This window comes from Oncorhynchus mykiss, chromosome 14 (assembly GCF_057628025.1).
Source record: "Oncorhynchus mykiss isolate SJ-2025 chromosome 14, ASM5762802v1, whole genome shotgun sequence".
NCBI classification, from domain to species: Eukaryota; Metazoa; Chordata; class Actinopteri; order Salmoniformes; family Salmonidae; genus Oncorhynchus; species Oncorhynchus mykiss.
This window is the reverse complement of record NC_143035.1, coordinates 17472293-17616471: the sequence shown is the minus strand read 5'-3', so window position 1 is coordinate 17616471 and position 144179 is coordinate 17472293. Positions and strand designations below refer to the sequence as shown.

The 144179-nt window shown below is 41.8% G+C and overlaps 3 protein-coding genes across 6 annotated transcripts in view; 1 reads left to right on the top strand and 2 right to left on the bottom strand.

Moving 5' to 3' along the window:
- The window catches only part of egf (epidermal growth factor), a 5039-nt gene extending 3702 nt beyond the window's left edge, over positions 1–1337 (top strand). The window contains 1 exon segment of the mRNA XM_090198039.1: positions 1169–1337. Within this exon segment, the coding sequence (XP_090054165.1) occupies positions 1169–1337 (169 nt within the window).
- Positions 1338–23756: 22419 nt separating this feature from the next.
- On the bottom strand, positions 23757–52387 carry elovl6 (ELOVL fatty acid elongase 6). The gene is made up of 4 exons (XM_036943047.2): positions 51873–52387; positions 29218–29349; positions 28775–28926; positions 23757–26383 (listed from the first exon to the last, which is right to left on the bottom strand). Exons 1-4 carry the CDS (start codon positions 51953–51955, stop codon positions 25920–25922), a joined length of 831 nt encoding a protein of 276 aa, XP_036798942.1. The 5' UTR covers positions 51956–52387; the 3' UTR covers positions 23757–25919.
- A 22626-nt stretch (positions 52388–75013) lies between these two features.
- Positions 75014–141258, bottom strand: pitx2 (paired-like homeodomain 2). Of its 4 annotated transcripts, XM_090198467.1 has the most exons (5): positions 141050–141258; positions 100373–100426; positions 83194–83262; positions 78323–78525; positions 75014–77011 (listed from the first exon to the last, which is right to left on the bottom strand). In XM_090198467.1, exons 2-5 carry the CDS (start codon positions 100395–100397, stop codon positions 76448–76450), a joined length of 861 nt encoding a protein of 286 aa, XP_090054593.1. In that variant the 5' UTR covers positions 100398–100426; positions 141050–141258; the 3' UTR covers positions 75014–76447. The 4 variants fall into 4 exon arrangements, with proteins under 4 accessions (XP_090054593.1, XP_090054594.1, XP_021417064.1 ...); XM_090198468.1 differs by lacking the exon at positions 100373–100426 and having other exon boundaries at positions 141050–141256; XM_021561389.3 differs by lacking the exons at positions 100373–100426; positions 141050–141258 and adding an exon at positions 86009–87550.
- Positions 141259–144179: the final 2921 nt, after the last annotated feature.

Genomic DNA, 144179 nt, shown 5'->3' with positions numbered 1-144179 from the left:
TGTGGGTGATTGCAGCGCTACCCCATAGTATTCATGCACTCAGCTCGCTTTTCACATTTGTGTGTTCTCATTTTACATTCATCAATATCTAGATAGGAGTGAAAACGACATGAAAATGTTGAAATTAAGAAACTCATTTCCACCGGCTGTGTTGACACACGGAGCTCTGGCTACTACACAGGGCCTTCCCTGTGACCACCAGTAGCCATATTGACATCACCAGCCAGTGTCTGAACACCAACACAGTGGAGAGCTGCCTCTCACCTCATGATACTTACTGTCTCTATGAGGGAGTCTGCTTTTACTTAGATAGAGTCCTACACCTGCAACCAAGTCCCCCTATCTACCTCCTTGTACATGGATCAACACTATTGTTGACTGACTATTCTACAACATTAAGGGGGCAAAAATGCTGTTTTTTATTACACTAACTTTGAGTTTGGGTTGAATATTGCTTCTGGATAGGGATTTTGAAGTAAGCCAGTCTAGACAACGGCAGTAGGTGGCACTATTGTTCCATGTGTAAAGCCTTTCCTTGGTAGCTATGGTAACAACGTGAGCTGTAGGGTAAATGTCACGAATCCCGCCGAAGATGGTGCCTCTTCCTGTTGGGGCGGCGCTCGGCGGTCTTCGTCGACGGCCCACTAGCTGCCACCGATCCCCTTTCCTGTTTCATTTAGTTGTGTCTGATTAGTTGCACCTGTTTCGTGTTTAGGTTTTGATTGTGGGCTATTTAAACCCGGTAGGCCCGCCGGCTTCTGTGCGGGCTTGTTTTTCTATTTATGGTGTGTGATTATTTCGTGGTATTCATTTTTCCGATCAGTTTCGTCCTGTTTGTTTGGACTGGGTCTTGTGTGTGTGACGTGACCGTCTCTCTGGTTTCTTGGAAAATAAAGATCCACATCTTTTGAACTACCCTGCTCTCTGCGCCTGACTCCTCCACCCACTACTTATAGAAGCCGTGACAGTAAAACAGTAATATTTATGATTCTAAAGTTTAAATCTGCATGGATCTGCAAGATATACAGGACGTCCTCGGTAGACTTTTCTCATAAATCAGCCAACACTGATTTTGAGCTTCTTGTTTTCAGAAGTTGTGTTATGTTTACACAAGTAGGTGAAACTGTGTGATCTATACTAACAGTGAGTTTTGTGCTGGTGAACCCAGCTGTGTCTCTGGCTACATGTGCGAGCGCTGTCAGTTCAGTTATCAGGAGTGGTGGGAGCTGCAGCAGGCCAAACAGGAGAAGAGGAGGAACATGGCCATCGCCCTGGGCATGCTGGTCCTCATTCCACTACTCGCCATCACTGCCTGCGTCAACTACTGCTACAGGTGAGAGGGGAATGGGGGGGAAGGAGGCTGGAGGCTGGAGGAATGAGGTGAGAAGGGAACGAGGGTGAGAGGGGAAGGGGAGGACGGGGTTGAGAGGGAAACTGGGGTGAGAGGAGAATGGGGGACGGGGGAACAGTGGTGAGAGGGGAACGGGGAAATGGGGGATGAAGGTGAAAGGGGAACGGAGGTGAGAGGGGAACGGGGGGACGGGGGAACGGGGATGAAGGTGAGAGTGTAATGGGTTGAAGGGGAAAGAGGAGAGAGAGGAAGAAGAGAGGAAAAGGAGATGGGGTGAAGGGGGTTTGCTGGTTTGGTCACACTTTACATAAGGTGGGTCTTATACCACAGTAACCATCAGTGTAATAAATACCAATGTACTTACAGGCTATAGTCCTTACCACGTATGCTAGTTTTCTTTATGTATCTTGGTGATGGTGGAGGTGGTCGTGGTGATGGTGGTGGTGGTGATGGAGGTGGTGATGATGTGTGTGTGTGTGTCTTTGTGTGTGTGTAAACGTATAAACGTGATGCATCAAATCTTGTTAGATGGAAGCATCTAAAAAACAGTTTAAAGACGTGGACCCTTCGTGGGGTTAACACCACGACAAGTATCCAATCCCTTTGTAGAAACATGCAGAGGTGTCCATCAAACGCACCTTGTCATGGTACGTGTAATATAGGTGAAGGCACAACAGCAGGGAGTAAACAAGAATTAAGCTAATCACATGGAACAAATAGTGGCTTTTGCTGAGGTGCCTGTAGCATACATTAACTCTATATTCTCGTCCATTTGATGCCACACACAGGCACACACACCCACGCACACGCACACGCACACGCACACGCACACGCACACACACACACACACACACACACACACACACACACACACACACACACACACACACACACACACACACACACACACACACACACACACACACACACACACACTCCCCTATCTGAGTTAAGTGGCTGATTCTCTTGACAGATGTTCTGGTGGCTTAGAGAGACACATAGGTGGCTCTGTGGTTCTTCTGACTCACAAAGCAAGGCTTTTTCGAGGGTGTTTTCGTTTGGCTTCCTGGTGGAAGAGGCACGCTTTCAATGACATGCTTGGTTTAGCTTGTTCTACAGCAATTACACACGAAAATGGGTAATTTCTCTGCCTCAAGATGGACCCACTGAGCTATAACCCAGTTCAATCTCTGCACAGTTGACAATAGGTAATAGTTCTTCCCCCAAATTGCCTTTCGCACTTGGCTGCATGTGCAGACATACCCTTGCGGTTTAGTTTTTCTAGCTGATGCACCCCACACATACAAGTGTTTGGGGACACTCACACACACACACACAGTTACAGTCACACTCACACACTCGCTCTCTCTCTGCCTGTCTCTTTCTTCACATCTGCTGAAAATGTAGTTTACTTTCAAACATACACACACATACATACACACACCTCTCGTCTCCAGGTGGAAGAACAGGTCACATAGATCAAACATACACCATTGTAAAAGTAGTAAAGCCACTTACTCTATCCACTGTAAAATATACTTTATTAACTGTATAATGTTGTTTTCACCATCTTTTCCTTTGAGTCATGTCTGTTTGCATGTAATATTATCTAGGGAGTCTGTAGGCCGTGGGGACAGGTTTTACTGTGGAACCGATATGGTCTGTCAAAATGATATCAAAATGATACCACCAGTCACCAGGTCACCATTTACATAGATAGGAGCAACCATATTTACATGACGGTATTTACACAGCTTATATCCGTAGTGACACTGGTGTTGGAGTTGTCATGTGAAATGTATTGAAGAGAACTGAACATAACGCCATTCCCTTGACCTTTGACCTGTGATTGAGACTCACTATGTTGCAATGGTTGTCAACATTATGATGTGAAGGGAAGTATCTTCTATCATTCTATGCTTGTTAACAGCTCATGGTAGCTAACAGTAGCCTATATAAATCATGTTTATTATGCATTATGGACAGATGGATCACATGTTACTCTATTCTTTGTCTACCAGAATTATTTGAGACATATTACATAGGACACAATGATATACAGACTCGTGGCTGAAGGACAACATTAAGAACATACAGCTGGCGGGTAATACACTCTATCAGCAGGACAGAACAGCAGCCTCTGGTAAGACACGGGGCGGAGGCCTATGCATATTTGTAAACATTAGCTGGTGCACGAAGGAAGTCTCAGGGTTTTCCTCGCCTGAGGAATCTCATCAAGAGCTATAGACCACACTATCTACCTAGAGAGTTTTCATCTGTATTTTTCGTAGCTGTCTACATACCACCACAGACTGAGGCTGGCACTAAACCGGAACTCAATGAGCTGTGTTCTTCCATAAGCAAACAGGAAAACGCTCATCCAGAGGCTGCGCTCCTAGTGGCCGGGGACTTTCATGCAGGAAAACTTAAATCAGTTTTACCTAATTTCTATCAGTATGTTAAATATGCAACCAGAGGGAAACAAATTCTAGACCACCTTTACTCTACACACAGAGACGCGTACAAAGCTCTTCCTCGCCCTCCAATTGACAAATCTGACCATAACTCCATCCTCCTGATTACTGCTGACAACAAAAATTAAAGCAGGAAGCACCAGTGACTCAGTCTATAAAAAAGTGGTCAGATGAAGCAGATGCTAAGCTACAGGACTGTTTTGCTAGCACAGACTGGAATATGTTCCGGGATCCTTCCGATGGCATTGAGGAGTACACCACATCAGTCAGTGGGTTCATCAATAAGTGCATCGAGGATGTAGTTCTCACAGTGATTGTACGTACATACCCCAACCAGAAGCCATTGATTACAGGCAACATTGGCACTGAGCTAAAGGGTAGAGCTGCTGCTTTCAAGGAGCAGGACTCTAACCCGGAAGCTTAGAAGAAATCCTGCTATGCCTTCCGACGAACCATCAAACAGGCAAAGCGTTAATATAGGACAAAGATTGAATCATACTACACCGGCTCCGATGCTCGTCGGATGTGGCAGAGCTTGCAAACTATTACAGGCTACAAAGGGAAGCACAGCCAAGAGCTGCCCAGTGATACGAGCCTACCAGATGAGCGACATAACTTCTATGCTCGCTTTGAGGCAAGTAACACTGAAACATGCATGAGAGCATCAGCGGTTCTGGATAACTGTATGATCACGCTCTCCACAGCCGATGTGAGGAAGACCTTTAGACAGCGCAACATTCACAAGGACGCTGGGCCAGACGGATTTCCAGGACGTGAACTCCGAGGATGCGCTGCCCACTGGCAAGTGTCTTCATTGACATTTTCAACCTCTCCCTGTCTGAGTCTGTAATACCAACATGTTTCAAGCAGACCACCATTGTCCCTGTGCCCAGGAACACTAAGGTAACCTGCCTAAATGACTACCGACCTATAGCACTCATGTCTGCAGCCATGAAATGCTTTGAATGGCTGACCATGGCTCACATCAAAACCATTAACCCAGAAACCCTAGACCCCCTCCAATTTGCATACCACACCAACAGATCCACAGACGATGCAATCTCTATTGCACTCCACACTGCCCTTTCCCATCTGGACAAAAGGAACACCTATGTGAGAATGTTATTCATTGAGTACAGCTCAGCATTCAACACCATTGTCACACCCTGGTCAAAGTATTTTGTGTTTATCTTTATTTATTTGGTCAGGCCAGGGTGTGGCATGGGTTTTTGTATGTGGTGTATATTTATGGGGATTGTAGCTAGTGGGGTGTTCTAGCTAAGTCTATGGCTGTCTGAAGTGGTTCTCAATCAGAGGCAGGTGTTTATCGTTGTCTCTGATTGGGAACCATATTTAGGCAGCCATATTCTTTGAGTTTGTCGTGGGTGATTGTCCTTAGTGTCCTGATGTCATTGTTCTGTGTTAGGTTACACAAGTATAGGCTGTTTCGGTTTTCGTTAAGTTTATTGTTTTGATAGTGTTTGTGTTTAGTGTGTTACTTCATTAAACATGGATTGCAATAGACACGCCACATTTTGGTCCGACTCTCCTTCTCACCAAGAAAACCGTTACAGAATCACCCACCACAAAAGGACCAAGCAGCGTGTCAACAGGCAGGAGCAGCGCGAGGAGATGCGCAATAAGGATTTCTGGACATGGGAGGAAATCCTCGATGGGAGAGGACCCTGGGCTAAACCAGGGGAGTGTAGCCGCACCAAGGTGCAGCAGGAGAAGGAACAGAGGCAGCAGCAGCAGGAGCAGCAGCAGCTGCAGTGGGAGAGGCTGCACCACCTGGAGAAATGGACATGGGAGGAAGAACTGGACGGTAAAGGACCCTGGGCACAGCCTGGAGAATATTGCCGCCCCAAGGAAGAACTGGAGGCTGCGAAAGCTGAGAGGCGCAGATATGAGGAGGCAGCTCGACGTAGCGGATGGAAGCCTGAGAGGCAGCCCCAAAAATTTCTTGGGGGGGGGCTAACAGGGAGTATGGCTACGCCAGGTAGGAGACCTGGGCAGACTCCCTGTGCTTACCGGTGGGCTAGAGAGACCGGACAGGCACCGTGTTATGCAGTGGTGCGCACGGTGTCTCCAGTGCGGGTGCATAGCCCGGTGCGCGTGTCGGCCGGGCTAGATTGAGCGTCGAGCCTAATGCCATGAAGCCGGCTCTACGCAGCTGGTCCCCAGTGCGTCTCCTTGGGCCGGCTTACATGGCACCAGCCTTGCGCTCGGTGTCTCCGGTTCGCCTGCATAGCCCAGTGCGGGTTATTCCACCTCGCCGCACTGGCAGGGCGACCGTGAGCATTCAACCAGGTAAGGTTGGGCAGGCTCGGTGCTCAAAAGCTCCAGTGCGCCTGCACGGTCCGGTTTTTCCAGTACCACCTCCACACCCCAGCCCTCCGGTAGCAGCTCCCCGCACCAGGCTTCCTGTGCGTGTCCTCGGCCCAGTACCACCAGTGCCCGCACCACGCATCAGGCCTACAGTGCGCCTCGCCTGTCCAGCGCTGTCGGAGCCCTCCTCCTCTCCAGCGCTGTCGGAGTCTCCTGCCTGTTTAGCGCTGTTAGAGCCTTCCTTCTCTACAGCGCTGCCGGAGTCTCCCGCCTGTTCAGAACTTCCAGTTAGCATAGAGCTGCCAGTTAGCATAGAGCTGCCAGTTAGCATAGAGCTGCCAGTTAGCATAGAGCTGCCAGTTAGCATAGAGCTGCCAGTTAGCATAGAGCTGCCAGTCTGCAAGGAGCTGCCAGTCTGCAAGGAGCTGCCAGTCTGCAAGGAGCTGCCAGTCTGCAAGGAGCTGCCAGTCTGCAAGGAGCTGCTAGTCTGCAAGGAGCCGCCAAAGCTGCCAGTCTGCAAGGAGCCGCCAGAGCTGCCAGTCAGCATGGAGCAGCCAGGGCCGCCAGTCAGCATGGAGCAGCCAGGGCCGCCAGTCAGCATGGAGCAGCCAGGGCCGCCAGTCAGCATGGAGCAGCCAGGGCCGCCAGTCAGCATGGAGCAGCCAGGGCCGCCAGTCAGCATGGAGCAGCCAGTCAGCATGGAGCAGCCAGAGCAGCCAGTCAGCATGGAGCAGCCAGAGCTGCCAGTCATCATGGAGCAGCCAGTCAGCATGGAGCAGCCAGATCTGCCAGTCGACCAGACTCTTCCAGATCTGCCAGTCGACCAGACTCTTCCAGATCTGCCAGTCGACCAGACTCTTCCAGATCTGCCAGTCGACCAGACTCTTCCAGATCTGCCAGTCGACCAGACTCTTCCAGATCTGCCAGTCGACCAGACTCTTCCAGATCTGCCAGTCGACCAGACTCTTCCAGATCTGCCAGTCGACCAGACTCTTCCAGATCTGCCAGTCGACCAGACTCTTCCAGATCTGCCAGTCGACCAGACTCTTCCAGATCTGCCAGTCGACCAGACTCTTCCAGATCTGCCAGTCGGCCAGACTCTTCCAGATCTGCCAGTCAGCCAGGATCTGGTAGATTCATCAACCTGCCTGAGCTTCCTCTCACTCCTGAGCTTCCTCTCACTCCTGAGCTTCCCCTCAGTCCCGAGCTGCCTCAGTCCCGAGCTGCCCCTCAGTCCCGATCTGCTCCTCAGTCCAGTGGGGTTCTGGGTGAGGACTACTAGGCCATGGTCGGCGGCAAGGGTGGACTATCCAGGGACGCGAGGAGAAGGGACTAAGACATTGATTGAGTGGGGTCCACGTCCCGCGCCGGAGCCGCCACCATGGACAGACGCCCACCCGGACCCTCCCTATTGTTTTGAGGTGCGTTCGGGAGTCCGCACCTTAGGGGGGGGGTTCTGTCACACCCTGGTCAAAGTATTTTGTGTTTATCTTTATTTATTTGGTCAGGCCAGGGTGTGGCATGGGTTTTTGTATGTGGTGTATATTTATGGGGATTGTAGCTAGTGGGGTGTTCTAGCTAAGTCTATGGCTGTCTGAAGTGGTTCTCAATCAGAGGCAGGTGTTTATCGTTGTCTCTGATTGGGAACCATATTTAGGCAGCCATATTCTTTGAGTTTGTCGTGGGTGATTGTCCTTAGTGTCCTGATGTCATTGTTCTGTGTTAGGTTACACAAGTATAGGCTGTTTCGGTTTTCGTTAAGTTTATTGTTTTGATAGTGTTTGTGTTTAGTGTGTTACTTCATTAAACATGGATTGCAATAGACACGCCGCATTTTGGTCCGACTCTCCTTCTCACCAAGAAAACCGTTACAACCATAGTGCCCTCAAAGCTCATCACTAAGCTAAGGACTCTGAGACTAAACACCTCACTCTGCAACTGGATTCTGGACATCCTGACGGGCCTCCCCCAGGTGGTAAGGGAAGGTAACAACACATCTGCCACGCTGATCCTCAACACGGGGGCCCCTCAGGGGTGCGTGCTCAGTCCCCTCCTGTACTCCCTGTTCACTCATGACTGCACGGCCAGGCACGACTCCAACACCATCATTACATTCACATCCGCCACGCTGTTCACCGACAACGATGATACAGCCTATAGGTAGGAGGTCAGAGACCTGACCGTGTGATGCCAGGACATCAACCTTTTCCTCAACGTGATCAAGACAAAGGAGATGATTGTGGACCACAGGGAAAGGAGGACCGAGCATGCCCCCATTCTCATCGACGGGGCAGTAGTGGAGCAGGTTGAGAGCTTCAAGTTCCTTGGCGTCCATGTCACCAACAAACTAACATGGTTCAAGCACACCAAGACAGTCGTGAAGAGGGCATGACAAAACCTATTCCCCCTCAGGAGATTTTGCATAAGTCCTCAGATCCTCAAAAGGTTCTTCAGCTGCACAATCGAGAGCATCCTGACGGGTTGCATCACTGCCTGGTGTGGCAACTGCTCGGCCTCTGACTGCAAGGCACAACAGAGGGTAGTGTGCACGGCCTTGTACATCACCGGGGCCAAGCTTCCTGCCATGGCTACCCAGACTATTTGCATTGGTGGCGATGGAAAGGTCATTCAGGTCATGAGCTGTCCAAGAATAGCTGTTAGTCCCTCTTGCTCCTCTGAAACAGGTACCATCACACATGCCTGTTTTGAGGATTCCCAATCAAACAAAACATGTCATTCATAGGTTAAAACTATGTCATTATGAGTTTACTATGATATTTCTTTCGTAAATACCTTACAATTCCTATATAGTGAAGCAAAGCTCTGGTCTGAGATGAGCTTGGCTTTTTAAATCTATTTTATTTTTTATTATTTAACTAGGCAAGTCAGTTAAGAACAAATTCATATTTACAATGACGGCCTACTTGTAAAATGTGCCTGTCCTTCATTCCACTGGGGTTTCAACTAGGATATTTGTGTATAGTCACTTTTCCTTGATGCTGGTTTAAAACAACATTGTTTTGTCTGGAAGGTTCCGTTGGAGATGCTGGGGGTGTCTGAATAAAAAAAGAAAGAAGAAAGAGAATGCATCCCAAATAGGACCCCACTTCCTATGTAGTGCAGGGCCCATAGGACTATGCAGGGAGCACTTTGTAGGTGGTGCCATTTGGGACGTAACCATAGAGACACACTATCTGTGAGTACTGGTGTAGAACGCTACTAATAGGAAAGTGGAGACTTGTTATACAGCTGATTTCTGCTTTTTCACTGCTTCAATATGACTTGGTCTATACCCGGTCAAGTTATTGACAGTGAGTGTGATTTTCAAGAACTTGATAACAACTGGTTTCCTTTTCTATTCGGTTTTGCTGTATTTTTGTTGTTCATCATACACATTCTCCATTTAACTGGACTGACCTGTTGAAACTTACATATGGGTCAGTGCTTGTGTATTTTTTGTGGGCGATAAAATACTTATAAACATACAAAACTGTCTGATTGGGAGACGGATATCTTTTCAACAGTACCAGAAAATACCATTTCAATCCAAGTGTGATATGGGTTTGTCTCAGTGCAAAAAAAAAAATACAAAAATGTAATACAAAGTCAGTAGTCAATTGATCAATGGTAACAACCATACTACCTGACCTTAGTTCTTTAAAAAGGAAAAGCATGTACCACCATCTAAAGATCATACCACAAGCATGCCAACTATGGCTACGAGTAAGATGTTAAAAGATGTTAAAATAAGAATAGTTCAAAAGCCTTGGGGGGAGATGACCCTTATCAGCCTAATGCCTCTAGCCATAAGAAGAGCTAACAACGAGGAGAGAACCATTGGCAGTGACTTCTTTGAACAGTCACTGTGAAACTTCTAAATAACCTTTTCGAGGAAGGCTATTGGTGATTATTTCATGGAATACCTCATGGATTGCATGAGCCTCTCTGGCTACAATTCAAGAATAACAGATTATCTCTCTGTCTGTCTGTCTGCTTGTCTCTCTCTCTCTATCTGTCTGCCTGCCAACCCGTCTGGCAACATTTTTCTCTCTCTTTCCCTGCCTCTCACCTCACCCAGGTAAACGGTTGTGCTCCAGCGATGATGCTTTCCCGTCAAGGGACCAAATGATTCTATCTGTAACACTCTGGCAACTTTGGTGCCCAATGCACCCGCTTTTCTCTCAAGCCTCACTGGGGATGGTTAATGGCGGGCCAACGTATCTTCTTTGTTTCGAGCTGATAGGGGAAAACAAAATACTTTCCTTCAAAAACTATTTGAGGCCACATCGATATTGATTTCCTGGCAAGGGAACACATCTATATATTGCCCTCCATTGTAGCCTTTTTAGCTCTCTACTCTAAAATAGTGGTAGATCGGCCGTGAAATAAAGATGAAATTGGACCCGTGTCAATTTATTTTGTATTAGGGGCAATAGAGTCAATGGTAAGTAAAAGGCGTTTTCACTCAAAATATTATCCTCTCATTTTCAAGGATGTTTTTATATACTCACCATCTAAACTTTTGTGTTTAAAGAAATGGTATTTGTTTGACGATGAGGTGCTAGTTGTTTGACCTTGAGGGATACATATTTAATCTAATGAATACATGACCTGGGTTGAGCTACAATTACTACTACTGCTACTGCTACAACTACTGCTGCTGCTACTACTACTACTACTTCTACTACTAATACTACTACTACTACCGCTACTACTAGTACTACAGCCACTACAGCTACTACTGCTGACAACTAATATGACTACTACTACTGCTACAACTACTGGTACTACTACTACTACTGCAACTACTACTACTAATATTACTACTACCACTGTTGCTACTACTTCTACTACTACTAATACTAATGCTACTACTACTACTACTACTCCCTCTACAAGAGGGTAGAGGGAGTCCGATAGAGAGGGAGAGGGATTGATGTTGTGAACTGTGTTTACCATTACCAAGGGCTATTACTACTACTACTGCTACTACTACTACTGCTGCTGCTACTACTACTACTACTACTACTACTACTACTACTACTACTAACACTACTAATAGTGCTATGGCAACTAATATGACCACCACTACTGCTACTACTACTGCTACTACTACTACTGCTACTACTACTGTTGCTACTACTGCTACTACTAATAATACTGCTACTACTACTGCTACTACTACTACTACTGCTACTACTAGTTTTACTACTAATGCTGCTACTACTGTTACAACTACTGCTACTAATAATACTGCTACTACTTCTACTACTGCTGCTACTACTACCACTGGTGCTGCCACTACTACTACTGATACTGCTACTAATACTACTACTACTACTACTAATACTAATACTGCTATGACTACTACTACTACTAATGCTACTGCTGCTACTACTACTAATACTTCTACAACTACTACTACTAACACTGCTACTACTGCTACTTATACTACTACTACTGCTACTTATACTACTACTACTACTGCTACTACTACTACCACTGATGCTGCCACTACTACTACTGATACTGCTACTAATACTACTACTACCAGTGATGCTGCTACTGCTACTACTACTACTACTATTACGAGTACTAAATAATAATAATACTACTACTAATACTGCTATGACTACTAATACTATTACTACTGTTTCTACTTCTACTACTAATGCTACTACTACTACTACTTCTTCTACTACTGCTACTAATGATACTGCTACTGCTACTACTACTGCTGATACTATTACTACTACTACTACTACTACTGCTAATACTGATACTGCTTCTACTACTCCTACTACTACTACTGATACTACTGCTACTACTACTCCAACTGCTACTACTACTAATGCTGCTACTACTACTAATACAGCTACTACTACTACTGTTACTACTACTACTAATTCTACTACTAATGCTGCTACTATTACTGATACTACTTCTACTACTACTACTCCAAATACTGCTTCTACTACTACTGATACTACTACTACTGCTGCTACTGCTGCTGCTGCTATTACTACTGCTACTAATACTACTACAAATACTGCTTCTACTGCTACTGCTGTTGCTACTGCTGCTACTACTGATACCACTGCTACTACTACTACTACTACTGCCATTACTACTACTAAGACTACTACTGCTACTACTTCATTCAGTGTGTGTGTCCAGTCCCATTTTCGCTTCAGCTGTTGGGAATTTAAAATGAGGGATCAAGGGATGAGGAGATTATCCACCTGAGAGAGGAAGGGAGAGACAGAGAGGGAGGGAGAGAGCGAGATAAGGGAGAGACAGAGAGGGGGAGGGAGAGACAGAGAGGGAGGGAGGGAGGGAGAGAGAGAGAGAGAGAGAGAGTGAGAGAGAGAGAGAGAGAGAGAGGGAGAGCGGGAGAGCGGGAGAGACGGAGGGAGAGAGAGAGAGACGGAGGGAGCGGAAGAGAGACAGGGGCGGGGGAGGGAGGGAGGGAGAGAAAGACAGGGGGAGAGAGAGGGAGAGAGAGACAGAGAGAGAGGGAAGGAGAGAGAGAAGGAGGGAGAGAGAGATAGAGAGAGCTACAAAGAGAATGGGAGAGGGAGAGGAGAGAAAGAGGTGAGCAAGACCGGGAGAGTAAGAGAAAAAGCAAGAGAGCGAGAATGACAGAGAGAGAGAAAACAACAACACCTTACCTTCCCAGAAAAAAATATTACTGTATCTTATTCTTACCCCCTAATTTCCCAGTCATATGGTAGATAGAAGCAGTTGGCCCAAGATGGCCATCGTCTATTCACTCTGCTAGGTCCACAGATGAGAGTGGCTAAACACAGTATTAGCTGTCCACTCAAAGGCTTTACCCTGATCCTTCAGGTCACTTCTTTGTCCCCCTGGCGTCTAAACTGGGCACTTTAGGTCTGTTTTGCAAGCCTTTGGGCAGATTTAGAAAGAATGGGGGATAATGTTTATTTAGTGTATTTTGGCATGAACACTTGTGCCCAAAAACTGAGTGAGTGAGTTACTTGTTACTCCCTTGATTGAGTTGTCGAGAGGTTAGAGGTGGTAGAGGGAGTCCGATAGAGATGGAGGGGAGGAGGGATTGGTGGTGTGAACTGTGTTTACCCATACCAAGGTCTAAGCCATGCAAGATGGTACGCTGGTAACCCATATCAGCCTTTCTGCAGCAGTATGTCGTCAAGTGGTGGTTCCATAGTGCAAAGAAGCATATATTCACAGAATATCAAGCAACTTGATCTATCCAAGAAAAGTAAACTGACTAAATATATGATAACATTTCCAACTATGTCTAAATGTACGTTTGCTATTTTTTAAAATATGTACATAAACATACATAAATCCAACAGATGCAGAATCAGAGGAAGAGATTGATCATAAAATATGATAGGAGAGCTGTGACAGAGATTCAAATGTCAGTGAAGCATGCAGTGCTCCAGGCCATGAAGTAGATTGACACCTAAATCTGAGTTGTATGCGTCTTTTGTCCAGAAGATGGTGAGCCTAGTGGTTAGAGCGTTGGACTAGTAACCGGAAGGTTGCGAGTTCAAACCCCCGAGCTGACAAGGTACAAATCTGTCGTTCTGCCCCTGAACAGGCAGTTAACCCACTGTTCCCAGGCCGTCATTGAAAATAAGAATTTGTTCTTAACTGACTTGCCTGGTTAAATAAAGGTAAAAAAAAAAAAAAAAAAAAAAAAAAAAAAAAAAAAAAAAAAAAATAGAGGACTGAATAAACCTTGACAATAGTTCTTGCTCTGAGTCAGCTCTATTCCACCACTAGGGACAATCCACTGCTGAGTCACACTTTCACAATTACAGTTTTTGACAACTGCTTACACATGATTTCTGAAACTATGGCTCATTTTCTCTGGACTCTACACACAAACCCCCACAGACACAACATGCAAAACGTCACACAATTCTTGTAAAACCAAACGATTCATTCAAAACTATTTAAACTCTTCTCAAAATTGTGTTTTGCGTCAAAACTCTACACACAAACCATCAAATGATTAGCTCTTATACACGCCAACTAGACACGGATGTGACAAATGTAAAACACGACTATCTTGTGACTTTTGCATGCTCAGTGCGCAGTGGAGTCCACGGCAGTTTGTCATAGCACTCACACGTACATGTACAGTATGTGCACAAATATATACAGTATGTATCCATATTCAGTATATATTTACACTAGAAACAGAAATGGAAGGTGGGGGGATTAAATGTATTTCTTTCTGAAAACATTGTATTTTCATCCAGAATTCAGGATGAACAGTAACAGACAAAACACATACTGTAGATGATAAACAAACAGGCTTGTTATTATAAAGAAAAAAACAATTAGGGTGCATCCTGTCTCCTATTTGGGTCTGGCCACAGCACCTCAACATCACAAGCGATGTTCCCTCTGGCTTAACAGCGGGGGAAGTAACATCTGGAGCGGCGTATCCAGCCCTGGCATGCCCCCTCGTCTGTGTCACCACAGGCCTCCTCCGTCACCTGGAGAAGGGGTATGCGTTGGTGGGGTTGGCGATCGTACACCTTCCAACGCCACACTGAAAAGATCTCTTCTATTGGGTTTAGAAATTGAGAATATGGTGGCAGGTTGAGCATCAACTTGCGGATGGTCAATGAACCAATTGCGGACCACAGCAGCCCGTGGAAACTGACGTTGTCCCAGATGACAACAAACCTGGACGGCTCTGGCCCATTCCTCTGGTCATTGGGAATGAGGATATTATGCAGGGTGTCAAGGAAGGTGATAATGTGGGCAGTATTATAAGAACCAAGAGTGGCATGTTGATGAAGGACACCGTTCTGACTAATGGCTGCACACATTGTGACGTTACCACCACACTCTCCAGGGATGTTGACGATGGTGTGGTGTCCTATGAGGATTCTTCCCCTGCGTCTTGTTTTGGCTAGGTTAAAGCCGACCTCATCAACGTAGACCAAATCATGATGCTCTGCAGCAGCATCTAGATCCAGAACTCTCTGAAACAGACAAGACAAAACATTATTGTATGACAGCATGAATAGACATAGAGCAGTCAATATGTAGCACAATACACTGGAATACAGTACCAATGACAGGATAGTGATAGTATAGCTTACTTGTACGTATTATTAGTGCAGTTGTTTCAGTCTGTCTGTCGCAGTTGTTTCATTTCGCTCAAATGGTATCTGATGGCGTTTCAGGAGACTGCCAAGTGCGGATAAACTCACCATATTTATGTTACTGAATGTTGTGTTGTCCGTGATGATGTTGTGTTGCAGATGTTGTAAACGCATGCTGTTGTTTAAAATGACCATATTCGCTATGTGTTGCTCCTGCTCTAATGTGAACAGCCGGTTTCTTCGTCTAGCAATTCTGCAAAAACATGGTGTGAATGGTTAGGGTACAAGATTTCTTTCCGTGTGAAATGAAATGTTACTGTAGTGCTATAAGGGCTACAGTGCTGTAAGTACAGCAGCATGGTATAGAGCCGTGGTTCCCAAACTGTTTATAGTCCCGTACCACTTCCAAACATTCAACCTCCAGCTCCGTACCCCCTCTAGCACCAGGGTCAGCGCACTCTCAAATGTTGTTTTTTTGCCATTATTGTAAGCCTGCCATACACATACAATATATTTATTAAACATAAGAATGAGTGTGAGTTTTTGTCACAACCCGGTTCGTGGCACACACATTACCACTCCACTATGTCTCCCCGTCATGGCTTTTGCGCCATCAGTACAGATAACAACATTAGCAGCAGCTACATTTGGCTACATCCGGACTGTTAGTGGAATTCCCGCCTGAGAGTAACGGTTAATGTGATTGGATGTTAATTATTTGACTAGGCTACCTAAATTTGACATTGTGTTGTTATTTTGCTGAACACTAGATGGTTTCATTTTATTTTTGACAGTTAAACTAGGCTACTCAGTCAAGAAAAAAAACTCACCCAAGTGTATAGCCCCATTGGAAAATATAAATGGACTGTATGAAAATGTGAAGGAAAATGTGAAGTGAATGTGAAGAAAAAAAATATAGAGAAAAATCTTTAAAAAAAACAAAATCTTAAAAATGTGAATGACATTTTTATTTATAGCGTACCCCCAAAAGCATTGCACGTACCCCTGTCATAATGAATATTGTTTTTATTATATTATGTGAACTAAACATATTTCAAAACATATTCATGAACGGGGCAAACTGCAGTTGCTGCATACATTTTTAGACTTATAAATGAAAGGGCGACTGCATTTTTTTTTTTTTTAAGTGAATCACATTTTTATTTGGTGTACCTCCGGCGGCATTGCGTGTACCTCTGGAGGTATGTTCAATCTTTTGATGTTAAAGTACTGCAAAGTCTCTCTCTCTTATAACACTCAGACATTCCATTCTCAATACTGCAAAGGGAAGAGAGAAAATGTACAACAAATTTACAAAAAAAATATGGCAAATTGAAATCACAACTGGATGGTTTTCACAGATAGATGGGAGGGGTTGAGCGTAGCTGAAGGATGGGACTAAAAACAAACAAAAGATAACTAATGTGAAATATACTGTTCTTGTAAAATGTATATAGTATGTATAAGATGGAAGTAGGAGCCTAAGTGTTGTTGTCCATTAGTTTACTCAAATTAGGGGAGGGTGGTAGGGTTATGGGAAAATAATAACGATACCAAAAATAATAATAATAACAAAAAAATAAGCTATTTTTGTTTATTTTTGAACAATTTTATTGAAAACAATCACAGTAAGATACTGAATTGTTAGCCAGAAATGATTTGATGTTGAGATAAATAAAAGAGCTGCATTGGAACTTTAAAGTCTTTTTTAAAGATATTACTAATGTTACTGTCCTCACTACAACAACAAACATACTTAAATACATTTTGTCCTTGAAACATTAAATTGAAATACTGCAGAATTCCATTAATTCCTATGGGGAATGCTCCAACTGGGGAGTACCAATTTGGCCGCCAGTGACTTTAAAGCCTCTCATTGGGCAATACATACCATGAGCAATCCAGGGTTATATAAACACTGAACAAAAATATAAACACAACACGTAAATTGTTGGTCCCATGTTTCATAAGCTGAAATAAATCATGTAAAACAGAAAGGAACACGCTGCACACTGCTGCTTATGCTCCCAGGTGATTTTATTTATAACAAAGTTTTGACCCTTAGGGCTTCATCAGGCGTCCATATAATAGGTGGGGGTGGAAAGTCCTGTATATAGGGGCAGTACTCAGTGAAATAAATAATAAATGATGCTATAAATGTTCCATACGCACAAAAAGCTTATTTCTCTCAAATATTGTGAACAGATTTGTTTACATTCCTGGTAGTGAGCATTTCTCCTTTGCCAAGATAATCCATCTACTTGACAGGTGTGGCATATAATTAGATTAAACACGATCATTACAAAGGTGTGCCTTGTGCTGGGGACAATAAAAGTTAGTTTTGTCACAACACAGTATGCAGTTTTGTCACACAATGCCACAGATGATGTCTCAAGTTATGAGGGAATGTCCGATTGGCATGCTGACTGCAGGAATGTCCACCAGAGCTGTTGCCAGAGAATTTAATGTTTGTTTCTCTACCATAAACCGCCTCCAACATCGTTTTAGAGAATTTGGCAGTACGTTCAACCGGCCTCACAACCGCAGACCACGTGTAACCGCGCTAGCCCCAGGACCTCCACATCCGGCTTCTTCACCTGTGGGCTCGTCTGAGACTAGCCACCCAGACAGCTGATGAAATTGAGGAATATATTTGTAATAAAGTCCTTTTGTGGGGAAAAACTTATTCGTATTGGCTGGGCCTGGCTCCCCAGTAGGTGGGTATGTCTTCCAAGTGTGTGGGCCTATGCCCTCCTGGGCCCACCCATGGCTGCGCCCCTGCCCAGTCTTGTGAAATTCCTAGATTAAGGCCTAATTAATTTATATTTCAATTGACTGATTTCCTTATATGAACTGTAACTCAGTAAAATATTTGAAATTGTTGCATGTTGCATTCATATTTTTGTACAGTCTACATTATTGGTCTCTCCTCATTGTTCATAGTAAGTATCGGTAATGTAATCCATTTCTAATGTATCTCGGGTGAAATGGTGAATTCATTCTAACTCAGTTCATAACTTTGTCAAGTCCCATTTCTTTCTCCTATGCCGGTCTTTTAGCCTAAATATTTGCCTTTAGATTTCCTATTTTTAATGGAATTGATAGTGCCAGTAGCACGGTAACATGCTCGACAAGTACTCATCTCCTGCATTTCATTTGATGAAATGTTGTCTTATATCCAGTCTTTATATCTTCCATAATTGTCCATAGTCCTACATATTTAAGTAATATGTTGATCCAGTTACTGCTATGTTGAAGATGCAACCCCCCCAGAGCCTCATTGTGAATATTTAATAAGAGTAGTGTGAAAGGGCTCAAAATGGTTCATCGGTTTCATGATGTGTATGAGCTTGAATCACTTGACATTGTGGGGGTTGGGGAACTTGCATTGGTGCAATGTTTAACCATTTGTTAGACAAGCGTAAGTATACATTGAGCAGTCTGGCTGAACATACATTGACTTGATTGAATTGTTATGGCTTCATATTCCTCACCTTACTTGAGCCTTCTCCCCAATCAAATTAGCCAAAGTAGAGTAGTCTTATGCAGAGTAGGCCTATATATGAAAAGGCTGCACTGTATGATACTGTAGGAGTGCCAGAAATGCACACCTGTACACACAACGACACACACACACACACACACACACACACACACACACACACACACACACACACACACACACACACACACAATACCCTTATCTCAACATTGACCAACTCTCTAAAATGCAGTGTTTATGATAACACCAGAGATATGGCGGAATAGAAAGGATATTGAGCTTATCTGACATGAATTTGCTTATCTTAATCTCTATGATGATAGCAGCCTAATTCCACATGTATGGTATGACTGCTTATGACCCACCTACAGCTACTGACCATAATTGCAGGTTGATTCACATGTGACTATAATTGAACCAATAGCAGGGTTGATACACATGTGACTATAATTGAACCAATAGCAGGGTTGATACATATCAAATCAAATCAAATCAAATGTATTTATATAGCCCTTCGTACATCAGCTGATATCTCAAAGCGCTGTACAGAAACCCAGCCTAAAACCCCAAACAGCAAGCAATGCAGGTGTAGAAGCACGGTGGCTAGGAAAAACTCCCTAGAAAGGCCAAAACCTAGGAAGAAACCTAGAGAGGAACCAGGCTATGTGGGGTGGCCAGTCCTCTTCTGGCTGTGCCGGGTGGAGATTATAACAGAACATAGCCAAGATGTTCAAATGTTCATAAATGACCAGCATGGTCGAATAATAATAAGGCAGAACAGTTGAAACTGGAGCAGCAGCACGGTCAGGTGGACTGGGGACAGCAAGGAGTCATCATGTCAGGTATTCCTGGGGCATGGTCCTAGGGCTCAGGTCCTCCGAGAGAGAGAAAGAGAGAAGGAGAGAATTAGAGAACGCACACTTAGATTCACACAGGACACCGAATAGGACAGGAGAAGTACTCCAGATATAACAAACTGACCCTAGCCCCCCGACACATAAACTACTGCAGCATAAATACTGGATGCTGAGACAGGAGGGGTCAGGAGACACTGTGGCCCCATCCGAGGACACCCCCGGACAGGGCCGAACAGGAAGGATATAACCCCACCCACTTTGCCAAAGCACAGCCCCCACACCACTAGAGGGATATCTTCAACCACCAACTTACCATCCTGAGACAAGGCTGAGTATAGCCCACAAAGACCTCCGCCACGGCACAACCCAAGGGGGGGGGGGGGGGGGGCGCCAACCCAGACAGGATGACCACATCAGTGAATCAACCCACTCAGGTGACGCACCCCCTCCAGGGACGGCATGAGAGAGCCCCAGTAAGCCAGTGACTCAGCCCCTGTAATAGGGTTAGAGGCAGAGAATCCCAGTGGAAAGAGGGGAACCGGCCAGGCAGAGACAGCAAGGGCGGTTCGTTGCTCCAGAGCCATTCCGTTCACCTTCCCACTCCTGGGCCAGACTACACTCAATCACATGACCCACTGAAGAGATGAGTCTTCAGTAGATACTTAAAGGTTGAGACCGAGTTTGCGTCTCTGACATGGGTAGGCAGACCGTTCCATAAAAAATGGATCTCTATAGGAGAAATCCCTGCCTCCAGCTGTTTGCTTAGAAATTCTAGGGACAATTAGGAGGCCTGCGTCTTGTGACCGTAGCGTACGTGTAGGTATGTACGGCAGGACCAAATCAGAGAGATAGGTAGGAGCAAGCCCATGTAATGCTTTGTAGGTTAGTAGTAAAACCTTGAAATCAGCCCTTGCTTTGACAGGAAGCCAGTGTAGAGAGGCTAGCACTGGAGTAATATGATAAAAAAAATGTGGTTCTAGTCAGGATTCTAGCAGCCGTATTTAGCACTAACTGAAGTTTATTTAGTGCTTTATCCGGGTAGCCGGAAAGTAGAGCATTGCAGTGGTCTAACCTAGAAGTGACAAAAGCATGGATTCATTTTTCTGCATCATTTTTGGACAGAAAGTTTCTGATTTTTGCAATGTTACGTAGATGGAAAAAAGCTGTCCTTGAAATGGTCTTGATATGTTCTTCAAAAGAGAGATCAGGGTCCAGAGTAACGCCGAGGTCCTTCACAGTTTTATTTGAGACGACTGTACAACCATTAAGATTAATTGTCAGATTCAACAGAAGATCTCTTTGTTTCTTGGGACCTAGAACAAGCATCTCTGTTTTGTCCGAGTTTAAAAGTAGAACGTTTGCAGCCATCCACTTCCTTATGTCTGAAACACATGCTTCTAGCAAGGGCAATTTTGGGGCTTCACCATGTTTCATTGAAATGTACAGCTGTGTGTCATCCGCATATCAGTGAAAGTTAACATTATGTTTTCGAATAACATCCCCAAGAGGTAAAATATATAGTGAAAACAATAGTGGTCCTAAAACGGAACCTTGAGGAACACCGAAATTTACAGTTGATTTGTCAGAGGACAAACCATTCACAGAGACAAACTGATATCTTTCCGACAGATAAGATCTAAACCAGGCCAGAACTTGTCCATGTAGACATATTTGGGTTTCCAATCTCTCCAAAAGAATGTGGTGATCGATGGTATCAAAAGCAGCACCAAGGTCTAGGAGCACGAGGACAGATGCAGAGCCTCGGTCTGATGCCATTAAAAGGTCATTTACCACCATCACAAGTGCAGTCTCAGTGCTATGATGGGGTCTAAAACCAGACTGAAGCATTTCGTATACATTGTTTGTCTTCAGGAAGGCAGTGAGTTGCTGCGCAAAGCCTTTTCTAAAATATTTGAGAGGAATGGAAGATTCGATATAGGCCGATAGTTTTTAATATTTTCTGGGTCAAGGTTTGGCTTTTTCAAGAGAGGCTTTATTACTGACACTTTTAGTGAGTTTGGTATACATTGAGTGGATAGAGAGCCGTTGATTATGTTCAACATAGGAGGTTCAAGCACAGGAAGCAGCTCTTTCAGTAGTTTAGTTGGAATGGGGTTCAGTATGCAGCTTGAAGGATTAGAGGCCATGATTATTTTCATCATTGTGTCAAGAGATATAGTCCTAAAACACTTGAGTGTCTCTCTTGATCCTAGGTCCTGGCAGAGTTGTGCAGACTCAGGACAACTGAGCTTTGAAGGAATACGCAGATTTAAGGAGGAGTCCGTAATTTGCTTTCTAATAATCATAATCTTTTCCTCAAAGAAGTTCATGAATTTATCACTGCTAAAGTGAAAGTCATCCTCTCTTGGGGAATGCTGCTTTTTAGTTAGCTTTGCGACAGTATCAAAAAGGAATTTCGGATTGTTCTTATTTTCCTCAATTAAGTTAGAAAAATAGGATGATCGAGCAGCAGTAAGGGCTCTTCGGTACTGCACAATACTGTCTTTCCAAGCTAGTCGGAAGACTTCCAGTTTGGTGTGGCGCCATTTCCGTTCCAATTTTCTGGAAGCTTGCTTCAGAGCTCGGGTATTTTCTGTATACCAGGGAGCTAGTTTCTTATGATAAATGTTTTTAGTTTTTAGGGGTGCAACTGCATCTAGGGTATTGCGCAAGGTTAAATTGAGTTCCTCAGTTAGGTGGTTAACTGATTGTTGTCCTCTGGCGTCCTTGGGTAGACAGAGGGAATCAGGAAGGACATCAAGGAATCTTTGTGTTGTCTGTGAATTTATAGCACGACTTTTGATGATCCTTGGTTGGGGTCTGAGCAGATTATTTGTTGCAATTGCAAACGTAATAAAATGGTGGTCCGATAGTCCAGGATTATGAGGAAAAACATTAAGATCCACAACATTTATTCCATGCGACAAAACTAGGTCCAGTGTATGACTGTGACAGTGAGTGGGTCCAGAGACATGTTGGACAAAACCCACTGAGTCGATGATGGCTCCGAAAGCCTTTTGGAGTGGGTCTGTGGACTTTTCCATGTGAATATTAAAGTCACCAAAGATTAGAATATTATCTGCTATGACTACAAGGTCCGATAGGAATTCAGGGAACTCAGTGAGGAACGCTGTATATGGCCCAGGAGGCCTGTAAACAGTAGCTATAAAAAGTGATTGAGTAGGCTGCATAGATTTCATGACTAGAAGCTCAAAAGACGAAAACGTCATTTTTTTTTTTGTAAATTGAAATTTGCTATCGTAAATGTTAGCAACACCTCCGCCTTTGCAGGATGCACGGGGGATATGGTCACTAGTGTAGCCAGGAGGTGAGGCCTCATTTAACACAGTAAATTCATCAGGCTTAAGCCATGTTTCAGTCAGGCCAATCACATCAAGATTATGATCAGTGATTAGTTCATTGACTATAATTGCCTTTGAAGTAAGGGATCTAACATTAAGTAGCCCTATTTTGAGATGTGAGGTATCATGATCTCTTTCAATAATGACAGGAATGGAGGTGGTCTTTATCCTAGTGAGATTGCTAAGGCGAACACCACCATGTTTAGTTTTGCCCAACCTAGGTCGAGGCACAGACACGGTCTCAATGGTGATAGCTGAGCTGACTACACTGACTGTGCTAGTGGCAGACGCCACTATGCTGGCAGGCTGGCTAACAGCCTGCTGCCTGGCCTGCACCCTATTTCATTGTGGAGCTAGAGGAGTTAGAGCCCTGTCTATGTTGGTAGATAAAATGAGAGCACCCCTCCAGCTAGGATGGAGTCCGTCACTCCTCAGCAGGTCAGGCTTGGTCCTGTTTGTGGGTGAGTCCCAGAAAGAGGGCCAATTATCTACAAATTCTATATTTTGGGAGGGGCAGAAAACAGTTTTCAACCAGCGATTGAGTTGTGAGACTCTGCTGTAGAGCTCATCACTCCCCCTAACTGGGATACATATGTGACTATAATTAAACCAATAGCAGGGTTCATACATGTGATGGCCAAAGGTTACAGTGTAATGGCACCTATACAGTACCTGATTGTTGCTTGTGACACCAGTGCAGACAGATATGCTTGTTGCCATCGAGTGTTTTCATTCTCTTCAGCTGTAATGAGCAATGAAATGTTCTCACTTAGTATATAATTACATGTTTATTTTGTTATAGAATAATGCATGTTTCCAATTACTTCCATTGACATTTGTGAGAGATGCAGTTACTTCCCGATGTGATTAACAATGTTTCCTTCACCTTAGGTCATTTAGTTCCGTCTAAACTTTAAACAACCTCTTTTGTTTTGTACCTATGATGCATGTTTCAAGGTATGTTCTGTGTGTGAAGCTGTTTTCAGTATCCAACAAACACTAGAACCATAATCTATTATGATGTTGTGGCTTTGGATTCTCAGCCTAAACTAGCTGGTGGAATCTCTGCAATTTTTTGGTCAGACCATGCTCCAGGTATGCAACTTAACCAGTTTAGCTCTTGGTTAAAGGCCCAGTGCAGTCAAAAACATGATTTTCCTGTGTTCTATATATATTGCCACACATTGAGTTTGGAATAATACTGTGAAATTGAGAAAATTATGATAATGCAATTTGTTAATAGACTAATAAACCTCTCTGCCAATAACAGCTAGTTTTCAGACAGTTCTAGCAAAATTATTGTTTGAGAAATTGCTCTTTGCTAAGAAGCTATTTTTGTTTATTTTTGACCATTTAAATTGAAAACAATCACAGTAAGGTACTTAATTGTTACCCAGAAATGATTTGATATGAGGATAAAAACGGCTGCAATGGACCTTTAAGATGTTATGCAAAATAGATGAGGTGCAAAAGCTCTCTTTCTCACACTCTCATACACATGCAGCTCTCACACACATGTGCATGCACACACACACCTTCTCTGCATGCTGTGAATAAACTCCAATGAAATACAAGCTGCTAAGGGCTGAGGCATGATTTCCCCTTGATTTGTACTCTTCACTTTTACTGACATACAACTAAACCACAATGACTAATTGATATGGAGTAAATGGTATATGTGATGCCAATGCCAAGACAGTCGTTGCTGAGATTAAAATAAGCAGACATGACACTGTAGGCATAATGACGCTCCTTGTTTGCACTCTTGGTTCTTTAGCGACAATGACTTACATTGATACAGTGTGAATGCACAATAACATGACAGACACCATTAAAAGATACAGGTTACTTAAAGTTATAACATTGTAATTTTGACAATTGCATGTTTTTTTTTTAACATAAATATGTTTTAAATTCAATACACTTCAATGTCCACTGGTCTTGAGGCATTTTTCCGTTACCGTTTCTTTCATTAAAGTCTTTGGAAATGTATAGCGTCTCGCTTTCAAATGTGGTCTGCGACTTTGTGAGGTCATTACTGGCAGGTGAACAGATCACTGTCAGACTCCGTTTCCCATCATGCCACACATTGAATCAGTGTGGTCACAAGATTCATTTTTCTCCAATGGGCCTTCAGATCAGATGTTTGTATGTAACTAAGCAACCTTCCCCTTTGATGCCTTTTGGCATTGTTTAAGCCCATATCTGACCTTTATCAAGATCTTTATCAAGATGATATGCATATAATATGAAAAAATTGAGGGAAACCTAAAACCTGAGAAAATATTGTGTTGCAATGATGGGTACAGAAGTTACAGTGTCATTCGCTCCATCGGCACACAAAAGTCACACAAAAGTCTACCTCTCACACACTCCCAGTGTCTAAAACGATTCAACAAAAAACAGAAAAGCAAAGGACAATGAAGAAATGACAAAAAACACCTAGATGGTTTCAATCGTACATTTAGGTCCCCGCATTCTTCATAAGTACCAATAGATTTCCTATTTATCAAGTAACACCTTTTCAAGTAGATGTACTTCCTTTATCAGGTAAAAAATTAACTGTCCCATTAATATGGAGAATCAAGTGGGAGCCAAAGAAACATCAGATAAAGGACACACTGACTGTTTATCGCCTTGGTAGGTAGTGCTTCCTTCCTCAGTGCAGCTCTCTTGAGATGGCACCTCCGTCAAAGTGAAGGATTTTACATCTGCGCGTTAGTAGTATGCTCAAGCACAAATAGACAGCAGTCCCACCTTATGTTTCCTCGTGTTCTACCCCCCCTCCCCAACCTCCCTCTTTCATTCCTCCACCCATCCGTCAAATCATTCATCCATCCATTTGCCGATAATTCTCCCCATCTCCTCAGTCCTTGGTCCTCGCGTTTCGTGTCCATCAGTCTCCCTTCTATCTTTCCCTCTCAAATCGCGTCTACTGGGCCTTCCTGGTGGCTGCGGCAGCGGCTTCTGCTCTAGCTGCGGCGGCCTTCTTGGTCTTGTCAATGTAGGCCTCGTGGAAGAACTGGCAGAAGAGCACAAAGTAGCTGAGGTACATAAGCGAGGACCACACAATGTTCTGCACGTGAGACGGGCACTCCTGACCCTGCTGCATCCACGAGTACACCAGGTAGTTCACCACGCAGCCAACCAGCATCTGGGTGATCTGCGTGAGTGTGATGAACATGGCAAATTTCCTTGAGACCTTGAAGCCGGCCGCCCTCAGGGCGTAGTAAGAGTACATGACGGAGTGGACGAGGTAGTTCATGGTCATGAACCAGCCGCCGCCAGCCACCATGTCCTTGTAGGAGTACCAGGAGTAGAGCAGAACAGTGATGTGATGGTACCAGTGGAGGAAGATGAGCTTCTGCTTCCGCAGCACGATGAACAGGGTGTCACCTGCATGGTGGGTGTGGAGAGAGAGAGCAAGAGAGAGAGAGAATGTCAGTTACAAATGGAAAGGAACCAAAGCGCACACCTTTACATAGCAAGTCATCAATTTCAGGTAACACTTATTTCTAGCATTAAGTGCTATTTAAGCGTCATCTTCTAATACCCTCATGTTCTTGGTAAATCAATGTTAAAAGATCATGATGGCAACATTTAGGAGCGATAAGACAAAGCAAGGACCCAAATAATATTTTCAGTGCTCATGTTTAATCAAATTTAATCACAGATAAATGCACTGTGGGTTCTCAGCATTGTTATGCTGTAGGTGTCAACATACAATAACAATATGTGTGAGCAGAGCAGTCTCCAGGGTGTATCTGTTTAAAAGCAGAGCAGTCTCCAGGGTGTATCTGTTTTAAAGCAGAGCAGTCTCCAGGGTGTATCTGTTTTAAAGCAGAGCAGTCTCCAGGGTGTATCTGTTTTAAAGCAGAGCAGTCTCCAGGGTGTATCTGTTTTAAAGCAGAGCAGTCTCCAGGGTGTATCTGTTTTAAAGCAGAGCAGTCTCCAGGGTGTATCTGTTTTGAAGCAGAGCAGTCTCCAGGGTGTATCTGTTTAAAAGCTTTGGGAACATTTTTCAGCTTTGCTCTGTGAAATGGGGCCCACAGAGTACACTTACATCTGACATCTCAGCTACAGGTTATACAGGAAAACCACCTAACATATAAATGCAATGCATTCAATGTGACCTTACCTCTTATCATACCATACCTGACTAATTGGTGAATCCACTGCTCGACAGTGGAACACCACCAGAGAATTGTGTGAGAGTGTGTTTGTACAGCGTCATTCTCTCTCTCAGTCTTTCTCTCTAACTCACTCTCTCTCTATCTCTCTCTAAAATCTCTCTCTCTCTCTCTCTCTCTCTCTCTCTCTCTCTCTAACTCTCTCTAACTCTCTCTCTCCCATATGTCTCTGTGACAGTGATCAGTGTCTGGGCCAGCAGGTCTGTACTCCACCCCCCAACCAGAGAGCCAGAGCCAGGCAAGGGGTAGGGGCTTCTATCCCCCTCCCTGTGCCCCTGAGAGGGGGCTCCTGCTCTGGGCATCGTACTCAGAACTGACAGGGTGTGGAGCCCCAGTGACGGCAGGACTGGGCAATAACAAAAGGGCCAAACAGGCAGAAAATGGATTCCCAGACACAAAAAGGCCAGACTCTGGGTACGAGGGAAAGGTCACTAAAACTAGGACCGGTTGGGGTGAGATGACACGCATGTCTCTGAGGTCATTGGAGGACAGAAAAGACAGATTCATGCCTAAAGATCCGTGTGCCGATCCTTTCAGCCAACGGGAGCAAAGATATTTCATGGGTATTATCTCAACATACTATATGGCCAATGCCACAGTCTCATAAACCTTTCTAACCACAATGGACACTATGGACAGAAAAAAGCACATGTAAAACATATTGATATATTATAGATAAGGATAGTAGTAGTAGCAGCAGTAGTAGTAGTAATAATAGTCGTAATAGTAGTAGTAGTAGCAGTAGTAGTAGTAGTAGTAGTAATAATAGTAGTAGTAGTAGCAGCAGTAGTAGTAGTAATAATAGTAGTAGTAGCAGTAGTAGCAGCAGTAGTAGCAGTAGTAGCTGTGTTAGTAGTTGTAGTAATAGTAGCAGTGTTAGTAGTAGTAGAAGTAGTGGCAGCAGTAGTCGTAGTAGTAGTAGCAGCAGTAGTAGTAGTAGCAGCAGTAGAAGCAGTAGTAGTAGCAGCAGCAGCAGCAGCAGTAGCAGCAGCAGTAGTAGCAGTAGTAGCTGTGTTAGTAGTAGTAGTAGTAGAAGTAGCAGTGTTAATAGTAGTAGTTGCAGTAGTAGTAGTAGCAGCAGCAACAGTAGTAGTAGTAATAGTAGTAGCAGCAGCATTAGTAATAGTAGTACTAGTAGCTGTGTTAGTAGTAGTAGTAGTAGCAGTGTTAATAGTAGTAGTTGCAGTAGTAGTAGTAGCAGCAGCAGCAGTAGTAGTAGTAATAGTAGTAGCAGCAGCAGCATTAGTAATAGTAGTAGTAGCAGCAGCAGTAGTAGCAGCAGCAGTAGTAGTAGTAGTAATAGTAGTAGCAGCAGCAGTAGTAGTAGTAATAGTAGTAGCAGCAGCAGCATTAGTAATAGTAGTAGTAGTAGTAATAGCAGTAGTAGCAGCAGCAGTAGTAGTAGTAGTAATAGTAGTAGCAGCAGCAGCATTAGTAATAGTAGTAGTAGCAGCAGCAGTAGTAGCAGTAGTAATAGTAGTAGTAGTAATAGTAGTAGTAGCAGCAGCAGTAGTAATAGTAGTAGTAGCAGCAGCAGTAGTAGTAGTAGTAGTAGCATCAGCAGTAGTAGTAGTAGAAATAATAACAGTCAACTTACCCAATTCTGGTGCTTTACTGAGCACAAAGGCGTAGGCCCAAAACTTGCTGACAGGCCCGTTGTAGAAGCTCTGATCACACACTGACTGCTTGAGCCCTTTAGTCATCAGAATGTATGTCATGTAGCTTCCAGTGCGAACAGCACCAAATATACTGGACAAGAAAGAAAGAGAAAGAGAAGGAAAGAGAGAGAGAGCGAGAGCGAGAGCGAGAGAATGGTGTAAGTGAAGCCCCAGGACTCTGGTATAAAGTCTCTCTCCAGTCTCTCCTGCCACAGCAATGTTTGTGCAGCATTGTTGTTTGAGTGTGTAATTCTGAAAAGTGTCAGCATGACTTCTTTATTCCAAACTATCCTGACTGTTTCTTTAAGAGGAACCTAAGGCCACAAGATGCTTACAGTATGTGCATTGACTGGACCAGTGTTGTAAATGTCTGCCCTCTTACCTGAACACGGCGAGGGTGAGGGACCATAACACCAGCGGTTTCCTCAGATTAAATTTCTCCCTCTGTTTCATTACATGGCGGCCGCCTAGAATGCAGGCAGCATAGAGGGCTGAGAAGAGGAAGGACTTCTTCCTGTAAAGGAAGGATGGAGTTTGGTGAACATAATCAGCACTTACAAGTGTAAAATAGTGTAAGAACAGATGGCCTAAAATATACAGTATAAAGTACACAGTATAAAATATACAGCAGCGCAACATTAGATCACTTTTGGGGTAATGCGAAAGCTTCTGACAAACTTTGATTTTGGAGCAGACTACTCCATTACTTCCACACTGATCACCAGCTGATACACCGCCTGGCCAGTTGAGCTACATACTGAAGTGCTCAGCATTATCATCTGAGGGGTTGGATGCTGAGAGGCCCAAAATAAAGTGACGTTTCAAAGTTTTTGTTTGGTCCCAGTGGGCTCAAAACGAGACTTGAGGTCTAATCAATCAAATTTGGGTGGCTGATGACGCAGCTTATGCAATACATTACTACATATAACAAAGTGATGTTAACTATAAACCAAGAGGTACCCAGAATTTGGGCTCCCATATGTTATAACCAAAACCCTAAAGATAACTCCCCTTTTCCATTCTGCAACCTCAGCTTCATATGGTGACAACGGCACTATTTCTTGCTCTTTTCAGCTGACTAGGTTGGTCTACAAGAACTTAAAACCAAGAGGTGCTTTTTTTTTAACGTTGCTTCCCCGTGAAAAATGAAGAGAGGCAAAAAGAGAGCTTATTTAGGGTAATGATGATATATTGAGGAAGAAAATGTGGCTTGTCATTATGCTTGAGTTTTTTAACTCTATAACTCTATTTAACTCTATGACTCTTTGCCTCTCAGCCTCTGCCATTCCCTTTGGCCAGATTGGAGTTGTCTTTTCATTTGTCATCGCAATGCAGCAATATTACCTAAAATCCCATTCATACCTCTACCTACTTTGCCCTGGCCATCCTTATAAAACTGTTTAAGACCTAATTCTAAGAAGCAATATAGGGCTAAGCAAGATCATGCCCCATTACTTGTCAAGGCACTTCACCCCACGTAGCCCCTATCATCTTTCCCTGAACCAGAGGTACCTGGAATATTGGAAGTAGGGAAGTTTACATCTGAAAAAATTATGCAACATGCAACAATATCAACGATTTAACTCAGTTACAGTTCATATAAGGAAATCAGTCAATTGAAATAAATTAATTAGGCCCTAATCTATGGATTTCACATGACTGGGCAGGGACGTAGCGCTGGGTTGGCCAAGGAGGGCCTAGACCCAACCTCTGGGGAGCCAGGCACAGCCAATCAGAAAATGTTTTTCCCCACAAAAGAGCATTATTACAGACAGAAACACTGCTCAGTTTCATCATCTGTCCAGGTGGCTGGTCTCAGACAATCCCGCAGGTGAAGAAGCCGGATGTGGAGGTCCTGGCCTCACGTGGTTACACGTGGTCTGCGGTTATGAGGCCGGTTGGAGGTATTTCCAAATTCTCTAAAATGACGTCGGAGGCGGCTTATGGTAGAGAAATTAACATTCAAATATTACGTAACAGCTCCACATTCCTGTGGTCAGTATGCCAATTGCACGCTCCCTCAAAACTTGAGACATCTGTGGCATTGTGTTGTGTGACAAAACTGCACATTTTAGCATGGCCTTTAATTGTCCCCAGCACAAGGTGTAATGATCATGCTGTTTAATCAACTTCTTGATATGCCACACCTTTGAGGTAGATGGATTATCTTGGCAAAGGAGAAATGCTAATATGGACGTAAACAAATTTGTGCACAGAATTTGCGAGAAATAAGCTTTTTGTGGGTATGGAAACTTTCTGGGATATTTTATTTCAGCTCATGAGACATGTGACCAACACTTTACATGTTGCGTTTATATTTTTGCTCAGAATATTTTCCTTGAAGAAACGGAAGAAATCTTCAAAAAAGGGTCTGCAAACAAAGAAAATCTAACATTATAGAAAAGTAATAGATCCTAACTTCCTATAGGGAAACTCACTAGCTTGTGTTGACCAGAACTAACACTTCTGAACAACCTCACCAAGAACAATATCCTGAAAGAACATTACTGTTGTTGACAACGAGTATCCCCTTTGTGCAAAATGCAAATAATCAAACAGCTAGTGTGTTTGCTTGCAGGCTTGATAACTGATTGAACAAAGGACAAAGCAGTGCAGTGAAAATCCAAAGAAGCTGCTGTCACACAATGATAGCACAGTTCAGAGCGCAGAATGACATCTTTGTTCCAAAGAAAATAAACAAGGGTGAAGAATGGAGAGAGTCAGAGTAAGCACCTTATAGTGAGGCAGAGCGAATTCCAGACGAGCAACAAGCCCACATTCCTCAGACAGTCTTCACAGCCAAAAAGGTTAAAGGTCACAATGATAAACAGATTCCTCAGAACAGTACAGTTAAAGCTTCAGAGATGTAGATACTAGGAAGTAGAGGACCAAGTACCCTGTTCACACCATCGAACCCAAACCAAACTGTGCTGGTTGTGATCTTTTCACGCGGTCCTATTCAGCACAGTTCCCAGCAACTATGGTGAATGCTCAACCAGGTCAGCACAGTAGAACTTGGTTTTGTTCAGCTTGGTTTGTCTCAGTAGTGTCTAAAGCCCTACAGAGTACAGTCTGAATGAGGTACAATAACATGGACCAAAACCCACTAAGGTCAGAGAAAACCTGGGGCATGGTCAAAGTTGACAAATGGGTTCGAGGGCTGTCTCTCTCCTTGCTCAATTGGGCCAGCTGTAGCTAAGCAATGCCTCCAGGAATGGGAATTCATTTGAGACGTCAGTGTGAATTCACATCATGCCTCCGTGCCTCATAGTACCTGCATGTGGCAAGAGCATTCACGTCGGAGCTTCAGTTAGGGGCTGGGGGCTGAAAGTGTCTCTTGCTGCCTCTCTATACATATGTCTAGGGGTCAGAGGTCATCACCTAGATGCTGATCTATGGTCAGTTTTGCATATTAAAGATTGACTGCCTTTAAAAAGCAATGAAACCCTTTGAAAACGGCCTATGTGGCATCAATATGAGTCAAAAACAGTTATTCTAGTGTCGAAACTCTTTAATAGTTACGGTCATGATTGGCGGAGTATAAATTAATCCTAGATCTGTGCCTCTAAACGACTTTTAAAAGAGAAGCTCTGTCAGGGAGGGTTATAGTCAGAGATATGCAATCGTCTCTGAATGACGGCATCAGAGATGGTGGACTAATCCAAGAGATTAATCTTCACCTGAAACAAGATTTATACACAGCACTTCAATAAACTCCAAGACATTAGACTCTTGGCACTGGACTAATTTCTTCACATCTGATTTATTTGTTCTTTACTCCCATCCAACAATAATGAACCACAAAGTGACCTGAGACAGGATATATTTAGATGAAAACTCAGTTTGGAGTCAGAAACCCCAGCACTGAGTGTCTGCTAAAATGTAAATGCAATGCTATTTGGAAAACCCTAACAGGAAACACTACACTATGAATGCTGTTCCTGACTAATTACGATGGCACAATGTATCAGTGGATGGAGTACTACTGTTGCAAGTACAGTTGAGCAATCAGAAGAGACTTCTCACACTCTGCACGTTCTGAAACCTTACTTTATTCTTCCAGCTGAGATTTGTTCAAAATACCTTTACAATTCAACTCAGCTTTAAAGGCAGTTTAAAGCACAGCCTAACAGTGATTCCAAATGAATAATAACTGTGAAAATAGTAAACGTCACATACAGCAAAGGTCGAACATTGAGTGGGGACATATTTGGGACATATTTACTGACATTTTCCTATGCTTTAAGATGGAGTTGTGTCTCTTTTTCTTCATTATTATATTGTACCTCTCACATCCCTGAGAGCTATCCAACAGAGCTGCAGACTGCTCCATTTTGCCAGTCATCATCAGCATTCATGGAGAGCAAGCCACCTCCCATGCATTCCCTTATCACTGAGTGAGACTTGCTGGGCGGTGGCCGAGTCTGTACCAGAGCCTTTGCTGGAGCTAAGCAAACATTAGGGGCTGATCTAATGCGTTCTGATAGAGCGAGCAAAGCAGTGGCGGCCTTCCGGGGGATCTCATTCCCTCCTATGTCTGCACAATGTATCAGGTCATCCTGCCAAACAGAGCTAGCTAGTGGCTTGAACTATAAATATTATATTTAATATGGAGGTCACAGAACTAATGACTGAGCCTGGTTATAATCATAATGTAGGATTGCACAATATTGTACCTGTGTGCATTTACTTTTGGAATAATATGTCCCCTGGTTTAGGGCTTGTTTGAAAAATCATTGCAATAGGTATCTCGCTCTGTAAATATTTAACAGTGTAAGTGGCCTATTTCAGAGAGAGATTAGATAGGGAATGTGTGGACAGATCTCTAAACAAATCTTACCTGAAGGCATAAATCACACCTGATCATGAAATTGGACCATGGCAGGAACTATTTGACTAAACTTTTCTAATGCAAAAGGAGTCTTTCAATACTGATGGCTAGATCTGCATGCACCTTCTAATGGTTGGGCTAACCTAGTGTTAGCAGTTCACAATAACTAGGCTAGTCACACTTGTGGCCATTTCCCTTCCCCTAGCTGTTTTGGTCAAAGCTGCTGGCTAACCTGATGTGTAACTTGGATCTGTATTAGCTGGAGCAGGAGATTTCACCCCTTACGTAACACTGACTATAAGGATGAGTGTGTGTGTGTTCGGTCTGAGAGCTGCCTTCACAGTAAAGCAACTCAGTTCAGGGTGAATGGCCTTGTCCTTTGGCTTGCTTTAGTTGTTTGTAGGTTGCACAGTAGCAGTGGAATCAGTTGTGGCGTCAAGGCATACCCTTGAAGTACACCAAACTTTCGGTTCTGTAACAAAGTGCTACATAAGGCCAAGATATAAATAGGCCCTGGATATAACAGATTAGACAGTCCGGTAAGAACCACCCTGATGCCCGATGTCCACCAGATGCATATGCGTTTTGTTTTGCTGGATGTCTATCCCGCATTTTCCGTGTTTGATGCACACGTGCTTCTCTTTTCAACTCGCTAAAAGCTAGATACAGTGCCTTGCGAAAGTATTCGGCCCCCTTGAACTTTGCGACCTTTTGCCACATTTCAGGCTTCAAACATAAAGATATAAAACTGTATTTTTTTGTGAAGAATCAACAACAAGTGGGACACAATCATGAAGTGGAACGACATTTATTGGAAATTTCAAACTTTTTTAACAAATCAAAAACTGAAAAATTGGGCGTGCAAAATTATTCAGCCCCCTTAAGTTAATACTTTGTAGCGCCACCTTTTGCTGCGATTACAGCTGTAAGTCGCTTGGGGTATGTCTCTATCAGTTTTGCACATCGAGAGACTGACATTTTTTCCCATTCCTCCTTGCAAAACAGCTCGAGCTCAGTGAGGTTGGATGGAGAGCATTTGTGAACAGCAGTTTTCAGTTCTTTCCACAGATTCTCGATTGGATTCAGGTCTGGACTTTGACTTGGCCATTCTAACACCTGGATATGTTTATTTTTGAACCATTCCATTGTAGATTTTGCTTTATGTTTTGGATCATTGTCTTGTTGGAAGACAAATCTCCGTACCAGTCTCAGGTCTTTTGCAGACTCCATCAGGTTTTCTTCCAGAATGGTCCTGTATTTGGCTCCATCCATCTTCCCATCAATTTGAACCATCTTCCCTGTCCCTGCTGAAGAAAAGCAGGCCCAAACCATGATGCTGCCACCACCATGTTTGACAGTGAGGATGGTGTGTTCAGCTGTGTTGCTTTTACGCCAAACATAACGTTTTGCATTGTTGCCAAAAAGTTCAATTTTGGTTTCATCTGACCAGAGCACCTTCTTCCACATGTTTGGTGTGTCTCCCAGGTGGCTTGTGGCAAACTTTAAACAACACTTTTTATGGATAACTTTAAGAAATGGCTTTCTTCTTGCCACTTTCTTCTTGCCACTGAGTCTCCCACCTCAGCTGTAGATCTCTGCAGTTCATCCAGAGTGATCATGGGCCTCTTGGCTGCATCTCTGATCAGTCTTCTCCTTGTATGAGCTGAAAGTTTAGAGGGACGGCCAGGTCTTGGTAGATTTGCAGTGGTCTGATACTCCTTCCATTTCAATATTATCGCTTGCACAGTGCTCCTTGGGATGTTTAAAGCTTGGGAAATCTTTTTGTATCCAAATCCGGCTTTAAACTTCTTCACAACATTATCTCGGACCTGCCTGGTGTGTTCCTTGTTCTTCATGATGCTCTCTGCGCTTTTAACGGACCTCTGAGACTATCACAGTGCAGGTGCATTTATACGGAGACTTGATTACACACAGGTGGATTGTATTTATCATCATTAGTCATTTAGGTCAACATTGGATTATTCAGAGATCCTCACTGAACTTCTGGAGAGAGTTTGCTGCACTGAAAGTAAAGAGGCTGAATCATTTTGCACGCCCAATTTTTCAGTTTTTGATTTGATAAAAAAGTTTGAAATATCCAATAAATGTCGTTCCACTTCATGATTGTGTCCCACTTGTTGTTGATTCTTCACAAAAAAATACAGTTTTATATCTTTATGTTTGAAGCCTGAAATGTGGCAAAAAGTCGCAAAGTTCAAGGGGGCCGAATACTTTCGCAAGGCACTGTAGTTGGAGTCTGTGTGTACCTCCAACGCACAAGTTGAAAATATTGAACACATGCGGTATACAGAACTCACCGCCGCCTAGTACGGCACCCCCAATGTAGAGCTGCAGACGGCTCCATTGACAATTAATGACTTCTGCCGGGAATGCAAATAGTTTGATGCATCTGGTGGCCTTGAGGCGGGAGTCGAATTCAGTGGTGAACAGAGAACTATAAATCTAGAACTGGACATACAGCAAGAAACATAATTGTTACATCATACAAAGCCTACCACAAAAAAGTGTTACCTCTGGCGCTAGTGTTATGATACAGTTTAAAACATTTACGCCAGTGTATTCAATGGGAAGAATGAGTTTGATAATGATACATTAAAATGTGCACTGTTAGTTACACTGCCTATTTCAGTTGAGCTGATAATAACTGTACAACTAGGCAAATTATTTTGTTTGGCTCTGGCAGATAATCGTTTCAGCTTGTTAAGGGATTAAAGTGTAATGGTGAATGGCTGGTTTATTTATAGTAGGAAGAGAATGAAAGCTTTAGAAGGTTTGAATGAGACTTATTGCATTTTGCCAAGTGTAGATCATTAGCGAATACAAAGATGCAAGGTGAGCAGTGCAAATTAGATGTATTTTTGACCTCATGGCCACTTGAGCAAATGCAAAAACACATTTCATTTGATACACTGGCAGGTTGAAAATGAATATCTGCCTCTGCAAAAGCTGTTTGATGAAATACAATGGAATGACTGCTCTTTCCTCTGTCTGCATCTTGACTCTCAGCTGACACTTTGACAAGATGGGAAAGTCACCCCACATCTCCCTCTCTGTATCCTCCATCCAGATGTACTGCTGGGTGACAACATCAAGCCAGAGGTAGGCTCTGGGTCGATGCAGTCAGCAGCAATCACCATCATCGCATCCTATCCTTCTGGGAAAAGCAGCATGTAAAGCATCCCTCCCAGTAGTCGATACCATAACTCATTGGGGACTAGCTAGCTGGCCTAACCTTTGCAAAAGGAACATTCTAACCTTTGTCAGAAAGTCACAATCAGTGACGATGTAGTATTAGCTACTGAGGGGAGAGTAAGGTTCCTTAGGAAGTTGGAATGTGATGGCAAGATAATACTGGGTATTGTCCAAAGACTAACCCTAGGAACTGCTGTAGGTCTGAAACAATTGGATAGATAAGCAATGTGCGTTGCAGTTCTTGACAGAAACCGATGCGCCTGGTACCTACTTCCATACCTGGTTCAAAGGCACTTAAATATTTTGTCTTGCCCATTCACCCTCTGAATAGCACACATACACAATCCATGTCTCAACTGTCTCAAGGCCTAAAAATCCTTCTTTAACCCGTCTCTTCCCCTTCATCTACATTGATTGAAGTGAATTTAACAAGTGACATCTATAAGGGATCATAGCTTTCACCTGGATTCACCTGGTCTGTCAATGTCATGGAAAGAGTGGGTGTTCTTAATGTTTTGTATTCTCATTGTATGTCCATGCAGTAAGCTAACATGGTATCTATCTCATCACATTTTGTAGAGGTCTACAGCTCTTCCTTCAGAATTGCATGAAACAACTGATCCTACAATGACATGCAGTCGCCCAAGAGGATGATTGCTTGGAAGTCCACTGAGGGTTTCAATGACTGAATACACTACACAACCTGAGCAACCATCACTGACTCTGGAGCAATGGTGAAGTTTGTGGGGGGATTGACTGGGAATGACTCAGCAGGTAAATTGAATATATGTGTACTTCAGTGTCAGGCAGCCACAGTGTGTTGGACATTAAGACCAGCCAGCTGTACTGTAAGTAGACAACATTATGGACTGATCTGTGTGTTGTTTGGTCACTTGCTGGCACAGAGCCATACACAACTACATATGAGGACACCGAGGACCGGACCTCGGACCTTTATAATTTGAATTTTTTTAAATAATAAAAAAATATATTTTGTACACAATCATAAAAAAAATCTAGATCAACATCTAAATATTGCTCCCAGCGTCAATCAGCTCAGAACGCTTATATTCTTGATCTGACTAAGTTCGAGCTGCGCCTGCCTCTTTGCGAATGAGTGGATAGTGGTGTGTTTGTTATGTTCGCCTGCTTCCCCTGGATTTACCTTTAGCAGCACATTCACCACTCTCTCAAATGGCTAACTCCACCCTCTCGTGGCACAGGCCGAGGGCCATAGACATGAAATGAACTACCCTAGCACCCTACCCTAGTTCAAGCAAGCAACCAGAGAAGTTTCTGACAGTGTATTTGCGAGATGCCGAACAAAATGCAATTTTAAAACCGTCCTGCGACTCCTGCCGTGTCTATAGACTTCCTCCAAACAAACAAAAACCGTCTCTCGCAGAACAAGTGCACAACTGGTAAATAGTCGCTTATAGATGTGGCAGTCAGTCAGGTGGCTAGCTTCCGGCAGAAACTTATATTGCAGTAACATTGAAGGGCTCCGGCTATGTATTAGCCAGCTAGGATGAAGTAAGAAGCTAACATTAAACGGAGTCTACCTCAACAGTAGTAAAAAAAGAGACTACTAAGTTCTCATAATACCTGGCGAGGCTGAGGCAGGCTGCAATGCATTCAGGAGGAAGCAGAGGAGACATAGAGCGAGAGGAAGCAAGTAGAGAGAGAGAAAGAGAGAGAGAGAGAGAGAGGTTATTACAGTGGTTCCCAAACTTGGGGTCAGGGCCCCATGTACTAATCTGTAGGGGCAGTATTGAGTAGCTTGGATGAAAGGTGCCCAGAGTAAACCGCCTGCTCCTCAGTCCCAGTTGCTAATATATGCATATTATTATTAGCATTGGATAGAAAACACTCTGAAGTTTCTAAAACGGTTTGACTGATGTCTGTGAGTATAACAGAACTCATATGGCAGGAAAAAACCTGAGAAGAAATCCAAACAGGAAGTGGAAAATCTGAGGTTGGTCGATTTTCAACCCAGCCCCTATTGAATACACAGTGGGATATGGATCAAGTTGCACTTCCTAGGGCTTCCACTAGATGTCCACCGTCTTTAGAAACTTGAATGAGTCTTCTACTGTGTTGTGGAGCCGGATGGAAGCTGTTTGAGTCAGTTGTCTGGCAGAGAGCCAGGTCCTGGTCACGTGAATTTCACATGATAGCGACCTGCATTCCATGGCTTCTCTACAGACATCGGAATTCTCCGGTTGGAACGTTATTGAAGATTTATGATAACAACATCCTAAAGATTGATTATATTGATTCTACAAGTTTCTTCGACCTGTAATATAACTTTTTGAAGTTTTCGTCCGACGTTTGGATGGACCTGCACGAGCGTTTTGATTTGTGTACTAAATGCGCTAACAAAAGTAGCTACTTGGACATAAATAATGGACATTATCGAACAAATCAAGCATTTATTGTGGAACTGCGATTCCTGGGAGTGCATTCTGATGAAGATCATCAAAGGTAAGGGAATATTTATAATGTTATTTCTGATTTCTGTTGACTCCAACATGGCGGATTATTTAATTTTATTTCTGAGCGCCGTCTCAGATTATTGCATGGTTTGCTTTTTCCGTAAAGTGTTTTTGAAATCTGACACAGCGGTTGCATTAAGGAGAGGTATATCTCTATTTCCATGTCTAAGAATTGTATTTTCATCGACATATATAATGAGTATTTCTGTAAAATGATGTGGCTCTCTGCAATATCACCGGATGTTTTTGGAACTAGTGAACGTAACACGCCAATGTATACTGAGATTTTTTTAAATATGAATTTTTATCAAACAAAACATACATGTATTGGGTAACATGAAGTCCTATGAGTGTCATCTGATGAAGATCATCAAAGGTTAGTGATTCATTTAATCTCTATTTGTGCTTTTTGTGACTCCTCTCTTTGGCTGGAAAAATGGCTGGGTATTTCTGTGAGTTGGTGGTGACCTAACATAATCGTTTGTGGTGCTTTCGCTGTAAAGCCTATTTGAAATCGGACACTGTGGTGGGATTAACAACAAGAATGCCTTTAAAATGGTATAAGATGCATGTTTGTTTGAGAAATTTTAATTATGAGAGTTCTATTGTTTTGAATTTGGCGCCATGCACTTTCACTGGCTGTTGTCATATCGATCCCGTTAACGGGATTGCAGCCCCAAGAAGTTTTAACAAGTTAGGACATTTTTTTTACATTTAACTCAACATTAAATTACTTCACCAATCATGCGTTGCGGATAGAGCAGCTTGCGATGGAGAAGGCAAGCTATAGATCAGTGAGATGTTTACATGCATGACAGAAAGACAAGAGGCAGCTGAAATTTTGTGGGTGGGGAGAGAGCGAGTGAGGGTGGAGGAGGAGGCTTGGCTGGAAGCACTGGGCATCTTGTTATGACATGCATCATTTGAATTTGGCCCACAGCATTATACCTACGGAGGAGCGGCTTCTATGGAGGAACTTTGAATGTCTTTCAACTTAAGAGTTGACTTAACGTTGGACCAGAGATAGCTAGCTAACAAACAAGCTTGTGTGGTCAGAGCAGCACCTAAATTAAAAACCCGTCTTACATTTTTGTAGTCAATAAATACAATGTCAACTGTGATAACTATGTATCCCTAACCAGTAGCAGTGCATGGTTAAAATCACGGGGGGAGGCAAGCCAAAAAAAAAATCATATTAGAACCTGTGTTGTGATAATTGTGTTGTTTGCTCTATAACCTGTTAGTTCATATGCCTTGCCACTGTGATATATAGGACGAAGGCTGAGACAATAAGAAGACACCGTGGCAGAACAAATTAAACCACACCTTTGTTCACAATACTGGAGAGCAACCACTGTCCAGTGAAGTCCGCAAAGCATATTGCATGTAACAAACAGTTACATGACCTATAGCATGGGCAAGCAAGCTAATGTATCCAACATTTTCGGACCACTAAATAGCTTTTAAAATAGAACCACGGAGAGTTACAGCAAGTCGCAAAGAAAACAGGAGCTGCCTCCACTATTCCAGCACCATTTCCACATTTCAACATCATCAAATCACCTATGCTTAGTCTCATACAGTGACAACTAAAATATACCAAAAACTATTTAGTCCAATCAACATGAGCTAACTATGATGTGGCTGTCCATTGTTCTGATTTGTGTGTGTGTGTGTGTGTGTGTGTGTGTGTGTGTGTGTGTGTGTGTGTGTGTGTGTGTGTGCATCCGTGCAAATAGAAAAAAAATGTTGTCTCACCCTACAGGTAGAGAAACGCCAATGCCATCCTTCTCTCTTTCGTGTTGCCTAAAAGGTCTATGGCTGTCATACAGTACACAATTTTATTTTTTGTTGTCCTAGGCTACCTGGATAAAAATGTGTTAGCTAGTTACATATTGAAAGGCTGGTCATGGCTCACATCAACACCATTATCCCAGAAACCCTAGACCCACTCCAATTCGCATACCACCCCAACAGATTCTCGGATGACACAATCTCTATTGCACTCCACACTGCCCTTTCCCACCTGGACAATAGGAACACCTACGTGAGAATGCTGTTCATTGACTACAGCTCAGCATTCAACACCATAGTGCCCTCAAAGCTCATCACTAAGCTAAGGACCCTGGGATTAAACACCTCCCACTTCAACTAGATCCTGGACTTCCTGACGGACCGCCCCCAGGTGGTAAGGGTAGGCAACAACACAACATGGGAGCCCCTTAGGGGTGCGTGGTTAGGCCCTCCTGTACTCCCTGTTCACCCCCGACTGTGTGGCCAAGCATGACATTAAGCTTGCAGACGACACAACGGTGGTAGGCCTGATCACCGACAATGATGAGACCTGGCAGTGTGGTGCCAGGACAACAACCTCTCCCTCAACGTGATCAAAACAAAGGAGATGATTGTGGACTAAAGGAAAAGGAGGGCCGAGCACACCCCCATTCTCATCGCCGGGTCTGTGGTGGAGCAGGTTTAGAGCAGTCCACATCACCAACAAACTATCATGGTCCAAACACACCAAGACAGTTGTGAAGCAGACAGGACAACGCCTATTTCTCCTCAGGAGACTGAAAAGATTTGGCATGGGTCCTCAGATCTTCAAAAAGTTCTACAGCTGCACCATCGAGAGGATGTGGTATCTGGTGGCATCAGAGGAAGCCCTTAAAAATTGCCAAAGACTCATGCCACCCACACTCAAGTCATAGACTGTTCTCTCTGCTACCGCACGGCAAGCGGTACCGTAGAGCCAAGTCTAGGTCCAAATGGCTTCTTAACAGTTTCTACCCCAAGACATAAGAATGCTAATCAAATGGCTACTTGGACTATTTGCATTGACCCCCTCCTATTTATTCATTTCTTACGCTGCTGCGACTCGCTGCTAATTATTGATGCATAGTCACTTTACCCCTACCTATACATACAGTTGAAGTCGTACGTTTACATACACCTTAGCCAAATACATTTACACTCAGTTTTTCACAATTCCTGACATTTAATCTGAGTAAAAATTCCCTGTCTTAGATCAGTTAGGATCACCACTTTATTTTAAGAATGTGAAATGTCAGAATAATAGTAGAGAATGATCTATTTCAGCTTTTATTTATTTATTCACATTCCCAGTGGGTCAGACGTTTACATACACTCAATTAGTATTTGGTCGCATTGCCTTTAAATTGTTTAACTTGGGTCAAACGTTTTGGGTAGCCTTCCACAAGCTTCCCACAATAAGTTGGGTGAATTTTGGCCCATTCCTCCTGACAGAGCTGGTGTAGCTGAGTCAGGTTTGTAGGCCTCCTTGCTCGCACACGCCTTTTCAGTTCTGCCCACACATTTTCTATATGATTGAGGTCAGAGCTTTGTGATGGCCACTCCAATACCTTGACTTTGTTGTCCTTAAGCCATTTTGCCACAACTTTGGAAGTATGCTTGGGGTCATTGTCCATTTGGAAGACCCAAGCTTTAACTTCCTGACTGATATCTTGAGATGTTGCTTCAATATATCCACATAATTTTCCTTCCTCATGAGCCATCTATTTTGTGAAGTGCACCAGTCCCTCCTGCAGCAAAGCACCCCCACAACATGATGCTGCCACACGCGTGCTTCACGGTTGGGATGGTGTTCTTCGGCTTGCAAGCCTCCCCCTTTTTCCTCCAAACATAACGATTGTCATTATGGCCAAACAGTTATATTTTTGTTTCATCAGACCAGAGGACATGATTTGCACTTTTCACACCAAAGTACGTTCATCTCTAGGAGACAGAACGTGTCTCCTTCCTGAGCGGTATGGCGGCTGCGTGGTCCCATGGTGTTTATACATGCGTACTATTGCTTGTACAGATGAACGTGGTACCTTCAGGTGTTTGGAAATGTATCATAAGGATGAACCAGACTTGTGGAGGCCTACAATTTGTTTTCTGAGGTTTTGGCTGATTTCTTTTGATTTTCCCATGATGTCAATCAAAGAGGCATTGAGTTTGATTGTTGAAAAAAACACCACCTAAAAAAATACAAATAGAAAAAAACAACAACATTCTCAGTTTAGTCATGAACTGGCGACAGAACTCTGCTGTACACAGACTCCCGCCGTTCAATTAGCCTATCAGAAGCTTCTAAAGCCATGACATAATTTTCTTGAATTTTCCAAGCTGTTTAAAGGCACAGTCAACTTAGTCTATGTAAACGTCTGATCCACTGGAATTGTCATACAGTGAATTATAAGTGAAATAATCTGTCTGTAAACAATTGTTGGAAAAATTACTTGTGTCATGCACAAAGTTGATGTCCTAACCAACTTGCCAAAACTATAGTTTGTTAACAAGAAATTTGTGGAGTGGTTGAAAAACAAATTTTAATGACTCCAACCTAAGTGTATGTAAACTTCCGACTTCAACTGTAGATATTACTTCAATTACCTTGACTAACCTGACTAACCTGTACCCCCGCACATTAGCTCAGTAACGGTACCTCGTTATTGTTACTTTATGTTTTTACTTTTGTTTATTTAGTAAATATTTTCTTAACTCTTATTTTTCTTAAAACTGCATTGTTGGTTAAGGGCTGGTAAGTAAGATTTTCACAGTAAGGTCTACACTTGTTGTATTAAGCATATGTGATAAATTAAATGTAATTTGATTTGATTTGAACTTCCATCCTCTCAGTCCAGAGGCACAATGTATGAATTTATGGTTGGATCAGAATCACCGTTATAATCACTGGCCAGAACGGAGAATTAAGTAAAAGTCCAAATCCCTATCTCCATCCATGGCTAATTTAGGAAAGGGATAATTCAAGCTAGCTAGCTAGCCACCGGAGGACAATACATCGAGATGCAAAAAATCAAGTTGTTTCTGCCAATTACATATTTCTCGCAATGTGATGTGATAGGAGTGAAGCCAAATCCAAACTGGCTTCCCTTGACACTTTTTTTATGTGTGCCAGGACAATTCACAGTTGAGCTCACTAATTTAAGCTCAATGCTGATTGGCTATTATTTTATTTAAAAAATGATCAAGGGAGGCCAAATGCTCACTGGCTTCCCTTGCATTTAATGCAATAATGTCATACTCTTTTTGACCAGACAGCATCAGATAGATGGCCTACACATACAGAGACAGAGGGGAGCTATTTCGCTCACTCTGGTGAGATACATTCAGCCTCTTGCAAATTGAAAACAAATTATGAAACACAGAGACACAAAATATAAATTATGATATGTTTTTTTTCTATTCCATTTTTTAGGGAAGCTTGGCTTCCCTTGGCAGCCATGAATACACACCACTGTCCCTAACTATCATTGAAAAAGTTCATCCATTCTTCTATAATAAAAAAATCTCTCTCCCTATCAGCTGAATCATGCTTGTAACATCAGTAGGCTACTGCTATGCTTCGGAAGGGGAAAGGCAGGTTGCCTAGACACACACACACTGGCAAAGATTTTCAACTGGCAGGAAGACACTGGAAGAAGTTCCTGATTGACAGAGAGAGGGCTTTGCATAGGCACTTTTTTTCATCTTTTGTGGGACTGGGAAAAAAATGCCCAGAACTAAAATAATGTTATTAACGGGTTTAAAATAATGGTTCTGTTCCAGAACAGTATACTGTAGATCACTTTCATTCCCGGTTCTGATTCTGTTCCTTTAAAAATTGTGTTCTTTTTCAGTTTTCGGTTCTGTTACCTGAACCAGTTCCAACCTCTAGAAGAAGGTGCTCTGGTGCTATAGGGTTTGAGCCCGGAGGGAATGTGATAGTTAATAACGCTATGCTAAGCAAAAACAGTCCCTTGGTTTTTTTTTCTCTCTCTCACTGGGCAATGTCTCATCAGGTTTATACTTAAGACCACACAGAGAACAAACAGCGTCCTCTATATAAACATAAAAATATCGAGACATTTGAATGTACAATTATTTTCAGTTATAGCCAAATCTTGCATTCTATTGCCACTGAACGGTGATCTCTAAGTGATCTTGTGAATGAATCTGTTTAATGTCAAACCATCATCAAAATGTCACAGTGCCACTTTGTTGACTAACTCCAAAAGAACAAGTGTCTGTTGCCAAAATGCTGTATGTTCCCAGGACTGAGATTCTTTGTTTTATTCAACATCATTTGTCAATGTAAGTCAAAGTAAACTGTTGTTTTAAGGTTGAAATTTTAACCACAGAATTATGTCATCATGGTAACCAAATTTCAACATAGACAATACGTAAAATGTGTACCTTTATTACAACAACATCAGATCATTTATATCCACTATCAGAAAAAAAACTATAGGCTGGGCAACACCTACTGTCGAATTCATCTATCTACAGCTACCATTTGGTCACTCATCCAGGGTTTTAACCAAGCCCTGTCCTGCTTAGTTATGATATTTGTCACTATTACAATAAGAATGTTTGTTGAGAGATCTCCTCTTAAAAACTAAATAGATTCACTGTTGTTATCCAAGTCATTCCAATGGGTAGGTTTATCAGAGCAAATGAAATGGGACAATACTTTATCACTCATATAGCATAAATTATACTATTTTAGGTCATCAACAGCTATTGTTCCAATTCAACCCAGAATTCAACTAAAATAGACAATACAATAGGTCTAGGGATTTAAGCTCTGGTTGGCTTCAAACCTCAAAATGTGGCCATGTGTTACTCATTTTAAGGTTGAATGTTACTTACTGTTATTTACTGTATAACATTGATACGTTGGATTCACGTCTCCATCTCAATTAAAAATCTAAGTAAAAGAATCTGACTAAATCAAATCAAATTTGATTTAAAGTGCATTTAACTTTTGATTTGATCATATTCTTTAACTTTGATTGTTGGTTGAGATGGAGACGTGAATCCAACATATCAATTATTAATTTGTAGAAAAACTGGAATTAAAGACAGACTAAGTCAGTGGCACGGATGGAACTATCCAAGCAGAAAATAAATCCCCTGTAAAATGATGATATTTGGTTGTGTTGACAACCAAACATAATTTAATATTACTTTTGAAATTACTCCTAAAATACAATAAATAGTCTATTAACTTGTCCACAAGTTAAAGGGATACTTTGGGACTTTGACAGTGAGGGCCTTTATCTACTTCCCCAGAGTCAGATGAACTAGTGGATATAATTTTTGTCTCTAGCATCCTAGTAAATATCCACAGACTTCCTAATGCTAGTTAGCATTGATGCGCAAAACTACCTCTAACCTCCTTCATAATGGACACAGACATAAAAATGGTATCCTTTAGTTCATCTGACTCTGGGGAAGTATATACAGTGCCTTCGGGAAAGTATTCAGACCCCTTCCCCTTTTCTACATTTTGTTATGTTACAGCCTTATTCTAAAATGGATTAAATAAAACATTGACATCAATCTAGCACAATACCCCATAATGACAAAGCTAAAACAGGTTTTTCGAAATGTTTGCAAATGTATTAAACATTAAAAACAGAAATACCTTATTTACATAAGTATTCAGACCCTTTGCTATGAGACTTGAAATTTAGCTCAGGTGCATCCTGTTTCTATTGATCACCCTTTGAGTGTTTTTACAACTTGATTGGAGTCCACCTGTGGTAAATTCAATTGATTGGACATGATTTGGAAAGGCACAGAACCTTCCAGGAGAACAACCATCTCAGCAGCACTCCACCAATCAGGCCTTTATGTTAGCGTGGCCAGACGGAAGCCACTCCTCAGTAAAAGGCAAATGACAGATCGCTTGGAGTTTGCCAAAAGGCACCTACAGGACTCTCAGATAATGAGAAACAAGATTCTCTGGTCTGATGAAACCAAGATTGAACTCTTTGGCCTGAATAGCCAAGTGTCACATCTGGAGGAAACCTGGCACCATTTCTACGTTGAAGCATGGAGGTGGCAGCATCCTGATGTGGGGATGTTTTTCAGAGGCAGGGACTGGGAGACTAGTCAGGATCCAGGGAAAGATGAACGGAGCAAAGTACAGAGAGATCCTTGATGAAAACCTGTTCCAGAGTGTTCAGGACCTCAGACTGGGTGGAATGTTCACCTTCCAGCAGGACAACGACCTTAAGTACACAGCCAAGACAACAAAGGAGTGGCTTCGGGACAAGTCTCAGAATGTCCTTGAGTGGCCCAGCCAGAGCCTGGACTTGAATGCGATCGAACATTACTGGAGAGACCTGAAAATAGCTGTGCAGTGACGCTCTCCATCCAACCTGACAGAGCTTGAGAGGATCTGCAGATAAGAATGGAAGAAAATCCCCAAATACAGGTGTGTCAAGCTTGTAACGTCATACCCAAGAATCAATCAAATGCATTTATAAAGCCCTGTTAACATCAGCCGATGTCACAAGGTTCTGTACAGAAACCCAGCCTAAAACACCAAACAGCAAGCAACGCAGATGTAGAAGAAGACTTGATTCTGTAATTGCTGCCAGATGCTTCAACAAAGTACTGAGTAAAGGGTCTGAATACTTACAAAAATGTGATATTTCAGTTTTATATTTTTTATAAATTTGCAAAAAAATCTAAATCCCTGTTTTTGCTTTGTCATTATGGGGAATTGCGTGTAGATTGATGAGGGAAAAAACAATTCAATCAATTTTAAAATAAGGCTGTAATGTAACAAAATGTGGAAAAAGTCAAGGGGTCTGAATACTTTCCGAATGCACTGTAAATGGCCTCACTACCAAAATTCAAAAGAATCCCTTTAACAAATTATATGTTGAGTGGAAAAATATATGGCAGCTAGACTGTATGGTCTTCAGAGATAGATGGGAGGAGTTGAGCTTAGCTGACGGGTGGGACCAAAAACAAACAAAATATAACTAATGTAAAATATACTGTCCGTGAAATGTGTGTAGTATGTATAAGCTGGAAGTGAAAGCATAAGTATTGTTGGGTTAGGGGAAAATAATAAAGAAGGAAAATATATATATATTTTTAAATGTACAATACCAGTCAAAAGTTTGGACACCACCTCATTCAAGGGTTTTTCTTCATTTGTACTATTTTCTACATTGTAGAATAATAGTGAAGACATCAAAACTATGACATAAAACATATGGAATGATGTAGTAACCCCAAAAGTGTTAAACCAATCCAATTATATTTTATATTTGAGATTCTTCAAAGTAGCCACCCTTTGCCTTAATGACAACTTTGCACACTCGGCATTCTCTCAACCAATAACATTGATAGAAGCCACAATCTATTTACAATATTAAAGCTGATCTACCCCCCCCCCCCCCACCCACCCACCCCACCCAAATAAAAACAAAATAGAAGAAAATAAATTATCACTCAACCACAAATACAAGTTAAAGAATGGGATGGTCTAGTGGCTCAGATGGAACTAAGCAAGCAGTAGATACATCTCCTTTAAATGTTGATATTTGGTTGCATTGTCAACAAATACAATTAAATACTACTTTTGTAATACAGAAAATAGCCTTAAATTAATGAAAGTAACATTCAACCTTAAAATGAGAAACACATCCATGGCCACATTGAGGTTACTGTAACTATAATGGTATTCTTATGTAATCATATAAAGTGTGCATGTTCAAGATAGTGTGCATAGGTCATCGCAGATCTGCGGAGATATTCACAATTGCTGCAATGATTTGCTCAGAATCTTGAACGCTACTGATCACTTGCACCATGTACTTTTAATGTAATCTCATCTGCAACACAGGTCATGTGGTTGTGCTATTAGATGAACAGCGATATCACAATTTGTTGTGTAAATAAACAAAATATCTGAAATTGTATTCCCATTTGAGTGATTGTAATCTCATTGATCAACATCGCAACCAAATATTACCCAATTATCCACCTTGAAATGACATGGTGTGCCCAGTGGGAGATTTTATAAATTCACTGAGTTTCTTCAACCAAAAACATTTGTCCTGAGGGGGAGGGTATTTGCAGGAGCTAATGGCAAGTGAGGGTAGTTTAATTAGCAATTATGTGAGGGTAGCTATATGCTGTTTTTCAAGTTAAGCACACTGCACACTGCCCCCTGAAGCCGAAGCAGTGATTTGAAGATCAGATGCCATTTCCAGACATGCTGAGTCAACCATGACATTTTTCTCCCGTTTGGATTGAACACCCCAATAGCAAAGAGCAAGCCTTGTTATAACAACGAGACAAGGTTTGCGTAAGCTTGATTCTTTGCAGTCGTTCCCAAAAGAGCTTATCATCTGTCCTCACTTTCCCCAGGGGTTTTGTCCTCGCTGGACTAAGGTGCACTTCCTCTGAGTTTGTTAGTACTGGCAGCTACAGAGGCCGTCCCTGCAACTATTTCATCACACAGTAGTCAATAGACTGCAGCAGCCTACCATTAAAACTTTCCTCTATTTCCCATTGGTATTTGGTAGGCCTCAACATACAGTAGCCCATTCAAGAAATGTGATGAGAGAGAGAGGGAGGTCACCTGCATAGTGAGAACACATGCTTCAATTACAATGCTGTAGAGTTTGAAAGTGTTGTTTTTATTAGTACATGCATCAGAAAGTGCCATTATGGTATTTTGTTTCATTGAATAGGGCCCCAACAGTTAAAGGCAGTTGAAATGTGCCAGAAAATCACCCATGAAGCAATGCATTGTTATTGTATCTGTACGGCAGAGAAAGAAACAGGTTGGTTAGCATTCAATTATGATTTTTCTCTTTAGGAGTTTAGGCTGAAGGGCTGCACCTATTTACAACTAAGTTGACTACTCTATAACATATCTCTCAAAACATGTAACATGTTCATACACCTATTGTGTAATGTCAATTTGGGTGAATATGACTAACCACTCGTGAATTTGTGCAGTAGTTATTTCCTCTCAGAACCATGCGGTATGGTCTTGTCAGAGCAGACATCCCTGCTGCAGTGCAAACGCTGCCCAGAAGAGTGGGCACAGATCATGAGCTGCGATGTGATTGGCTAGCACTCTGTCAGCAGACATCATAAGATAATTTCTATTGGTCCGTTGGTAGCACCAACTTATGGGCAGCTCCTGCACAATGTTTCCACACGCTTGATTCTGAAAAGGAACACATTGGACTTCTGTAAAATTTTCCTTTTTAAAGAATGTTTAATTGCAACATAAATGTTTCTACTATTACAAATTAACACACTTCTTTTTGCTATTTCCTAGTTCTGTAGCCTACCAATAAACCAGCATGTGGCATTAGTGTAGGCTGCTGTTGCATTACAAATGAGATTTTTACCTGTCTATGGAAGGTTTTTTAACAGGTATAAATACTTTAATCATTATTTAAGTCAGTTAATAACCAATGCATAAGTGGTGACCTCCCATAGGCTATTACAATGGTAAACACAGGAGACTAATTAGACACTGATGGTCATGGATAACAGTCAATTATAAAAACGATTTAAAAAACCATAATGGTGATTTATTTCCTAGACACTTACAGGTATTAGTAGGGTGTGATTGCAGATGGAGCATAACCTGAGCATAACCTGATTATGGCCGTGCTCATCACCTGCATCATCCGGCATCAATAGGCATTACCAAGACAAGTTTTGTTAGTTTTCTATTTATTCAGTCTGTGGTGGATATATAATGGTCTTACCCTGTCTTTGGTGAGCATATGTCTATGTTAAGGGTTTGGCCAGAACATGAACATATAGCCTATCCAGGCAGTGATGTTATTTTGAGTGTTTGCCTATAATTTGGTCATATTTTCTTAAGGAATGTGTTTGTAATGGTTAGCACCTTAGACTTATAGGCTAGGAAGGTTATTGCCACAGGCACTGGTGCGCTTTGTGTCAATGAATGAACACGTTTGTTTAGTTATTCTGTCTGTTTGGCCAGAGAAACGAGACTACAGACTCCAAACCGGTATTGTGCGTATTGTAGGTCTAAATGTAATCCGTTTTTGGAGCGCAACGGACTAGACAAAATAGTATGCTGATAAACGAAAGGTCTACCTCTGTCAACTCTCGGCATGTGGGATTTATTTCATTCATAGCGTACCGGTTGTAATACAGGGCTATTGGGCAGCGGTAAATGTAAGAGGACGGAATTATCTGGTCAGCAGACAGATAACAGTAGCGCCGCATCACCTTGAATACCTGGAATCTGATGCCTAAAAATAAACATTCTACATCCGCAAATCACTGAAAGTCACATCAGAAGGGAAGGAAATTGTAACGAGATGTAGCCTAATAATAGAGTGATAGGTTCAGTTGGTAGGCTATTCACCAATAGGCACTTTCTTGATTCATTGTAACTAATTCACAGCCAGGCCTGCATATGTTGTGAATAGGGTAGGCTACTGTGTGCGGATGATCCTCTAGCTGCTTTATGAGAAATATGTTATTATAGGAAAGCCTAAGCAGACCACAACATAAGCTATTTGCAAGCTTAACGTTAGCAGCATCCAGAATATGCTATTCTTATTCATTCATTTCCTGTTTCTATTAATACGAGTATGAGGAAATTGTGTCACATATACACAAACAATCCTCCCCACATCAATATGATATTTCATAGACTATATCTACCAGTTTTCTTGCATCCATCGTATGGCTTCGTCCTCGTTGAACTGTCTCTCAAATTCGTACTCTTGTAGCGCTAACACCGACATGTTCACTGTGCACTTTCCTGTAAACGGATACAAAGTTATATTCTGATTAGGTGTTATATTTAACTGGTTTCCTCTTTATCTCTCTATCTCATCTACACTCCTTGTCTTGCATCGCTCTTGCCACTGCCAAAAACTATCAAACTGAACGCGAACGTCCGACTATATGACAGCTCGATCCGGCATAGGCCCTCTCCACCAAGGAGGTGGATTCACGGTCCTAAAGCCTGAGTAGCCGAGTTTATTTTGCAAGTAGATTGTCACTGTGATGCCTCGTTCACGTTAACCATAGGAACCCCGTTAAATTGCGCAGGATGTCATTCATTTAAATGGTGACGTCCACAACAAAGTGGAATCGCAACGCCCCCGTGCGGTTGAAGGCTCTGCGGCGAGAAGTACGGCGCACACTTAATTTTTCCAAACTTTGCATCATCTTCAGTCCAGTCAGAGTCCGTGGAAGAACAGGAAGTGACCAACCACAGAAAAATATGAAAATGTGTAGTTTTTGGTGATGGCTTTATGGGATAGCTAGCAACTTGTAAACAATTACCCATTCGTATAGGGTACTAACGTTAGGGGGTAACTATCCCGTTGGGTAGCCCGTTTGGGTAGTTACCAAATACGTTCTCTGACTGTCACTGCTCTTGCTCAACAACAACAAAAATCCTCTGTGTCTTCTCAACTTTTGGACATATTTCAACAAAACTATTTTGTGGTAAATGTATCCATTTTTTTTATTAAAAAAAAAAATGTAGATATAACGTTACTCCAATGAATTTGGATCTATAATTGTTTTTAAATGTACAAGCCTTAAGATAAATAATCCTCTTGTTTACAGAGAAATATTGAGATCATTTTTAAATAATGTTGGATGAGTGTTTTGGGGGCTAGTTACCCTTTTACGGTTATGAATGTTTCTACCTGTCATTTAGACAATGACTGGCACAGTTAGCGCTAGTTTATGCTAACTTGCTAGCAACTTCACTAGCAGGAAATGCTAGCCAGCTAACTAGTTAGCAAAAGCTGCTAGGAGTGCTAGCTAGCAACCTTACTACCAGATCGTCTGAGGGAAAATACATTAAAAAGATAACGTAACTTAATTTCAGTTGTAAATGACTGATAGTTTTGCAGTTAATCTTACTTTATTGAATTTTAGTTATTTTACACAGCATTTTATGTCATATAGCTAGATAGCTAGCTATGTTTTTAAGAGAGAGCTTTAAATTGGCATATCTCCCCATTTTCAGTCACAGGTGGGGACTGGATTAGGTTTGAGTATTGCAGGAGGTGGGCTCATGAGTTGTGCTCCAATTTTACTGGGGATAGCTTTATTTGTGACCTATGTACAAATTAGAATCATGCAATAGCAGAGCATAAGAGAGTTTCCACATCAATGTCACACTGAATTAATGAGTTAAGTTATTGTTATTAAATGTTATATTCCAAAGTTATTTAATGTTATTAGTTATATTCCATTCCAATATTATATTCCAAATAATATATAATATTTTTTTTTATTAATTAAAAACATCTATTGAAAACCTTTTGCTCCTGAATGTCATGGGACTGCTGGGATTGAACATTTTGCATTATTCAAATAATATTTAGTGGAATTGTACACAATAGATTGTATGGAAAAGGAACAGCAAATAAATAACTTTTTTTTTTACAGGTATCACGCCCTGACTATAGAGAGCCATTGGGGTTCTCTATGGTGCAATAGGTCAGAGTGTGACTAGGGGGTGTTCTAGTCTTTCATTTCTATGTTGGTGTGAGTATGGTTCCCAATTGGAGGCAGCTGATGATCGTTGCCTCTAATTGGGGATCATACTTAGTATGGTCCTTTTCCCATCTGCGTTTGTGTGATATTGTTTCATTTGGTTTAGTGCTATGTGCGCTACGGCTATGGGTGGATGCGAGACCCTTCCTTGGCGGGAGTCGCCAAGGAGTATAGGAGGACAGTGACGACACTGGGGTCCGCGGCCACAGAAACTGCAAGATTTTTTTTTGGGGGGGGGGGCACAAGGGGCTGTCGGTCGAGCCGAGGAGAGAGACAGAGACCGTCGGGGAGTCGATGGAGCTGTTTGAGGAGGGAGATCGGAGAGAGATGTTGGTTAGGTGTATTCTGCAGCGCATTCGCCCTGAAAAGCGCCTTCCTAGCCCGGTACGTCCTGTGCCGGTTCCTCGCACTCGCCCTGAAGAGAGTGTCATCAGTCCGGTGCCACCTGTGCCGGCTCCACGCACCAGGCCTCCAGTGCGCCTCCCCAGCCCGGTACATCCTGTGCCGGCTCCCCGCACTCGACTTGAAGAGCGTGTCATCAGTCTGGTGCCACCTGTGCCAGCTCCACGCACTAGGCCTCCAGTGCGCCTCCCTAGCCCGGTACATCCTGTGCCGGTTCCCCGCACTCGCCCTGAAGAGCGTGTCATCAGTCCGGTGCCACCTGTGCTGGCTCCACGCACCAGGCCTCCAGTGCGCCTCCCCAGCCCGGTACGTCCTGTGCCGGCTCCCCACACATGTCCACCAGTGCGTGTGCACGGTCCGGAGACTCCATCGACGGTCTACAGCCCGGAACCTCCAGCGACGGTTCACAGTCCAGAATCTCCAGCAACAGTTTACAGTCCGGAGCTTCCAGCGATGGTTCACAGTCCGGAACCTCCAGCGACGGTCCACGGCCCGGAGCTTCCTCTGCGCCGGTGCCCAGTTCAGGCACGGAGTCCAATCGCGATCCATGGCCAGAGCCTTCTTCTGTGCCAGTGCTCAGTCCAGGCACGGTGTCCAGTCCCGCTCCATGGCCGGAGACTTCCTCTGCTCCGGTGCCGGTTCCTCGCACTCGCCCTGAAGAGAGTGTCATCAGTCCGGTGCCACCTGTGCCGGCTCCACGCACCAGGCGTTCAGCCCGGCTTCAGGGTCAGATCCGCTGTCTGAACGGGGGCTACGGCCCGCACCGGAGCCAAGGGGGCCCTTGGGGTTCTCTATGGTGCAATAGGTCAGAGCTTGACTAGGGTGTGTTCTAGTCTTGAATTTCTATGTTGGTGTGAGTATGGTTCCCAATTGGAGGCAGCTGATGATCGTTGCCTCTAATTGGGGATCATACTTTGTGTGGTCCTTTTCCCTCCTGCATTTGTGGGATATTGTTTCGTTTTGGTTTAGTGCTATGTGCGCTATGAACTGCACGTTCGTTTATTATTTGTTGTTTTTTGAAGGTTCACTATAATAAATATGTGGAACTCTACTCACGCTGCGCCTTGGTCCGCTCATTGTGTATACGACGAACGTGACAGCAGGTAAGTAAAAAGACTTTACATCAAATCTCCTCATAGTGCAGATATTAAAGGTGACATGTGCAACACCCTTTCCCTCCCATATTTTATTTAAATAATAAAAATAAGACAACTACACTTAGCGTTTAAGTATTACTTACAAATAATTCTTTATAAAAGTGATTAAATGGATTTTAACACACTTGTGTGAAACCCTATGCCATAATGTTCTACCTGGGTAACTGGCACCCCCAGTAACCGAAAGGTTGCTGGATCCAATTCCCGAGCTGACAAGGTAAAAATCTGTTCTGCCCCTGAGCAGGGCACTGTTCCCCGGGAGGCCGTCATTGTAAATAAGAATTTGTCCTTAACTGACTTGCCTGATTATGTAATAAATAAATAAAAATTCACCTAAGCATGACCTTCATCCAGATGCCACATTTTTTCCAAACTTTGCTTTTTTTTGTCAGGAATTAAACGTTGTTCTTAGGGGGTGCTAGTTACCCCCTAGTACCCTAAGTTAGTACTATTTTAATAGTAATGTTAAATAACACACATTGGCTGTTAATCCTATTAAATTATATGACTTGCAACCCATTTAAGTCAGTGTTGGTAATGAAGTTTGTTTATGATAATTATTAGCTGGGGTGGAGGTCGCTAGCTAGAGTGGTATCTTCAAGCTTGCCTAACGTTTAGCTAGCTAGCTTGACTTGCTACAAAGTTAGAGAAACAAGTTGAAGAAAAAGTAACTAAACAAAACATGTTTTATTATCACCTGAAGCAATATTTTTCCCTGTCTTGAATGAAAAGGTCATATTTTCCAATCTCCCAAAATAAATGCTATCTCTGATGAAAGACATTCCTCCAACTTGTGTTAGAAACACTACACTTGTCCATTCAGTAGCGGGCAAGACTCTGAAGATGATTTAAGGTGTAATAGGTTACATTGTATTCAGGTATTTGGTTTTAAATACTCTTAAGTATCAAAAGTAAATGTAATTGTCAAAATATACTTAAGTGTCAAAAGTAAAAGTATAAATAATTACACTTGTCTATTCAGTAGCGGGCAAGACTCTGTGAAGCTTATGGCTTATGTCATCACTGACACTGCAAATGCTTACTACATACAGCCTATTGGGAAATGGGCCTACTGCCTATTGAGAAATATGCAGCAAAAATAAGTTTCCTTTACTTATAGTAGTGCATAATCATTTGGTAATACTCCATATGAATACCATCTTCATACTGCATTAGAGCACATTCCTAATGCCTTATGCATATGCATAACATGTGCTGATAACACTGCACATAAACATACATACATTGCAATATCCACAGAGCATTACAGCCAGTAAATTATAACACTGCTTCCTAAGGTGTTATTCAGTCTGGCCATAATGCTCTGTGGATTTTATAATGCACTACATGAAATGCTCCACAGGTGTGTAATGACATTAGAATCCATGCAGGAGTTCCGTATTCAGGTTTGCAAGGTTTTCAACTTGTTATGCCTTATGAAGCAGTATTATAATGCCCTGTATGAAATGCTTTACAGGGGTGTAACGACTTCAGAGACCATGCAGGAGTTCCATATTTAAGGAGTTACATTAAATGCACATGCTTGTCAGTGGTGGGAAAAGTACCTAATTGTCATACTTGAATAAAGGTAAAGATACCTTCATTGAAAATGACTCAAGTAAAAGTGATTGTGACCCAGTAAAATACAACTTCAGTAAAAGTCTAAAAGTATTTGGTTTTAAATATTCTTAAGTATCAAAAGTAAATGTAATTGTCAAAATATACTTAAGTGTCAAAAGTAAAAGTATAAATAATTTCAAATTCCTTTTATTAAGCAAACCATGTGGCACACTTTTCTTGTTTTTGGTATTTATTTAAGGATAGCCAGTGGCACACATTTACCAACGAAGGATGTGTGTTTAAGGAATCCGCTAGATCAGTGGCAGTAGGGATGACCAGGGATGTTTTCTTGATAAGTTTGTGAATTTTCTCTTCCTGCTTAAGCATTTAAAATGTAACAAGTACTTATGGCTGTCAGGGAAAATGGATGGAATAAAAAGTACATTATTTTCTTTAGGAATGAAGTGAAGTAAAAGTAAAAGTTATCAAAATATAAATAGTAAAGTAAAGTACAGACAACCATAAAAATAACTTAAGTAGTATTTTGAAGTATTTTTACTTAAGCACTTTACACCACTAATGCTCATTAAGTGTTATAGTGTCATTCTACCTTACACACGTAGCTGTTCTTATCTCAACTTATCTCAACTATTGCAATCAAAGAGCGGTGTTTCCCAAGCCAGCAGGTGGCAGACCGCCACACACACACATTCTGTTATCCAATATGGAGTGGACTCCCACAACCTTGCCCTAGATTTGAAAGGGGTAGGTTATATCACCTGATGTAGAAATACTGTCATCCTCAGTGTGTGATAATGTGGTAATATTTCTGTCTGCACATATTGAGTCATCAGGTTTCTCAATATGCATACTATCATGCTCCACACGCTCATGCTCTGAGTCCATTCTCCGATTACTTTCTCTTGAGTATGTTCTTCTAAGGTCGAGAGTGTGGAGAACGCATAAAACATTACATTTGAGAAGCACTCGCACTCTTCCTACTGTATTACCTCACGCTTTACCTCCCCATTCACTGAACCTTCTCCCAGCCAAGACAATGGCAACAAGATTTACACAAAGCAAATGTTTTAGTTCATAATTATCAGCTAAATATGTGACTCATAATGATCTACCTAGCCAGCTAGTTAAACAGACAAAAATTACCTTAAAGTAATGTTATGGTAAACGTAAAAGAAAATGTGGGCTAGCTATTAGTAGTAGCTAGCCAGTTAGCCCTATTGACTTATTATGGGCTTGCGATCTACAGTACGTAGGCAGGTAAGCGTTCCAAAATTAACACAGCGTGTATTTATTAACATATCAAGATAATATAGGCAACATTTCATTCTGAAGTCAGAGTGTATTTTCTCTAGATTTAGCTTAAATAGTGTCCGCCATTGATTTGAAAACATTTTGCGTCGTTTTTTTGCGTGGTAGCATCATATTTCTTAACATACTTTCAATTGAAGCTTGTATCGATACATGCTTCTAAATATATACAAATGGAGTACGCATTTGAGAAGTGCCCTCTGTGCTCTGTTTCCCATACTTTTATTTGGACTCATACTCCGACCCTCCTGTGCTCCAATTTGCGTGCTCGAAGCACGGTAGTATGCATTTTGAGAGTTACCAATCGTGTCTGTGTAACGGAGGAGGTACTGTAAACCAAGCTCGCCTGATGAGTAACCTCGCCTGAGACCTGAAGACTTGCATTAGCTCCCTGAGCTAGTCCCTATGCTTTAACTCTGTGGTCTAACACAGTTCTGTGACTCGTAAGGAGTCCTGGATTCAGGGTGGTGTACTGATGCACCTTCCTGTAACTGTGAAAAGAAACTCAATCAAAGCAGTAATGACTGCATGGCTGCATAAAAGTGATGACTGTTTCAGTGTTTAATGTGTACCATTACATTAAGGACCCCCCCCCACAAAGCTAGATGACCTGCCTGTCAGTGACTGAGCTCATTACATTAAGGACACCCCACAAAGCTAGATGACCTTCTGCCTGTCAGTGACTGAGCTCATTACATTAAGGACACCCCACAAAGCTAGATGACCCTCTGACTGTCAGTGCCTGAGCTCATTACATTAAGGACCCCCCACAAAGCTAGATGAGCCTCTGCCTGTCAGTGACTGAGCTCATTACATTAAGGACCCCCTACAAAGCTAGATGACCCTCTGCCTGTCAGTGACTGAGCTCATTATGTTAAGGACACCCTACAAAGCTAGATGACGCTCTGCCTGTCAGTGACTGAGCTCATTACATTAAGGACCCCCTACAAAGCTAGATGGCCCTCTGCCTGTCAGTGCCTGAGCTCATTACATTAAGGACCCCCTACAAAGCTAGATGACCCTCTGCCTGTCAGTGCCTGAGCTCATTACATTAAGGACCCCCTACAAAGCTAGATGACCCTCTGCCTGTCAGTGCCTGAGCTCATTACATTAAGGACCCCCTACAAAGCTAGATGACCCTCTGCCTGTCAGTGCCTGAGCTCATTACATTAAGGACCCCCTACAAAGCTAGATGACCCTCTGCCTGTCAGTGCCTGAGCTCATTACATTAAGGACCCCCTACAAAGCTAGATGACCCTCTGCCTGTCAGTGCCTGAGCTCATTACATTAAGGACCCCCTACAAAGCTAGATGACCTTCTGCCTGTCAGTGCCTGAGCTCATTACATTAAGGACCCCCCACAAAGCTTTCTACTTGGATTGTGTTTTTTTTCTTCCTTAGAGATAACAGTGCACATCGCTCTTTCATTTCAAGTGATCATTAAAATGTTTTTATTTTAATGATCAAATTCTTATTTACAATGACAGCCTAGGAACAGTGGGTTAACTGCCTTGTTCAGGGGCAGAACAACAGGTGTCAGCTCAGGGATTTGATCTAGCAACCTTTTGGTTAGAAGGTCCTGTGTAGATTGTATTTTCACCCAGAAACTACACTACATGGCCAAGTGTATGTGGACACCCCTTCAAATTAGTGCATTCGGCTATTTCAACCACACCCGTTGCTGACAGGTGTATAAAATCGAGCACACAGACATGCAATCTTCATAGACAAACATTGGCAGTAGAATGGCCCGTATTGATGATCTCAGTGACTTTCAACTTGGCACCGTCGTCGGATGCCACCTTTCCAACAAGTCAGTTCGTCAAATGTCTGCCCTGCTAGAGCTGCCCCAGTCAACTGTAATTGAAGTGGAAACGTCTATGAGCAACAACGACTCAGCCACAAAGTGGTAGGTCACACAAACTCACTGATTGGGACCGCCGAGTGCTGAAGCGCATTGTGCGTAAAAACGTCAGTCCTCAGTTGCAGTACTCACGAGTTCCAAACTGCCTCTGGAAGCAACGTCAGCTTAAGAACTGTTCGTTGGGAGCTTCATGAAATGGGTTTCCATGGCTGAGCAGCCACACACAAACATAAGATCACCATGTGCAATGCCAAGTGTCGGCTTGAGTGGTGCAAAACTCGCCGCCATTTCACTCTGGAGCAGTGGAAACGCATTCTAAGGGAGTGATTAATCATGCTTCACCATCTGGCAGTAAGAAGGACAAATCTGGGTTTGGCGGATGCCAGGAAAAAATGCTACCTGCCTCAATGCATGGTGCCAACTGTAAAGTTTGGTGGAGGAGGAATAATGGTCTGGGGCTGTTTTTCATGGTTCGGGCTCGGCCCCTTAGCTCCAGTGAAGGGAAATCTTAACGCTACAGCGTCCAATGACATTCTAGACGATTCTGTGCTTCCAACTTTGTGGCAGCAGTTTGGAGAAGGCCTTTTCCTGTTTCAGCATGGCAATGCCCCTGTGCACAAAGCGAGGTCCATACATAAATGGTTTGTTGAGATCGGTGTGGAAGAACTTGACTGGCCTGCACAGAGTCCTGACCTCAACCCAGTCGAACACCTTTGGGATGAATTGGAACGTCAACTACGAGCCATATTAATGCCCATGATTTTGGAATGAGATGTTCAACATACTTTTGGCCATGTAGTGTATTTAAGTGATAATGCCTGAGAAGCCGGTGTTTGGAGGATATATTGGCACGGGTGTTGTTTGGCCCGATATACCAATATTCTGTACATCCGGGAGACGATTCTACAAGTAGATAACATCTATCAAATCTATTCTCTCTGACTCTCTCCACATATGAGTGCTGTGTAATCTTGAATCTCTGACTTTCAATTTATACCTCAGTTTGAGTATGACATCATCGGTTCTGCACGGTCTCTATACAATTCCACCTCAGTGCCACCTCAAGGATCCACAAAGAGGTGCCCAGTACAAACAAATGCAAGGGCATAACAAACACACAGTATGTAGATTCCACTATGGTCCACTTAAGCATCTGTAGGGTGGCAGGTAGCCTAGCGGTTAGGAGTGTTGGGCCAGTGACTGAAATGTTGCTGGTTTGAATCCCCGAGCTGACTAAATCTGCTGATGGGCTGTTCACTCTGGATAAGAGTGTCTGCTAAATGGTTCATGTCATGAGCAGAGGGGGAAAGCAATACATTACGTTTTATTTAACTTCACATTATTCATTTTCTCCTTCCCTCTCTTTTGCTGAGAAGGCAAGGGGCCTTTCTGTTTCTCTCTACCCTCTCTCTCTCTCTCCACATCTGCTCATCTCTCTGTTTCTAGCACTCTCTTGCCCTTTCTTGATATCAGAAAATAACTGAATACATTCATGTGAGCTGATGTTAGCTGATGTCTCCCTGTACATCCTCTCTCGCTCTGTCTCTCACACCCAGATGAATGTCCTATCCCCCAGAGTACCTTTGAGGGTTCTCCTATCCCAGCTGTGCAGAATAAGGCCCAGATGCCTGGCATGACTGACCAGAGAAGCTGGATACTCCCTCGAGGCAAAGGCCACAAAAACAAGTGGACACACACAACAAACCAAACCAAACCAGTTCATCCTCCCCTGGACAATGAACACAACTTAATTCCTTTTTGATCCTCCTGTTGAGTTGTACCTGAAGCTTGGTTGGCAGGTAGCCTAGTGGTTTGAGCATTGAGCTAGTAACCAGCAGGTTTGCATGGGCGGGAGTTTTGGCTTGCCTGGTGACATCACCATGCAGTAACTGGGTTAATAGACCAATAACAAAGAGTTCCAAACCTCTCTGCCAATAACAGTTAGTTTTAAGTTTTCCCCTCCCCCTCAGACAGTCTGAGCAAAATTCTTGCTTAAGAAAAAATGTTTTGCTAACAAGTTGTTTTTGCCCATTTTAAAGGAAATCTATTACGACATTATTGTCACACAGAAACTATTTTATAGTAATATGAAAATGGTTGCATTGGAACTTTAAGCCTAGTCCAGGACTTGAAAGTGCTTTCAATGATGATTCTCTTTCAGAAAAGGTTCTTATAGGGAGCCACGGGCTGTGAATTATAAATAAATCTTTGACACTCTACAATAGCACGTGTGTTGCATTTTTGCCCTTTATGCATGGAGCGGCAGGGTAGCCTAGTGGGTAGAGCGTTGGACTAGTAACCGGAAAGTTCAAACCCCCGAGCTGACAAGGTACAAATCTGTCGTTCTGCCCCTGAACAGGCAGGGGACTTATGCCGTCATTGAAAATAAGAATTTGTTCTTAACTGACTTGCCTAGTTAAGGTAAAATAATTGCTCCTTTAAAGTTTCCACATGCAGAAGGTACCTAAACCAACAATGCATTTCTAAGGAAATTAATCACACCATAAACCTTGACACAGGAATCCAGGGATCTGACTCCGAGGGGATGCAGAGTACAACTCCAATTGAATATCCACCTCCATCTTGCACCCTTTCATGAAAAATACACATTTTACAAAATCTTCTGTGGTGCCATTAACTATGAGGTTCACGTGAGCTATGTCGTTCAAAGTAACTATGCTGTTCACATTAAAGAGGCGGTTCACATGAACTATGCTGTTCACATTAAATATGTGGTTCACATTAACTAGGCCTGGATGGACTAGCTAGCTCAGTGGGGTTGCTTTTGGAAATCCTGCAGGACGGTTGAACTTCACGGCATAGGCTTTATATTAACTCCAAATGGGTGTTCTATGTGTACTTTTTGATTAGACCCCGCAATTGTGGAAGCCCTGCAAAGCTAAGCAATTCCCAACCCAGTGTGAATTCCATCCGGATCTCCATAGAAAGCTGTTATGTTCCCCAGTTTCTGTGTTGTTGTGGGTTTGTATGTGTGCATTTCAGGAAATGTCTTCCTGGATTCTAAGCAGCTGATTGGTCAGCCCCATCGCAGATTGGCGCTCTGACCCCTCCCACTTATCAGGGGATACAGCTGTCATTGCAATTACCAACTCCTTCTCCAGCTTGATAAAAGCTAGTGTTCCTGCCCCAGAGAAGAGTGTCTTTTTATGTTGTGTGTTGGTTGTTGGTCAGTGAAAGGTTTGTTGATGTTAGTTTGTAGCCGCTCCTTCAGAGGTATGTGTATGCCAATAGGACTTAGTGTTATTGAAATTGTTCACTTAAAGTGTTAGTAATTATTTTGTTTAATTTGTTCCCAGGGGGGGAAGGGGAACGCACCCGTGGCGTGTTTAGGCAAGAGGCCTGCAGGCATACATAACTCGTTGTAGTTATTCTGTCTATGCACACTAGGTAAAACCTGGGATGGACCACCCCCTGTATTTTGGTTAGTGCGCCAGGTGGTGCTAAAGGTTAGGGAAGTAGTGGGAAGGCAGGTAAGGTAGGAGAGGGGACTCTTTAATTTTTATGTTCTTTGTTTTGGATCTGTCCAGTCCCTTTTCCCCACTTTACCATGTTAATGAATAAATAAATTCCCCGTAAACTGTATATTTCTCTGTCCTTCCCCGCACCTACGATCACATATCTTTTCACTCCACGGGGAGTTGATGTAGCGGGGTGTTGCGTTCCTTCCTCCAAGAGGCATATGTAACAAGAGTTTCAGAATGCTTTGAGTGGTGAGCAGTGTTCATTTTCTATGTGTGCCTAGCCTATTGAATTAAGTTTAGGAAACTTATTTGATCCAGACAACACATTGAGGGCCCACAACAGTAGGGTTTGTTCAATTGCATGATGGCTACATTATACAAGCACAATCGCACTATTGTTTAGGAGTAGACAAGTCTGTGTCTTCAAGGCAATGAATGAGAGGTATACAGTTTGTCTGCATGTTCCGTACAGTCATTGGTTTGTTCCAGTAGAGTGCCGTCTGCTGGTGATATATTAGCAGTGAACTTCAAGGAGCAGAACAGAACTATTCACTCACCTCAACAATCAGGATTCATGACATGGCCTCCCCTTCTATACTCTATATACAACCAACTCTGTACCTCACAATGACACTACTCCAAGTTACATTTTAGAAATAAGGGAGACATTTTCAATGAGACTGGGTGATCTGATGTGTGATTGAACAAGGTAAACAACAGTGATCAGTTCTAGCGTGAGCGCTTCAACCAAACTATACCAGTTGCTGTCACAGGGTTGTGCTGAGGGAAAGTGGCTATACAATCGGTTTAGTGAGGATAAAATACATTTTGCCTGACCTTTCTGCTTCAGTAACCTGAAGGATACCAGTTAAATTGCCAAAATGCAGGTCCAACCAAGTGAGGCAACCTTTTCTGTGACCATAGGCAGCACACTATTGTGACTAATTGTAGATAAAGTAGTTTGAACATGAACACAGAAGTTGTCATGTTACAATGTTTACAAAGAGTGTATAATGCAAATCATTGATGAGGATAATAGTTGTTTAATTCATTTCAAGTACAGTTAACTAAAATGTTTTCCAATGACCCAAACACCAAAGCTCATTGAACTTGTCATGACCATACAAACTTCTCAAATGACGCTTTACACCATTTGAATTGGTTTGACTAAATTTGCTGCCCTCTTCTGGCTAGATGTGTGCATCAACACACTGAGCATGCTCCTCGAGGACTGGGGTTGTGTGGAGCTACCCTTTTTTAAGCATACAGTCCTATTAAGAATGGACATATTTGTCCCAAAATGTATTCACAGGTCCAGAAAGAGTAAGGTTGGTGAAGTCATGGAGAAGGATGAACGCGGAAAAGATGAAGGCAGGAGATACCGCTGAGGCCTTTTACTCCACCATAGGAGCTGAAAGGAACAAGTCAAGTCCAGCAAAAGGTCAGCAACACACTTGATTCAGGAAGGAACATGTTCATGCTAAAGAACATAGTAGACCTCAGGGGCAGCCTGCCTAGACGTCAAGAGAAAACATATGTGTTAGGCAGTTTCAGAGGCACCACGTCATATTCTCCCGCAGAGAACACCAACATATTTGATCTGTGGTTATGTGTTGGGAGTCACATCCATCTTCCATCCATCCAATCCCTTGTGTATCTTGCCTTACCGTTCTGTCCATTCCATTAATGATCGTGGCGCCTTCCAGCCGGGATTACCGCGTCGCACACAGTGGATTTCCCACTGCGCCCGGTAATGAGCAGCGATGTTGGAATGGGACTCCCATTATGGGAGCATGCAGCGGATTGCTTTTCACCAGAGTGTATTAGAGTGAGAGCGGGTTCGGACGTGCCTTCCTTATTAAATATTATAATTGGCAAAAGGAGGGAGGTTGGAGATGGCCAGGTAACTGCTAATGGTTGTTTGGTTGAATGGACATAAAAAAGTAATGCAATGTACATTTATACGCTTGTTATCTCAACCTGCCCGGCGCATATACCCGTGCGTGGCCCTTTCACCGGTGTGCAATTTCACAGCAAACAATTGAAGGGAGTCATGTCAAACTGGCCAGTTTAGGAGAGACTGCTATTCATGGTTCAGTATTACTATAGGGTGTCAATTCAATATACCTTGTTGCACCACAAAAATTACCTTTCAGCCGCCTCAAGCCAATGTACATGCTCTAACCTGCAAAGTAGTCCAGGCCTATGTGATAATGTTAAGAAGGTTGAACTGTGTTTTGTTTGTGAAAAGATTAACTATGCCTTTAATGTTTGTGAGAAGATCAACTATCCCTTTAATGTTTGTCAGAAGTTGAACTCTTTTTAATGCTCACCAAATGAGGCATGTCTTGTCTTGTCTTCCTGCTGTTGTTAAAGCTCTGTAATAAAGTAAGGTAACTGAGACATGGGTTGGTTGTCACAGACAGTGCTCCAGACCTGGGTCAAGTCATACATCAAATACTTGAGATGCACTTGATTATGTTTACAATGGAACTAATGGAATATATAGTCCCAAAAGTGCAATCTCCAAACTAAATTAAGCATATCTTAAATACTTTAAAGTATTTTAAAGTCGCTTCAATATTTACTTCATCTGAACAGTTATTTGGTGGTGTTGGATATTATCTGAATTACAGAGTGGTGAAAAGCAATATAAACACCCTGTCACTTATAGGAACAGTTTAAACCTTTTTAATCCCAACATGTTTTATGGACATTTTATTTATTGAGACAATAATCATCTTTGTGAATAACAATGTAATAATCAATGCTTGCATCTTGTCAAGACAAACCATATACATTTTAGCAACTGCATATAATGAACACTGGTACAGTAGAATGAAACTTGAACTGAAACAAACTATTTTCAATATGATTAGATTAGTCATTCAGTATTACTGGGCATCATGTTCCACTGCAGTATGAGCATGAACCACACTGTAGTGTAGAATCTAGATGAATAGAGGTAGAGGACCGTGGTGCCATGGTTCTCCCTGGTACTGTAGCAGGTGTCTGTCAGAAGACCGTAGGTCCTATATGAGATCCCAGTAGCTTTGTCTCACTGCAGCCCCCAGTGGAAGTGGACATCCTGTGGAGATCAGGCATAGATAATGTTACCACAGATCAATATTCCTCAGTGTATTTCCTAGATCAACTTCCTGAGATTCTACCATCTGTGACATTCTGGGTTCCAGAGCGATCCATTGGTCTCTACCCTCGCTCCTTGTTGATTATCCATGATCTACTGATCCTAAAGATCTGGGTAGGTATTTTCGTTGACATGGTCTAGTTTCTTATGATGACAATGATTTATTTATTTTCAGATCTGCAAGGGAACAAGTTTTTGGTTTGGAATTGGGCCATATAGACACTCAATACCTGCTAACCTCAAGACTGCAAAAAATGTCATATTGCGTACCATTAGAATGCACTGACTTGACGTCTTACCCAGATAAATTATCTTACTGCACTGGCAGACAATTTACCTTATTTTAACCTAAAAAAGGATTGATACAAGACTAAATAAATTGATGCATTTAATGGGCAAGAGAGATCAAAACAAGTAATTTTACCTCCATTATTTCAATACTAGACTATCAATCTAGGTAAGATTGCATTTTGTTTTTAAAGCAGTACCTAGGTTGGCTTCTGGGGGCCTCAAGACAGTGAAGTGATTGTGTCTGAGTGTCTCAGCTGAAATGAGGGCCGTATTTGGGTTGTCTTGTCATTTCTCTCACCATTTAATTGACAGGAATAACATTAAATGCAAACTCAAGCATTGCCAATAATTACTTGTTTTAAGCAACTGTTAAAAAAATAAAAATAAACATTATATATATATCATGTTTTTATTTTATTTTTTTACAGTTGCTTAAAACAAGTAATTATATATATTATATATACACTTTAACCCTTAAGATGTCAACTGCTAATTTTCAGATTTACACCACATAGTCCAGTGAAATGGCTGTGTTTATCTGTTGCTGCCAAGTCATGATTTCCCTGGGGGTTAGCCTTGCAATAACCAAGTGGTGAAACACATAGCCCTCTATATTTAAATGTTTCAGGTACACCACGATAGGTGTTTGTCCTCATGTGTCTGTTTTTCAGCATAAAGTACTCCCTAGCCACTTAGTGTGGACACCAGGTGAGACCACACACACACAATAACAGTCGCTCTCCTTCACTTCATCCCTCTCCCTAAATCCTCTAGGTTATATCAGCTGTTGTGGTAAACCCCTCTCGTTTCAGAAGAAAGTTCTTTGTTTCTGGCCATTTTGAGCCTGTAATCAAACCCACAAATGCTGATGCTCCAGATACTCAACTAGTCTAAAGAGGGCCAGTTTTCTTACTTCTTTAATCAGAACAACAGTTTTCAGCTGTGCTAACATAATTGCAAAAGGGTTTTCTTTTTTTACCCCCTTTGCTCCCCAATGTAGTGGTATCCAATTGTTAGTAGTTACTATCTTGTCTCATCACTACAACTCCTGTACAGGCTCGGGAGAGACGAAGTTCGAAAGCCATGCGTCCTCCGAAACACAACCCAACCAAGCCGCACTGCTTCTTAACATAGCGCTCATCCAACCCGGAAGCCAGCCGCACCAATGTGTCGGAGGAAACACCGTGCACCTGGCGACCCGGTTAGCATGCACTGCGCCAGGCCCGCCATAGGAGTCGCTAGTGCACGATGAGACAAGGATATCCCTACCGGCCAAACCCTCCCTAACCCGGACGACGCTAGGCCAATTGTGTCTCGCCCCATGGACCTCCCGGTAGGGGCCGGCTGCGACAGAGCCTGGGCGCAAACCCAGAGTCTCTGGTGGCACTAGACCACTGCGCCACCCGCTAACACAATGTGCCATTGGAACACAAGCGTGATGGTTGCTGATAATGGGCCACTGTACGCCTATGTAGATATTCCATTAAAAATCAGACGTTTCCAGCTACAATAGTCATTTACAACATTAACAATGTCTAAATTGTATTTCTGTTCAATTTTATGTTATTTTAATGGACAAACAAATTTGCTTTTCTTTCAAAAACAAGGATGTTTCTAAGTGACCCCAAACTTTTGAACAGTAGTGTATACACAGTGGCAAGAAAAAGTATGTGAACCCTTTGGAATTACCTGGATTTCTGCATAAATTGGTCATCGAATTGGATCTGATCTCCATCTAAGTCACAACAATAGACAAACATAGTGTGCTTAAACTAATAACACACAAATGATTGTATTTTTCTTATCTATATTGAATAAATCATTTAAACATTCCCAGTGTAGGTTGGAAACCCCTAGGCTAAAGACTTCTCCAAAAGCTAATTGGAGTCAGGAGTCAGCTCACCTGGAGTCCAATCAATGAGAAGAGATTGGAGATGTTGGTTAGAGCTGCCTTGCCTTATAAAAAACACTCACAAAATTTGAGTTTGCTTTTCACAAGAAGCATTGCCTGATGTGAACCATGCCTCGAAGAAAAGAGATCTCAGAAGAACTAAGATTAAGAATTGTTGACTTGCATAAACCTGAAAAGGGTTACAAAAGTATCTCTTAAAGCTTTAATGTTCATCAGTCCACAGTAAGACAAATTGTCTATAAATGGAGAAAGTTCAGCACTGTTGCTACTCTCCCTAGGAGTGGCTGTTCTGCAAAGACGACTGCAAGAGCACAGTGCAGAATGCTCAATGAGGTTAAGAAGAATCCTAGCGTGTCAGCTAAAGACTTACAGAAATCACTGGAACAGGCTAACGTCTCTGTTGACGATTCTACGATATTTAAAAGACTAAACAAGAATGGTGTTCATGGGAGGACACCACGGAAGAATCCACTGCTGTCCAACAAAAATATTGCTACACATCTGAAGTTTGCAAAAGTGCACCTGAATCTTCCACAGCGCTATTGGCAAAATATTCTGTGGACAGATGAAACTATAGTTGAGTTGTTTGGAAGGAACATACAACACTATGTGTGGAGAAAAAAAGGCATATCGCGCCAACATCAAAACCTCATCCCAACTATAAAGTATGGTGGAGGGAGCATCATGGTTTGGGGGCTGCTTTGCTCCTTCAGGGCCTGGACAGCTTTCTATCATCAACGGAAAAATTAATTCCCAAGTTTATCATGACATTTTGTAGGAGAATTTTAGGCTATCTGTCTGCCAATTGAAGCTCATCAGAAGTTTGGTGATGCAACAGGACAACGACCCAAAACACAGAAGTAAACCAACAACAGAATGGCTTCAACAGAAGAAAATATGCCTTCTGAAGTGGCCCAGTCAGAGTCCTGACCTCAACCCGAATGAGATGCTGTGGCATGACCTCAAGAGGGCAGTTCACACCAGACATCCCAAGAATATCATATCAAATGTTATGCAGAAATCCAGGTATTTCCAAAGGGTTCACATACCTTTTCTTGCCATTGTATATATTTATTTTATGTATTTTTTTGCCATAAAATGTGCCTTTTAGGAAATGTATCCTCCTACATAAGGTCAAACTTTAACCAGCATGAAAGTATGTTCTGTATCAGAATAGTTGTCAGAGACTCTGGGTGGCTGACAGTAGGGGGTAGAGGTAATAGCCATTTAGAATGTTGTAGGAGGTGACGGCAGAAAGGAAAACATTGAGAAGCGATTGACGCCGTTTGGCCAGACGGCAGACTTACAGTGTAAACTTAAGGTGTCTGAACATGATGATTCACATGAGGGGGAGACTCAGGTTAACATGAAGGGACATGAAGAGGAAGATATTGGTAGTTGCAGTAGGTGGGGTGATTAGTGGATAATATGGCTCTGTGTTTGAGATCGTTTTTTTTTCAGGCATACCTCAAAAGGCACTATGAATGTGCTTATAATGTCTCTATATAGGGCAGCCAACAGAGACACAACAGCCGAATGGCATATTCAGTAAATGATAATGAATTAGTGTATTTTGCGTTTAAAAACCCCTCATGCTGTGAAGCACAGAAGGCTGCTTAGGGAAGGACAGCTCATAATAATGGCCGGAACGGAGCAAATGGAATGGCAGTTAATATCACGAGCCAGTTTTCCCCAATTAAGGTGCCACCAACCTCCGGTGCTGTAAAGGCATAACTTGTCCCATCCACCACCAATAAACGAATGTTATCCTTTTTCTACTCATCTGAGTTGCTTAAATATGGTATGATTCCTATTGGTTTGGTCTTACCATGTTAAAACATTCCTATGACATGTTAAATAAGGCTTTCTGACTCTGTTTTCCCCCCAGTGAAATGGATCACAGGTCGTACAGCAACTACAGAACATCACACTGACAGAAGAAAAACGCAAGGTTGGGGTTAACTTCAGGCTTTAACTCCAAATGTATAAGGTTAGGCATTCAGAATGGTTAAGGTAGGGGATAGGCTTCATCTGCCCATCCGCCATTCCCGCCTACAACACACTCGCAAAACTGAAACCTACTTGAAGGTAAGAGTGCTCACTGTTACCCCTAGTGGCCTGTTTCCACATCATCTCCCGACATCCTCAGACATGGATGGACATTGATTACTGACTTGTATCACAGGTGACCTGGCTGGTCTCAAGTAGGAGAGCTGATCTGGGATCAGTTCCCCCCTGTCCATGTAATTGTATTCATTGTGGTCATAAGGCACTCCTGCTCTGAGACGCTTGATACATGGTCCCATGTCACCCAAAAGACACATAGTGCACATTCCTAATAGGCTATTACCTCCCATTCCAATACATTTCTAGAAGACTACTAGAAAACTGAATAGTCAATTTAACACCACATGGTTGAAGGCAAGACTGTTAGAAAACACAAGACTGTTTATTTATCTACTGAATCCATCCTTGGATCATATTATTTTTCTATTCAAGGCACATTAGGGCCATGGTACCGATCCTTTGAACACACTCAAGGGTGAAGCCAACATGCTCAATGTGTAGCAATCGATTTGGAGACAAAACATCAGATAGTTTTTTTTCTGCATCCTTTAATATAACTTCACAGAGCAGGAAGTGTGTGAGTCATGAAATTTGCCCTGGTTATCTGCTTTCACACGCTCCAGCCGACCGGCCAGCCAGCAGCCCACGGAAACAGGACGAGGGGAGCCAGAGCTGTCCGAGTCACACACACTTGCATGCTCCCAGGCTTCACAGCACAAGCAGAAGCATATACACACACAGGCATACACAGGTGCACACACACACATCGGTGTGCACACATGCAAACATATATATATATATATACACACACACACACACACACAACAAGTGACTTTAGAACCCCTTTATTGTAAGGTTCTTACTTGTGTAATGTACAATTATTTACCACAAACAGGTTTAACAGATGTTTTATGCAAAAATGTGTTCCCACACTGTAATTACACTGTCTATGCAACTACCATGTAACATGTATAGGTATTTTTCTTTCTTTCTTCATACAAACAAAGACAAGGTGATGTATACACTTAGCTATGGAAGACACCTTTGTCTGAGAGGGAATAATTGTATTTCATCTTGTTATGGAGGGCCTCCTTGTGTGTGTGTGTGTGTGGGGGGGGGGGGGGGGGGGGGGCGTTGAGAATGTGTGAGGTCAGCTCATCTGACCTTTCGCAGCGACCCCTATGCTATGATTGGTCAGAAGCCCCCCACTGACCCAGAGTGGTATGGCCAATGTGTATGTGTGTGGATTCTTGTGCTTGTGTGTGTGAGAGGCGAATAATTTGAATTGATAAGCATGAACGAGTTTGTCTGAGATTATTCAATGTGTATTCCTACTATCCAGCCAATGCATGAGGGCTTGCCATTCTCTTTGATATTTCACTGATTATGACAATACCAATTTGCCTTGTACAGCATAATGCAATCAAATCATCAAAAGGAAGAGGTGTACATTTCCCAGGTTGAATGGGATTTGCGTTTAGGCAACGCCTCTAATGTAGGCCTGCTCAATAGTTATTTGTTTATGGCTAGCCAATTTAACGCATGAGAATGTTGAATCTGACAAAAAAAAGTAGGCATATTCTTCTCAAATAATGTCGTCAATTCCGCCATTGACAAGCCAGCCTACAATGCAACACTGTTGAAAGTGTTAATAAATTGGTAGCTTTTGAAATACTATAATTCAACTTAACACATTGGTAAAACAAAGGATGAAAATATAAATAGTTGTTTCGATAGTTAAGACCTAATTCACCCCGTTCCCAGTTCAAACGAGAAGAAACTCCATTATTCTATTGAATAATCGATCGCCATAACCGCTTGGCGCCCACATCTATTTTGAAAACATTAAATGTTCCATTTGCTTAAGATTGTTAATGTATTATATATAATAACCCACTAAGATGACCAAACCTATGCCTGATTTGGTTGATATTTGGATACAAAATTATTTGAATAGGAAATTGCTCATGCATTTTTATCAACTTGTGCACCCGTGTATCTGAAATGAAAAATTGCAAGGGCATGTCGAGCACATTTTGCACAGAACAGAAAGACCTAAACAAGTTGACGTGCATAACAAAGTCGTTGGAAAATAGCTTTCAGAAGATCGGAGTTGCATGTAATTGGTGTGTGTAATTGGACAACAAATAGACACCATATTGGCAAAATGTCTCACATGTTTGGCACACCATGACATGAATATTGAGAGCTTGTTAATTATTTAGATTAGAAGTAACGAGTCATGCACGGATGTGTGCTCTCACTTGCTTAATTTGAATTCCCCGGGGTGGGATAGAGGTGATAGGGTCTCTGCATTTTCTGTAACTTTTCCTTATCATAAGAACCCCAACATGAAGTGACAAAATTAGACAACGAATTGAATCAGCATTCACATTATGTTTCGGGATATTTCTATTTCTGTAAAGAGTAAACTACAATCACAGTAGAAATAAAACAACCAAGCGAGCAAAAAAAATGCAAAAGGGTAACATCTTCAAAAGGTAACAAAGCGTTGCTTATTCTCTAAAGTCGAAGTAGTTATTAGTCAGTCTTATTGGTGCTGTTTGTGGTAGCCTAATAAACTGTGAGGTTTGACTGTACGCTTGTTCATTCCATGTGTAACTCTGTGTTGTTGTTTTTGCTCTATCTTGGCCAGGTCGTATTTGTAAATGAGAACTTGTTCTCAACTAGCATACCTGGTTAAATAAAGGTGCAATTAATGTAAAACAATTATTAGGCTATTAGCGAAGAAGGCCCAGCTTGGTGGAGGATAAGCTCTTGAACTAACATTGACTTCATGAAACAAGGTGTTGAGTTTACTTTTGAATGGTTGTTTACATCGCTTTAAAATGAATCTCAATAATGACAGATATCAAACCGAAGCGTTTTTAATATTATTAAGGACGTTCGTTTTGCAGGAGGTAAAATTGAGCTGCAACCAAATAAACCTGGTCAAATAGATTGCCTTCCTACATTTTTAAAAGCTAAAAGCATTTTGCATCATTTTAAATTCAAAAACGTGAAATAATTTGGTCACAAATAAAATGTTTGAGCAAACCACTTGTGGTCAATTACCAAAAAATAAGCCTGTCAACCCTGTTATATTTTTGTAATTTATTGAAAACATTGAAATATATTTCTTACCAGGTAGTCCATGCTTAACAGAAGGAGAGGTCTGGAGGCTTGGGCGGTTTCTGGGCGAGTGAGATGTCTCCCTGAAGACTTGTCTCTTCAGGCCCTCTGTGCCCAAATGTTGATTGGGATGTGTATTGAGACGCAGACTGCATATTCGCCAGGCTGCAAGATTTGTCATTGTCAGTCTAATATTGCTCCATGTTACCGACTCCATCAAACTCGAGTGGATCTGAAATTGAAAATGTACTGCCTCCAGGTCTTTAGGAAACATTTTTAGGGGGGCTCTTTTTATGGAAAAGGTTCGTTTGGTGTAGCCTAGGTGCTCCAGCTGGTGGATGCTGCTAAAAAAATCAGACCAGTATTTCTTTCATGTTATGTTATATTTGATGAGCCTCAACGCGCATTAATATGTGCTAATAAAATAGTGATTGACTTTCGCTACAGCACAACTAAATTAGGTCAATTATTGTTTCAAACATTGTATGAACAAGGGCTCACCTGAAAATATGAAATAATTCCTCTAGGCCAAATAAACCCCCATGCACAGTGCATTTGATTTCGAATGGAAGGCTATTTCCCTCGACATCTGCTGAAGGTTGGATTTTCCTTGTTAGCCAATGTGGCCAACAGTGGTAAGTAACTCTTCCATTTTTCATCAGCGCTCTACAATGATCTCGAGCTCTGCGCTGACATTAGATCACAAGTCTCAGCCTCCTCCGTCCCCGAGCTTTCTTTGTTTGTTCAAACTTGTGAATTATATTTTCTCGGTGCCTTGTAGTTGTTTTGATTTTCTATAAACGCACTGGTGCATTTGATAACGGACCACACAGCACATTGTAAACAGGACTGTATAGACAAAACTACCATCCCGGAACGAACATGTCAACACAATGCGTAACAGAAGGTGCATGGGCTCTCTGGAAAAAATAGTAGGCCACATTTAAAAATGTTTAATGTACTATTCAGCCAAGTATAACATTGTTATTATCGTAGTCATAGTTAGCCAATTGTTATTGATATTATGATTGGTGTTGTTATCTTATTGAAAAGACAGATTGTTGTAGATCTGCACAACAAATATAGCAAAAGTGAAAATATTTACAATATGAACATCTACGCCCAGAACACGAGGCCATAGGCCTGTCATATAGCCTATATCTCAAATAGGCTAGAGAATGGTTTTGCAATAGTTAATCGTTGTGTTTATGAGAGATTTGTAGAACATTGCACAAGTCAAAATAAAAACAAGATGCTAACATTGTATTGGTATTATTGATTATTTTGTGATATAGAATGTTATGTAAGTCTATAATCACTTTCCACTGCATCAAGAGGCGCATCTTAAACGTCCAGTGCTGCTCATTGTTTGGCTATATATAGCACTCGTGATTATTATGTGTCAGAAGGTAATGAGCTCGGGCCTTTGTTGTGTGGTCCAATTCCAGTTTGTTGATTCCAGTGTTATTTCAAGCACCAGTGATCACTCCGGGTCCTTGGCTAAAAAGCAGACATGTATTCAGCAGTTAATCTGGCGGGGCATCTCGCCCTCTCCACTCGTGAATCTCCCTGCGTCTCGATTCATATGTGTATTGGAGAGGGCCATTGTTTTCGCTTTAGATTAGTAGGCCTGGTAGCTAGCATAATCGAACCCCGATAGACACACTGTCATTCCCTGCACTATAGACTCGACAAAACTCACACTAACACTTTGATCAGCACAAAAATCCTCAACAAAACGTTTTGAACAATATATTTACTTCCATTAAATAAAACACAATAGTTTATTTATTTTTTTGTTGAAAAAAAACCGAAACAAAATTCCGTACTAAATAGTATACACAGAGCAAAACCAATTTAATTTCGCAGGAACATTTGATGCGTCTTTTTATACGCAAGATTGCTACTCTAAATCGATATTCACACAGACATTTAATAATAAATTTATAATATGTTAGAAACACACAACTGGTGCGTTTAGTATGTACATTCCCTTGTTTGCAAGCAAAACATTATTCCTTTAGGGTTTTCACATGCTTTGTTAAATTTAACCTTGAGAAAACTGGAGAGCAACAGCATTCGCCTCAATAAACTGGAGATGATATTTCGATATATATACAACCTTTCAGTCAATTAACGTCCAAAATTAGAAACCTCAAAATAAACAAGCGTGGAAAGTAAAGTATCATACATTCTCCACTCGCCGGTGTAGAACAAAATACTAATTAGGATAAAAAAAAAAGCCTAATTACTTCCGTTTAAGTTTGAAACTCCATCGCGGGTTTCGGTGGTTTAGTATTCTAGTGCCCTTTTGAAAAAAAAAATAAGTAGTCTCTCGTTCCTCTGACTGGGGCTCGTGAAATTATCAGATATTACACTGGTCTATCCACGGCGTACTGGCACGCGCTCAGATTTGAGCCTGGATTCTGAACACTGGTGTATCCAAAACTCGAGTGCTGCTTGGCTTTCAGTCTCAGGCTTGCCAGACTGGAGTTACAAGTGTCCCTGTACACATAAGGAGGGGTCGGCGGGGCGTACGGGCAGGTTGGCGTGGGAACTCCCGAATTCAGAGAGGGGTTGCTAAGGTTGTTTAAATTATTGAGGCTGTTGAGGCTCGAACCGGGCACGCCAGTAACCGAGGACGGCACCATACTGGAAGTCATGCTCATTGAAGAGATGGAGTTGGGCGGGGAGAACATCGTCTGCGATGACAAAGGGTTGACGTTCATGGAATTGAAAAAAGGGAAGCTTTTGGTGGACAAGGAGGCCGAAGTTAGCCCTTTGGCGGCCCAGTTGTTGTATGTGTAGCTGGGGTACATGTCTTCATAGGGCTGCATAAGTCCATTGAACTGAGGACCGAAGCCGTTCTTGCATAGCTCGGCTTGCTGGTTTCTTTCCCTTTTCCTCCATTTTGCTCGCCGGTTCTTGAACCACACCTATGACAAAGACAAATATGAGTTCAGAATTTAATAATAGGTTATTAATGCAATATGAAGGCGGCCCCATGAGCTTTATTTTATAGCCAACAGGCCAACATAAGAATATTAGGACTTGTTGGCTATCCTGTGCAATTCACAAAAATGTAATTGATGGGTAGCCTAATTGGTCTGCAAGGAACCAGATGTGGTATTCATGTGTGGCCTTCAGGTGTGTCTTAAGTCAAAATCAGACATACAACTGTAAATCACTTAAATTAATTTCTCACAAATGACAAATGTCACCTTACCAATTTGCAAAATAATATAAATATACAACTCAATTATTATTGTTGTTAACACAGGCTTTGCAAAATAATATAAATATACAACTCAATTATTATTATTGTTAACACAGGCTATGCCAAAAATCTAGTAATTCTCAGACGTTTAAATAATTTACATAATCCCCCCAAAAAACGATTGTAAAAGCGCAACGCTATTTGTGATAACAATAGTATGTTGGATTGCAACTCTACCAGGCCTAATTGAGTCACTGTCTCTCGTGCAGAGCAATCTGGGTTGATTCCAATAGAATCCCAATACACATCCATCGTTCCTAACTGTCGTTGGACCATCTTAATGTGGTGTCTGAAGATGTGTATTCCTCCATAGGCGGAGACAAACACGTTAGTAGCTTTAGTTATACAACACGAGAATGACAAACGCAAAATACAAGCTTTGCACCTCATTCAAACGAACATAGTAACAAGATTGGTATCTGTCAGCCATTAATGTCAATAGTTCTAACAGCTAACAAGTTAATTAGCCTGTAATTATGCTTTGTTTTTCTAAAACAACTAATAACAGCCTAATTATCTAGTTATCAGCAATGTCAGATATCTAACAAAACTGTGATATTATAGCCTAAATATAGTAAATGTGTGAAATTGCTATATTTAATAAATTTCCATTTTATCCACTGCAGAGATATTGACAGTAAAATCATACTGTTGTACAGGGAAAAATATACAGTAAAGTAGGTGGACGGCCTATCATTAGAGATGTTCTAAATAACAATGCATTATAGGCGTAGCCATCTAATGTATGGTATTTTACTATTTTGTGACATTATAACTGAGTCATATCATTGCAAAGAATAACCAGTCATGCAATTTTATTTCCCTAAGACAACATGTTCTGGAGGTGAGTAATTATGCGTGCCCAAATTCCCTGCGTAATAATTGACATCCTTGCCTCGACTCCATATATGAGTGGCACAAATAACCCGAAATTATACACATGAATGGTGTTCGTTCTCAAGGGCCTTACCCTGACGCGGGCCTCTGTGAGGTTGGTCCACACGGCTATCTCCTCTCTTGTAGACATGTCCGGATAGCGATTCCTCTGGAACGTGGCCTCCAGTTCCTGTAGCTGCTGGCTTGTGAAGTGAGTCCTCTGTCGCCGCTGTCGCTTCTTTTTAGAAGGATCATCTGAAGAGTCGTCAGTTTTGCTCTGGCCCTTTGAGTCTTTCTCTGTTGAAACAGTGAACAAAACACTAAATGAGTCATTGTCGGGTCGGTCACAGGCGTGAAGTAGCCTATCCTGGGTGGTATTATAAGAGGTATCCTCATAAAATTGGAACCCATTTTAAAACCTTTGGAACAAATGTTACTCGCATAGTTAAACTACTAATAATGTAACGATTCCTTATTTAAAGCATGTAGGCTACATGAAAATGAGTTAAAAAGCCTACAACGTGACTCTAAAACAATGTCAGTATGTATGCACAATGGTAATACTACACAAATGGTATTTAAAAACGTTTCTAGATTTTGTAATTCATCGAATATAGGTTTACATTTAAAAAAAAATGTCAACGTTTTATTACAATTATTACACTTACAAAAATATGCGTGAAGACATGAAACATTTCGAGAAAAAATATATATAACTTATGAAAGTAACGACAGCGTCACGTTCCCTGACACTTATGACATGAATAAATCAATTACTGGCGCAATCACAATATCTGCATAGTCAAAAAGAGAGTGATCCTCTGTCTGATATTTCCAATACCCAGACTATTTGCATACATAAACTAATAACGTCCTCGGTCTCAAACTGCTTTTGTTTAGAGAGGCTGTAGAGAGACATCTTGTTTCCTATCATCAGAAAAACGGCCATCCATCCTCAAAAAGCCATGTGCTGACAGTAGTCTGCACCACGGGATGATTCTTACCTACGGACTCCGGACTGGAGGTGTCTGATACTGTGTGCACCTCTAACCGGTGTTTGGAGTCCACAGACCGCTGCAACGGCTGCAGACTAGAGGCCATTGCTAGTGCCGTGTGGTGCGTGGAGGAGAGTTTAGTCCCGGTTAGGTGGTGGTGGTGATGATGGTCCAAATTCAATGGATCCTTCATAGAGTTCATATGAATAGGATAGCGCGCAAAACTCGCTGTCAGAGGCGGATTAAGTTCCCTCAGTGCAAGCAAAAAAAAGAGAGACGTCCGACGGATAGAGAAAAGGGGGAATCAGTGGTGTTAAGATTCACAGCAACACGTCTCCTCTGGCAAATTAATGTTTAAAAAAAGTTGTTTAAACGGCTTAAAATGTATTTAGAAGAAACCCAGCATTATTCGCGTTGGATGAAAATGCAACGGCGTTTTGATTGAAGGAAGAGCAAATATGTATCTCGGGCTGATACTGTTAGCTGTGCGGAGTACCAGAGTGACAAGGGCAGGTAGGTGATATTAGATCCAGAGGCTAGGCACACTACGCCGCTCACTCTTCATTTCAGCTGTTCGCTGCGCTCTGGCTGTCCCACTGTGACTCTCTCCTACACCTTTGACGTCACCGAGAGCCCTCCCATTTGTTATACAGGCCGTCAACGTGGACATGACGGTTTGCCCAGCCAACCGGTGCGCGGAGAAATAAGAGATGTCTGCCAATGTGTTTATGCGGGGTAGAGTACGGTGCTTTTTTTTCTTTTTTAAAAAGCATGTAAAGAGAGACAGGAGGCACCGTGTAGTGTAGCCTACCCAAGACGAACCGAATGTCCGTTTTGCAGAATTGAACACTAACCCAACTAAGGCAATCATATCTAAAAATCAAGTCAAACGAACAGCATGATGCATTTATTTGGTAAAATTTGGCCTATTCATTGTGTTCTTGCTAATCTTATCTTCTTCCCATTGAAGAAACGAAGCAATAAAGATGACCTGATGAACTGACCTTTCCATTAACAGTCAGCTATCTCTAAAGCAAGGCACAAGAGCAACGCTACAGTATGTCAATGATGGGGATATGGTGATGCGCTGACCCCATTCAGGGCCCAGTTCACAGAACTGATGTTGTCACTTTCAAGTTGTTGCCCATTTCGGGACTACCAGATAAATGATGACCAGATAAATCAACCACATCAGAAGTAAAGTGACACAATCTAGTCACACATTTATCCTAATTTGTCAACAATTGGGTAAAAGTTAAATGGCCTTGGTTTAGGCAATAAGTAACCATTTCATTCTAGCTCGTCAAAATGACGCAGTTTATCTCGGTCCTTAGCCGATATCCTGCACGTTTGGACCTCTCAGCGGTTCTCAGGGAGTCGACTTGTAGTGGTTTTTAATCTGATAAGACTCTCATTTGCCTAAGAATTTGGTATAAGGACTTTTAATGACTTAGAGCTGATTTCCCATTTCATTTTCGCTAATTCCCTCAAGATCATGACGCCTAAAAATAAAGTAAACATATGTCCAGTATCCTAGCAGATAAATGGCCTATGCTTGGAGGATATTCTCTAATCAGGCTTTTGACAGCAGTTACATGTGACCACTATACTTCCCCTTAGGCCTTTGTGTTAACATTGTAAATGCAAACAGCATTAAAATCTTCATTCATGCTACACTATACACAATAATTTGGAAGAAAACGTTGTCAGTCCCCACAAGTCAGATAATATATTAATTTATAATATATTATTATTTATGAATGCATTGATATTATTAATTAATAATAATATAAATAATAATAACATCACACAAATTATGAATAATTTGAGTTGATGAAAAAAAAACATGTTGCATGATTTCTTGATAAGGCAATAGCCCGGCATGTAAACTGCTGAATATTTTTCACCCCATTCTCGTAGATATCAGGATATGGGCTACTAATACGTTATTGAGCTAATCCCGTGAAAGCCCTTGATATACACGTTATTTGCACTCTTGTGGGAGAGCTGCCCGCGGACCATGGAGGAAGGTAGCGTAAGCTGTTGAAACCAAGGGTATGATTATTCCTCCATCCTCCCTCCTTATAAAAAATAATTTCGTGTTGTGTGTTTAGCCACCCCACTGTAGGTACATATGTAGCTGGCCGATAATATATGCAATCCTTGACTGAAGATGTGAATTTAGCCTGCATGTCTTCCGTTCATCATTTATTTCTTCAGTTGATTTGAGGATTCTCGGGAATGCCTATCCATGCACCCCTGTCAGACATATCAGGTGGATTTTATTTGTTTAAATCTCCCTGATATGCGATTAATGTGGGGTCTAATGCTTCATGGTCTAAATGGTGACTCATTTTATTTGAACATGACATAGGCCTAAAGCATTCACCTGCAGTCTGCGTGTTGGCGAGGATTCTGAGTATTGATTTATGTCTTTTTTAATAGGCAAAAAAAATAATACTAATCATTTCAAAAGAAAAACATGTAAATGGCATAACAGTCCAAAGGTTTTGTGTAGGCTATGCAAGCAAGTGATTGCTCAATTATTTTCTGAAAGTAATACTAGACTTGCAGTGGATTATCGGTTTCCTCTTCTGTTTTACCTTCAGGATGCTTTATCTCTCTTCCGCGGATTACCGCGCGCGATACGCCATAGAGGGCCATTAATTAGTAATTCAGTCAATATAAGGGAGACGACAAGGCTTTTTACATAAGATTAAGGGGACATCAGATTCCCCCATTAGTATATTCCTCCTCACGAATAAGCTTTCATTATACATTTAGTTTTCCCTGGAGTCAATCTATCAAGACCTGCATATATTAAGGCTGGTGTAAAACAGTTGAAAGGGGATCCCAATAATCAGGTCGCTCGAGTGTCTCTTCACTCCGGTGCCTACATTTGCAAGCCTCGTTGGCTCATCATTGCATTACCTCAAATAATTATGTTTTCTATTTATCTTATTACTGTTAATCAATGAGTGATCATAACGCCGTCCTTGCTCAAGTTGCTGCTATGGAGCAAAGTAGGCTCACGGGATGATGCGTGCTTTGTCACTTGATTAGATTCAATATAGCATGAACGAAAATAAAATGAGCTAAATTAAGAGTTGACAAACTGGTCATTCGTTTAGCACTTAAACAATATTCGTTTTATGTCATTCCCTGAAAACAAAATCAATTAAATCCACTCCAACATTATTGACATGGCCCAGACGAAATAAACGGTATTTTTCTTTAATGCATCTTATACTCATACGGACAATAGCAATTTTTGTTTATGTGCACATTTCTGTGTATGGATTTAAAATGCGTCATCATATTTTGGCATAGGCTAACTGATATGGGCCACAACTTGGTGTAAGATACATTAATTCAGCATGGATTTCCATTACAGCTACTGTACGTTTCAATGGGAGTCTCATAAAAATAAGAGTTCCTTATAGGCTAATTTAATAAATACAATTAGATAGCCTGTCATTCATAGGCCAAGGGTCGGCTATTAGACTACTTAATACGTCAAATGAAGAAAACAGACAACATGACAACAAAGAAAAGTAGTCCATATATAGTGTTGCGAGTAATTTGTAACCTCTGGCACGTTTAACAAAAGCTGGGTGTATGAAGATAGAATTTATGCTTAGACCTTTTCCAGTCGCCCGCTACTGCACATCCATACCCAGCCACCAGGTGCCACTCTAAGACAGTATAAAACCACTTTTTCCATATTAACTAGACTAAAGCGCATTTAGGCCTAGACAGGTCTCTGACATTTTGGGAATGAAGAAGTAGGCCTTTGTGACAAAAAGTGACAATTAAAGAAGAGAAATGCATCGTATTTCCTGCTATGCAACGGAAACAAAACGCGAAATTATGCTGCTATAATCTCAGCATCTGTTTTCTGTAGTGGGCGAAAATAATGTCACGTTGACGTGTGGTGATGGTGCGTCAAGAGTTACACATAGATACTCACCTATTTGTGCACAAGTTGATGCAAGTTTGCGGCAGTGGGAGTCCATTGTTGCAATTAGAGGAACGGCTTCTGGAAAAGAGAGGGACTGGATGTATTATGAGAATGCTGAAAATGTTGCATCGATTACACACTACCTTGTGTGCTCCAAAGAAATCACACAATTATTATTAATTTACAGTCAATAAATTGTAGTACAGGACCAAACACAATTTTCACCTATATGTTTTCATAATTGTTAATATATGACGCTATACACAATTTTCCTCAAGTTTCCTCACATATCCAACGTTTGAATAGGCCCCATTACTTAAACTGCTCTTCAAATGTGAGGCCCATGCAGTCCCACAGAAAAGCAGTACAACCGTACTCTGTGACGGGGTTGGCGTAAATTGTGCCAGGCAGCATGCAGCAGTTTGGGGCGCTGGAAGTTGAGTGAATCCGCAGTAAAATCACGGGATTAATGGCTGATTGAGATGTCTGTCGGTGGGATATTACAAAATTCATTATCGCAGCTCTATACTAACTCGATATGAAGTAACACAGATGGGATTTTATTAGACCAGACTTCCGACTGTTTGCTTATGATAATTTAAGATGGGAAATTTGCATGCAATCATGCTGTTAACCGTTTTCCCCCTTCATTATTTTTCTCTCTGGACCCGCCTGCGCGGCACGGATCTCCTACTCGCCTCACCTGCTTTATAGCATACATCTGTGATTTTATTCAAAAGGGTGAGCAATCGGAAGTTAGTTTTCCCATGGCGTGTACCTGCTAACCCTGGTTTTGAGTGGAGCAGGTTCTCGTGTATTCCGCCGTAAAATGAAAGATGGGGTGTCAGGTTGCAAGGTGCAAGGTTATTGCAAATCCCTCGTGTTATCTAATCAGCGGCAGAAATACGATTTCATTCATATTTCAGCAGGCTCCCCTTAACCCCTTCTCTTTACAACTGATTTGGAAATGACATTGACGGAGAATAGCCGTTTCAAAGAAGCCACATAGAAATATCGAAAATATTCACTTGAATTTGAAAGTTCCTGTTTAAGTTTTGGGCGAATAAAATTACATGGCCACAAAAAGGAGCAGTAGCCTTGTATGCACATAGGCCTGTGTGAGAAATGTTAGAAGTTCAATTGATCATATTAATTGGATTCGTGTTACTTAAAAATAAGAAGTAATAGTTCAATTAATATTGCACGATTAGGAGGTAAATGTACCTGTTTGTAGAAGTTTATTTTAACTCCAATTTAGCTTGCAAGCATAGTTAATACATACTATACATTACTTTGCAAATCTCTCATTATGATAACCATTGTACTACTACTACTTCTAGGCCTACTACTACTACTACTACTACTACTACTAGGTCTACTACTAGGTCTACTACTACTACTACTACTACTGCTACTACTGCTACTAACACTGCTACTATTACTTCTACTACTACTACTAACACTGCTACTACTACTACTACTAGGCCTACTACTACTACTACTATACTACTACTACTACTACTACTAGGCCTACTACTATGACTACTACTACTAGGTCTACTACTACTACTACTACTAGGTCTACTACTACTACTACTACTACTACTAGGTCTACAACTACTAGGCCTACTACTACTACAACAACAACAACAACAACAACAACAACAACAACAACAACAACAACTACTACTATTACTACTACTACTACTACTACTGCTGCTACTATTACCACTGATCCTACTATTACTACTACTACTACTACTACTACTACTACTAGTATTGCTACTACTACAACAACAACAACTACTACTACTACCAGGCCTACTACTACTAGTTCTACTACTGCTACTACTACTATTACTACCTGCTACTACTGGTACTACTACTACTACTGCTACTGGTACTACTACTACTACCACTACTACCACTACTACTACTAGGCCTACTACAAGGCTTACTACTACTAGTTCTACTACTACTACTACTACTATTACTACTACTGCTACTACTGGTACTAATACTACTTCTACTGCTACTACTACTGCTACTGCTACTAGGCCTACTGTATTATTACCACTTATAAAAATATAATAATAATAATTAGGTCAATTTAAATGTGTGTATTGTGACACCATTGAATGTCTAATTATGTTTGTCCTAAATCATAACATTCGGTCTATATTCGTTGATAGCCTAGTCATACGCATAAATGATCAGTATTGATCTATATCATCATTAATATGCCTTTTACTGGTGTACAATATTTTGAGGGTGTTACTATAATCGATATATAATATAAATAGCCTATATTATATTTATTTCAATCGGATACATGGCCAGTTTGAGATTAAGAATGCAATCACAGCAATATACGCAACGCAACTGATGCGCAATCAGTCCATTAGCCCACAACCAATTGTTGAATCAGAAGCGATATTTGAAGGTTCGATGTATGCTTCTTTATTTCTTTGGTTTGCACAATTCCCTTCAAAAACACGAACAACCCCAGTCCAGCCTGTCTGCATTAAGAAAATAAAAAACAAAAACATGTGTTTTTGCATTAGGCTAATTAGAGGCGCAAGACCATGAAGTCCAGTCCATTCCATGTTCAATTCAGTGCTAACGATACATCATTATCATCTGGCGGACTTGTAAGGTGAAACCTGCCACGAACTCACTTATCATGTCCCTTCATATTACTGCGGTGCTGATGAAATTCACATCATATTTTCCCAGATTACGCCGAAAAGGCTAACCCGTGGTGGAACGAATTATTTCACTTGCATTAACTCACATCTCCGCAAAGTGTAGCCTCAGCACTTACCAGTGGTCGAAGACGCCAGCGCTTTTCGTCCTTTCCTGTTTTATTCTTGTCTGGTTAAGAGGTAAATTCCACACCGATGGGTCCGCTTCTCACCTTTCAGATAAGAACCGGAGACAGCGAAGTTCCAGGTCCAAAATATGAAAGTTGCTGTCTGCCTCCCGAAGGAAAAAGTCTCAGAGCTACTTAGATTTATTTTTTCCCCCGCTTATTGGATAAAAACTGAAGCCACATACGATTTCATAACCATCTAGCTAACAGTGCGATTAAAAATGGTGAAGCAGGCGCTGTCACTTCAGTAGATAATTCTCTTCTTGGATCGTCCTCAGCCTTAACAACTTTTTTCCCCAGACAGTCACTCAAAGAGTGGCGCATTTTTTTCTCTCACTCTTGAGTTTTGAGACAGAGCGCGTGGGTGTGTGTCTGTGTGAGTGTGTGTTCCTCAGTGGGTGTCTTTATCTGCGCCGACGTGCATGTGTAGTTAAAGACAGTATAAACTTAGAAACGCTCAATTCACAACCACAATGAAAAATAAAATAAACGAAATGTAACAGTATTGCATAAAACCTCATTAAAACAAATAGGTTACCCTTTGTATTTTCTTGTTTTTTAGGCCTTCATTAATTAAGATAATATATCAAATATGGAATTAATTCACAGTGTATGTTTGCATAAGCAAATTGGCAATGACTACATATGTTTTGACTCTATAATTCCCGTATAAAATAGCCTATACTATTTATATCTCTCAGTAAGATTAGGGCATTTGAAGCCTATGTTAATTTCTATCACTGTTATTTCCAAGTCAATCATTTCTTTGCAGCCCACATAGGCTACAATACATTTTCTGGAAGAGAGTCTTATACATGTTGAAATTTACCAGAAACCAGTCGCTAAAGCTATATATTCATGAATTGATTACATTTACTAACCAGCATCACAACAATAAACCATAAAAGTAGACTAGAATTTAGTTGGCAGGCGCAAATATGAGAATTGTGAATGTTCATATCATGATAAAACAAATATCTGCCATTTGATACAGATTTACAGTGTCAGTGTAAATTACCATGTCTTAAATGTTAATTGAAAACATTTATATAATGTTTTGGCAGTTTAAAGTGAAACATTTTTGTGTGAGATTTTTGGTGTAACAGAGATAAACATTTATATAAATCTAGTTAGTAGGCCTACATTTTAATTGACACGTTTTTTGTTAGACTTATCGAATATTTTCTGCAGAAGCGAACAGCTGGCTGGGATGCAAATGCACTTTATAGATCCTTAAAATACAGACTGATATTCCTTTCACATCTTAAATGAGCCAAGCAGACCGGATGTACATTTCACGTGCCTAATCCTTCTTTCACAATTTTAGTCATACTCTCATTAAACAAGGAATTAATGCACACAACCACATGGGAATTTCGCGGCAAAGGGGCACTGAAGCAAAACATGCACACGACAGAGGACTTGTATATCTTATGTTTTCCCCCACATTGCCCCTTTAATTTAATGATGCGCGCAGAATACCATTACGCATACTATTTAAAACACCTTCCTAACATGTAGGCCTTATAGTCTTGTGGGTAAATTATGCATTCGACGTGCATGTCTAATGAACTATTGTAAAGATATGATTATACTGGTGCTATCATTTTCGTGTAAGGCAATCGGATTAGATCTATGGACACAGGAAATCAATTACCCATATTTATGAGAGTTGCATCCCTGATTTTCTCTGCGTCCGGTCATAGGCATAACACATGTCTATAGCCTAGTTAAATAACAAGCACATTCGTAGGCTATTATGAATTAATACACGCGCAAGGTAGCCTGTAATGCAGATATAGGGCTATATTTTCTGTTCTGCGACGCCTTTTTTTAATATCAGGTCACAAAATGTTCTGAAGATGTCCTATATACACCCATTATATTTGATCTCCGTGTGGGCCGCAGAATTCCTAAATCCCCCAACTCTGTTATCAAATATATCAACCTGGCATGCATCCCTTTGGTACATCACGCCCAACCCCGCCTGTCATATCAGAAGGGGGAAAAGTCTGCGTCTTGAGAGTCACGTTGTTCTATAACCGCGCTTACCTTCATCTGGAGAATAAAAACGAGAGCCTGCCTTCTCTTTTTCACGAAGAAAGGTGCAAAAGAATGCATGAAGTTCAGTCAAGACTGCTTGCTGCTGGTGCTATGAAATCTTTTGCCTCGGGGGCAAACCGACGGCTTCTTTTCATTTCAAGCACTTATCGATTTGCTGTTGTCATCTTTGGCGACGCAGAAGGACACTTGAAAGAATTTCTGATGGGGCTGTGATGTGGGAAAGGAGGTGACCTGACCAAGTGCGCTCTCCTGATTCTTAACGAGCACATCATCTACTTGGCACATATTCAGCTGTCGACAGCAGTACAGTTAGACGTTTCAACTTTTTACTTGTGCATACTCTAAACTTTTAGACATGACCCTCTCCCTTTCATGTTTATGGATGTATTTGTTATTCCACGATATGAATGTGTAAAAAACCAAAGAGAGGGCAAATAATATGGGATTGACTATCAGTTGCTGAACTAATCAATCAACTCCATAGTCTATTCATTGTGAATATGGTATAATAAACATTGCATTGCAAATGGAATTTGTAAAAACCTGTGTCACATGCATGTGAGTGTTTTCTTGGCTGGATTTTGATATAGCCTACATCTACCTTTTTCTTCCTAAATTATTTATAGTTTGATGTATGTTACATTAGTAAATGCTTAATTGACTGTGTTGTGCCAGAGCAGGACAGTCCTCTCTCTCTCTCTCTCTCTCTATAGGCCTTGTTGCTGTGAGCCCAATAACTAGATTGTTATGTGCGGTGGGGGGGTATAGGGGGTGAGTGATCACTGTGTATAGCACACATTTGTTATAGATCATTTATCACTGGTTCAATTATCACTCACCTGTACTACATCAGTGGAGGCTGCTGAGGGCAGGACAACTCATAATAATGTCTGTAATGGAGTCAATGGAGTGGTATCAACCCCATCAACAACATGGTTTCCATGTGTTTGATACCACTCCATCGACTCCATTCCAGCCACTATTATGATCCGTCCTCCCCTCCGCAGCCTCCACTGATACTCATGCACCAAAATCAGAAAAGTTGAGATATTGAACTATTTGGCATTGTATCACACATCTCCCTCTATTCAGCTCTATAGTGTCATTAATATTAAGCCCCTGACACAGTGTGTTATAAGTCTATTTCGAGAACACTTTATTTCTTCTGACATGTAGGATAAATAGTTTGGCACATCCAATTATTTTTCATACCCCAGTTTCTAGTCATTAAAGTCAAATCCAGCGTAGACCATGAGGAATCAATTAAAGTATAGTTAAATTAGACTAAAAATACTCCAAAGCAGAACGTTGTGCAAATGTTTCTCACCTCCATCAATCAAATCTCCACATCACTATTATCAATACATTCCATTCCAGGTTGACATGAACTTGTACATTTTTCATACCATCTCCCACCCCAAAACACTGGACTATGCATGATGACATCATATGGTCCACTATCAATCTGTCTTTCAGCATAAAATCTCTCTTTCAGTGGCAGGCTTTGGTAATGTGGACGTGAAGTCGATTTCTCAGGAGTGTACGTCTGCCTGAGACACTGGTCTGCCTCGTTTTCTGCATCAGCCCTCAAACCCACATGTGATTGTCGCCTAACGTAATGTCTGGCCGGCACTCTGTGGCCATGTAATAAAATTTGGAGTCAAATTATGTTTCCAAGGCCACAAATCTTGAAACAAATCAGTTTATGTACTGCTAATATGTTAGAAAGTAATGGCTTGGAAATCAGTTTATGTACTGCTAATATGTTAGAAAGTAATGGCTTGGAAATCAGTTTATGTACTGCTAATATGTTAGAAAGTAATGGCTTGGAAATCAGTTTATGTACTGCTAATATGTTAGAAAGTAATGGCTTGGAAATCAGTTTATGTACTGCTAATATGTTAGAAAGTAATGGCTTGGAAATCAGTTTATGTACTGCTAATATGTTAGAAAGTAATGGCTTGGAAATCAGTTTATGTACTGCTAATATGTTAGAAAGTAATGTCTTGGAAATCAGTTTATGTACTGCTAATATGTTAGAAAGTAATGGCTTGGAAATCAGTTTCATTTACCGTCGCTACATTCGAGCGAGGAGGAAAGGGAGGGAGAAGAGAGAGAGAAATAGAAAGAGAGAGTAAGAGAGAGAAAGAGATAGAGGTAGGGAGAGAGAGAAACAGGGAGAGAGAAAGATTATACATTCACTACTACAAACGTCTTCAATGGAAAAAACATGTATTTCAACTGGCCCAGCATTATTCTAAGTCAAATTAATAATAAGAAGCTGCCTGTAAATGAACTAAATTAAAAGGATGACTCCTGGATAGCTCTTGAGCTTGTTGAATGGCTTTCCGCCTGATCCTTATTATATCCAAGCTGTGTCTCAACACCCAGTGGGAAAGATGCAGCAGGACAGTAGGCTAGGCTATTAGTACAGTCCAGCTAAACATGAGTCTGTGGTTTGAATTTAATAGAGCTGGCACATATAATGACTTACATGGTTGCTTGCACTCCCCCTTGCCTACCAACTCATGCAGTGTATATTTAAAAAGTACTCAGATGTTTGCCTATACTATCTTCTTTGTAATTATCCTAGCCTTGAGTTCCCAAAGAAAATGCTCCGCTGATGTCATGGTGGTTTTGGCCTTTGACTGCTCTAATATGAATCTCATACATTACAACGGCTTCCAATGAGAAAGGATTAGTTTGAATTAAACTTGGGCCCAAGTTGACACGTGATCAAATATTCTGTTGTCATTGACTTAACAGGCATGTCTGTATTCTTATTGACTTAAGACATGACATTGCTATGGTCAGAGGTGATTTAAAATGTTCCAGAGAACAACAAAGAATCCCCCAGGGAAGTCAACCCCCGCTCATATAGAACACAATGCAACCTTTTTTTAATATGAGTGCCAAGATCCCACAATCAGTCTTGCAAAATATTGACGGACACATAGATAAGGGCACGTAGCATGCGGATCTTAATCACAGATGCAAGGGGACCAATAAATTGCTCAAGCAGTTCGCTGATCAATTCCACACAACAAAAAAATCTATTGCGAACTGCCACTAACCTGCCGAAGGGGAAATTGGCCAAGAATGAAATTGGTGTAATAAAAAGACCATGATACTTCCATCTTGTCAATAACATGTAAAACAGATCGGCTACACGCTAACTCCCCTGACCATGTACCTCAGGTGTATCGCAGGTCGCAATCGGAATCAGCTTAGCCATAATTGGTCTACTGAGGCAGAGAGAGAGTATGACTGTAAGGGAAAGAGTGATAGAGATAGATGTTGATAGTAGAAGGGGAGAAGAGATGGAGAGATAAAGGTGGTATATAAAGATAGAAAGAACGAGGGATAAAGAGCAAGAGGAAGAGGGAGAGCGATTGTGCTAAGGACCTGGGCCCGTTTGCATAAAACATCTTAAGTGTTTCCTTTAAAGATTTCCCTGAATAAATAATTTCCCCTTACCTAAGGACATTTAAGGGTGCTGCAGAGCCCCTAAAACATTTTCCTTAGGTAAGTGCATAATTTAAGGGGTTTTAGGGTAGTTTGAATGCATACTGTAGATGCGGTAAAGAGGTCAATCGATCTCAACCAAAACAATGGGGTTGCCATGGAAACACGTGGAGGAAAGGGCCATGGGGGAAAGATCCTGAGTCTTGCCATTGCCCTCCAGCAGAATTAGCCTACATGTAGGCTATTGTTTATACGTATTTCACACTATGTTTAGGTAAACATCTGAGTATAATGCTTGTATGGATGTCAACCCCAACACATGTTCATGTCATCCTTACCAATCAACTGCATTACAGGTAAACACGAATTTGATTACCGCCACCGATTTCTGTATGCTAGCTATGCTAACAAGTTTATACGAACGGGAGTAGGCATTTAGCAGTCACTTCTTCTAAACCTGAAAACTGACAACTTCTACATGTCTGCATTCCATTGACTCCTTCACCACATCTATGTATGGCAGAAAGAGTCTGGTTATCATATAGATTGACTGAACATCTTGTCATACAGACGGCATTTTGGGGGATCGCAAAATAGAACTTCTGCATTCAAGACAGGAGAAACAAATAAATTCAGAAAATAATAAAACGCGCTTTGTTTAGTGACTTCTTCTCAACTTGTTTCTATTACTTTCTAGCACGTCAAGATATCTTAAAGAGCTAGCTAAGATTAGCTGTGTAGCCATGGATTGTGCACCTTCCATTGTTTAGCTAAGTAGCTAGCTATCTATACACCTAGCTAGCTGGTTGATGTTTTACGATAAAGGCCTGATTGATGGAGTGCTGCAGGGATAGTTGTCCTTCTGGAAGGTTCTCCACAGAGGGAATCTGGAGCTCTGTCAGAGTGACCATCAGGTTCTTGGTCACCTCCCTGATCAAGGCCCTTCTCCCCCGATTGCTCTGTTTGGCCCGGCGGCCAGCTCTAGGAAGAGTCTTGGTGGTTCCAAACTTCTTCCATTTAAGAATGATAGAGGCCACTGTGTTTTTGGGGGCCTTCAATGCTGCAGACATTCCTTGGTACCCTTCCCCAGATCTGTGCCTCGACACAATCCTGTCTCTGAGCTCTTCAGACAATTCCTTCAATCTCAGAATGTTTTAAAATGTATTTAACTAGCAAGTCAGTTAAGAACAAATTCTTATTTACAATGATGGACTACACCGGCCAAACCCAGACGACCCTGGGCCAATTGTGCACCGCCCTCTGGGACTCCTGGATTCGAACCAGAGTGTCTGTAGTGACACCTCAAGCATGAGATGCAATGACTTAGACCAATGTGCCACTTGGGAGCCCAGCTCATGGCTTGGTTTTTGCTCTGACATGCACTGTCAAATGTGGGACCTTATATAAATAGGTGTGTCTTTCCAAATCATGTCCAATCAATTGAATTTACCACAGGTGGACTCCAATCAAGTTGTAGAAACATCTTAAAGATGATCAATGGAAACACGATGCACCTGAGCTCAATTTCGAGTCTTATAACAAAGGGTCTGAATACTTATGTAAACAAGGTATTTCAGATTTTTCTTTTTAATACATTTGTATACATTTAAAAAAATCTGTTGTCACTTTGTCATTATGGGGTATTGTGTGTAGATTGATGACTAAAATGTTTAATTTAATACATTTTCGAATAAGTCTAACGTAACAAATTGTGGAAAAAGGGAATTGAGGAGGAATTAAATCAGTTTCCCTGCCTCTTACAAAGATTGTGTCATCATCCCCTTCATTTGAAGAAGACGACTGACTAAATATTTTATTAATCAAATGTTTATTTGTGTTAAAAAACAATGATATATATCAAGGATATATATATCAAGGATATATATCAATATATCAAGGACCTCAGCCACCTGAGCCACGGCTTGTTCAACCCGCTACCATCTAAAAGGCGACAGTACAGGTAAATCAAAGTTGGGACAGAGAGACTGAAAAACAGCTTCTATCTCCGGGCAGTGTTGTAGTACTCTAGACCGGTCACGGACCCCATGTTGAGTGTCTTGGTCTTGTCTCCGTGTCAGATACATTTGTACTCAGTCTCGGACAGCGAGGACTCCTAATTTCTTCCCAAGACCAGCCGAGGCCAGCGGAGTAAAAAACTCGAATTAGCTTCCATTAAGTCAGCGCATAAAACCCCTTCGCCAGGCCAAATATTTATTGAAACCTTAATACAGTTTCTTAACAGCCTTTATATCTACTATATACATGTTTGCACAGTGGTGAATCTATAGGCCTTCAATGTGTGACAGGTTAGTACAGCGACGAACCTATAGGCCTTCAGTGTGTGACAGGTTCATGATTCTGAAAGGACAGCAACCGTAATACCATTGTGTAGGAGAGAGCACTTTATGTAAAACACAAATGGCCAGTGGAGGCTATATGCAGGTATTAACTGTCTACACACTTATTTTTCAGTGGGCATTGCCTATACTCACTTCTTAATCCCTACTGATGCATATCAAAGTAGTGTAGTGGAGGTATACGACTTATTCCATATGTAGTACAATAAAGATATCATGCACAAAGCAGCCTACACAATTGCAAAGCATGTGAAATATATTCACATGCACGCCGCACACATAGCCTAGTTTCAGCGGAATATCATCTGCAGGCAGCAAGAGTGCGCAGCTCTCGACTGGTTTTGGCATGGAGCAGCTCACAGAAGAATGTCATCGGTAGCCGGCTTGGTAGGAAAGACATTTCGACTTATGATATCTATCAGTAAATGCCAACTAAGGCAACAATGGGTATGCAAACCAGGTATTGAAAAAGTTTAGTCCAAAGTGTTGGTTAGTAAGCTATTTCTGATCCGCAATTGTCATCATGCACTGTTTGCATCAGGGGTGTAGACATGGATGGGCCTGGGTGGACTGAGGCACACCCACTGGGGAGCCATGCCCTGACAGGCACACCCAATCAGATTGATGTTCTATAAAAAAAAATGTAATTTTGAGAGTGAAAATCACCTTTGGCAGAGATGACAGCTGTCATTCTTTTGGGTAACTCTCTAAAAGCTTTGCACACCTAGATTGTACAGTATTTGCACATTAATTAAAACATTCGTCAAGCTTTGTCAAATTGGATGTTGATAATTGCTAGATAGATATTTTCAAGCCTTGCCATAGATATTCAAGCAGATTTAACTGTAACTAGGCCACTCAGGAATATTCAATGGCATCTTGGTAAGCGACTCCAGTGTATATTTGGCCTTGTGTTCTAGGTTATTGTCCTGTTAAAATATGGATTTGTCTCCCAGTGTCTGTTGGAAAGCAATCTGTACCAGGTTGTCCTCTAGGTTTTAGCCTGTGCTTAGCTCTATTACGTTTCTTTTTATCCTAAAACACTCCCTAGTCCTTGCCGATAACAAGCATACCCATAACATGACGCGTCCACCACCATGCTTGAAAATAAGAAGAGTGGTACTCAGTGATTCTAAACATAAAGCTTTGTATTCAAGACATAAAGTGCATTTCTTTGCTGCATTATTTGCTGTTTTACTTAAGTGCCTTATCGCAAACAGGATTCAAGTTTTGGAATATTTCTTATGCTGTACAGGCTTCCTTCTTTTCACTCTGTCAATTAGGTTAGTATTGTGGAGTAATTACAAGGTTGTTGACCAAGCCTCAGTTTTCTCCCATCACAGCCATTAAACTCTGTAACTGCTTCAAAGTCACCATTGGCCTCATTGTGAAATCCATTAGTTGTTTTCTACCTCTTCGGCAACTAAGTTAGGAAGGACACCTGTATCGTTGTAGTGATTGGGCATATTGATACACCATCTAAAGCAGGGGTGTCAAACTCAAATACCCAGTGGGCCAAAATGTAAAACCTGAACAAAGTCACGGGCCAACATTGAACAAATTAACCTTTTAATATGGACCCAAACAAGTTTTGCTTTAACATTGAATATGGAACAAGCATCGCTTATTACCATACAATATATAATTTAATAGTGGAGACATGCAAAATCGAATTTCAAATGAAAAAACACATCAATGGCATTCATTTATTAAATAAATAAAATTTAAATAAAAATTGTATGCCTCTTTTCTATTTGCAGCCTTCTGATTTAAATACCAAAATAAACTTTTTCCACTGGCTAATAATTTTACAAATAAAATGATAATAAATCAATCAACCATTCAAGCCCATGCCTTGTAGCAAGAAAAAGTGCATAAAGAAAACTTTAATTATTGCACACTGGTCTAATCTGATGTGCCCAAGCCAGATACCTGGCATCTCTTCTTGGATGCTAGTTCATCAATGTCTGGGCTCAAGCTCTGAGCTGAAGAAATCCTCAGTATCGAGCGAAGATGTTCATCAGTCAGACGTCTCCTGTGAGTTGTTTTGGTCATCTTCATCGAGGAGAAAAGTTGCTCGCATAGATAAGTGCTGCCGAACATGGAGAGCATCTGAGCAGCTTGGGTGCGGAGCTGAGGCAATGTGTCAGGGATGAACCGTGGAAACTGTGCGGCGCCCACAGCATCATACTTTGACTTCAGCGTGTCATTGCACTGGAGTTCAATCAGCTCCATTTGGATGTTAGTTGGTGCATTTTCCACATCAACTGCGAAGGGATTACTAAGCAGTTCAAACTTGCATTTCTGGGCATCGAAGTCGGCAAATCGCCGGCTAAACTCAGCGGCGAGAACACTGAGTTTTTCAGCAAACTGTGCGCATGGGAACATGGCGGTAGAGATCTGCGCTTTTATGGATTGGCAGCAGGGAAAATGGCAAGGGCTTCCTTGCAGCATCTGATTCTCCCACAGGCACAGTTTAGTTTTGAAGGCCCTCACTGCAGCGTACATGTCTGTGATGATGCGCCCCCGCCCCTGAAGCTGCAGGTTCAGCGCATCGAGATGGCTCGAGATGTCACAGAGAAAGGCCAGCTCACACAGGAACTTTTGCTCCCGGAGCTCTGCTGTATCCTTCCCTTTGGTTTCCAGGAATTGACATATTTCCTCACGCAGCTCGAAACATCTGTTCAGTACTTTTCCTCTGCTTAGCCATCTCACCTCTGTGTGATACTGCGTATTCCGAACCACACTCCTCCAGAAAAGATTTAAACTGGCGGTGATTTAGACCTTTGGCTCTTATAAAGTTAACTACCTGTGTTACTGTGGTCATAACATGTTCCATCTTTAGGGCTTTGGCACACAGTGCTTCCTGATGTATGATGCAGTGGTAAACAGTTAGCTCACCTGCACAGTTCTCTTCCCGCATCTTCTCCCGAACCATGCCCACCAGTCCACTCTTTTTACCGCACATCGCTGGCGCACCATCTGTCGTTAATCCAACGAGTTTATCCCACGGCAGCTTTATTTCAGTTACACATTTGGAAACCTCCTCAAAGATTTCCTTTCCTGTGGTTGTGCCATGCATTGATTTGAATCCTAATAGCTCCTCCGTAACACACAGATTTGAGTCCACTCCACGGATGAAGACTGACAGCTGAGCAGTATCAGATGCGTCGCAGCTCTCATCCACAGCGAGGGAGAACGCAACAAAATCTTTTCCCTTTTCCATCAGCTGGTCATACAGATTGGTGGCAAGATCACATGTGCGATCAGCTACTGTGTTCCTGCTCAGGCTCACGTTTGAAAATGCTTGTTTTTTCTCTGGGCATACGAGGTCACAAACCTTCATCATGCACTTTTTCATGAACTCTCCCTCATTAAAGGGCCGGGCTGATTTTGCGATCTCTGCTGCCACTATATAACTAGCCTTTACAGCAGCCTCGCTTTGTGATGTGGCTTTTTTAAACATATTCTGTTGTGAAACCAAACTTCTTTTCATCTCTTCTACTTTCTGGCTCCTTTGAGTCATGTCCAGGTCCTTGTATTTGTCATGGTGTTTCGTTTCATAGTGTCGTCTAATGTTGTACTCCTTACTTACAGCCACGTTGACTCCACAAACAAGACAAACAGGTTTGTCTTTTACATATGTAAACAGATATTCTGCCTCCCACTTGTCCAGAAAGCTCCTGTTTTCTGCCTTTCTTTTCGCCATTTTTGGGAAGGGTTAGCTCGCTGACAGTTGTAGCGTCTATGTTGCTATGACTACTGTCACAGAGGAGAGAGCGTTTCTGGGTCCTGTCCTGATTGGCGCGCGAAAACAGCAGAGCATTATGGGATTCGTAGTATTAGTGGTGAATGCGCTGTATAATACCGGCGGGCCAGCTCTAGTAGTAATTTGGTATTGTCTCGCGGGCCAAATATAATTACCCCGCGGGCCAAATTTGGCCCACGGGCCAGAGTTTGACACCCATGATCTAAAGTGTAATTAATAACTACACCATGCTCAAAGTGATATTCAATGTCTGCATTTTTATTTTACCCATCTACCAATAGGTGTTGAGGGATCTTACATAGTGTATGTGTGGGGTACAGAGAGGAGGTAGTCATTCAAAAATCATCTTAAATACTATTATTGCACACAGAGTGAGTCCTTACAACCTATTATGTGACTTGTTCTGCAAATTTTTACTCCTTAACTTATTCAGGCTTGCCATAACAAAGGGGTTGAATACTTATTGAATACTTATTCATTTTTTATGAATTCATTTAAAAAAAATCAAATTTGACATTATGGGATATTGTGTGAAGGCCATTGACAACAAATCTCAATGTAATCCATATTAAATTCATGCTTTAACAGGACAAAATGTGGAAAAAGTCAAGGGGGGTGAGTACTTTCAGAAGGCACTGTAGTAATTGAAAACAGGACAATTTAACAATTTTTACATCATGTTTTACTCACTTCATATGTATTCTAGTTACGGCTCATCCTATATAACTTCTATACCTTTTCTATCCATATACTGTCCATAATGTTTATATACACCATCATCTACAGTACATAGAGTATACACTGAGTGTACAAAACATTAGGAACACCTTCCTAATATTGAGTTGCACCCCCTTTTGCCCTCAGAACATCCTCAATTTGTTGGGGGTATGGACTCTAGAAGGTGTCACAAGCATTCCACAGGGATGCTGGCCCATGTTGACTCCAATGCTTCCCTCAGTTGTGTCGAGTTGGTTTGATGTCCTTTGGGTAGTGGACCATTCTTGACACACACAGGAAACTGTTGAGCGTGAAAAACCGAGCAACATTGCAGTTCTTGACACACTCAAACTGGTGCGCCTGGCACCTACTACCATACCCTGTTCAAAGGCACTTAATATTTTGTCTTGCCCATTCACCCTCTGAATGGTATACATACACAATCCATGTCTCAATTGCCTCAAAGCTTAAAGATCCTTATTTAACCCATCTCCTCCCCTTCATCTACACTGATTTAAGTAAATTTAACAGGTTACATCAATAAGGGATCATAGCTTTCACCTGAATTCACCTGGTCAGTCCATGTCATGGAAAGAGCAGGTAATCCTAGTGTTTTGTTCACTCAGTGTATATTTATATTCCAAATCAAATCAAATCAAGCCTTATTTATTCAGCACACATCAGACATGAAATGCAACACAATGTGCTTCGCAGGAAAAAAATAATGAAAAACTATGAAAATTAAAGCTGAAATATTTACTACACAAACAAAAAATGACAAAAATGTAATGACTAAAAAGCATCCGAAGGAGAAGCAAAGCTAAAACGAATTGTGCTAAGACCCCCCCCCCCCCCCCCAGGTTCTCTGGCAGGCTATTCCAGAGGCTGGAGGCATAATAACTAAAGGCTGCATCATTGCCACTTGGCCCTAGACTTTGGGATAGTTAAAATTCCAGTGCCAGAGGACCTGTATGTTTTGCAGTTGACCAATGGCTTTCTTGGGTAGACCAGACAGGAGAGCATTACAGTAGACAAGCCTGCTTGTAATAAAAGCATGGATGAGTCTCTCTGTATCAGCCTGAGATAGAAACGCATGTACCTTGGCATTGTTCCTCAGGTCGTAAAAAGCTATTTTGGTCACATGATTAGAAATTTAGTTCAGAATCTAAAATAACACCTAGGTTTTATTTACCTGCTGTTTTATTTTATTGTCCATGAATTAAAATGTGCAGCCAGATTCTCTCTCTCTGTGCTTTGGCTCAAACAATACATTTTAATAATAAGTTTTAATAATGTCTGTGCTTTGGCTCAAACAATATGTTTTAATAATAAGTTTTAATAATGTCTTGATTTAGCTGGAGGAAGTTATGAGCAATACAAGTATTTAAATCATTAATACAGTCCAACGATTTATCCGTGAAGCTAAAATCCTCTGGTGAAACAGAAATGTAAAGTTGTTCTTTCTGAAACCGTTGCCAAAGGGTAACATATATAAACTGTACGGGATCCAAAACCAAACCTTGTGGAACGCCACATGTGATATGTATTTTCTCTGAGTGATGTTTCTCCATGGTTGACAAAAAAAGTCTTGACCGGTTAAATAGGTCCTAAACCAATTTAGAACTGGACCGGAGAGGCCGGAGAGGCCAACCCACCCCTCCAGTTTACCCAGAAGGGCATAATGGTCAAAAGTGTTGAATGCAGCACTTAAATCTTAAAGGACAGAGAGCTGTTTGGCATCTATGTTGGCTCTAAGATAATTGACCACTTTAACTAAGGCTGTGCTGTGGTGGGCACGAAAACCAGACCGGAATTTTTCAAAAATACAGTTGCCACTTAAAAAATAATTTAGCTATTTGAAAAACAATTTCTCAAGAATTTTGCTTAAGAATGGAAGGTTGGAAATTGGCCAAATATTGCTAAAAGCTGAAGAATATATCTTACCTTTCTTCAGAAGGGGTTTCACCATTGCAGTTTTTAATGAAGTGTGGAAAGTGCCTGTGGACAGGGCATGATTAACAACTGCTTGCGCTTCTTTAGATATGCATTTAAAAACTGTTTTGAAGAAGGTGGCACAAATCATCAAACTTCTCATTAAGTCTTGCTTGACTGATACCCAGCCTAATGTTGGTTGTATTATCTCTGAAATACGCCACAAACGTATCACATTTATATATCGAGGAAAGTTCACATACAGTTGAAGTCAGAAGTTTACATACACTTAGGTTAGAGACATTAAAACTCGTTTTTCAACCACTCCACAAATGTCTTATTAACAAACTATAGTTTTGGCAAGTCGGTTAGGACATCTACTTTGTGCATGACACAAGTACTTTTTCCAACAATTGTTTACAGACAGATTATTTCACTTATAATTCACTGTATCACAATTCCAGTGGGTCAGGAGTTCACATAGACTTGGTTGACTGTGCCTTTATGCAGCTTGAAAAATTCCAGAAAATGATGTCATGGCTTTAGAAGCTTCTGATAGGCTAATTCACATAATCTGAGTCAATTGGAGATGTACCTGTGGATGTATTTAAAGGCCTACCTTCAAACTCAGTGCCTCTTTGCTTGACATCATGGAAAAATCAAAAGAAATCAGCCAAGACCTCAGAAAAAATTGAAGACCTCCACAAGTCTGGTTCATCCTTGGGAGCAATTTCCAAATGCCTGAAGGTGTCACGACATCCGCCGAAGTTGGCTCCCCTGCCTGTTCGGGCGGCGCTCGGCGGTCGTCGTCACCGGCCTACTAGCCGCCACCGATCCCTTTTTCGCTGTCTGTTTGTTTTGTCTTATTAGTTTCATCTGTGTCCTGTTGTACTGTATGTGCTTAATGGGCTTCCTTATTTAAAGTATGTGTACCCACCCTTGTTTTGTGCAGGATTGTATTTATGTTACGTGTGTGCGTTATGTACACACAGGGCGGCAGGGTAGCCTAGTGTTTAGAGCGTTGGACTAGTAACCGGAAGGTTGCGAGTTCAAAACCCCGAGCTGACAAGGTACAAATCGGTTGTTCTGCCCCTGAACAAAATGGCTTAAGGACAACAAAGTCAAGGCATTGGAGTGGCCATCACAAAGCCCTGACCTCAATCCTATAGAACATTTGTGGGCAGAACTGAAAAAACATGTGCAAGAAAGGAGGCCTACAAACCTGACTCAGTTACACCAGCTCTGTCAGGAGGAATGGGCCAAAATTCACCCAATTTATTGTGGGAAGCTTGTTGAAGGCTACCCGAAACGTTTGGCCCAAGTTAAACAATTTAAAGGCAATGCTACAAATACTAATTGAGTGTATGTAAACTTCTGACCCACTGGGAATGTGATGAAATAAATAAAAGCTGAAATAAATCCCTCTCAACTATTATTCTGACATTTCACATTCTTAAAATAAAGTGGTGATCCTAACTGACCTAAGACAGGGAATTTTCACTAGGATTAAACGTCAGCAATTGTGAGAAACTGAGTTTAAATGTATTTGGCTAAGGTGTATGTAAACTTCCGACTTCAACTGTAGGTTTGAGGGGGGTAGGACTAACAGGCAATCATTGGTCGAGAAGAGCAGTCTTGAATTATTCTGATTAATAGCGATCAAGTCAGAAAAATTTGCCTGTCTGGCATTTCTAATTGCCTTGCCAAAATTTTAAAAAAGGCAATGGGTCTGAATACTTTCCGAATGCACTGCATATGCCATTTAGCAGACACTTTTATCCAAAGCAACTTACAGTCATGCATGCATACATTTTACATATGGCCCAGGGCCTGGTTGCGGAACACCCTTTAATTAAGTAATATTCCCCTTATCTTTTCCCTTGAATTAAGTGAAAAAGTTAAGGTTTGTCCATGATGTCCCTTAAGTGCTTCATTTAGTATAGATATCATTGTAAACAGCATTTGTGGAGGCATTTGTGGAGGTGAATGTTGCATTTGTGGAGGTGACTGTCTTCCCTGGTTTCAAAAGGAAAACATCCACCAGCTAGCTAGCTAGGTAGCTAAACAATGGAAGGTGCACAATCCATGGCTACAGAGCTAGCTGGCTAGTTAGCTAGCTATTCTGTAAGCTAGTTTGACATGCTAGACAGTATTAGAAACCAGTTGAGAAAAGGGAACCTGAAGAAACTTGTTTTATTATTTTATGAAGCAATTTGTTTCTTCTGTCTTGATTGTAAAAGTTATATTTTGGGATCTCACAAAATAAATGTGATCTCTTTGTTTAGTCAATGAATCAGGCTGTCTCCATGGTAATGAGATACTGTTTCTTTCATACATGCTTTGAAATTCCCTTAGGTAAGGGAAAATTATTCCTTAAGGTAAACCCTTAAGAGAAAAACTTAAGATGTTTTATACATCCGGGCCCTGAAATCAGACTGTGTAGTACTGTATCATAAACATGAAGCTGTTGTCACTTTTGGCGATAGAACGCTGGTCCTGCTATCTAGACCTGAAACACATCTTATTTATCATTGTCAGTTTGTTCCAATTGAGGCAAAATTGGTCTCTGCTTCATGGTACTACTTCCCTGAATTGCTTTGTACACAGACAACTACAGTAGAACCACCAACCCTGCAATTACCAGACCCCCCATTGCCTCATACTGAAACATGCTATCCCTTGTGTTGACCAAGCATCTTCTTGCCGATGTTCTTCACTCTTACTCTCAGAGTTTATTTAAGCTATAAGGCCCGAGGAGATGTGGTATATGGCCAATATACCATGGCTAAGGGCTTCTACTTATGTACAACGCAACGCAGAGTGCCTGGGTACAGCCCTTAGCTGTGGTATATTGGCGATATACCATAAACCCCTGAGGTGCCTTATTGCTATTATAAACTGGTTACCAACATACTTAGAGCAGTAAAAATAAATATTTTGTCATACCTGTGGTATACGGTCTGATATCCCACGAATGTCAGCCAATCAGCATTCAGGGCTCGAACCACCCAGTTTATAAATGTAGATAAACCATGTCCTCCCATTTTCCTCAGCATTGTATTCCAATGACAGTCAATGCAATATAAATACAATGGTAAAACAGTTAATATTAACATGGGATGAACAACACATATCTACAGTATGTAGCCATGTCAACCTCTCCTCAAGCCATTTAAAGAAACACTAATCCATGGGTGAGGAACCGTCGGGGAAAGGTGTGTGTGTTGTGTGTTAGCTAGCAAGGAGGCGCCTAATCCAGTCCCTGTGTGAAACTGTTGACATTTGTGCTTTTTCCCCCTTCATTATGTGACTGAGGCTGTTTTGCGTTGGATTAGCTACAAATCTCCCATGCAGCACATTCAGCATGCCACTAGTAGTTTAACTTCATTAATAATGGATGAATAGGTTGTAATCCTCAAGCAAGGGAGCAGGAGTGGCAAGACACTAGCAGAGAGGAGAGAGCGGTAGAGGGAGTCACAGTTTTTCCCCCAACACTTAACTGAATTGTTGATTCACTGATAACATTCCCAATCATCGTTGTCCACTTGTAATATCCAATCTCCGATCAATAACATTGTTTGGGATTTAATTTGCCGGGAACTCACAAAGGTTGGGGCGTTTAAGCCAATGTCTGGAGGTGGAAAGGGGAAAATAAAGAGCGAGAGACTTCGGAAGTCTCGGCGGTGCATATCCCGGTGTCTTCCATTGATTGTGTTTACTCAAGCTTCTCATTGCTGACTATTACAGAGGACTGAGGCACACCCTGCCCTAACAGCAGGATAAGGGGGATTAGCATTCAACGTGTTCACAATCTCTCCAACGCCGGCATTGCTTTATATCAACATAATGGGATATACATGTGCCGTATAGCTGCCTATTGCCCTTAGGATGAGCATGATGAGTATGTAATGGGGAATCACCTCAGACTTCAGAATCTGCAATCACTTCATATGGTTTATTGAGACATGTTGTCATAGCTGGGTTGTTTGGATGCGGTAGGTTTGAGGTAAAGTAATTTGTTCTCCAACTATAGCCTTGTGGTGCTGGTGAACTGGCTGGCTGGTGGTCCATCTGCACTGGTTGCTTATTGAGGGCGTTGCTTTGTGTTGCGGCTGCTGTCTCATTTGGATGACCATGGGTATCAAAGGGGAGAGGTTGGTAATCCTGAGGAGACTCTCCACAACCACCATCTTTAGTAACTATGTCACATTCGGCCCTAATGGAATAATTCTAGTCAAAGAGAGGAGATAAAGAGAGAAAAAGAAGAACGGCGGCTTTGATGTTTTCCTAAACCTTTTCCCGGAGGAATGGCCATCCGAAGAGTTAGAGACACTGCTGTTATAGTGTCTGATGTGCTTCTTCTTCGCTCCAGTCTTCTTCTTCTCTGTCTTCTTTCTTTCTTTCTTTCTTTCTTTTATTCCTTCTTTCAAGATTGCTCTTCTTTTTGTTCAAGATTCAATCCCTTGAATGTGATTGGATTTGTATCATAATATGGTTCAACTATTGTATCACATAATTGATTGTTCAAATATTGTATCACATTATTGATTGTATAATTAATTTCTGTCTATTGATGTCTATTCCATACCTATATGTTATTTCTTTCTTTCCTTCTTTCTTTTTTTATTTTTCTTTCTTTCTCTTAGTAACTAAGATGAACTGCATGACAATATACCATGGGAATCCCACACAGTATCCATTAGACACCTCAGATCCCTGTCATCTATAGAGTGGAATGAGGAGTAGATTAACGTTCTTTCCCTCTATCAAATAGGTATGGACTACTTTTTAAAAGGGACAAGGGTTAAGCACCCAATGGCATAAATCTGACAGGGCAAGCTTTAACAAAGTGAATACTGTACGCTTGACAGGGGCTCCAGTACGCCTTTGATGTTTATAAACAGCTTGAGGATTGTCAATGTCTACAATTACAAGAGCAGCCAAGTATTACCGTAGCGGATTTGGAGGGTAAACCAGCGGAATTCAAAAGTGTCAAGTGTAAAATGTCACGATACATGTATGAACTATTATTGTTTATCATTTCCATGCAAATGTTTTTCATTGAAACATTACCTTTAAATATAACTTGCGTAGGAGGTCTTGCTAATTGGCTGTGGAGAACACGTTGAGAAATGAAAGGTAGGTTGGGCCTAGTCCTGGCAGCTTTCAAGCTTCTACAAATGCCAGAGAGGTCAGTTTTCCTTGGCACATCAACAGACTTCTCACAAAAGACACAAACTTGCCACTGGAATGCATCTCGTTTTGAACATGTTCCTGTCTAACCACATATCAGTAAATCTGTTTGCTCATGTCATTCTAAATGGAGCTTGATTGCACAACTTGCCCCTCACTGATGACTCGCAATAAAAATAACACCACCTCGCCTTTCAAAACAAGCCAGCTGATCCAGTGTTTGCTCATGTTCAAAAATTAAAATGACAGAAGATATGGAAGTTTGGCTTTGAATGAATTCCTATGCTGAGATAAATCAAATCTATATTTAACAAAGAATATTGAAATTGTGACCTTGCAACAATGCTCCTATTAGGAAACAGCTCATAAGCTTCCAATACATTTTAAGTGGTATCAAACAGCGATCCATTACAATTTACCATCTACTGTCATTAATAACATTTTTTATATCAGTGAAAATTAAACACAGTGAGTGCCAAGTTGGTTATACAAAACTTCACACTAGGCATTCCTACAAACAGTCCTTCTCCAAGTTATCAAACCAGATCAGGGAGTGGAAACAACCCACTGCCCATTTCTGTGCCGTGGGTTGACATCCAATGTTATGCACACCCATTGCTGTGCCTTGGGTTAACATCCAATGTTATGCACACCCATTGCTGTTCCTTGGGTTAACATCCAAAATTATGCACACCCATTGCTGTGCCCTGGGTTAACATCTAATGTTATGCACACCCATTGCTGTGCCTTGCATGTATTTGCATTCAATGTTGTGCAATGCATTGTTACAGTTTGGATGTGTTATTACATTCAGGCATGGGACTATGAAATGGCATAGTAAATACCAACTGGACAGCTTTGATATGTTAGGTGCCACATTGTGACAAATAAATGTGTAATAGGGTAGGCATTATCGTCATTTACTTTAAGGCAGATGTCTATCTCGTAAATACTGCTTAAAATAAAGTATTTCAGAGGACACCGTTAGACTGACACCTCGGTTTGCTGCAGGGTTGGTGAACCCAGCATGCCTGGAAGCTACGGGACAACACTAGAGTTTCATTGTAACCCCCCCCCCACTAGCTTCTTCCAGCTTTGGTGTCTCTGTGAACACCATTTTGTCTTCCTGTTAGGACTGTAAAGCCTGAAGGAAATGGTGGTGTCTGTAAAGATGGCCACCATAGATGTTTTCCTGTGTATATACTTGCTATTGAAATACCATAGGGGTTAACACAGCTAGAACATTGGCCACTTGATTCTTCGCTACCCTTGATGACTGTCACCTTCATCATCTCCATTCAAGGTCGGCTACGTACGCAAAATTCCCACAACAAACACCAATACAACTTTGTATAGACTAATTATTATAAGATAGAGTGTGTCACTAATAGATTATTACGTTACACAGTGACAAGGTTTAGTGTCATGTGGAGGGGACTGCATTTACATCGTCTCATCTCCCCATGTTTCTCACCCTTGGCTTCCTTCCTGGTAATGCTTCAACACGTCAGTAAATCATGAAATGGTGTCCCACAGTTTCCTCGAAAATAAGCCACACCAAAGCAATAACTTTGTAACGAATGGGGACATTTCTGTGGCCACGGTCTCTATATGATGTGACTGCTAATACAGAGAAGGCTGAGTACTAAGTTACATCTGGCCCCCCTGGTTGGAGGGAAAGCCAGCCCATTGACTTGAGCTAAGCTGCCGCTTGATGTCTTGCTGCTCTCCGTGTCTACAAGTCTATGTGTCCTATTCGATGGCGATGTGTCAGCCAAGGCCATTTGAACTCTGCGCACATTCCACCCATCTAGCGTTACAATTAATTGCAGGGCTGTCACAAACGATGTTTAGCTAGCAGGAAAGACATTGAGCCTTGACACAAAGTCCCAGATTGTTGATAGATGTCATTAGAAGTGTTAAATCTTGTTCCAGGTTGTTTCACTCCCCCGCCACAATGTACTGTACAGTATGTTTCATAAGGGACACAACAACAGAGTCATGTCTGAAGACATCGGGGTTGTGTGATTCCACGGGACACTCTGAAGTTCCTTCATCCTTCAAATGGGTACACATACAGTTGCCAAATGACTCATCAATAAAAATATAATGATAATGATTATCATTTGTAATATCAAATCTTATACCTTGGAATCAGACACCTAGGAATAGAATCCAAAGAGCAGGATGACTTGTGAGGAGAGAGAGGGAAGGAAGGGAGGGAGGGATTGAGGGAGGGAAGGAAGGAAGGAAGGAAAGAATTTAGGGAGGGAGGGAATTGTTAATAACTGAAGAGGTGTTTACTGAGTTGAGAAAAAAGCCGTAGAGCAAAAAGTTGTGGCTGAAGCCTTTTTTCCATAATCGAGAATAGCTGCTTTGATAGATCATTTAAATGAGATCATCTCTTCTCCCTATGCATATTACTTTTTTATTTTATTTTGCATGTCTGAGAGGGCAGACGTTTCTGGCTTGACAACTTTTGGCCCGTTGAGTAACTCCTTTATGCATTCTCACCCGTCTAAGTGCAATTAATAGGAAACATGACACAAAATACATTTGATTATCGTAATTATCATTCCTCTTTCACCCCAGCTGCCAAACTTACCCTGATTTAGATTACCATCCTACCCATGCTAGATTACGGAGATGTAATTTATAGATCGGCGGGTAAGGGTGCTCTTGAGCTCCTAGATGTTCTTTACCATTCGGCCATCAGATTTGCCACCAATGCTCCTTATAGGACACATCACTGCACTCTATACTCCTCTGTAAACTGGTCATCTCTGTACACCCGTCGCAAGACCAACTGGATGATGGTTATTTATAAAACCCTCTTAGGCCTGTCTCCACCCTATCTGAGATATCTACTGCAGCCCTCATCATCCACATACAACACCCTTTCTGCCAGTCATGATCTGTCAAACATCCCCAAAGCACACACATCCCTGGGTCACTTGTCTTTTCAGTTCGCTGCAGCTAACGACTGGAACGAGCTGCAACAAACACTCAAACTGGACAGTTTTATCTTCATGGACAGTTTTATCTTCATTCAATGACTCAATCATGGACACTCTTACTGACAGTTGTGGCTGCTTTGCGTGATGTATTGCTGTCTCTACCTTTTTGCCCTTTGTGCTGTTGTCTGTCCCCAATAATGTTTGTACCATGTTTTGTGCTGCTACCATGTTGTGCTGCTTCACTTTCATATTGCTGCCATGTTGTTGTCATGTTGTGAATCATTGTAAATAAGAATTTGTTCTTAATAATTGACTTGCCTAGTTAAATAAAGGTTAAATAAAATAAATACAACATATTATTACGCCACATTGCCATTTTGACAAGTCTCAACTGCAGACAAACCTTTTTGAAAGCACCTTGTATTTGACAAGAGTTATCTGAAGTTCAGGGTGAGGAATATATGAAAGTCTCTACACTGATGTTGTGGGCCAGAATGCGGAAAGGTTGTATTTCTGATAAATAGGGCTCAAGTGGTTTCCTTTAGGAAAATCTATCTGAAAGCCAGACAATGCATAGACAAACTGACTCAAGGGACTGCCTTAAATGAACCTAAAGTATACATGAATCATGACTAATGAAGGACTTGAAATTACCTAGTGATGCTCACTATCCTCTTCTACCATCAAGAGTCAGGTGCCTTTCTCATCCATGTGAGGATGGAGTTACATGGAGAAGGCTTCTACTGAAGTGTAATGGTTTACAGTAAAGTACCCTTCATAAGGGGTTTATATATCTTTTGTCAGTAGCTCATATTAGGTTCATTATTAATCCTGTAGTTATGTTTATGAGTTATACCTGTTTATAAACTAATAATTACTAGCCTATAAAACCTTTTGAACCTTGGGTGCCTTAATATAAAGTGTTACCATGTTGGGCTATACAACAATGCAATGCACATACATGTGGTTATTCCCTTACCAACAGTGCACTTTGCAACACCTTCACATTGTTGCACAAGATTTACTGTCATGGAACATGAGTGATGTTGGATGCTAATATAAGCACAGTGTAGATGCAACTGCCATTTGTTGATAATGTGTCAGGTTGACTTTTTCTGATCTGCAAGCAGAAAAGTCAAAATTGACAATATCGTAAAAAGATATGAAAACATTATTTTTGGTCTAAATTTAAGGTTACGGTTAGGCATTAGGGTTAGCAGTGTGGTTACAGGTAAGGTTAAGGTTAGGTTTAAAAAAATATTTTATGACTTTGTGGCTGTGGTCAGTATGGGTGAGCCACTCTGCAGAGCTGCCTCCAGTGCACGGTTAATGCCAATAAATGCCAATCTACGATAATGTGCCCCTAGAATCACTTGCATTAGTGCACGCTGTGGTGTGACCACATTTGTTGAATAAAGGGGGCTATGTGATGCTTGACTGTGATGAATTTCAATGACGTTAGGCTTAGCACTGGAGCAAGGTATAAGCTAGGGGTTAATTTGACGACGCTGCTAATAAAGTTGACTAAATCTAACAAAAGTCTGCATCATGTCCAAGCGTGATTATTAAGCTTGCAGGTGTGCGTTTCGGTGGCCGTGTCCAAATACCTGTACTTGCATTCTAAATAGGCATTTGGGTATGTATAATGTTTATAGTATTAGATTAGATTGTCCTCCCAGGAGGAAATTCATTTCCACATGCTCGTACATAACATTTAGTCATAATAGTCATAACATTATAAATACAGTCATATAGTCATAACATTTACGATACCAAACCAAACTCCTGACAGCAAAGGCACCGGTACCTGTGGCCAGGTCTTTCAAGACAGTGGTGGAGTGGGTGGTCCAGGTCAGAGGCAGTGGTGGAGTGGGTGGTCCAGGTCAGAGGCAGTGGTGGAGTGGGTGGTCCAGGTCAGAGGCAGTGGTGGAGTGGGTGGACCAGGTCAGAGGCAGTGGTGGAGTGGGTGGTCCAGGTCAGAGGCAGTGGTGGAGTGGGTGGTCCAGGTCAGAGGCAGTGGTGGAGTGGGTGGACCAGGTCAGATGCAGTGGTGGAGTGGGTGGTCCAGGTCAGAGGCAGTGGTGGAGTGGGTGGTCCAGGTCAGAGGCAGTGGTGGAGTGGGTGGTCCAGGTCAGAGGCAGTGGTGGAGTGGGTGGACCAGGTCAGATGCAGTGGTGGAGTGGGTGGTCCAGGTCAGAGGCAGTGGTGGAGTGGGTGGTCCAGGTCAGAGGCAGTGGTGGAGTGGGTGGTCCAGGTCAGAGGCAGTGGTGGAGTGGGTGGACCAGGTCAGAGGCAGTGGTGGAGTGGGTGGTCCAGGTCAGAGGCAGTGGTGGAGTGGGTGGTCCAGGTCAGAGGCAGTGGTGGAGTGGGTGGTCCAGGTCAGAGGCAGTGGTGGAGTGGGTGGTCCAGGTCAGAGGCAGTGGTGGAGTGGGTGGTCCAGGTCAGAGGCAGTGGTGGAGTGGGTGGTCCAGGTCAGAGGCAGTGGTGGAGTGGGTGGACCAGGTCAGATGCAGTGGTGGAGTGGGTGGTCCAGGTCAGAGGCAGTGGTGGAGTGGGTGGACCAGGTCAGATGCAGTGGTGGAGTGGGTGGTCCAGGTCAGAGGCAGTGGTGGAGTGGGTGGTCCAGGTCAGAGGCAGTGGTGGAAAAAGTACTCAATTGTCATACTTGAGTAAAAGTAAAGATACCTTAATAGAAAATGACTCAAGTAAAAGTGAAAGTCACCCAGTAAAATACTACTTGAGCAAAAGTCTAAAAGTAATTGGAATTGCTAAAATATACTTAAGTATCAAAAGTATGAACCATTTAAAATTAGTTAAGTAATCCAGACGGCGCAATTGTCTTTTTACATTTTTGGTTGACGAATAGCCAGGGGCACAGTCCAACACTCCAATTTACAAATGAAGCATTTGTGTTTAGTGAATCCGCCAGATCAGAGGCAGTAGGGATGACCAGGGATGTTCTCTTGATAAGTGTATGAATTGGACCATTTTCCTGTCAAAATGTAACGAGTACTTTTGGGTGACAGGGAAAATGTATGGAGTAAAACATTACATAATTTTCTTTAGGAATGTAATGAAGTAACAGTAGGCAAAAATGTAATTAGTAAAATAAAGTACAGATTCCCCCAAAAAACAACTTAATGTCACGAACATCGTCAGGGAAATGACCGGACCAAGGTGCAGCGTGGTGAGCGTACATGTTCCTTTAATGTTATAAATGTCACCAACAAAACAAGCCACAACACAACCAGAACCAAAACCAAAACCAAAACGACCATGAAGCTTACTAGGGCTATACAGGACACTAACAAAGACAACTACTCACAACTAAGGCGGTAGAACAGGCTGCCTAAGTATGATTCCCAATCAGAGACAATGATAGACAGCTGTCCCTGATTGAGAACCATACCTGGCCAAAACATAGAAATAAAGAAACTAGAATGCCCACCGTAGTCACACCCTGGCATAACCAAAATAGAGAATAAAAGCCTCTCTATGGCCAGGGTGTGACACTTAAGTAGTACTTTAAAGTATTTTTACTTAAGTACTTTACACCACTGGTCAGAGGCCCTGTGAAATTTAGAAAATTGTGTATGCTTTAAATAGTATAATTAAATAGTATAAATAGTATAATTAGTAAACAGTATTTTGTTTTAGTAAGTAGTAGGCAAGATACATTTAGGACACGGCCAATGTGTGCCTAAGATACATTATCACACCTTTGGGGGGGGACCATTGTTGCAGATGACCCTAATACAGTGAAAAATGAGTACTGGTCATGGAATAGAGTGAATAATCTCTATTATTATCTCAGTTATTGTGGCACCATAAATGGCCTGCTCTGTAGCCATTCAAACTCCATGTGTGAGGTGGGTTCCATAGTGTGCTTACAGAAGGGTGCTATAGGGGCAGGACCATGATCCTAGCAGAAAGAAGTGACTATCCTCCAGTGAGTTCAAGGCCCTGCAGAGCACCCCAGTCTTAACCTCCTTTATGGTGCTCATGGGTACAACACCGGGCCTCAAGTTCAAATACCGCCAGTTCACTCGACTTCAAGAGTCTTTAGGAGAAGGAAATCCATCAACTTCTATATGACTCCATGATGGTACCGTGACAATTGAGAGCCGAGACAGTTTATAGTTACACTCAGTTACCATCACTTACTAAATTTTAACAAAACCAACAACGAGGAGGACTATTTCTAACATTAAAGACAAAGGGAGGAACAAGCTAGATTAAGATGCTCTCTGAACAATTTCCCAGGAAACCAAATAGAAAATTGCAGCCGTATCTCCTGACACCCAATTACATTTTCATCCAATTACAGCAGCACACAACACACACACACACAACACACAGATCCCCCAGGTTTTTCAACCCAAGGATCTAAAGAAAATTACATCTGGAAATCTGAGCAGGCACATCGTTCAACAAGACAAACTGAATGGGGGTCATAAGTACAGTTCCCCCTGTGTTGATGTGGGGGAATGTAGAAACATTGCAGGAACACTGCAGTGTAGCAGCAAGCAGGCAGGAGTTGGAACCGAAGGTGGAACCCACCGCCCAACACTTCAGAAGGTCACAATTGGGCATTTTTTCCCCCTCGACTCTCGACATGGTGTGAATGGAGTGGAGCACTCTGGGTCGCCTGTCAGCTCTGCAGCCCAGGGCCAACAGCTTCCTGCTGACCCACTCCGTCACGGCTCCAGAGCTCCAGAGGCTGCAGCCATGCAACTCACAGTGGGGCAGAACAGTGTACAGAAGTGGAGATGGCTGAGGCTTGCACCTGTTCACCTCAGCCAAACATCAAACCCTTCGTTGTCCTCCCTCCCATTGTCCCTTCCTCCATTGCTCACACCCAAGTTTCCTCAGTGTTCTACAAATCAGTGTTATGAAACACCATTCAAATAGATCAGGGGTAGGCAACCCTGTTCCTGGAGTGCCACAGGTACTGCAGGATTTTATTCCAACTAGGCGCAACACCTGACCAACTGAGCTAATTGATCAGGGATTGCCTAAATTCAACACAGCTGGTCTTCTAGGTCGTTTAAATCAAAAATATGAAGCTGCCTACCCCTGAAATGGATGGCTACAGACTGGGATGTACCTGTTTAGATCTGTGATTGGAGTAATGGAAGCATATCCCTGAATCATAAGGCTCCCTACTTTGAATGGCGTATTCCAATGCCATTGGAATCCTCACCCAGTTACATGACAGTGTGATCGCATCACTTAATGAGTGAAGTGCTATCTTCCTGCTCGGTTTGGGTAAACAATTCCACCCAAGTAGGGACATGATGGAGTGGAGACACGTCTTCCGTATTGGTTAGCACAAGGCACAATTATGATGTGCTTTGCAAAATCACCTTATTAAGTTCCCCCATTTTTGTGTATTTTGGATGTTTCAAGGATTACCAGGTCATATTCTAAGGAGTGTCGCTCTAATTCTAGTTGAGCCTACGAGAGCTAAATCTGAATGTGCACTTGGGATGAATATGCATCCTGTAACGTATAGGCAGCACATATCATCTCATGCCATATAACCGTGGAGACCCAAGCGTTAATCTGAGCAACAAACAGCGACTGTTGAAAGGGGGCACGGTTTGGAATTAACGGTTAAGCCTCTTTCCTGACAATTGCACTGACGCACAAATGGAAATAACATCAGAAAATCCACACCAATTTATTATTTATTGTGTCCCTATGCAGATGCCTCGCTACCAGGTGATGAAAGCCGAATGAGATGGAGGAGATGTGAGTATATCACCTGGGACTTTGATATATCACTATCGAGACCAGTGAACTGGAAAAGGCAGGATTTAATATGGTATCTGCTCCTACTAAGTCCCTACTAATTCAATAACATTATGCTTATGATTTATTAGGCATCATCCGATTTAGCATAAACACATTTGCATGGTAAAATTCCAAGCTGTGGCACATATACTCCCAGGTGAATGAAGCTCCAGAGTTTCAAAATGGTTTGCTTGTGCTAGGAATGTGTAGACTAGTCAAATGACATTTTCAATCTTTTTAATACGAAGCTGGGCTTGATTGGGCTTGCCTGGCACAGTGGAATCAATGGAATAGCCCTGATAGTCAACGCCCATTGTCCTGGCACTCCAGGAAGGCTCAAGCAAAGGCTGACAGTATATGAACAATTTATCTGTAACATGTATGAACATAAACAATGAAACGGCCTATAATACGCCCACATATTAATTGAATGACTGAACCAACTTCTCAGTGCCTTTGTTATGGCCTGTGTAGTCTCTAAGATTGCAGTAGTCTCCCTACATGAGTAGCTCCAATGTTGAGTTTATTTTGAGTGTCATCCGTACCCTTCTAGTTCGGGGGATGAGGATGTCTGTTGGATGAGTGCTGGGGTCTGCCGTTGTACCACTCCCACTCGCAACCCTGTACCATTACTAACCTCGTTATCAAGGAATGTGTTTAAGTTCCTACCCATTTCCTTTAGTTCTCCCACTCTGCTATCACTTGCTGGCAGGGCACGGAGCGCTAGCTATCTCTTTATAAAGTGTTCAGGGGGAAATTAATAAACGAATCGAATGGAAATGGATTCCTCTAATCTTTTTTAAATGTGTACTCTTGTCCCTCCTCTTATAGTTGTCAAGTTGTAAAAGGTACACGGAATGAGTTTCAGAGAGGCACATTTAATGGCCAGACCATCTTCTCTCCTGGAATCCATTAAGAAGTATATTAACCCCCCAATTGTCGGTCTGAGATCCTTGTGAATTTGAAACCCCAGATGTGAGTGATTGTTTCATTGTAAATGGGGCATGAAAGTTCTTCTTTAACTTTAGTTTTTGGTCTTGTCATGCTTGATTACAATTCTCCAGAGACGCTTTCCCTTCGTTGTAGGTTGCTCCTTGTGACTTGCAGCACCCTATGTTCTATCAAGGCAGTCAAACAAAACATACGCTACATGACCTAAAGTTTGTGGACACCTGCTTGTCGAACATCTCATTTCAAAATAATGGGCATTCATGGAGTTGGTCCCCCCTTTGCTGCTATAACAGCCTCCACTCTTATGGAAAAGGCTTTTCACTAGGAACATTGCTGAGGGGACTTGTTTCCATTCAGCCACAAGAGCATTAGTGAGGTCGGACACTGATGTTGGGCGATTAGTCCTATTTCACAGTCGGTGTTCCAATTCATCCCAAAGGTGTTTGATGGTGTTGAGGTCAGGGCTTTGTGCAAGCCAGTCAAGTTCTTCCACGCCGATCTTGGCAAACCATGTCTCTATGGACCTCGCTTTGTGCACAGGGGCATTGTCATGCTGAAGCAGGAAAGAGCCTTCCCCAAAGTTGGACAGCACAGAATTGTCTAGAATGTCATTTTATGTTGTAGCGTTAAGGTTTCCCTTCATTGGAATTCCCTTCACAATAACAGCACTTACAGTTGACCGGGGAAGCTCTAACAGGGCAGAAATTTGACAAAATTACTTGTTGGAAAGGTGGCATCCTATGACAGTGCCACATTGAAAGTCACTGGGTTATGGCGATTACATGGCTGTGTGCTCAATTTAATACACCTGTCAGCAAATGGGTGTGGCTGAAATAGGCGAATCCACTCATTTGAAGGGGTGTCCACATACATTTGGCCATGTAGTGTATCACAATCACCAGGAAAAATATAATCCGATCACTTCCTGGTTGATGTGTCAATTTCTATTTGTTGCTAGTCACAAAAAAAGAGGTCTAGTCTTTCCTTGAACAGTCAAAGGAGGCTCCGTGTCAACATGGGATGTGTGTTGTGACAGGGGGATGGCTGTGTGCACAAACACAGGGCTAGTTTTTCTGGGGAGGTAACTAAAGCTGGCGTGGTGTTGACACCTCCAGCTGTCTCCAGGGTGGAATAAAGATCTGACACCAGCAACAGTATAGAGCTACAGACACCAGCTGGGCCTGGAGCCAGAGGAACAAGGAACTGTCTGTCTTCTCTCCCGTTATTCTCTCCTCTCTCCCTTCCTCCCTCCTCTCCTTTCTTTCTCTTTGGTTCTTCTCTCTTATCCCTTGCTCCTGTCTGACCTACCCTATCCCCTGCTCCTGTATCACCTACCCTATCCCCTGTTCCTGTATCACCTACCCTATCCCCTGATCCTATCCCCTGTTCCTGTATCACCTACCCTATCCCCTGTTCCTGTCTCACCTACCCTATCCCCTGATCCTGTCTCACCTCCCCTATCCCCTGCTCCTGTATCACCTACCCTATCCCCTGTTCCTGTATCACCTTCCCTATCCCTCGTTCCTATATCACCTACCCTATCCCCTGTTCCTGTATCACCTACCCTATCCCCTGTTCCTGTCTCACCTACCCTATCCCCTGTTCCTGTATCACCTCCCCTATCCCCTGTTCCTGTCTCACCTCCCGCATCCCCTGCTCCTGTCTCACCTCCCGTATCCCCTGCTCCTGTCGTACCTCCTCCAAACTGCCTCTCTACTCTCCTCTGCTATTTTGTCTCCTCCTTCCCTCTGTGTTTTTCTTCAGCCTCTGCTTATAAGTCCCTCTTCTCCTCCTCAACTCCTCCAATTCTCCAGTTCTCAAGAGACACTCACAGACTCTGCCAACTTTACTTCCCTCCTCTAACATTGCTATCAGTGACACGGTAGCTTTTTACTCCACTGATGACTTCATTCCACTACTCCCTTGGCCAATGTGACAGACTGAGAACTTAACCAGGGTATGAGGAATAGTAATACTATCTTAATGCTATAGGCAGGCCTCTGCCAGTAGTGTTATGGAAGCGTGATATAATGCTGATAAGACATTTAAGTGTTACAAAACGGCAACCATGGGAGATATACCTACTACACCCTCAGAACAAATGTTTCCAAGCTATGTTAATTTTGGTTTGTTTATCAGCAGTAATTGTTCCTTGGTAGTTGTGACAACATGCATCATTCCACTAGGACTGCAATCGTATACACAGCATACTGTTGCAGAAAAGTACAGCATCACTCATACGTACTGTTTATATTTTTTGCAACCTCTTCAGAAATGACTATTCCTTCAGCCTAAACCCATTTTGATGCTGAAGAGTAGAACATTAAAATTTTAATTAATATAATATACGGACCCTCCACCTTCAAATCGATCCTGCTCCAGAGTACAGGCCTCGGTGTAACGCTCATTCCTTTGATGATAAACGCGAATCCGACCATCACCCCTGGTGAGACAAAACCGCGACTCGTCAGTGAAGAGCACTTTTTACCAGTCCTGTCTGGTCCAGCAATGGTAGGTTTGTGCCGATAGGCGACGTTGTTGCCGGTGATGTCTGGTGTCATTGCCTTACAACAGGCCTATAAGCCCTCAGTCCAGCCTCTCTCAGCCAATTGCGGACAGTCTGAGCACTGATGGAGGGATTGTGCGTTCCTGGTGTAACTAGGGCAGTTGTTGTTGCCATTCTGTATCTGTCCCGCAGTTGTGATGTTTGGATGTACCGATCCTGTGTAGGTCTTGTTACACGTGGTCTGCCACTGAGAGGAAGATCAGCTGTCTGTCCTGTCTCCCTGTGGCGCTGTCTTAGGCTTCTCACAGTACGGACATTGCAATTTATTGCACTGGCCACATCTGCAGTCCTCATGCCTCCTTGCAGCATGCCTATGGCATGTTCACGCAGATGAGCAGGGACCCTGGGCATCTTTCTTTTGGTGTTTTTCAGAGTCAGTAGAAAGGCCTAAGTTTTCATAACTGTGACCTTAACTGCCTACCCTCTATAAGCTGTTAGTGTCTTAACGACCGTTCCACAGGTGCATGTTCATTAATTGTTCATGGTCCATTGAGCAAGCATGGGAAACAGTGTTTAAACCCTTTACAATGAAGATCTGTGAAGTTATTTGGATTTTTACTAATTATCTTTGAAAGACAGGGTCCTGAAAAAGGGTCTTTTTTTTTGTTGAGTTTATATACAACTATATTTCTAAGTTACATTTCATGCTTGTGTAAGAAAAAAAGGTTCAATGTATAACCTTCAATGCAGATTCAATGCCGACGTGAAATGCTTTGTGCATTCTTTTCCCGCAGCCGAAAGCTGCCAAAGTAAACTGGTAGAACACTGACATGTAAACATTTCAGACGGAACAAAAATGATCCTGTAGCTTTTGCAGCCTGTAAGATAGTGGCTAACAAACAAAAAGAGCAACTGTTTGACACTGAAGAAAAAACTGTCAGCAAGAGCTCAATCAGTAACATTCATTTACAATTGGGCAGCGGCCTTAGGCACTGCATCTCAGTGTAAGAGGCAACACTACAGTCCCTGGTTTGAATCCAGGCTGAATCACATCCGGCCGTGATTGGGGAGTCCCATAGGGCGGCGCACAATTGGCCCACCGTCGTCTGGGTTTGGTCGGGGTAAGCCGTCATTGTAAATAAGAATTTTTTTTTAACTGACTTTCCTAGTTAAATAAAGGTAAAAAAAAAAAAAAAAGCTATACTGTATGATTATAGCCAAGAAACAGAAAGAAGGAAAATACACATGCGGAGACACACAGGTACAAAAGACAATAACAGCATGTTTGTTTCTTATTGATGTCGCTCTTTAGTCAATGAGATGTAATTCATTATTGTGTACTTCAAGCATCACTGTCCCAGCAAATACATTGTCAACCATATAGTTCATTCAACCAAAATCACAAAAAGATAAAGTTGAGGATTGAACAGAAACACATTACTAGTGGTGGAAAATGTACACAATTGCCATACTTGAGTAAAAGTAAAGTTACCTTAATGGAAATGACTCAAGTAAAAGTGAAAGTCACCCAGTAAAATACTTCTTGAGTAAAAGTCTAAAAGTATTTGGTTTTAAATATACTGAAGTATGAAAAGTAAACGTACAAACCATTTCAAATTCTTTATATTAAGCAAACCAGACGGTACCATTTTCTTGTTCAGAAATAATTTACAAATGAAGCATGTGTGTTTAGGGAGTCTGCCAGATCAGTGGCAGTAGGGATGACCAGGGGTGTTCTCTTGATAAGTGTGTGAATGTCAAAATGTAACGAGTACTTTTGGGTGTCAGGGAAAATGTATGGAGTAAAAAGTACATTCTATAGGAATGTAGTGAAGTAAAATTAAAAGTTGTCAAAAAATATAAATAGTAATGTACAAATACCCCCCCAAAACTACTTAAGTAGTACTTTAAAGTATTTTTACTTAAGCACTTTACCCACTGCACATTACACAGGTAGAAGGGTCATAAGTACCACATCATATGACATCACATGAGCAGAAATTAACACAGAGACTTTCACAGTGATGTGGCCCATGGGACCCAGTCAGTTTGCTGCAGAAGCAAGACCCGAAACTATAAAAGATTATTGTTATTTTACAAAGTTTCATTGAGAAAGTCACCAACTCAGTTTTGCTGGAATACAAATCAACCCAGAAAAGTCTAGACATGCAAGGAAAAGGGCAACATTTGCATTTTCTCTCAACTGCAGCACAGAATAGTCCAATTCATTAGCTGTCTTTTGTGGTCACCGAAACCACATATAAGAATCATCCGATCTACGAACAGAGCTTTCCACTCCATGAAGTTATCCCTCAGCTCTCTCGCTCTCTTACTTTACTCTCTGAAAGGTTTCATTATACATATAAAGGCTGAATAACTTTAATGATAAAAGTCAATAAACTTCAATTGAGGGGGTACTTTTACATTTCTTCTGCAGTAAAAGAGAAGGGCATGGCTTTGGTGAAGGCTCCAGTGATTCTGTAAGGGTGCAGAAGGGGAAGGGATTGCCTTCAGATGTCATTTGGAAGGAAAAGGCTGATGCTGTGGTAACCGAATGCAGACAAAAATAACTAGTAACAGAGAGAAAAAAGGAAAAGAATGATAATAGACTGACGTGTTTCACAATAAAATGTTGTGGTCACACAGAAGCAAGAAATTCCCAGTTTTTCCCCAAATGTTTTCCTTTCCCTGGTCTTACACACTTTTTATGGGCCCCATATCCTGCTCTATCACTGGTTGAGAACTCTGTGTCATGGTATGTATGGGGACTGACATAGGTGGAATTCCTTGCTTCTCTGATAAATGCGAGTTGGATCCGTGTAGCTGGATCGCATCGTAACCTCGCCAATATCCCAGCATGCTGTTGGTCTTTCTAAGAACAAAGGGTCTATGAAAGCCCCTGCGGCAGACTGCCAGACACCACCCAATACGACGCCCTCTAGCCATAAAGTCACTACCTTGTTGACAGTGGACGGAAGATTGTGTAAAATAATTTCAGAACCTTTTGACCTGCTTGGGTTTTATAAGAATTAGGGAGAAGATGATTTTCATTTAAACCTGTTGGTGACAAGAAAGATGGGCCGTGGGCCAACGTTGGTGACTGATGGAGAGGGCTGTCTCTTCAGCTACCTCCTAGCCCAGGGAGAGAGCGGCCCAGAGAGGTAGAAACTAAATATAGAAGGCTATTTTTCACCAGGGGTGGGTGGATTACTACAAAGTGAAACAATGTACAATGTCCAGTGGGGTAACACTATGGCAACAACACATTATGACATATGCATTCATTCAGCATTTATTGTCTTGTAAGGAAACTGCATTTGAAAGTACCATGATTTAAGCATGTTACAATAGACTTGATTTACCATGTTACAATAGACCCGTTTTTGTTGATGTTGTGACAATTTCTTTTTGTTGTTGTTTTACTACAGGACGTCACAAACTAGACAAAACAAAAACAAAATGCTCACTATAAAAAATATTCTGCCTCACATCCACAGGCAACTTGTATGGTGTTGTGTGGGCGAGCGGTTTGCTGATGTCAACATTGTGAACAGAGTGCCCCGTGGTGGCGGTGGGATTATGGTATTGGCACACATAAACTACGGACAACAAACACAATTACATTGTTTCGATGACAATTTGATTGCACAAAGCTAATTCCCAGTCATGTGAAATCCATAGATTAGGGCCTAATAAATGTATTTCAATTGACAGATTTCCTTAAATTAACTGTCACTCAGTAAAACCTTTGAAATTGTTGCGTGTTGCATTTATACTTTGATCCAGTATAGTAAAGATTTGACAAAATGGACAACAGACACAACAAAGTCGACAGTTCACTGGACCTAAGTTTGACAAAGTTGGAGAAATACTCCAGCGTAACCCAACCAACGCATCTCCACAAAGTAAAACTCAAAACATATGGGTGATGCACTTCCTGAAATTCCATTATGTAGATGACTATTTCCTTATTCATTAACCGCACCATCTGTGGCAGAACACAACTAAGTAGAAAAAGAAAAACAATGTGCATATTGAGTCTAAACTGGAAGCTACTGCAACAAAGAGTGTGGCATGCTGTTTTGAAAGGAGGTATGCACTCCTCCTGGGGTATTTTGTTGTCAGCTGGGTTTGTGTTCTTTGGAGAGCAGCCCAACAACCAGATGTTTCTCTTTGAGCAACTGAAACTGATATCTCATAAAGCAGGGCAATTTTTCAAACCCACTCCGACTGCGCCACTCAACACCCACATAGTGTTTCATTTATATAAGTGGAATGAATATGGACTTTGAGGTGATATTCTCCAGCAAAATGTAATGGGTGCTAGAGTGGCATCTTTAAACTTGCTAAAAATGATCTTTCCAAGGAAAAACTCTGTGTGGGAGCATTTGGTTTCCGAGAGAGAGAAATGCAAAAAACAATCACTATGATTTTAAATCGAGCAACATGTCATTAATTCCTGTCCTTTGTTTGGTGAGCAAACACGAAAACACATTTCAGAGAAGGATTTCCCCCTTTCCTTTCTCATATTGCCTTGGTGTTTTCCTCCTCTGCAATAGCAAATTAGCACCGGGGCTAGATGAGATTTGCTCATGGACAGTTGAATAATTTCCACAGTGATGCGCAGAGACAGCAAAGATCAATACCCAATGAAAAGAGGTGAAATTAAAAGACAACAAGAATAATGTATTGCTAGATGAGTTTGGATTGTTAAGCTTTTGGAACTTCTCACTATTCAATGCCCTCATGGTATGTTCGCATCCTTTCAACACTGGATGAATTTATGGATGCTACTGCGTAGACAATCTCACTGAAATAAAGCGTGCCCAGGTTCTATAAATATGGTCACAGTCAAAAATACCCCTGCCCTTCCAGGAAGTCTTTTCACTTGTTAAATCCCCAAGCGCATCGGACCAAACTATCAGGACAGAGGGGAATACTATAAAGTATAATAGAGCTTCTCTCTCTTACACCAGATCATATGACACATAATACAGCATTGTTGAATACTCATTTCTGATTGGCTAGAAGGGTATTTTAGGGTGGACATTACATTCATATATACGGGACAGTTGGAAACAATATAGGACACCTCTGTTATAGTTCCAGCAGTAAATGCCTTTTTACCGTTTTAAAAACTATGAATTCATTTATCAAAATGAAAATATCTTTGAAAATGTTTTCTTTAGCAAACGTGGGATAAACGCCCCTGTTCTCTACATTATCTTGGAACTATTGAACCCCGCGGACCACCATTTGAACTCTGTGGACACCCATGTCGTCCATTATTTCAAAGATAATATGCAGAGTGTCTGCGTTTATCCCTTACACATCCCAATGACAAAAGAGTCAAAGGTCACAACAGATGCCAGCCCCCCTCTTGAGACACAAGGAAAAAACTACAATTATTATTATATTATTATATTATTATTATATAAAATTATATCTATTGTCCATATAGATAACAAAAAATGTGTGCCATTGATATCCCTGAAGCAATGTTGCACCAGTGGCTCTTATTTGCTTGTTGATTGGGCAAGGTTTCATTTCTCCAACAAATCTTGTCATGGCACTATGGCATTAAAACATGCCCTGACAGCACTAACTTATAGCTTTTCTAATGGGTCAATCCATATGTGCGTCACAATAAATAAAGGAGGCCTTCATTTGAATATGTGCCAGAGTTATTTTTGCTACAAATGTATGTATGTCTCTGATTTCAGCACCGTTCCAACATACACATCACAACAAAGACATTTATTTCTGAAAACAGGTTTTTCTTTTTTTAGGACCTAGCTAATTTGCAGAAGGGGCATTACCTACATGATAGAGGAAAGTCATCAAGCAGCATGTGTGGGGTGAGATGGCTTACATCATGAAAGTTCCTGGTTGTTTGAACTGACCCAAGTATTTTCATAGGGATGCTTATGGTCTTGAAATTTAGCTCCCTGTCGTAATCCTTTGCATTGTTCTGTTAGTGGGGAGCTATGTCAGACACGTCACTGGATATAGGACGGCTAGAATATAGAGGGGAGGACGCTGGGAGTCAAGTGCAGTCCAAGTTCGCCTCGTGCCATTGTGTCAACGACCAGAAATGAAGAATCACCAAACAACTGGAATCGCAGGGGTCAGGGGTCATGGTTTCGGGTGTCTCTTCAGCTCAACAATAACCAATCAATGTCAAGAAAGCAGAGCACAACTGAGACTAGCACAGCAGGGGGATGTTCAGTTTGTTGGCTTTGGAAGTGGTGGATAACAACTTGTACATGGTTGTTTAAGCTCCTGAGACTTATTAATGTGGCTACACAATACAATTTGTCAGCATTTCCCAATTTCCTCGTCTGTTGTTTCCCCTTTGAGTGACAGAGAATCCCTCGACGTGATCTGGATACAAGGCAGTATTTTCAAGCGTTCTCTCTCTCTCTCTCTCTCTCTCTCTTTCTCTCTCTCTCTCAATCAATGTTGAAGTTTGTCCAAATTTTATTTTAGAAATGTGATGTGCAGACAAATGTTTGTGTTGTTTATGGTACACAGGTACTTAAGCTGTGTCCATGAGTACTATCACAATGTATTGTTGTTGACATGGTCACATTGCCACTTCCCCTCTTGTTTTTATCATTGTTTCCCAACAAAGGGCCAAAGGGTTAAATCACACATGTTGACGGCCGCTTGTAAAATCGACACACATTCTCAAGAGGTGTTCTCATATCGACATTCCCTGTTTTGTTTGTCAGTTGAAAGGGGTGTGTGGCGGTCTGGGAAATTAATTAACTCTGTAACAGGGTATCAAAGGGGGAAACCCAATATCTATGCAGGCTACAGTGGGGAACCCCACCTGTTTAGGCAGATAATGGGGGTGGTGGGGTTCTCTGTCCATAGTGTGCTTGATAGGGTTTCCATATTACCACTGCCTCCACTTCAACCCTACCAGTCCAAAGCATCACAGGTGGGTCTCAAATGGCCGTCCTAGCCCCACGCCGGAACGACAGGTGGGCGAGTGCTTTTTCTTTTCTTTACGATGTCTGCCCTCTCCGTCTGAAACTTTTGGGGAACGCAACATGAGACGTCAGAAATGCCAGCTGTAAAGAGGAGGCGAACTTGGGGGAACTGTATACCTGAACTGTTAAGTTTATGGTTCTGGTCAATGTGACGTGACGTGGTTGGGCATTTATTAGGGAACAGAGAAAAGCTATTGGTTTGAATAAAGTGTGAGGCATAACAGAAAAACAGAAAAATAGATATCAACTTTTTTTTAAATCTGTGATCCAGTCTGGTCAGCCAAACACCAGCCACGCCACCTTGTTTGGAAAAGAGCAAGCTCTCATCAGTTCTCGGTTCTTGACTCAACAACCTCTGTTCGACCTAAAAAGCATAGACAAACTCAGTAGCCTAATAATAATTGATAATTGGACAAATATGTGAGAAGGCTCTGTCATAACAAGGCATTTTCTACATAAAGCCCTGAGTCAATCTTCAAAGTCTACTGGGCCTAAATTAGAGCTGATTTTGAAATTGCTTTTGCAAGGCTTGGATGTAAAATTGGTTTCAGCAAGTAGGAATCTGGTCAAAGTAATGATTCATGACGGTGAAAGTGACAGAAACCAGACATCACAGACAGAGAAGTTGATGAAAGACCAAAAATTATCATGTCATCATTACTCACATGCAGTAAAGCGATATAGACCAGTATTCTCAGAATGAACAAAATCTCTCCTTTAAAACTGTTGCGGTAGACAGTACTGTATCATTTAACTGAGGTATGCTTGCGTTCCGACAACTGCGTTGAATCGTACTCAAGTTCCCTTATTAATGCAAACCGTAGGATTGCTGAAGCAAGGGGAGAATAAAATGTAGAAGCCTAGTAAGTGGTAGCTGCAGTATTTGTCAGCTAAAGGGTTGGTACGTTACGCCATGACCTCAAGACACGTGCAGGCAGCCAGAAGGCAGAAGGTACTGAACGCTTAAATGAACAGCCAAAGCCAGGTAAAGCCCCATCCAAACCACTTGGAAAATAACATTTGTGCGTTTCTACTCCCAAGTTGGGGAAAGTCCAAATGACCAGGGAACTAAGCATCTCCAAACCTACCTTAGGCCTCTTACTACTTGACTTCTTATTTTTTTATTTGACCTTTATTTAACTAGGCAAGTCGGTTAAGAACAAATTCTTATTCTCAATGACGGCCTAGGAACAGTGGGTTAACTGCCTTGTTCAGGGGCAGAACCACAGATTTGTACCTTGTCAGCTCGAGGATTTGATCTTGCAACCTTTCAATTACAACATTCTAAACACTAGGCTACCTGCCCGCCCCTACCCCAGACTTTAGGTCTGGTGTAATTACAAGACAAAGTTATGCCCATATAGTGGCAATACAAATGGGGTGTTTATATTTCAAATGAGTCCCCCTTTTCATCCTACTTGATTCTGGTGTATGGAATGCTAAGAAACCACAGCGTCAAGATTTATTTTCATTTTTTGATATGTCGAATTCTATTCATTCCAGTTGAGGCTCCTTGAGGAATCCTTTAACAAACTGGCCACCACAGTTTTTTCCATTCCATTTCAAAACATTTCCATAGCACCACATTTTACGTCCAATTGAACTACTGCCAAATGTTACAGGTTTATCATATACCACCCTATATGTTAACCAAATAACCGTACCAAAATTGTCATTATTCTCGCTGCTCAAGGAGCCAGCATATAGTTAGATCAAAGTTCCATCTCAAGTGGAATCTGTTCCCATCCCATCTATCTTTAGATCTCCTTGCTAACTACCTGCTATTCTGGACTTGACTGGAGATTAGCACATTTTCCTTCTTGGAACAGAGTACAAGTAGATTTGGCAATGGGTGAACATCCATCCTTTTATATAGAAGCTTTAAGTCCTCTCAGTCTTCTAACTGGATGTGCACCTTCTATTTCTGGAGAATAGAGGCAATGGGCTTCCAAAGAGTACAGTGTGTTGATCAGGACCTATTAATAAAGGTCCCCAGGGGGTCTTTGTGTGTGTGAGTGGGTGTCTGCATGTTTGTAGGGATTGTGTGTGTGTGTGTGTGTGTGTGTGTGTGTGTGTGTGTGTGTGTGTGTGTGTGTGTGAGAGAGAGTGTATTGTCAGCAAGTGAAACTGTGTGTGTGAGTGTAGACTGTAAGAGAGCTCCCAGCTCCTTGGCTGTAGACTCTGTAAGAGAGGTCCCAGCTCCTTGGCTGTAGACTCTGTAAGAGAGGTCCCAGCTCCTTGGCTGTAGACTCTGTAAGAGAGGTCCCAGCTCCTTGGCTGTAGACTCTGTAAGAGAGGTCCCAGCTTATTGGCTGTAGACTCTGTGAAAGAGGTCCCAGGTCCTTGGCTGTAGACTCTGTAAGAGAGGTCCCAGGTCCTTGGCTGTAGACTCTGTAAGAGAGGTCCCAGCTTCTTGGCTGTAGACTCTGTTTAGACATTCACAGGGCAGCATATGGGACAGACAGCTGGTGGGGCTCAGGACTCTGAAGGTTATGATCACAGTGCTATGGTAGGAGCCTAGTAGGAGCCCCCCTCCCGCCCCACCATACACACATACACGGGCATACTGTACACACACACACACACACACACACACACACACACACACACACACACACACACACACACACACACACACACACACACACACTTGAGCACAAACACATATACAGACATGTAGAGAGTTTTGTCACACACACACACACACACACACACACACACACACACACACATCCCATGGCCCTCTCAGACCCCCCTAGACAGGTGGGCCATGGTTCTGGTTTCACCACCACCTTTATTCAATATAAACTCACTCCGCTAGAAGAAGGGCACGCACAAACCCAGGGACTTCCTGCAAGAACTCTTCTCGAGTCTGGACCTGCAAGAGGCTGAACCATCTGTCCGTCAACAGGCTCTCACTCTCTCCTATTCTCCCTGACTTTTCCGGTCCCCACCTCCCCTACTCCCTTCCTCCTCCCCTCTCTTTCTTCCTCCCCCCTCCGTCCGTCTCCCTCCCTATCACGCCAGCTGTGGTCTAGCACAAAAACAGATTTTTGGAGCGTTAACCATGATGTTCTTCCTACCCGGCGGCCGGATTTCATTTGCAGAGCACAGGGGGGCAATATCTAGGGTAATTCCTGGGGTTTAGTGTCACTGATCTTCTCACAGCTCACCTCGGGAGAGAAATTAAAGCCCAGATAAGGCCATCTCTGCTTCCATCTCCGTCTTCCTTAGGCTGACCAGGACCATTCCTCACAGCACTGTGCTGTCAGGGCTGTCTGAGATGACACTATGGTACTGCTGTCCTACTGCATGTCCACCCTCCACTGGCATTGTAATAGGTGTGATCTAATCTCTGACCCATACAATTTACATACACACAACACTTCGATTATGCATTCACACACACCTGAATGTTCGACATAAAGGCAATAAAATAAAAGGTTTAGTACGTACTAACGGAATAATGGATCTCAGCTATACTCGAGCACCCTTACCGGATCAAATGTAATCGACGCTGACCAAATATCATTCAGTGTCATGTTTGATTTAGTTGTTATAAAGGTGTGTGTGTGTCCTTTAGTTAATGACACTCAAACATAAGGAATTGTTATTTTAACATATTGCAAGGACTTAAGGTTTGAGGTGATGGCTACTTACATGTGGATTTGCAGTCTCTTGTTTGTTGGGTAAAGGCCATGCAGGGAAAGCAATAAAAAAGACCAATGATTTTAGTACATTTTTTCTCCCTTTCAAGCAGCAAACGGCTTGCCTAGTATTTAATGAAAACCTTGTCAACCAGACTTTTTAGGACTCTGGTAAATGTCATCTAGTGGAAATGGGACTTCATAAGAATCCTAATTTAATTTAAAAGCTGTTAAACTCGACAGCATCGCCTTCAAAAGGGGGGAGAGGACATATTTCTCCTGATTGTATCAATGTGATGAAACATAAATGAAATGTCAGAAGATTTATTAATTTTCTAAATTCAATCAAAATATGGCAGAGCGGAGCACTTCGAATATTGAACTGAGTATTAAAATGAAAAATGATGTTCTGTTCACCGGCGCAGGCATATACTAGCTTTAAGCTTGGTGGTCCTGCCAATGACATTGGTTGTCATCGCTCAAGTAGTGTGTCTGAGCTGTGCGGTGGGAGCAATTAAAACAGGAGGCCTTGTTAACCATGTGCTGTGGCTTAACACAGTGGAAAATAAAGTTACAGAATAGTGCCCAGTCATGTGCTTTATGGCCTTCTCTAAACACCATACAGGCGGGCCAAGTGAATACACACACCACACACACTCACTTTACATCCCTATATAGTAGAGATCATTCCAACGGATTAAGGCTTCCACATCACACACACGCACGCACGCGCACACGCATGCACACACGCACACACACCATTCCACCAAAGCACTCGACCAACACAGCCCTGCATGTCAGGGGGCTTCAGAGTGTGAATCCAAGTTTGACTAAACCAACCATTGGCTTGCTGATTAAATGGTTCAGTTATCCTAACTTTTTCTCATACTAATTTCAATCTTTTTACGCCTGGCACAGAAAAAATAAATACTTGACAGCATCAACAAGCATGCCTGTCGGTTGGTTTGACTTTATAACAGCGAGCGCCTCAATGTGTTTTCAATGTGAAGGAGATACGAGGGTCTGTTTTGTGACATGCTTCCCTTTGAAATGATGTGCCAGCCTGAGGAAAACATAAACAAATGTTTACCACCAAGCACGTTCAAGTTCCCTCTGGAAAAAGCCACAGCTTCACATGAGAACCATTACTGGGAGGGAGGACTCTGAAAACCTATTTTTGGAATTAAAACTTTCAAACCAGATCAATTCTCTAATTGGCTCCTTTCACAACATTTGCATATTGAGTTAGATTGAGGAGGTTGATTGGCTGTGGTGTCTTGAGACTGAGGTGTTCGGTGGGTGGTACACAGACACACACACACACACACACACACACACACACACACACACACACACACACACACACACACACACACACACACACACACACACACACACACACACACACACACACACACACACACACACAGTGCATGTTGGAAAGCTGCTGAAGATAAAAGCCTCTCTAGGCGAACAGAGACCGTGTTGACATACGAGGCAAAACAAACAGTCTGACTTCTAAGCTTTGACATGCCGGGTGACTGGGACCTCAGTTTCTCATGCCGAGTGACTGGGACCTCAGTTTCTCAGCTTTATCATGCCGAGTGACTGGGACCTCAGTTTCTCAGCTTTGTCATGCCGAGTGACTGGGACCTCAGTTTCTCAGCTTTGTCATGCCGGGTGACTGGGACCTCAGTTTCTCAGCTTTGTCATGCCGGGTGACTGGGACCTCAGTTTCTCAGCTTTGTCATGCCGGGTGACTGGGACCTCAGTTTGTCAGCTTTGGCATGCCGGGTGACTGGGACCTCAGTTTCTCAGCTTTGATATGCCGGGTGACCGGGCCCTCAGTTTCTCATGCCCGGTGGCTGGGACCTCAGATTCTTAGCTTTGGCATGCCGGGTGACTGGGACCTCAGGTTTTCAGTTTTCCTACTAGATGCCTATAGGCTTTGTGTTTTACTAGTATTCTGTTTCTCTCTTCCTCTGTGCTTCATTGCTTCATTAACCCCCAGAGAGGGGATGAGAATGAGAAAGAGAGGGGAAGACTGGGAAAGAGAGAGAAAAATGGAGAGAAAGAGAGCGAAAGAGAGATTGCAATTAATTTAGTAGGCCTCATATTTTTGGTAAATAATTGGCACAATTTAACACACTGACACACACACACACACAAACACACACACACACACACACAAACACACACTTTGTTTTCCTGAAATGGCAGGACTTTTTGGAGTGTAAAAATGTTTGACCATTAAAAACCCTGGTTTCCCTAACAGCTAACCCTAATACTAACCTTTAAAGTGGAACTGACAGCGTTTTAACAACTTTGCGGATATGAAACAAACAGACAATAATAATATCAATCAAAAATATCAAATTCCCCATTGATGCTACAACACCAACTTTATAAGAGGTCTTAAAAATAGGTTATGTTTGACTCAACATTCCATGACGTACACTAAGGCATTGTTGGCCAAATAGATGGATACAGTTTAATGCATGATTAATATAATTCACCAATACATTTCTTGGTAGTCCAAAAAATATTGCTATCAGGTTGTAAATCACATCTGGCCTGTTCAATGTTTTGCTGCCTCCATTCGGGATGCACTGTTTCAGTTTCAATGATTCAATATTTCAGATAAAAATGTAGAAATGTAAGTAAGGCTGGGAATGCCAAGACAAATAAACTAGCAAGGGCAACAATCACAAGTCAGTCATAACGTGGCTAATAGGTTACCATATATTTTTATGTAGAAAGCAAAAAACAAGGAGCCTACTGTTAGCTAGATAGGTAGCTGCTGGGAGGATGTCATGTCATTGCAGAACTGGGTGAGTGACTGACTTTTCCCCCTCACATCGTTTTTCGGTGGCTATACACAGCTAGAGATGCAGGTGCTATTTGGTTAGCTAGCAAGAACTTGAATGACTGTTATCCAGTTAGGATGTCTACTCCGATTTCAGAGCGCTCTCATCTGAGTGTGCCTGGGGGCAGAATAACTGATACATTTGCATCACTCACTTGATATGACAGTGTCAGTGAACATAGTCAAAAAAGGTAATAGTTGGTCACGACCACTCTAGATAACAAGTAAACAGCCTAACCAACTCTGCTACGGTGAGTAAAATGGTCAGAGTAAGGTGTTCTCTCATTTGTGTCTGGAAGTATCTAGCTAGCAAGCTAGCCAACTTTAGCAGTTAACTTGGGTGCTTGGTTGGGACAAGAATTAATGCATTGGCAGGCAAGCTCCAGAAGGACAAGTAGGCTTCTATTCCCCATCGTTTATCAGTGCAATTTTGATGGGCAACTAGCTGAAAAGGTTTGAGTGATTTTATGTAATGTTCCTTCGTTAAATATTAGCTCATCTTGCTCTGGCTAGCGTTAGTTTTTGATCTTGTTGTTGTGCAACACTGAGGGAGAGAGAGCCTACCCTTTCATGGTTGTCTGATCGATAGGACTGTAAAGTTCCCAAATGTTAAAGGACTCCTGTAGTATTTACATATTTGCAGAAATCCGTTCAGGAATATTTTGTCACTTTTGGCGAATGTTGCAACTTCCTGTAAACACACAGTCAAGTTCAAAGTGAATGTTGGCAGGCCAAATGGCTTGTTTGCATAAAGGCCTACTGTAACTCTGATTGGCTATGGCACATCGGTCTGCATAGACTTCGGTTTTGGACGAGACAGATGTGTTTATTAGGTTTTATTTAATTAAGTGTCTATTAATTGTCCAAACGCACGGCCGCTTTCCCACTCTATATTGCTATAGAATTGTTTACAAATGCCTTAGTATATGTAATTCCGAAACGTACTAAGAATTTATGAAAACGTGAAACTGACCATGTATATAATTTTTTTTTAAGTGTCATATTCTCCTGGGGGTGTATATGAACAGATTATTTTAATAAGATTTCATGTTGTCAAATTGCTGTCCGTTCCACTTTAAACTAACCTAACACTAATGTTAACCCCAAAAAACCCAAACCTAACCGTAAACTTAACCCAAAACGTAACCCTAACCCTAAACCTAACATAAACCCTAGCTCTAAACCTATCCCTATCCCTAACCTTAACCCCAAAACCCTATATCTAACCCTTAAGCTTAAAATAGCATTTTAATAAAAATCTGGACCTGAAAAAGTGAAATGTTAGGACTTTGTGGTCCTTATAATGTAGGAAATCACACACACACACACACACACACACACAGACACACACACACACACACACACACACACACACACACACACACACACACACACACACACACACACACACACACACACACACACACACACACACACACACACACACACACACACACACACACACACACACACACACACACACACACACACACACACACACACACACACATACACACACACAGAGAGAGTAGTGCACTCTCAACAGCTCACCTTTACAATAGCGAGCACAGCTAACTCCCCATTACAACCGCATCATAAAGAGACACAATAACTCCCCCTTTTCACCCCTCAATACGAGAGTCCTCACTTTTGCTGACAAGTCGCGACAACACAGACGTCGACGGCACCACTCAACGCTTTTCTCCTGTCTTTTCCTCCCGTCTTTCCTCCCCTCTGGTCCTCTTGCCCTCCTCCTGTCTTTTCCTCCTGTCTTTCCTCCTGTTGATCCCCCTTTTGAACCGCTGCCATGTTAAGGAAACCCAATCTATTGTTTGAAGTGAACAGACAGATTTCCTTCTAGAGATTGTCAAATACTTTGTTTAAACAGTGTGGTGCTTTGTTGAACCTATCCTAGGTGTGACTTAATAAAGATGAAGACTATAAGGTGCTGGTTGATAAATGCAAACCACATGCACAAATACGGTGCGGTGCTCAACGTGAGTGTGTGAGAGAAAACAGTAATCACATCGGTTTCCTGTGACAAACAATAACATTTGTTTTAAACCGCCGGCCTTCTTCTCAGAGCGACTCTGTAGCTCCCGTGGTAATATATCCCAGACTGTCTAGATCCCTGAGTACTGGGAACTAGCTAACTTCATAGGCTACTTCTAGGGCCAGTAGGAGGTCAGATTGGGAAGCTATACGCTAAAAGGGGTTTATTTGAGAGAATTGATTTAATCACAGAATGACTACCAAACTTACAATAGACTGTGCTCATGGCCAAAGTATACAGTGATATTAGTGGACAGAAACGTAGTAATGATCTATGAAAAATTATTTTCGTCAGCATATAGATGCTATCTCAGATGTAGCATTAGCAACAAGTAAACCACTCTTAGACATAAAAATATCTCTCATTGTGATCAGTTGCTGTATGTAGGCCTATGTACATACACACAAAAAAAACATTTCAAATCATTCCTCCCTCTATTTAACCAATGATGCCATGCGCAACCCACTTGGCTCCGTTTAACCTTGATCAAGAGGAAGCTAACAGGGTGTCTCGTCCCTTAACGTATAGGGGCACTGTGGCGATGATAGATCACACTGTTTTCATCAGAAACCCATCGGGCTCTGCTTGCCTCAACTTTGGGGTTTCTGACCTAAGAGTTCCCCCCTGTCGGGGTGATTTTACTTGGACAAATTTCTCCTCCTACTGGGGCCTCTTTACTGCAAGGGGATCCATGTCAGACACTCATCTGCCTCCCATTACACGTCCCAAATAGAAAACCTACACGGTGGATGTGTTAATGGATGAAAATGCAGCGCAGGAACATTGAGTGCCGGACTGTTAAAGAGCAACTCCCCCCGAGCCCCTTAAACTGCTGGGGCAGTCAAACCTCCGTCCTTAACCTTGCTACAATCCTACTAGCCATCTTATGGGTGTTCTTCACAGCTCGGTACATGGTGTTACCAGCAGTTATGTCACAGGACTAGCAGACAAGGCCTACACATTTACAATAAGTGAGTCACATATTGGGAACTTTCTGTTGAATTTACATGACTTGATTCATTTAAGTTTTCCTTACAACTTTTTGTTGTTGATGGTGTAAAACCCTGTCCACCACTTAATATGGCACCAGATGGCAGAGTTAGCGATAAGGTATGAGAATCTACGTCTGTTGTAACATCGATTCTGTTTGGTGTACAGTAGACCTAGTCTTCCAACCCCAGCCTTTGTCCTCGCATTATTAGAATGTTGGTCCCATGTCACTTTACAGAACCTCTAACACCCTGAAAGACCCCAGATTAGATCATATTAGTTATCGGAAACAAGTGGAGGTGGGTTACCTTTCGCTAGCTGTCAGTGGTGGCGGGTGCAGGGTGCAGTGTCAGTGTGGGCAAGTGTCTCTGATGGCAACAGTGAAGGCTGGATGTTTGATACTGTTGACTGGTATGATGGGTGCCACTGTAATCCCACAGGGGATCATTCTTGACCCCAACACTTAAATATAGAAAACTCCTGCTATTCTGGAGGATGAGGACGATGGGCTGATGGGGCCTTCCAAAGCAGAGTGCTACTTGTTATTCTTCAATGAAAGCACATGTTTGTGTTGAGTGGTCATCTACTTAATTAGTCTTGGACATTTTGAACTGTTTTAAAAATTAGGCCTACAGCACCATGAAAAACTATGACAAAGCATATCAATCCATTTTCTCTATATAATACTTTAATTTAGCGATGTAGTGTTATGGTGTTTTACTATAAACAACCTTCACACCTGTGCAGATGAACAATTGACACTAGGATGCGATATAGATGCTTTTCATATCCACAACTATGTCCTAAACACAGATTTTTGCCATCAAATCAAACTATAACAGGGAGACCTATCAGAAAATGCATTTTCAATAAGCAATTGAATACCCTCAGCTGTAGCGTGACCCCAGACACATGAGTCTGACCTGGTCATATGACTGGGTAATGGATTTCTAACCATTAATGAATGCTCTCGTTCATTTATTATTAATGCAATTTTCAAATACTGCAATTATACCCCCTTGATCCGTTTATCTTACACGTGGCAGTCCAAACCCCCCACCACCAAATTACAGTGAGGGCACAGTTGAGAAAAAAAAGGCATAGGTGGAATGAGTAGGCTAAAAGGCAATGCAACCCAGTGGTAAGGCCCGCTGACGCTACCCATAGTCTTACTCAACAACCCCCCCATCACCACCACCAGCATAAATCATAAGGTTCATTCAGTGAGCTGTCTGGTCTAACCAAAGAAAGATGTGCACCGCTAAACCTGCCAAGGCTCACTTTGATGCTGAAAAGTCAATGTCTTCTGGATGGATTATGATACCAATGAATGCAATTAGGGGAGCTAGGGATAAATTCAACATATTCTGTCTTACTGACGCATCCTTTAACAACTGCTGTGTCAAAATACGTTGACTGTTGCCAAGAGAAAACATTTGAATATGTACCACATTTTCTCTCACTTATGCACGAGATGAAGTCCAATTGACGAAAAAAAAATGGAGTAAGTATTATGGACAGGCTTTGGTCTAAATTGAATTAGTCCTTTATGAGATGACTTGCAGTAAGAAATGAAATGTCATCCTCTCCAGAGAGAGAGAGGGAGTAGAAATGTGAAACATATGAATGTGAAAGAGAGTGCGGTTCCAGCTACGCTTTTCTTATGTGCTGACTCCACTTACTAAGATGTGTCACGCATAAATCAGTGCTGTGTTGTGGGATGAGAAGCAGCGCCCCACAGAGCCTCAAAACACACACAGACACTGATTTGACTCCACAGTCTTTTGTCTTTCATTTTCCAATGATAACTAACCCGGCATAGTATCATTGCCATCCCATGTGTTTAGAATCAATAAAACATATATGTGTCATTTTAACTCCTCTGAAAGTGTCGGCGAGCTCCTCCTAATTTCCAAGAGTTTGAAATATGACGCTGAGTGCTAACGTGGAACGCTGAGTGAAGTAGAAGGAGAAAAAAAGATTGTCAAGGGTTTTTCATACAGGATCTAACACCCGGAGCTCACAGAGTTACATATCATGTTTCACCAAGGCTTGAGTAGCTCTATATGTAGAGACACAGAATCCTAACCTGCTGCGAAAGTCTTTTTTTCTTCTTCTTGGAAAGTTACACGCTCCCTGCTGCTAGACTTGATGTTGATACTCGCGACTCATCAAATAAAATAATGTTCTGAGCAGATGCAGTGAAGTGGAATTTGCTTTTATAGTTGGCACGTTTTGAATTTTCATGGCCCATAAAGTGACACTGTCAGTTAGGATATCAGGATTTTGTCAGGTTAGTTCTCCCCTAACCTAATCAAGATGACATTCTAGCCATGGACTATCACCATCCTACATTGAAAATTGTTTCATTTTTTAAAATAGTCAAATGATCCAGAAACAAACATTTCTAGTTTTAATCACTACTGAATGATCTGACAGGTAATGTTATTAACTCAAAGCTGTGAAGCAGCCTGGGAGATATTTGGATGTCTATTTTGATAATAAGCTTTAAGTATTCCACAGTAGCACTCCGAGCATGTGTCAGAGCCTGTTAGCAGTCATATCATTATGTATTTCAGATATGGGGCAGAGAACAGGAAGTTGACAAACTGTCACTTCCTGTGTCTGTGTCTAGACCAAACTCAGCCTGGGTGGGGGTCATCACACTGCAGAGACATTGCACATGTTTCTGGGTGATGATGGGTTTGAAACTATGTTATCCATCACCGGCCTTGCTAAGTCCACTGGCCTCCTGCCAATACCACATCCATTTTCAGGTCGCTGGGAAAAAAACGGATAAAATGACCGGGCTTTTTTCCCCCACAGGAGCCTACATTAGAAACGTATGGAGAGATGTGAGAGTTAGACGACCTTCCACACATACTGTACTATCCTGCCCAAATAAGACAGCATCAAAAGACTTCTCTCTACACTCAACAATGTTTCATAATTGATAAAATACTACATGGTAGACTGGCAGAATTTCAATTGAGCTGGCTTCAGTTCTGTCTGTCTGACTTTTAACCAAACAGGCCCAAAACCCCACTATTTTTCCACTGCAGTGCGAGAGATGAAAAAATCCCACCGAGACTGGGCCAAAAGTACTTTTTCATATTATAAATTAGGGAGAAGACTGAGGCTTTCAAAGCAAACCATTATGATAGTTAACATAAAACCACTTAAAAGGCCAGCTGTGGGAGTGACGTGAATAATGGTGTTTAATTTGTCTAATCTTAGCTGGAGCAGTGGGTGGTTGAGCGGGGGGGGGGGGGGGGGGGGGGGGAGTGGTGAGGGGTGCCTCTGCTTGGTTAGGCTGGTACCCTGCTGGCACTTGAAGAGATTGGGTTTTGCCACAGTGCGGTACAAATGCCCTTAATGGTTGGCTGGCTGTGTTGTTGTTTTTTCTGCGTGTTGTCCCCTTTCATTTGTATTTGGTCTGTTGTTAGCATACTTTGTGAATGCTGTGGACATGGAAAAGCTCTTTGGAAAGTTAGTGCTCAGTTAAAAGGCTGCTGCCACTTGGCTCAAGCCAAAAGGAGCTGATTGAGGAGCTGATTTCTTTTTCAAGGCCACTAGTTTTCTACAGCACTAAAAAATCTCTAGAAATAAATAATTGAAGAACTTGTTCATATAGTTCTGAACTATTTTCACGTGTATATGTCTCCACTTTTGTATTGCGCACAGCATAAATCTTCAATGACTTCGATTGAAGATTTTTCCTTATTAGTGTACAACTTATAACATGTAACATATCTACTGTACGTTGTTAATAAATGTAGCCATTTATTAACAGTAGTTTTAATTTCTTACATCACATCGCATGTGGGGGCAGTATATACAATAATTTACACATTGAGAAATTTGCAAGTGTTCATCATATACAGCTTGTGTTTTAAGTTTATACATTTCCTCAGTTTTATGTCCCAAAAGAATAGAGTGGTGTCTGAACTTCGGTATCACTATCCAGAACCAGTTTGGCAGGGCAATGCTTATGGCTGATGTTATACAGCTGATGTTATACTGCTGATGTTATACAGCTGATGTTATACTGCTGATGTTATACAGCTGATGTTATACTGCTGATTTTATACAGCTGATGTTATACAGCAAATGTTTACTGCTAATGTTAAACAGCTGATGTTATACAGCTGATGTTTACTGCTGATGTTTACTGCCGTTTACTGCTGATGTTTACTGCTGATATTTACTGCTGATGTTTACTGCTGATGTTTACTGCTGATGTTTACTGCTGATGTTTACTGCTGATGTTATACAGCTGATGTTTACGGCGGATGTTTACTGCTGATGTTTACTGCTGATGTTTACTGCTGATGTTTACTGCTGATGTTTACTGCTGATGTTTACGGCGAATGTTTACTGCTGATGTTTACTGCTGATGTTATACAGCTGATGTTATACAGCAAATGTTTACTGTTGATGTTTACTGCTGATGTTTACTGCTGATGTTTACTGCTAATGTTATACAGCTGATGTTTACTGCGGATGTTATACTGCTGATGTTATACAGCTGATGTTATACAGCTGACATTATACAGCTGATGTTATATAGCTGATGTTTACTGCTGATGCTTACTGTTGATGTTATACAGCTGTTGTTTACTGCGGATGTTTACTGCTGATGTTTACTGCTGATGTTATACAGCTGATGTTTACTGCTGATGTTATATAGCGGATGTTTACTGCTGATGTTATATAGCGGATGTTTACTGCTGATGTTTACTGCTGATGTTATACAGCTGATGTTTACTGCTGATGTTATATAACGGATGTTTACTGCTGATGTTATATAGCGAATGTTTACTGCTGATGTTTACTGCTGATGTTATATAACGGATGTTTACTGCTGATGTTTACTGCTGATGTTATATAACGGATGTTTACTGCTGATGTTTACTGCTGATGTTATATAGCTGATGTTTACTGCTGATGTTTACTGCTGATGTTATATAACGGATGTTTACTGCTGATGTTTACTGCTGATGTTATATAACGGATGTTTACTGCTGATGTTTACTGCTGATGTTATATAGCTGATGTTTACTGCTGATGTTATATAACAGATGTTTACTGCTGATGTTATACAGTGGATGTTTACTGCTGATGTTTACTGCTGATGTTATATAACGGATGTTTACTGCTGTTATACAGTGAATGTTTACTGCTGATGTTATACAACTTCTTTTCAACTTGACACAGTTGTATGTTGGTGTTAAAGCCAGCATTTAAAGATGGTCCTGCAGTGCAGAGAAATCTCCCGTAAATATCCCAATCACCATGCGGGGAGTGATTTGGGAAAAGCCTCTCCTTTATGTTTTAATGGGTGCACGAAGTTCTACTGTACTGTCTCTAGACATCCTGTATATAGACATCCTGTATATAGACAGAACCAGACTTGTGCAGGTCTACAATCTTTTTTTCTGAGGTCTTGGTTCATTTATTTAGATTTTCCCATAATGTCAAGCAAAGAGGCACTGAGTTTGAAGGTAGGCCTTGAAATACATCCACGGGTACACCTCCAATTGACTCAAATGATGTCAGTTAGCCTATCAGAAGTTTCTAAAGCCATGACATCATTTTCTGGAATTTTCCAAGCTGTTTAAGGTAGAGTCAACTTAGTGTATGTAAACTTCTGACTCACTGGAATTGTGGTACAGTGAATTATAAGTGAAATAATCTGTCTGTAAACAATTGTTGGAAAAATGACTTGTGTCGTGCACAAAGTAGATGTCCTAACCGACTTGCCAAAACTATAGTTTGGTAACAAGACATTTGTGGAGTTGTTGAAAAACTAGTTTTAATGCCTCCAACCTAAGTGTATGTAAACTTCCGACTTCAACTGTATATATATCCTTTATTTAGACATCCTGGAAATAGACATCCTTAATATAGAAATCCTGAATATAGACATCCTCTATATCTACTATCCTCTATCCTGGACTATTGGAAGATTAGTCCAAATGGGGACTAAAAGAGATCCAAATAAATTCAAAATCAAATCAAATCTAAATAGACATCCAGGATATTGTGTGCATCTTGTGTGCATGCAGGTCATATTGTCACCTATTGTTTTATGTCATCCAAGTTTAAAACAATTAAATGCACAGTGAAGGGTTAATCATGAAAAGTATAATTGCAGTAAGCAGATGTTAGACTACACTCTTAGATGCAAATGCTGAGAACCAAGGCTCTAACCTAACAACGGTGTTTAATGGACAACTCCAACCACTGTTCAGCACTGTGGCAACCCGAACCAACATCAACACCACTAGAGGAGGGTTCACCTACCCCTCCATTATTTCAAGAGGCCTTCGTCACACCCCCATCCCCTACCACCACCACCCCAGCCCAATTCTTCCTCCTCAATACCCCCTCTCCCTCCTTCAAATCAGGGCCTTCCCAGTGCCTCATTGTCCCAAAGTGAGTTTTGATTACCAGCTTAAGTCCTAAGAAGGCTTGCCTCGGTTGCCACAGCTGATCTTTTATACTAATTTAGGATTAATGCGGGGTCTGCAACACTGCCTCAACACCGACGCTGAGAAGGCCCCTGCCACACACAGCTAAACATTAATCCTCCTTAATGCGCAGAGTCAACTCTGAGTCCTTATCAGAATTTGCCTTAATCTCTGCCTAGGCTGTACAAAACTCCCTACTGCTCTATAGTACAAATGTATACACCAGGTACATGCAGAGAAATAGGAAATCCTCTTTTACCTTGGAAAAGTTTTGGATGAGTTGTTCTAGTTAGCAGACTTGGAGTTCAGAGAAGATATTCTGTAGACAGACGGGGTGTCGACTTGAACTTTATTTTTATTACTGCTGCTGGCTATATCTTCCGACTCATCCTAACGGTCCTGATACTCACATGACAGAATATCTGACAAGGCTCTTGTCCAATCACAAGTTATGCTTCTGTTAGCTATCCAATTGTCATCTGATTTGACTTGAAGAATCTCCTTCCTCCCAGTTAACTTCTTGCCAGACTGTTTAGAACAACTTTCCCCCCTGTCTTGCTCCTTTTTCCTATATTCCATCTCAGAATGCTGGGTTCTGCTCTTCTGTGGGTGCTAGTCAGTGACTGGTAGGGAACCCTCCCTTGAAGACAGCCTTGCCTGTAATCAGTGGTGTAATGTACTTAAGTAAAAATACTTTAAAGTACTACTTAAGTAGTTTTTTGGGTATCTGTACTTTACTTTACTATTTATATTTTTGACAACTTTTAATTTTACTCCACTACATTCCTAAAGAAAATAATGTACTTTTTACTCCATACATTTTCCTGACACGCAAAAGTACTCATTATATGTTGACAGGAAAATGGTCCAATTCACACACTCATCAAGAGAACATCCCTGGTCATACCTATTGCCTCTGATCTGGCAGACTCACTAAACACAAATGCTTTGTTTGTAAATTATGTCTGAGTACTGGAGTGTGCCCTTGGATATCTGTCAGAAAAATCAATAAATTGTGTCGTCTGGTATAAGGAATTTGGCTTGTTACAATATTTTGGGGCATGGTTTGTTCACTGCTCTTTTTGTGCAACTGTGAGTGAGAGTGTCATTCCAGTTGATCTAATCTGTTGACATTACTGTACATGTTATATATGTCTAGGGCCAGTGACCATAGCATATGGCCTTGTGTCAATTGAGGATGGTTGAATAAGTCAGTGGTTCTCAATTCTCTCCTCAGGGACCCCCAGCTGTTCAAGAGCTAGCACACCTGATTCAACTTGTCAATTAACACAACAATAACACCTATTGGAATGTTTCCACTATAATATGGCTTAACAGAATAAAACAAACCTGTATGATTCTTCAAAATGATCTGCAAAGGGTTATGACCATAGCAGAAACCTGTTTTGGTGCTATATAGAACATATTTTTTAATGGTTCTTCATAGAACCTTAGGTAAGGGTTCTTTATAGAACCTTCACAAAAAAGTTTTATATAGCACTAAAAAGTGATCTGCTATGGTTACAAGCCAAATAACCCTTATTTGGCACTACATAGAACCATTTGTTTTTAGTGTGTAATTGATTCACTTTGTAATTGCTAAGCTGACCTCATACAAAGAACATTCCTTGATACTCTTTAATAAAAGTTTAAAATAAATGACATGGTGCTTTATCAACAACCATGTATGATCTGACTCAATGTTGCATATAGGCCAGAATAGGCTTTTGCAACTACCAGCAGAAAGCCGACTGTATGTAGCCTAATTACCATGTAATTATTTGTATTTATTTAACTAGGCAAGTTAGTTTTAGAACACATTCTTATTTACAATGATGCCGGCTGGTTGTGATACAGCCCAGGATCAAACCAGGGTCTGTAGTGACGCCTCTAGCACTGAGATGCAGTGCCTTAGACCGCTGCGCCACTAAGGAGACATTAAATCATAGACAGGTACCAGTTAGCACTTTGGTACACACTGTTTTCATCTTACATTTTAAAAGAGTATTAGCTCGCAATACTATGCAATACTGTTACCTCCTATAGTATTACTTTTTTTCATTACTCATTATAATTTTGATTTAGGTTCCCATGTGGCTCAGATGGTAGAGCATGGTGTTTGCAATGCCAGGGTTGTGGGTTCAATTCCCATGGGGGACCAGTATGAAAATGTATGTACTCAGTACCTTAAGTCGCTCTGGATAAGAGCATCTACTAAAATGTAAATGTTGTTCCAATTTAGACAGCATGTAACTATTCTAATGGTTATACGTGGTGCTGTGTTCTCCAGTGTTATGTTGGTGCAAATGCTAATATTGTTCTTATTGCATTTGAAATATCCTTCATCTTTCAAGTTAGAGTCATCCAAACATTCATTGGAGGGGATGCCATAAGAAATGAGTATTCTTTCACTCATAATTTGTCAAATAAAACTTCAGGGTTAGCCTACGTTTTTTACAGTATAGCAAGTCAGCCAATGTGAATGCCAGTACAGTGTTGTGAAGAAAAATGTAGTTTATCACCCAAAAGTATGTTTTATTTGAGTATTAACTCACATAAAATACACATTTTCTTATATATTATGTAATGTATGAGTTCACTGCTCCTGTTTCTAGCAGGAGGGTTTACTAAGGAAAATAATAGGTTATTTCAAAGGGGGGTTGGGATTTCATAGGGAAAATGAGTGGCCGAGCCCTTTGGGTGAAAGTGCGCTACGGTGCGGCACCGAAGGGAATGCCAGAGGGCTAATCTCACTGTAACCTGAGCCCACAAACTGAACTGCTAATACGATGTGGAGCGGGGAGTCAGTGTGACTGTGTGTCGAGCGGGTCCTATGCTTGTTAAGCTGGCAAAAGTAAACACGATCAGCCTCGCAAAAAACGGGGACCGCTTAATTATAACGTTTTAAAGTAAACGCCACGGCGGACAGTAAGCTCTTATAAAACACAGAGCATGGAGTAGAAAAGGGTCTGGAGATGCTACGCCCATACCGGCATACTGAGGCCTTAACAGGCTCACTGTTTAAAATGACTTTCGCTTTCACACGCCACTGTCTTTTTTTTGAAAGAGTCTCTGTTGGCCAGTTCTCAGCTTTAATAAACAAATCGCTCGTTCTGAGGTTGAGGGTTGGAGATTTTAATTGAACGCTTTCACATTTGGCATCAAGGACTCCATGCTCTGAAATCCATAATTCTCTAGGCAACTTTTTCTCCCACATTCAGCCTCAATCGAGTTCCTTGTAATTATGGATATGAAGAGATCAATGTTCTTGGAATATTTTGTTCATATCTCTGTGGTCCAATAACTCAGTAGTATTCTTCCTGAACACAACTCTGTTCTATTCCAACTGCATATTGCCCTTCTGCATGACTCACATCCACTACATACTC

Excerpts from the sequence above, each read along its gene's own strand:
- pitx2 (XM_021561388.3), bottom strand. The coding sequence starts at position 79,425 with ATGAACTCTATGAAGGATCCATTGAATTTGGACCATCATCACCACCAC. Across the intron at positions 78,526-79,232 it reads CTCCAGTCCGGAGTCCGTAG|AGAAAGACTCAAAGGGCCAG; the intron begins GTAAGAATCATC and ends CTGTTTCAACAG. Across the intron at positions 77,012-78,322 it reads TCACAGAGGCCCGCGTCAGG|GTGTGGTTCAAGAACCGGCG; the intron begins GTAAGGCCCTTG and ends TCTTTGTCATAG.
- elovl6 (XM_036943047.2), bottom strand. The coding sequence starts at position 51,955 with ATGTCGGTGTTAGCGCTACAAGAGTACGAATTTGAGAGACAGTTCAAC. Across the intron at positions 29,350-51,872 it reads CGATGGATGCAAGAAAACTG|GAAGAAGTCCTTCCTCTTCT; the intron begins GTAGATATAGTC and ends CTTCCTTTACAG. Across the intron at positions 26,384-28,774 it reads CAGTAAAGCACCAGAATTGG|GTGACACCCTGTTCATCGTG; the intron begins GTAAGTTGACTG and ends CCCACCATGCAG.